Below are 144,179 nucleotides of genomic sequence, written 5' to 3'. Positions count from 1 at the left end.
TATGGGCAAATAGGATACAATTTCCAGAGAAGGTGGTGATATTCCTTCTTGGAATCTTCACACATAATGTTACTAATGTGCTCAAATATAGCTTTGAGAAAGGACTCAGTGGCAAAGGAATTTCTTGGTTCCATTGTCTGAAAGTAATGTGTCTACTTCTGTGGTCCCAAAGCTATATACTAAATCACCCCAGAGCACCATCTAAATTCACGGAAGTGCCATGAGATACTTGAAATTCCCCAAGGGAAACATGAAATACTCAACACCTGTCGGTCACTGCACCAACTCAGGACTGTTTAGTGTCAACATCACATCATGCTGCATTCCTCTCAATGATGGCATATCTTTGTGAAATCATGCTTTCTGCAGTAACTGTGATAAAATGCAAGCACCATGAGGAAATCTGTGGAACAGGAAATGAAGGTGGCAGTGTCCAGTCTGATTCTAAAGTCTGAGTGGTTGCCCAACAGGCACACGCATCTCATTAGTACTGGGTAATTTAAGAATGCAATAAAATATTATTTTTTTCTTTCGATTTATGTGTATCATTTTTTTCAAACGCCTGCTAAAAAACTGTTAGGACCGAAACACGTTAAGTTGTTTAGACGTGACTACTTAATAAATGGAACCATTATGTATTTCTTTTGGCCTAAGGGCGCCATGAAAAAGATCACTGGGGTATTAGGACTCCATACACTGAGATGGTTTGCAAACTGTTGGTCTGGTCAGTAACACTTTGCAGCAATCAGGGACCTCATTTGTACGTGATCTTGGTTTGGGTGTTGTGGCTGCTTCAGCTCAGTGACTTTTCCACCATCTGGGGCCCAAGGTGCCCAGTACACAAGGCCTTTCTCACACAGCATCCAGCCCGCTCAGGGCCCGTCTCAGCCTCGCCGGGCATGTCTCCTCTCTGTCCTCCATGCTCTGCTCACACTGGCCTCCTTTCAGTTGCTCAAACACACCAAGCCCTTTCCCATGATGGGGACTTCTCGCTGGCTCTTATCCTGGTTCAGTTTTCTGTCCCATCTTAAATGCCACCTCATCAGAAAGGCCTCCCCTGACCTACTGCAGTGATGTCTCCCTGTTACTGTCTCACCCACCGTTCATCTCCTTTGTAGGACCTTGTCCTCTGCACATATGTATCTACCTCCATGGGGGCAGAGTCTCTGTTCTGCTCACAGCTGCGTCCACAGAACGCAGCACAGTGACTTAGCACAGAATTGTCATTCAGTAAAATCACTATGAGGTAAACATATGCCAGTATTTTGACTGTGGCCCTATAAGCCCAAAGCATTCAGAAGGCTTTTCTGGCGAACAGTCCTTTACAGAAAAATGGAGGCCAGTTGTATCACTAGCCCTGGGCAGAGGTGGTCCAGGGAAGTGTTTGAGATCGTGAATCCCAGCTCTGCCTCCTCCCTGCTGGCAGACACGAGGCGAGTTACCCAGTCTGTGTTCTTCTCTGTAAAAAGGTTGTTGCAAGGACTAGCTGCAAAGCTCTTAATTGGTGTCTGGCAAGAAACAAGTGTTCTAAATAAAAGTTAGCTGCCATTATGAGGGCAGCATTCAAAGATTCCCCCACTGAGGCCCACATATCATCCGTAGGGGAAATTTGTGCCTCAAAAACTGATGGGTCCAAATGCCCCTTGCTTGTTTTAGAATCCACCGATCACCGCAAAAAGTGATACATGAGCAGTTAATTCCCAGATCCATCGGTGTTCCTGGCTCAACTCATGACTGGAACCAAAAAGAATCCGTATAGAACTCTGATTATCCAGTTGGATGACAGAAATGGAAAGTATTAGCTGGATTATTGCTGATTTGTCTACACTTGGCTTGCACCATGGCCCCAAGCATTGAGTGTGTTTGCTGGATCCTCCCAACCATTTGCTTGCTCCCTCTTCACCAGTCCTCTTCATGTTCTAGGCTTAAAAGTAAGCCCAGAGCATCCTGGTGTCTGCCCAGGGGTACCTGAGGAGCTCACAGTCGCAGCACAGGTGTGCCCCGTGGCCCCGTCCTTGCAGGGGGAGGAAACGTGCGTGCTGCCCTCATGCATTCACACTGGATCGCGGTTGCACTGTCTTCCCTGAGCCTTCTGCCCCCAGTCTCTCCTCGCCCGACCCTCATATCTGAATGCATCATTCTCAGAAACCACTAGAATCATATCACTCTCCTCCTCAAGAGCTCTCGGCATCTCCCGTACCACATGTGCCCACGTCTCAGAAAACCATTTATCCCGTCGGCCTCCTGCATACGTATGGCTTCGCTGAGGATAACACCTTTCCTGCTCACCTGAGTTGCCCTCACTTAATAAACATAATATAGGGTGGCCTTTCTTGACAGAGGATACCAATGAACTCAAAACACGTGAGTTTTGAGAATCCCAGCTCCTCCCCTTGCCTTAGCTACTTTTTCTGTGGCAAGTTAACTACATCTGTGAGTCTCAGTTTCCTCATCTGTAAAGTGGGCAGGACAGTACCTACCCCATAGCTTTGTTGTGAGTACCAGATGAGAAAACACACGTGAAACACTCAGCCTGGTACCTCGTAGAGAAGAGCACACTGAAAAGGTTAGCTGTGATTGTTTCTTCTTTTTTCAGGTCTCACCTTAGACATCCCCTCTCCTGGGAAGTCTTCCCTGAGCACCACCCCCGAGATGCATGTGCTTCTAAAGCGCCCTGCCCCAGTCACCACAGTAAGACGCGGCACACCACAGCATCCTTGCCTCTTGGCTTTTTGGTTGCCTCCTAGGGTCCTGTGAGACATCACTGAGGGGGGGACATCGCAGCTGGCACAAAGTAGATGCCCAGTAAAAGTGCGGCCAAGTAAAAAGTAATCACTTAAATAAACAACCAGATATTTCAGTTATACAATTGTATTACTGAAAAATTGTGCTCTACACTGGAATTTGACACAACATTGTAAATGACTATAACTCAACTAAAAAATGTTTAATAAATAAATAAACAACCAAATAAAGACAAAATCATCGTGAAAACTTCGCTGTGTCCTATGATCGAATGATTGCTCCACTGTAAGACCAGAGGCTCATTTGGCAACCAAACACATTCCTTTTTCATATGATGTAATGTTAACAAGAGTTACCATCTATTGATCAGTGTTCTGTGCAAAATGTGACTTGATCCTGGTAACTGCTCTGAGGCAGGTACCATGAGCAGGGCCTTCTCCCTCAGATGAGGACACTGAGGCTCGGAGAGTTGAAGTAACTCACCCAGGATCATCCAGCTAATAGAAAAGAGGCCAAAACCCAACCCTGCTCAGCTCCAGGGGGATCTCTTTGCTGCATTGCTTCCTGCTTCACTTGGAGATGATGCCCTTCCTGTTTGCTGAGTTGCTCTGGCCTCCCAAATCCTACAGAGTGCTCACAGTGCCCAAGTCTTACGATTCTACCTCCCAAGGCTTAAAGGAACATCTTTCTCCTAGTGGAAAAAAATAAATAAATAAAATTAAGTTTCTGTCTATTTGGTTGTTTCATAGTCACGTGACATGACTGACCAATCATCACCACGTGGGAAGGGTGAGTTCAGGCCAGCCCGACTTAGCCGTGGTCAACAATTCTCACACTGAATTGTGTGCTGCCCTCAAGAAGGTAAACACATTTAATAACCTTTGTACTATTTGATTTTTTTAAGCCAGGAGCTTGAGTTATTTTTTTAAGTACCATCAAACATAAATAAAGACAGATAAATAGATAGGATTTTTCAACCCCCAAATTGGAGAGAAAATGACAGGGCAAGAGACCAGGGTCAGTAGATATCTTTCAGAGCAGATTTCCAGAGCAAGATATACTAAAAGCCTAGATGAAGATAAATTCCGATGAACAGAGAAATGAACGTAGCCTCAAACGTGCGTTCCAAATCAACAGTCACGACAGAAGATGTCCGCAACCACAAGTCCTGATTTCTGGTCAAGTGACTTGTGGTTTAGAGAGTTCTATGTGCTCAAGGATGAGCAGCCGCAGAAAGGTGCTTTATGAAATGGGGGTTTAACAATTCACCCTGCAAATGCAGGTGTGGCCAGTTGGTATGTATTAACTGTCCTTCGGTTTGAGTTGATGTAGAAAGGGACCATCAGACAAGAGATGGTCGGGCTTTGCCCTAAATGCTGATCCTCCCCACCTTTGTCCCACTATGCCTGGTTCTACCTGTCTCTGCTAACAGCAAGACCGGACCAAGTGTTCCCACACCTTTCCAGCACAAGCCCTTAAACGCCTCAACAATTCTACAGCCCGGGACACACCCACTTCCTTCCGGTTGTCCACACACCCATTCCTTTCACTGGGATTAAAATTGCATTTAGAGAGGAAGAGAAAAAGATTTCCATATGCAAATTGAAAAACCAATTTCAAAGTGGAGTACTTGGCTGCCGCTGCAGTCAGTCCAGTAGAGCAGGCCAAAGATGCCCACTCAGACGATAAACTTCAGCCCTGACTATATCTGACACTAGCTGCCTTCGCAGCACGGGCCCAGGGTAGAAATGTGATCAGAGTCACTGCTAAAGGGGAGGAGGCTGGTGAAGACATCTCAGTCTTTTTAAAAATGAAGCTGACTTTAGGGATCTTTTACAAAGCACTAAAACAAAAAACGGGCATTTGAAGGACACTTGAAATAATTGAATGGGATTATTCCAGGCAATCTTCTGCCTCTAGGAAACACCATACTAAGACAGACGCCTCCCCATCACCACTAATAAAGCATAGCACTTCACAGAGACTTGGCAACTTTCATCCCAGGAGAAGGTTATACTCCAGGAGCACATTCAATTAAGTTTGACATATGGATCACGATTTAACTCGGGACTGTCTGGTTGTAGAACCACTTAATATTCTGCCTTTTTTGTATGTTTCATTCATTTCTTTTTTCATTGACTTTTTTTTTTTTTTTTGATAGGAAAGCAAGACAAGTTCATTGCAGACAAACTGGAATATTTAGGACATCACAAAGAAGACGAAAATCACCTACAATTGTACCACTTAGATATATGTTGTTACATTTTTGGCTATCAAACCTTCCAGCCTTTTTATTTTGTGCAAGAGCACACATTCGTGAGATGGCAGGTAGGAATTACTGCCAATGCCTTTAAAGCACAGGTGTCCCTTCAAAAGCAACTGACCATTTGGGGAAGAAGCGTTGGTCCTCGTAAGCCACACAGTTGCCATATTCGCTCGGCTGGCAGCACTAACCACTTGGGCTCACTAGGAGACACATCTGACTCTTGACGGCCTGCTCATTTCCACCTGATTGGTGTATCTGCCCCCATGGGAACTTGCCCCTCTCCAGGGCTCAGGGGCAAAGCTGATGCGGCTAACACTTTCCCTGTAAGCCCATCCTGCGTCTCAGTGATTGGCTCTAGGGGACCAAGGAGATGAGAAGAAGGCCAGGGGTGCTCGTGGGACAAATTCTTTGCTCCTAAGAGAGACACAAGAGAAGATGGTCCTTCATTATCCCGGAGGTTGTCCTGTGTGGATTAATGCCTGGAATTGCAGAGCCATTTTAGGAGCCTGTGAGAGAGCTGGCTGGGGAACAAGACCCCAAGCACCCTAACTGATCCAGATGGAAAATTCCAGATGATCTGTAGGAAGACATAGGCAGCCACCAGACACAAAACAGACTATCACAAGGAAAGAGCAATTTGTGGAAGCATATGTATAGTATGATCCCATTTAGATAGCTAGGAGGTAGCTAGATAAATGATAGATAGATAGATAGAAATTCATTTTTAAAAAGTTGAGAGTAGAACCCTGAAGGAATATACACCAAAGTATTGGCAGTGGTGAGGGACCTCTGGGAGCCACGTGATTCAGGGTTTTAACTTTTTATTCTATCTTTACTTAGTATTCTTTGAAGTTTTTACAATAGCATGCATGCATGTATTGCTTATGTAATTTTTTTAAACATTTCAATTTTAAAGAGTATACATGGCTTCCCCTTTTTTTTTTTTTTGGAAACTTGTACTAGAAGTTCAGAGCCTTCTTCTGAGGAAAAGAAAAAAGGTTTTGTGGTCAAAAAATTCTTCAAGTTATTTTCACTTTCTAGGGGCATCCTGTCCATGTCACAGCTCAGCACGCCTGCTATTTGTCAGCAGAACTTCCTTTCCCAGAGGAAACGCCACAGGGAGATCGTGAGCTTTGGTTCGGTTTGCCTGGGGTCACAGTCTGAACGGTGCAGTGGGACAGGGGGATAACCCTCTTCTGTGAAATCAGGACACGGGCATCTGGCTGACAACACCAGCGTGCTGGCCGGCTTTGTGGGGTGTCCGGAGATGACTAAGGCGTGGGATGTATCTCCAGTCAGTAGCGCACAGGGGTTGTGTAGTAGGCCTCAAAGAGCAAGCCACAGTCCCCACATCAGAATCACCTGCAAACTTGTTAAAATGCAAATCCCTGAGCCCCACTGCAGACCTACTGAATCACCACCTCTGAGGGTGGGGCCAAAAACCTGAATTTTTTTCTTATCTGCAGACAAAGTATGAGAACGACTTTTCTCCGTGGGTGAAGTGGTCTCAACGAAATAGGCAGTCGGTGCTCTAGGGCAGAGGGAGGGCAAGTACAGTTGTTTTTTTTCTCATCTTGGTTTCGGAGCCAAATTAATGGCCCAGCTGGAGCCATGGGGTTTCACAGCATGAAGACGATCAGGACCCCTTGAAGTATTGCTTTACACAACTAGCATACTATTTTTATTTAGATTTTGTTTCAGATCAATTTTTTTTTTAATTTTGAAGACGCTTCTATGAACACATTGAAAAAAATGTCTTGTCTTATTTTATCTATGTATATGTGGGGGATCTGTAACTGTAAATTAGTGAAACTATGGCATGTCAAATTCAGTTTAAGTTTTCTGTTCAGAACCTTTGATGATTTGTTGGGGGAAATGAATGCATTTTTACAGAAAGAACCCCCTCAACGTTACACATATTTTAATATATATTTAATACGTGTGCATATCAAGTGACAAAACAAAACTGTCAAGGCCCCCTCCCCATCACTGCCTAGTTACATTACTCAAGGATGCCCACTGTAAAAAATGCATGCGCACTTACACACACACGTATCATACAACTAACATACAATGCAACCTACTTTGTTCAAATAACTGTATACCTTAGATATACGACGTTTCGCTTTGTTGGTTAACTAAAGAACTTCCCGTCCACTTTAAACCTAGAGGACAGAGGAGACGGCAGGAGGCCTTCTGAGCTGGAGGGAGCGTCTCCGCCCAAGCCAGAGCACAAGGTCGGATAAGCAGTGGGACTGCCGGCTCAGCCGGCCCCGCCCTCCCACGGAGAGAGGGAGGAAGTGTGTGGCTGGGAAGCTCCGCCGCTCTCGCCCGGGTTTCCCGTTTTCCCCGTCTGAGACTGCGAGGAAAGTCAGTGCGGAAATCCGCGCCCACCTTAAGCCCGGCCGGCCCCAGGAACTTCCCTCGCGGCTGGGACCGGGAGCCGGGATGGAGATGTCCCCTGGGGGTGCGCGCCCGCGCTCGGGGCGCCTCGTGGGGACCGCCTCGCAGCAGCGCCCTCTGTCGGCGGCGTACGTATTTGCGCACAGCCCGCGTCTTTCTGCCTGTAGTATTTGGTGTAGGTGTTGGTGTTTATTATGTTCCTTCCCTGTGCAGACGGGGAATGGGGGTATCTAACACCGGTGTACACCTTGGCACCTCTCTTAGCAGTGTTAAGTTCTGCTGGAAACTTCGACATAGTGCTTCTAGCTCTGTGCATCTGTGTAGAGCAACTAGGGCCATAGATTTGTGTGCAAAAGAGTGTGAAGATACAGTCTGGGTGCCCAAAGGGGTGTGCCCTGAGTGTGCCATCAGTTGTCCGTATGCCTGACTGCATACTTCACTTTTTGCTCCCACCCATCTATGAGTACCTATGACCGTAAACAGTATCCCTGCATATTTGAGTATTATTAGTGATATACACATGTTTAATACTTACCGTCTTCGCAGGGCTGTGTCTGTAAGAACGTGCAGGGATGTGTGTGTGTGTGTGTGTGTGTGTGTGTGTGTGTGTGTGTGTGTGTGTGTGTGTTGGGTACATGGAGCACAATGGGTGGTAATGGTGTGTTTCTGAAATCCAGCTGTTAGAGGAAGAATGAGGGGAGGGTGCTTGGGACATACTGAACCTTTTGTCCTTCATCTCATCCTCTTTGACTTCAGGAAAACCATAGATATTGCTTTAGGGCTCCCTCGCATACAGTTGCTTGATTCTGACCTGAAGTCAGCCTCTCCTGCATGACCTGTCCTTGGCTTTCCTTCTTCTTTGGCCTATGGAGCCCAGGGAGGCTGCCTGTTACTGTCTCTAAACTCTTTGGCAATGATGTCAACCCAAAGAAGTGAACATCCTATCTCCTTCCTTTTTCCCCACCCGAAAGTCATTTCCTCTTAGTTCACTACCTGGGATTTTGATGCCTGTGTTCCCTCTGCGTTATTGATACACACAGAGGGGGGGAAAAAAAGGAACTTCTTGAAATTCCCCCAGAAGGTTTTGAGAGTTGTTTTCAGTGTTGCAACTTGGAACAAATCAGTTTCTAGTTTAAGTTTCCATCAGAAAGCTTGGTAGGAGAAGGGTATATAAGCTGCAGCAGCAGCAGCAGCAGCAGCAGCAGCAAAAGACACAGCAGCTTGAGAGCCAGCGAGCCCTGCAGCCTGCCCAGAAGCAAGGTAAGCGCCCCCCAGCCCTTGCCACCCCTTCCACAGGCCCTCAGGCTGTCCGGGGTAGACACCATCGGGGCGCTACCCCTGTCCCGGGCATCGTGGAGGGGGTTGATTGCCTAAAGCATTCCAGCTGACTGACCTGCTGGGACACTAGTGAAAAGTCAGTGCTTTGGGGACTAATGTGTAAAGTATTATTTCTAAAAGTCAACTAATTGTAATGGTATACTAAGGGCTGTGAACAAATGCACATATGATAGAAAGGTTTGTTCTGTCTTGTTTTAAAGTGGTGTGTATATAAAGGTGTGTTCCTCTGTGTTAATAATCATCAGTTAAAGGATTGTGTAGAGTTAAAGTGAGTGGTGCTTCCCTTATTATTGTAAATGTTTTGAAAGCCCTTCATTCAGGAAGTAATAATGAATTTAGTAAATAATTGAATTCCTACTCATGCCTCATCATTAGATGTTACAAGCATCCTTGGTCCTGTATTTGTGGTGGGCTTCATAGTTGTGACAGTCAGCTAGATTGATAGTTGGGTTATCCAGATCTTTTGCATTAACTACCTTTGGATTAATTAATCACTTAAAAAATGGGAAGCAGCTCCAATATTAAAAACCACTTTCTGAAGTTTTAAAATCTGTGAGAAGGGAAAAAAAAGATAATCTTTACTGGTGTCTTATAATTTCCCAGGTAAACTGTGTGCAACAATTTTCAGGTTAAAAAAATCATGATCAGGTTAAAATATCATTTTGACAGAGATGACTAAACCTCAGCCGATGACCCATTTTTTTTTTTTTTCAATTAAGGGATTTAAAGATATTAGAAAGAATTCGGGCAGCCTCTTAAGAGTTTGATTTACTGGGGTTTGAAGTTTTACGACTTCTGTCTGTTTATTCATTCTTCTTAATAGCTAATGAAATCCCTCTAGGCTAGATTCTCTCTGCTAGACTCTGGGGACATAGAGTGGAATAAGACAGATGTGATTGCTGCCATGGGAGAAAAAGACAAACATGGAAGGGGTAACTGTAAGACTGCAATTGTAGTAAGCGCTATGAAAGGAGGAGTGGGGCTCTGAGAGGAAACAGCCGGGAGTCGCGACTTCATCTGGGCACCGTGCTGGATACTTCGTGTGACTTATTTCATTAACTCTTCACCACAACAGAGTGCCCATTTTACACTTTAAGAGTGTGAGGCTTAAAGAGGTCGAGTGACTTGCCCAGAGTCACGCAACTAACAGAGCTGGGATGCCAACACAAGTCTGTGTATCTCTAGCACTGGGACCTTTTGCCTGTGCCACCCACACCTTCTGGGACCATGTCTTTTTATTTTTAAATAGTCATTCTCTTTTCTAATTAAAAAGTAACAAAATAACACTTGAAAAAGAGATGCCCAGCCTAGCATCCTTGGCATGCCCATGTTGGCACCAGCGTTAGGGAGCCTTAACACAGGACCTGGAGTCCCTGCATCCCTCATCCAAGGGTTTCAAGAGTTTAGAAAACCTATAAATTACATTTTTAAATGTTTAATCCTTAAAACTCTCAGACTCAGCATGCCAAGAAAATGTGGGCTGTGGGATCCAACCTGACAACACTTTGAGATGGGTGTTATGTCCATTTTACAGCTGAGGAGACTGAGGCTCAGAGAGTAATGTGACCAAATTGTACCACCAGTGAGTCGTGGAACCACAGTTCAAGCCTGTAGTACCAGCTGCTCTAGAGAACAACAGGGTAACTGCATGCTGTGGTTTCCCCTGGGTGTGATTAAGAAAGTGACCCCCCACCATCTCCACCTTCTGCTAGTGTCTTGTGTCTTTAAAATACATCTCTGAAAATGAGAGATGTTTCTTAGAACCATCACCAGGGTTCCCTTGACCCTGAAGTGCAATTCACCTGAAATTCTCAAACACAGCTGAGGCCCTGAGAGGAAGTACTAGGCACTTAGCCAGAGGGAAAAACCCAGTGTTAAGAGAGCAGAGCGGAATCACCAGGAGGTGCCAGGAATCTCTGTTGTTTCCATTCCCAGAGTGCCAACACCTGGGTTTTGTAGGCCTGTATAATTGCAGTACCTCTATGGGCATTTCCCTGTGGCCAGGCACGACATTTTTGTCTATCCATTGTATATAGCACAGAGAGATGTCACATTTTTCCTTTATGTCTTCCCCTAGGTACAAGCTAACATGTTTGTTTAGCTTCCATGATATGTCATCTCACTGCATTCTCCCAACAAGCCTTTGAGATGGGTATTATGCCCATCTTACAGATGAGGAGACTGAGGCTGAGAGAGTAATCTGGCCAACATCACACCACTAGCGAGTGGTGGAACCAGAATTCAAGCCCATGCTGCTTGACACCAAATGTACTGACTGGTGCTCTGTGGCAGCTAGAACTTCGCTACAGTCTTAACTTGGACTAAACTGACAGATGTGCCCGTGAAATTTCCCTGCTGCGGTGACAAGAGCACTGGCAGTGGACAGGGAAGCCTGACTTCTAATCCTGACTCCACCACTCACAACCTTCATAATCTAAGGGAATAAAGGACATGACAAAGTTCCCCTAGGATTAGCAGCAGTCTGACAAAGCCAGGATTTGTCAATATTCAGTCACCCAACCAAGGGGTGCTCAATTTTAATGTATTTGGCCGAAAACTTTGAGTCTTGTTCTTCATTTAGCCCAGTGGTTTCTGAAACCACGTTCCTACACAACTGGTGCCCTCCGAGATGGATGGAGGTGTTACAGACTGAAAATCATACTCCTCTCCACCTAATTCACAGGTGGGGTATAATTTTCAGTCTGAAGATTTTCATGCACCCTAGATACTAACGTAGACTGAGTTTCACTCTGTAAAATGGTGGGTGATTTAGCACAAAATTATGCATTTCATTAGTTCATGGTAGTTCTATTGGTTTTTTTACGTCCTTCTCCCAAAGAACAGACAGCATGCCGAGATTTTTCTTGATTTTTCAGAGGCTCTGGACCCAGATCGTGGATTAAACTAATGGATCTCAAAGAGTGGTCCTCAGGCCAGCAATATTAGCGTCTCGTGGAAAGTCGTAGGAATGCAGATTATCAGGCTCCACCCCCAGACCGGATGAATCAGACATTCTAGGGTCAGGGAGGGGGAAAGGGGCCAGCAATCTGTGTTTTAGCAAGGCTACCAGTTTGGGAACCACTGGCTACACTATGTGGGAGGAACTGACCTTTAGTTTGGAGCGGTTGCAATTTAAACACGGAGAAAAAGCAAATCTTTCCAACGAGGGCTGGACTCATTGCCAGAACTTGAAAGATCATCTTGGTGGTACCCTTCCCCACCAACCCAAGTCTTTGAGTGCTGGGTGTCACTGCACATCTTGCCTTGTAGCTTCTCTCCCCAGCTGGAGGGGGGGTATTGAACACACTGACTTAAGAAATATTTGCTGAATGAAAGTATTTGCTCTTAGAAGTCAAGAGCCAGGTAAAAATCCATTTTCACTCTCAACTGCTCTAGCTCAATGCCCTTTATGTAGGAAGTACCAAGTAAATAAAGACTGAACGTCGATCCAGACAAGGCACGTTGCATCCCTGAGCTGTAGGTGTCTCATCTTAAAAATGAGAGGATTGTATCCCACTGCTGGCCTTGGGTCTCTGACCTCCAGATAGTCTGCGGTTCTCTATTTGGAGATGTTCTTGCCCACAGACTGGCACAGGGCTCCTGGGATTCACTGAGTATTAACCTGACAGTGTAAAGAAGATAGAAGAGGATAAAGATGGAAGACAATATACATAGAATGTGAATACGGCTTCCAAAGGTGACTGCCTAACGATTGACTTTCTCTCTTCTCTTATCCCTCCTCTTCTGTCTCTCTTCCTCCTTCTCCTCCTCTGTCTCTCCCCCTCCTTCAGATGCATCCTCAGCAGTTGGTTGTCTCCTGGTTTTCCCTGGTTCTGCTGGCATCTCCCATCATGGCCATTTGGGAACTGGAGAAAAATGGTAAGTAGCTTTTCCTGGTACAATTACTGTCTTTAACTGTATAATAATAGTTACTATTTATTGTGCTCAGCACCTCATTTAATTCTCACAACAATCATATGAGATAGGGACTGTGTGTAGCCCATTTTATAGATGTTAAAAATAGAGGCCACCAGAGATGAAGTAACTTACCCAGTTTCACATACCTGCTAAGGGCGGAACAGGAACTTGATCCCAATTCTGTCTCGCTTAGGTGCTTGTGAATTTAAGTATTTGAGGAAGGTTTTACAAGAAGGACATGAAGCAACTGTTGCCTTTGTCCTTGGAGCGCTGAGCAAGAGGAAATAGGCATATATTTTAAATGAAGGCACTTCAGCTGATGATCAGAAACAGTCTTTCAACAGTGAGGAAAATACAACACTCGAGTGGGTACCTGAAAAAAACTTTGGACTATTCCTCCATTCTTTTTATTTTTAATGATCAACTAATTTTTTTTATTGAGTTATAGTCAGTTTACAATGTTGTGTCAATTTCCAGCGTAGAGCACAATTTTTCAGTTATACACGAACATACGTATATTCATTGTCGCATTCTTTTTTGCTGTGAGCTACCACGAGATCTTGTATATATTTCCCTGTGCTGTACAGTATAATCTTGTTTATCTTAACAATTTCGGGAAGATAACAGTCCAACAATCCCCACTCTGCCCCAGAAGGATTTGAGAGTGTTAGCCCCTCCCCTGAATAGAGACAAGGGCCTGAGCCAGGTGATTATCCCGGGTGCCTTCCAACCCTGGGATTTTTAGTGAGCTCAGGAGTCCTGGCCCTTGCATAGCCCACCCTTCATTACTTCTGATTTGGTAAACCACAGAAATTCCAGAAAGTCAATGTGAGAAACGCTGAGAGACTTGCGACTTTGGAGACCAGATGAGATGCCGCCAAGCAGTGGGTTCTAGACATGCCCCGTCAGGCTTCCTCCTGCAGCTGCCCTTGGGCCAGGGTCTTGAACTTTGAGTCTTAGCTGTGACAGGAATACACTTGTGCTGTTCAGTCGCCAGTGGGACAGAGAAAAACTAGAGGCAGCCCAAGGTGCCACGTGGCTTTATGTCCACTCAGCTGTTTCCTCAGATACTTTTTACCCCTTATGTCTGTTACCCATTCAGTAGTTATAAATCTCTTTGGTGTCGGGGGAGAATTGTGTATTCCACAAGGCTTTATGTTTGGATGCCAATCACAAGAGCCACCAGGTCCAGAGCATTTAAGGGCGCTGTGTCAAGCTCGTAGGTGAATTAGCTTGTGCAAGCCACATCTCCACCTTCTGGAACAAGCACTAATATGTTGCTTATTTTAAAGATGATGACACTGGAGCTTAGAGTAATTACCCAAGGCCACAGGCTAGTGTAACAGATAAAATTGAATCTAAACCCAGACCTGTGTGACTCCAAAACCCAGGCTCTTAACCACTATGGCTCTCAAACTTCAGTGGGTTTCAAAACCATCTGAGGAAGTGAAAAACAGATCACTGGGCCTATCTCAAAGTTCCTGATTCAGCAACTGAGGTTTTGCATTTCTAGTCCCAGGTAATGCTGGGTGGGTGATCCTGCTTTAAGAACCACTGCATTAAACAATTCTATTTAACCAATAATTGATGCATGAATGAATGAGTGAAGCTTTGGTGTAACATACTCTTTGAAATACTGTATTAGGCCATTCCTCAAGTGCCAGTTTAGATACTTGGATTAAAAATCCAACGCAAAGCTGCAGAGACCAAAGTTCTGAGATATGGCTCTTGTGTTTCTAATTTGATGTAACCTTGCTTAGCCTCTTGGTCTCTGTACCCTCCTCTATGAAATGGGGAGACTAAGATCTCCTGAGCTGCCCCAGAAGAGTATAAAATAGCTTTAAAAAACACAGAATGAACGTCTCCATTGGTGAGTTTCATGCAGCAAGAACTAAATCCTTAAATCCTCATGGAAAATTCTCTGCGCAGTTTTCTGACCTTTGGTCTGTCAATAACAATAACAAAGAACTCGGAGTTTGCTGTGGTGGGCCCTCTGCTAAGTGTTTTACATGCTTTTTTTCATTCAGTCCTCACAGCCAAACCTATGACGTAGGTACTATTATTATGGTCATTTTACAGACGAGGAAACTGAGGCTCATGGTGATTTAGTATCTTGCTCCTAGCTATCCAGCCACCTGGTAGGGACAGGACCTCAGTCCTGGTCAGTCTTCCTCAACACTTACTCCCTGTGAAAGTGAACTGTGCTCAAAGTCTCTTTATCTCTACCAAGCCTTTGGCAAACACTCTTGTGCTGTTTGCATTTTTTTGGTGTATCAAGGCCTTCCTCATCTGCCAGCTAATCAGAGGTTAATTATTACTGGCAGCCTCCTTGTTGATGGTAGCTGTTAAACGCTGCTTCTCTCTTCTATAACCTTGAACCCCAGTTGGGGCCCAATACCCTGAGACCATCTCCATAAGCATTTGCTATTATGAGCAAGGTTGTGCTTCAGCCGTGCAAATGCGCAGGTGGTTCAAAAAATACAGTCCCAGAGTTCATGGAGCTTATAGTCTGATTCTCCAATCCCTGTGTTCTCCAGTTTATGTTGTAGAGTTGGACTGGTACCCTGACGCCCCTGGAGAAACGGTGGTCCTCACCTGTGATACCCCTGAAGAAGATGGTATCACCTGGACCTCAGACCACAGCAGTGAGGTCTTGGGCTCTGGCAAAACCTTGACCATCCAAGTCAAAGAGTTTGGAGATGCTGGGCAGTACACCTGTCACAAAGGAGGCGAGGTTCTGAGCCATTCACTCCTGCTGCTTCACAAAAAGGAAGATGGAGTTTGGTCCACTGATATTTTGAAAAAGGACCAGAAAGGTAATTCCATTCTCTTGGATAGTATCAATTTTCTCTTTCATTTCATAAGAGATTTTTTTAAAAAAATTTAAAAGGCAAGACATGATTAATGTAGTTAATGAAGTGATACCAAATCCTTTACTAAAACCACCCAAACCATACATTTTCCTTTGCTACACATTTTGGGTTATTAACCATCAAAATCTCTTGTTGAGAGAGTTTCATGGGGAGTCTGGAAACTTGCTGAGGTTCTCTGTAAGTAACAGTGATATGATTGGATGGCTAATGGAAGTCAACGAACATGTATGGTGTATAACTCAGCACTGGGCTTTAGAAAAATTAATACCTCCCTCCACTAGTTAGGTGTGGAGTACACTCTACAGAATCAGCATCCTAGGGGGTGACTTCTTGTCCCCCCTGAGCCGCCTGCCAGCGGAGCAGCAGCGTTTTCCAAGGAAATAAACGGAAAAACCTTTACTCTTGTACCGTTCAGTGACCTGTGATTCATTGCAATAAAACTCTTTGCAATTTTAACAGAAAGAAAACCCCTAAATATTGAATTTTTGTTCTTTTCAAATCCAGAACCCAAAAGTAAGACCTTCCTCAAATGTGAGGCAAAGAATTACTCTGGGCATTTCACCTGCTGGTGGCTGACGGCAGTCAGTACTGATTTGAAATTCATTGTCAAAAGCAGCAGAGGGTAAGTGAAACCACGCGGATTTCTCAGCATTTTTCTAGAACTATCTCACTAAGAAAATAAGAGCAATGTAGCAATGGCCTTTCAGTTAATGATGGGGGAAATAAAGTCAATTCTGTATTTTTGTCAAATTCCCACCCCTTTACCCCTCCCCACACCCCCTTACCTAAATTAGGAAAAGAACATGGGGATTTAAGCTAATTGTCTGAACAAATGTGTGCATCAGAACAGGATATATGATTGGGGCCTGGAATAGCTCCTGCTGTGTTTGAACCCATTCATCCAAACTGCCTGGCGATGGGTGCATCGTTAAGGTCATAGCACCTCAGGAGGATAAAAGGAGAAATCGAGGCTACCAAGGGCTTGCCAAAATGGCACCTCCAATTGAAAATAGATACAAGAGCTCTAGGGCGTAGATCTTGAAAGCCCTGAGGCCGACTCCAAAACTCTGCATGGCCTCTAGACATTTTCCCAGGGCCTCTTCAACTCCTTTCTCTTCAGCTGACACCACTCATCTGAAGTTCACTGTTCATCCAGTGCACTTGGGCTTCCCTAGGAAACCTAGTCTCGTGGATACAGGACCTATGTTTGTGCCTCTCTGTGAGTTCCTTCCATCACATCTAAGTTCCTGAGCAAAGTTAGGATAACGGAGCAAACCCGGGGTGACCATCCTGGCCTGGCCACTATGTAACTGATATAAATTAACTTCTGCGGGCGGGGTGGGTCTTACCTTTCCATCGTTAAAATGAAAATGCTTTACTGCAGACTCGCTTACACAAGTGCACAGAGACATAGATGCAAGGGTTCATTGTGATGCTCTTGGTAATCAGCAGGGCAAAGGCTAAAAAAGCGTGGTCCCCGCATAGTGTGCAGGCCTCAAAAGGAATAACCCGATCCACGTGGCCTGTTGTGGCGCACTCCCCGCAACATGTCCAGAAGGGGGAAAGATCCTTATTTCATAAAAAATAAAATCTATGCGTGTATGCATATATACATGTGGATGTATGTTTGCTTTGAATATTCATAGAAGAATGTCTGGAGGGACACAATGAGCCTTGAATAATATTTATGTTCAGGGGGTGTAGTTAGGTTTAAAAGGGGGATTAGAGTTAAAAGAGGCATACACATTTCATTTATACACATCTTTATCCATTTAACTTTTTTAAATTGGTATGTATTGATTTTGGAATGCAAGTCAGGAAAATGAATTAAAATTTTTATAAGGAGATTTTTTCACCAGGGGCTTTGGATCTACACATTTTCAGACTCATTTAAGTCAGAGGCACATAAGTGCCGAGTTGTTTCTCAGCATTTTTATTAACTTTTGAAGCCGAGCTTGTTCTCGTGGGAAGGGCGGTTTCTTAGCCCCTTGGGAGAAAACCAGCCAGTTGGAGAAATTGTGTCCTCAGACAGCTGTCCGGCTCCAACTGCTAGGGACTCGCCTACAGACGTGTGACCCAGGATGTTGTCTGTCTTTGACTCCAGCTCCTCGGACCCCCGAGGGGTGACGTGCGGAGCGGCGACACTGTCAGCAGAGAGGGTCGGCGTGGAGCACAGGGACTACTGGAAGTACACAGTGGAGTGTCAGGAGGGCAGCGGCTGTCCAGCCGCCGAGGAGAGCCTGCCCATCGAGCTCGTGGTGGAAGCTGTTCACAAGCTCAAGTACGAAAACTACAGCAGCAGCTTCTTCATCAGGGACATCAGTGAGTTGGCTTGATTCCGTGTGCTTAATAAGGACAGATGCCACCCGTCACGTGTTCGCCATGCCCCGTGCACCCAGGTGGAGGGTTTACATGCATTCTCTCTTTTATTTTGCATCCCCCCAAATAATTACGCTATAGATACTATTACCTGCATTTTAAGGAAGAGGCAATTGAGCCTTAGATAGGATAAACAACTTGCCCCAGATCTCACAGCTAGCAGCTCTGACCCAGATCTGCGCCACCAGGAAAAGCAGGCTCTTGGCTGCACTTCTGTTCTCCTGCCCAGGCAGCTTCCAGGCTGAGTCCAGTGCAGCCCCTCAGGCATAATATTCATATGCAGAAACAGAGCTTTCCCTACTAATTGCAATTGTTCCCAATGGTCTTCCTCTAGGACTTGAAAAAGAGGCTTCTTTATTGGAATATAAACCCCTCCAAAATGGATGTCAATTTTTTTTTAATTGGCAGATGGAGATTTTGCCATTTGTCATTTCATTTCCTTTATCATTTCTCCAGTGAATATACTGTATGAAATAAAATATGAGGGAGTCACAGAGCTTGCTCTGGCATGTGTGGGGGCATTGCCTTTGGTGGGAAGGAGAGGGTTGGGTCTTACTCACATAAGGTGGCCAGGGGAGGTCTCCGGGAAGAGGTGGCACTTAGCCGAGTCCTAAAAGGAAAGATGTCACTGTGTTAAGAACAGACGGAAGCATATTTGTGGAGCATCTGCTCGGAGCCATGGTCTTGGTTTGGAGAGGAGCTGGGGAGCCCAGAGCCATTCCGCGGACTGTCTCCCCTCCCCTTATCTAGAAGAGGATCCAGGACTACTTGAGGACAGAGTCTTTCTGACACTCACTGCCATGCTTTCCGTGCACAGTCCATTGGCTGGCACATGATGGGGGCTCATTCGTTATTTACTCAATCAGTGAATGACTGAGTGTAAAGACAATGCAGCTGTAACTGCTACAGGACAAGTCAGGGTCAGGTTCCATGAAAAGACTAGAGAAGGAGCGCTAGGTGGAAAATCTCTCACTCATCCCCAGCAAGAGGTGAAGTCCTGTTCTGAGTTTGGTGCAAAGAGGGGGACTGATTAAAGGGAGGGTAGTCCTTCACCGCATTGCCCCGATGTGAAAGCCATGTTGTCTCTAAGAACTTTCCTCTGAGCACCACGCAGAGGTGGTTCCACCACCAAGGCCCATAGGATTGTGCAGTGATGAGGAGGATTCTGAGCCTCTCTCGGGTCCATCTGTAAAGGAGGTGGCGGCTGGTGAGGACTGCCTCCCACAGGGCACCAGCGTCAGTGCCAGCAGCAGGGGTGCCTCACGTCTGCCAGCCAGGTGCCCAGAGAAGTTAAGTAGCCATTATAGGGACTCAGGGTGAAGGCGGAAGTGGGATCAGAAGCCAGAACTACCTTACTCCAAAGCCCCATTAGGAAAACAAAGGGTGTTTCTCTCTCTTCCACAGTCAGACCAGACCCACCCAAGAATCTGCAGCTGAAGCCATTGAAGAATTCTCGGCATGTGGAGGTCAGCTGGGAGTACCCTGACACCTGGAGCACCCCACATTCCTACTTCTCCCTGATGTTTTGTGTGCAGGTCCAGGGCAAGCACAAGAGAGAGAAGGTAAGATGTGGCTCGGGTGCTGTCTATTCTGTGGTCTAGTTTACGGAGGCCCACATCAAGGAGACGATTAAGGACGTTAATAATAGTGAGTGTTTATTTGGCACTTTTTATATGCCTGAGACTCTGCTAAAGGTGATATATATATATGTATATCTCACTTAATCCTCACAGTAACCTTAGAAAGGCAGGCAGGGTTATTTGTACCACTTCATTGGTGAAGACACTGAAGCTCAGAGAGGTCACGTGACTTGCCCAAGGTCACCCAGCTAGGAAGTGGCAGAACCAGGACACAAACTCAGTCTCCAGGACACCAAGGCCAGGCTTCTAACCACCCTTCTGCCTCCAGTATGGTTGATCATTAGTGCTTGCTCTCAGAATGGGTCCTAACCTAGGAAATCTGGGCTCTAGGAGCCTAAAATGGTTGTTTCAAATGAATGACTCTAACAGATGATAGTACATTCATGCGATGCCTCACCCAAAATCGGTAATTCCTGGCTGTTCCACATATTGTGGAATTATTTCATCAAACAGAATGTTGGCATTTACATAGGCTTAAGACACTGGCTTTCAAACATTCTTGCCTGAGCATTATAATCCCGTGTTCCCAGAGGCCCTTTTATACAGCCCAAGACTCCTCGGACCCCAGTTTCAGAAATCACTGGATAAAAGCCTTAGTCAGAATCGTGTTTAGCATGTGGTAGACATTCAGTGACTCAGTCACTCCCTGAGAATTTTTATGTGTGAAAGGGAAGGGCTATTCTGGAGTAGATTTTACCTAAATATTATTTGAAATCTTCCCTATGTAAGATCTGTATCATTAATAGGTGGTCTATATAGAACATTTTCTACATAGTTAACTGCTTTGCTAAGAGCTTTACCTGATTCTTACCTGTGACTTTTACGACTCTATGATGGAGTGATTATTGTTATCCCTCTTTTATAAATGAGGAAACTGAGACACAGAGAGCCTAAGACATTCTCCTGTGGTCACACAGCTAATAAGTAACAATGCCTAGATCTGAACACAAATTTTCTGATAAAAGGATCAGGATATGGTCATTCAGAATATCCTCGGGACAGCCAGAACAAATCTGTCCCAGTCTCACCGTGGGCCTGATACTGAGGTGAGTGCGTATGGGGCCTTCCGTCAAGGCAGCTGTGTGAGAAAGATGAAAGCCGGACTGGTCTCTTCCTCAGGGCTTCCAAAGTAGAAAAGCTGTATCTGTGTTGAGAGCTTCCGTCAGCAGGTGGCGCAAGTTGTATGCACTCCCCTACGAACAGCGCGTGTGGTGCCCTGACACCAAGGTGCGGTTGTTCTGGGAGACTGTGCTTTGCCAAAACGTGCCCGGCCCACCTTGTGACTGCGTTGCCAAAGATTTCCCTCTCCTTTGCAGAAAGACAAACTCTTCGTGGACCAAACCTCAGCCAAGGTCACGTGCCCCAAGGACGCCAGCATCCGCGTGCAGGCCCGGGACCGTTACTACAGCTCGTCCTGGAGCGAGTGGGCGTCTGTGTCCTGCAGTTAGGTGAGCGGAACCGCGAAGCCCGTTCCAGGCCTGCACACTCCGTGTATCCAGGGGCAGGGCAAGGGCGGGGGCGTTGCGGGACAGGGAGGGGGATGGCACACAGTCGCCAGACGCGGAAACATACATTTGTTCCTTAACAGATATATATTTGATGCCCATAGTATTCCAAGCACTGTGCTGGACACAGGGATACTGCAGTAAAGAAGACAGGCGCAGGTCCTATCCTTTCAGAGGGGAAGGCAACGAGAGAGAGCAGTAGCCAAGGGGCAAAGCATGGGTGACCTGCAAGATGTTTCCAAGAGTCAGAATCTTCTCCGGGGACAACTGGGGGGCCACTGAAGAGCTTTAAGCAAGAAAATGACATGATCAGATAGTCTTTTAAGAAAACGCTCAAGAGAATCTCTGGCAAGCATGGTATCAGCAAAATCCTAGGCCACGTAAGGAAGGGCTGGATCCTCTGACATGGAATCCCCAAAACCCAGTTGCCCCAGATAACATGTTATGTGAAATAAGAAGGGTTTGCTGCCAAATTTCGAATCCACATAGACTTTCAACATTCTTTTTCAGGTTCTAATCTCAGGATGCAATCAATCTTGGAGGAGAAGTGGAAGCCATTATGCTATATTTTTAAAAGACACAATAGAACAGACCCCCAAAAGATATTTTTCTACCAATTTGCTTTTTTTTTTTTAAGGATTATAAAGATGTCTTTGCTATATTTTTATATTTAATTGCTAAATGCCCACTGGAACAATCAGCTCATTTATTTCTAGAGTTTCCAGCTAACAGGTTGCAACTGACTTTTGTTCTATTTAAATATTTAAGTAATTTATGTATTTATTCATTTATCAGTTATTTAACATTTGTGCGCCAAGATGTACGTTTCACACACTCACGACCTCATTTATAAGGAAAGGGCCCTATTATGCAAAAATGTGACCTTATGTGTTATTTATACTGACAACTTTTCAATCGAGGCTGCACGTGCCTCAGTTTTACAACAACCAGCAAGAACACAAGGTTCTGATGCCAGCGCCAGAATATATTTGTCTTGGATGGGAACACAAGAGATAGTTAAATAGAGTCCTGGAGACGCGAACCCATTTGAGGAGGTCCTGGAGACCAGATGTTAGTTCCTGTGTCCATGAAGACTTCCTTGAAGTGGTGATGATCATTCAGGGCTACTTGAACCTCTAAGCAAGTTTAGTCTTTGGATGCCTGAACTGAGAAAGGTCTAAAAAAAAAAAATGACTGAAATTGAAATTCAGCTTCAGCCTTCCTGGCAGTCCCTTCTCCCTTCTATCTGTAAGACATAGAGAGTGACATGGAGATGTTGTAAGTGTCAGGAAAGTAAAAAGATCTTACGATTCCACGAGGGAAGACAAGTATAATTATGGCCAAGGACATAAAATTGTCAGACTTGCCGGTTGGTCCTTAATAGCCACACGAAGAAGCAGACAGGTGCGGAGAAAACAGCCAAGGGTCTCTCACTTGTCAGCGTGAGGAACGTGACGAGCGGATGTGACCGGAAAGTGCCAGGTCATTAAAATGCTACTTTTAAGTAATGAATGTGCTCTCTGTAAAATGATTCCGTTTGCTTTCTGTTTACTTATTTATTTTTATATTCTGATGGTGAACTAATAAAAATATAACTCTTCTTTGCAATCATTGAGTTTTGAGCTTTCTCAGCTGACTCGGTATCCTTGTTCCCACGTTTACCACGGCTGCATTACTTTCCCCCCGACTGTTGAAGAAATTCCCCTCCTTGAAGCAGTTCCATTTCTAGATCTGTGTGTGGAATGGGCCCTTTCCCTTTATGGGAATGTCAGTGTCTTGCTGAGCTGAGGGACTGCCCTTGGGATCTGACCACGGGGAGCTCTGCAAGGGCGCCGAGCTGTGTTATTTAGGGGTTAGATACTCTGGCTTCTTTCCCCTTCTAACCTGGAGTCCACTGTACTGGCTTCCCACTTGGTAAAGCCATGGGCAGCCTATCCCACAGGCCCAGCTCCAGTGTTTGCTGAGGCTTGCCCATGCGTCTGAACACGTGCTAACCCTTGGGGTTGAGGAGTTCCGAAAAAACTTGGGTTGCCGCTCCCAAACAGTGCCCGCTCCTGGCCCAGCTGAGAAGACAGGGATGAAAAGTTAACTTCAATCCCACTGAATGCTAAAATGTTCCTTGTATATGGTGCCCTGGGGTTAGAATGAAGGAGAAGGGTCAATGTAATCTGCAGTCACTCGGGAAGGCCCCATGGATAAGGGGAGGTACCCACTTTGGGCTCAAAGAATGGCCAGGGTCTGCCAGTTTCTCGTGGAAAGGGTGAGTGGTGGGACCGGAGAGAACGGTGTCCATTCTCTGCTCTCTTCAGAACCTAAGTGTACACATCCGGCTTCCTTGCAATGGCAAAGTAATTATAATAAGGATGTTTGTTTACATTCCTTATTTTAAGTGTCCCCCAGAGCCCTTACTGCACCTACTCCTGGCCTGGAGGAATGGTGGGAAGTTTCTACCATACTCATCCAACATTTGAAACAAAGCATCTTGCGTGATAAGCCCACACTGGATAGCGCATGGTTGGTTAATAATGTGTCCTCCCAAGGGCCTTTCATCTAGAGATGCCAAAACACTAACTGAGCACTTAATAAACAATGCTAACCAAGAAAAAACAATCACATTTCGTAAGCAGGGAGACCTGGGGACCTTTCCCAAAACTTCGGGCCAGCCCGGGGCAGGCTCAGATGTTCTGCCTCCCACCATGCCCAGTGCTTTCCCAGCACGACCGCTCAGCAGTTGATTATTTTCAGTTGCACGTAAGCAATGTAGAGGTCTTCTCTTTGGAAGGTATTTTCCGAGACAGTCATTTTTATTGGGAAGTTAGCCACTATGAATGTATCAAATGTCCTAGCAAAATTGCTCAAGACTGGGGACCAGCAGCCTGCTGGTTGTCCAGTCAGTTTTCACCCCCAGCTGCCTTCTCCCCTGGTGTCCCTCCTCAGCTCAAAGGTCGGGAAGCGAAATCATCACTTTCCCAGCTGTTGTTGCTGCCCGGAAAGGCCATGAGACCCAAATTCTGGCTCATGAGATATAAGAAAAATTTTCAGGGAGTTTTGCTGATAAACAACGGAGTTATGGCTAGCAGGGGGGGTTCATGTGTGTGGCAGGGGTGAGGGGTGGGCCTGAGCAAGCATCTCATATGGGAGAGACATCTCTGCTGTTCCTTAATTCACTCCACAAACATTGTTTGAGCTATCACTCTGTGCCTGGCATCATCCTCACTTTCAAGATCCAGGGCTGAACAGGACCTGCATTCACACAGCTTCCAGTCTCCAAAGGACTGGAGGTCACTTCCTGAGGGTTAAGAGCACTGTGAAATGAGATCATCGGTTCAATGAGGCCGGCCGAGTGCCTGGCTCACAGTCAGCACCCAGCAAATGGCAGCTACTTCCACTGACTAACTCTGTGATCTTGAGCAAGTGACTGAAGCACCTCGAGCCTCAGTTCCCTCATCTGTAAAATGGGATGCCAGTTCCTGCCTCATAGGGAAAGTTGTGAAGTTTAAGTGGAATGACACTCAGAAAATACTTAGAAAAACACCTGGTCCATAGAAGTCCTCAATATAAGTTTATGGTTAACATTCTTATTATATTACTTATCACCTGAAAGGTGCATAATTCTGGACCCTGTGGTTTTAGGGGCGGGGAAATGGGGGAGTCATTGTTAGGAGGCCCTGACGTCTCTAAGAACTAGGCTGGGATGAAGGGAGTATTAATCAGTCAGTGGAGAAGAAAGAAGAGGCTCAGTCTCTTGAGATTAAAAAGCCTCTTCAGTGCAGAATCCCTTTCTTATAAACACGATTGCCAGTTCCTGCCTTCAGGGGTTCTACAGTTCAGTGAGAGAGAGAAAACAGGGGCAAACGTGGTGAATATATTAAATGTAGCCTGGCTGGCTTAGAGCACATGCACCCTAAATATTTCTTTTTACAAAGGTTTCCAGCTCCCAGGAAGAGCTCTTTTATTCCCTTTCACCTTCCTGGATGCAATAAATTGGCATAAACCTAACAATTCACCTTACCTATAAATCAGATTTTAATCACCTCTTTCCATTTCATTTCAGTACCGCCCTTCTTGCAGGATAGAATCTGTGAGCAAAATGTATTTGGACAAGACTGTCTCCAGAGGGTCATATTACATCAAGGAAATGAATTCCCTCTCTCAAGCTCATAAAACGCAAAAATGAAATCACCATTCGGGCTGAAGGCGGAGGAGACCAGGCATGCATACGGAAAAGACTTCTTCTGCAGGTAGCGTGCTTGGAGCAGTGGATTTGCATTTTCCTTCCACGCAGGTCTGGTCCGCCAGGGGGTGGGCACGTTCCTCTCACTGGGTGGATGCCCGTGTGCGAAGGGCTGCAGGGCCGGGCAGCTGCTCTCTAATCTCCATCTGCTTTCAGGAGCACAGACCATCTCTTCCTTGCTCTTGGCCACAGCCCACCTGGCATCTTCCCTGGCTGCTTGCTAATCCAAGCATGCGGGGTTCCAAGGAACTGAGCATTCTGCCCGTGGCTCTGAGGTTTGGGGGAGAGAGAAAGCGAGGGGAAAAACCTTTGACAAACCACGGAGTCCAGTCGGCCTTGTCCTTCCCACACCCACCACCCAGCACTCATACAGGTGGGATGGAGATGCAGTGGCATCAGGCAATGTCTGGGAGGAGGGCAGAGCCCAGGTGTGTGCACCTGGCCCTGGGCTTAGATCCCTCCTTACTGGTGATGTGCCTCTCGGCAACTCCTCAGTCTCTTTCGGCCTCAATTTCCACACCACCATAACAAATATTTCCGCCACTTCCCAGGGGTGCTGTGAGGGTTCACGGAGACCAAGCTCATGGCACCAGGCACCTTGCTAGTACACAACAAATGCTAGTTACAGCTGCTGCTTTTCTAAAGCCGGGTCAAAAGGAAACCATCCTGATGCCACCTCATCTTCCCTCCCTGGGGAGATAAGGGCAGGTTTGGGACACGCACACGAGCTCCCGTTCTGTCTCGGCAATCTATGTCCTCCCACCCACCAGCCCTCTTCTGGGTACACTGCCAACACACAGCAGTGGTGTCGCCCCCAAGTCAGAGCACCCAGAGCAATGCTCCATTTCAGCAAACCATCTGGTGTGTTTCTACTTGACTTTGCGGAACATTCTCCAGCTGTGGCTTGTCCCTTTCTTTGAAATCTCTCTTTTTTGTACTTCTGGGGTCCTTAGAGGCTAATCAGACCAATGGTTCCCTGACTCACTTGAGCAGGACTGTTTAGTTCAAATGGAAATCTTAAATGAAGTCCCAACATACACAGGGACTGGGGCAGATGGGTGCAAAGGGGCTTTGATTGTATCCATACAAGAAGGATATAAATTAATTTTTTATAAAGTCATGTATGCAAAGCAGATAAAAGCAGAGCTGCTCTGGCTGAAGCTTCCCACCCACTGAGTCTCGCCAACTTGTTCACCACTGAGAGCCCTGGGCCCCTCCCTTAACACCCCTAAACGCAGCAGGCCGCAGTTTGAGAGCCTCTAGTTTTATAGGTGAGGAAACTGAAGGCCAGAGACGTTCAGTGCCTTGCCCAGGAGCCCAGAGCCTGCTTAATGCCAGGGCTCACACTTGAACTTGGGTCTCCTGACTCCCATTTTAGCAGCTCCTGATATATTAAATTATAATTTCCAGATGACTGCTGCTAAAATGACCAGACTATTGCCAGAGAGGGGCTGCACATTAAAACCCAGGAGCTCCCACAAGTACTTTAGTACTAATCAGTTTCTCAAAATAGTCACCACGCTCCTTGGAACATGGTGTCCGGAAGCTGAAGAGGATCCTCGGCTCCGTCCCCTTGGGAGAGCAGAAAACTAACAGCAGGGCTGTGGGCTCTGTCAGACAGGGAAAGTCGGAATTTGGGCTGCCAGCCTGCTGCTACTCGCCCCAGAGTGCTTAATGCTAACAAGAAAAAAGGTGTCCCTTCCTCTGGGCAAGCACAGCCCCATGCCAGGGTGCTGGCTTACTGAATGGAGAGCAGGCTATTTAGACTCCACTTGCCCCCTCGCCCAGGGACCCTTGTGCAGGACACAACCTGCCCAACCCTCCGTGGTGAGAGTAGTAGGTGCTTGGAGTAAACTGAAGGGGAGGGAGGTTTTTCACTCGTTCATTCATTCAGCCAATAATTGTTAAGTGTTTACTGTGCCAGGTACATAGATGCAGGAGGGAGGACATGAGCAAGATGGGCAGGTCGACTGCCCTCCGAGATCCTACAGCCTCAAAGAGGGCTGAAGACAAGGCCACAGACAATAACGCTACAGTGTGGTGTTAGCACAAGTGAGGGAAAGGGCTCTATGGAGCTTCCAATTAGGACGCTTCAGGCTGCAAGTTAAGAGAGACCCAATGAAAAGCAGCTTGAGCGATAAGGTCCAGCAAGGACAACCTGACAAGACGCCTGCAGGTGAGGTGTAGTGGGATGTAACTCAGCAACGCAGTGATGTCATCAAGAGCCCAGACTCTTCTCAACCCTCTCTGCTCGCTCCGGAGTGCTGCTTTTGTCCTCACGTACACCCCTCGAGATGGCTGCTGGGCTCCCCACATCGTGTCCTCGCACCACCGTGCCTGAAGGTCGGAAGGGCAGTTCTCCAAGTTTTTTTTTTTTTAATCAGAGAAGACAATCTTTCCCAGTGTCCTCTGGCAAATGCGTCCATGCCCTACATACAAGGGAGGCTGGGAAGGCAAAAGTCTGGCATTTTCACCCTCTAAAGTGGGAGTCAGGATGTGACAGTGGGGAAGGAGCGGAGAGTGGGAATTAGTTACTGGTTAGGCAACCAATGGTGCCTGCACAGGAGCACAGGGAAGGGACCCAGAACCCAGCTGAAGGGGAGCATCTGTGGTAGGCAAAGTAATGGCCCCCCAAAGATGTCCACACCCTAGTGCTCAGAACCTGTGACTATGAGATTGTCTCAAATTATCCAGGTGGAACAGTTTTGCCTTTAAAACTGAAATATTCCTCCAGGTATCATTAATCCAGTAACTGACTTTCATAAAGGACTTCAGGGGCTACTAGATCTCAAACTGCCCTCTACATCAAAGATTTTTTTTGTTAATTTTTTAAACATTTTTTATTGATTTATAATGATTTTACAATGTGGTGTCATATTCCAGTGTAGAGCACAATTTTTCAATTATACATGAACATATATATATTCATTGTCACATTTTTTTTCTGTGAGCCACCGTAAGATCTTGTATTTCCCTGTGCTATACAGTATAATCTTGTTTATCTATTCTACATTTTGAAATCCCAATCTATCCCTTCCCACCCTCTACATCAAAGATTTAATGATGCTCTGCAGTTTTTAGATTACATGTACTTTATGAGGAACTAATTGTTTGGAAGTTTGGAACATAAATATCATAAAGTGAATCTGCTGTTTCAGTAGAATATGCATCTGAATTAAGTCATCTGGTTCTGCCGGATATGCCACGCAGAAATGTATAGATCTGTTCAACAAATCACGATGCAGAAGACAGACACTCCCAGACCCTATAAACGTATTAATCACATAAGCAATGAGCTGACAATAACAGTGTACTCCCAGGAGTGCTTAATTTAGCGTACCCGCCCATAAACTGGTTTGGGCACCACCTAATGGCAGGAAATGTTTTTTAAAAAACCTACTTTGCTTTCCTTCCTGAGGCTTGCTAATTTTTGCATTTTAATTTATATTGATTTAGAAAATGACTGCTTTTCATTGACCTACATAGTTTTACGTGTTCAGTTTTCTTAAATCCATGCCTACCTTGGAGTAATAAGCTGCTCTTTATACTGGGGAAACGTGCCCATGAAATGCTCCAAAAAAATCCTATTCCATCCTCAAATATTTAAACTTAGCTTTGTAATTAAGATGACTTCATTGAATCATTTTAACTAAGGGTTTGCAAAAAAATCTTCCACACTGTGTATCTTTATAATAACCTGTCACAAAGAAAACAGTCTATCTTTCTGAAAACATGGTGCTTATTAGAACTGAGTAGCTTAACATACCTAATTCACTGCGCAAACCAATTCCAAATGCAGGAATGGTGATATAAACACTTTTAAAACCATACACATTTAATTTTTTTCAAGAGGCCCCTGCCAGAACCTAGTGTTTGTTTTGTGATTCAATGAAGAGGCAAGATATTTGGGGGTAATAGAGAGAAGATAACCAATATTTTAAGAAAAGGAGTTTATTATTTACACCACAGAATTAGTCCCGTAAGAACAATATACACCATGTTTATTTGAAAGGAAGTCCTTTCAAACACAAGAGCTGTATAAAGCAATACTGTCAACACAGAACAGTGGTCACGTTACATACCTGCAGGCAGAAGCATTGCAAATTAAGTTTTTTCTAGTCTTTTGGCTAGATATTTTCACTGAAACACAGTGCTTGCACTTAGACAAGACAGAGCTGGAACAGAACAAAAACTTTTTGTTCGTGCTTTTCAGGGCTGAACCAGTGATGCGTCCCGTTTTAAAATGTACCGCCTTTACTGCTTTCATGACAACGGTTTCAGGCAGAAGTGCTTCGACTCAGCCACCCCAAAACACTCTCTTGTTCCTCAGCTTCATCCTTCAGTCTTATGTTTTCTATTTGGCACACTGTGGCACATCTGTACCATAGCAGATGTTTTCCAGTTTTCCTCAAAGAACACTGTCACACATAGCGACCAAGCTGAGACAGCTCAGAATTTACAGATGTATATAGTGCAGTAAGAAGAGAAACTGTGTCTATGACAAAGAAATTAAAAAAAAAAAAAAAACAAACTCTGGGTGATTTTAAGCATACCAAACTAGGTTCCTTACTAAAAACTTTTTTTTTTTTTTTTGGTTTTAAGAGAAAAACAGTAGTTTCAAGATGGGTTTGGGCTTAAACAAGAAGACAATGAGACAAAAACACAAGACATACTTGTTTCTAAAGTCACAAGATGACATTGTTAAGTATACATTTTTGTCCACTGCTTTTTTGTGTGTGGGGCCGGGGGAAACTCAGTACTCTATGCCGAAGAAAATATTTTTCAAGAGTTACAGAATATTCATATGGGGTGGGGAGAGGTTTGGCTTGTTTTTTTTTTTTTTTTTAAGGGTATTGCTATGATCTTCAAAAATATAAAATTAAATTTACAAAAAACTGGAAGACCAAGTATAAGCAGTCTGGTATTTGCTGCAGTGTCCAGCACTACCGTAATATCTCTAGCGTAAGAGCAAGGAGTTCACGATCTCAAGTATCTTCAATAACTGCCAGCATAGCTTGTAACTACTGTCCTTGCTTCTTTGAGAGATACCTGCAAGAAATAAAATAATCTAAGCTGTATCACACAGAATTCAAGTTAACAATCTAACGCTTCTCCCCAAAGTTGCTTAATAACAAAACTTTTCAAGGTAAGTATTAACTGTTAATAATGCTTGTAACACGTGTTGACATTTTTGTGCCAAGTACTGTTCTAAGTACACATTTTAACTCATTCAGTCCTCACAACTGATCTATGAGAAGCTTTCTGTGAGCACTTATTTTCACTTTGTAGTCACAAAGAGGTTAAGCGATTTGCCCAGGTTCACACAGCTAGAAAGTGGCAGAGCTCAGACTGACAACAAGGCTGGGAGGCTGCACTCTATCACTCCTACTGCCTTACTTTCAAGAGAGAAACATTAACTAGTACTGTAATTTCCAGAAACACTTCAAATTCCATTTAAAGATCTCCTTGCATAAAGATAATGAGCCAAAGCTGCTAAAGAATTCTGATCAAGAGTGTAAAGATGCAAAGACATTAATCTACTAAACAAACACATTTTTCTTCACATTATTTTATAGGAGTCTACAAATAAATTAAAATTTTATATCTCTATTTCTGACATTTATGAATTACTACACTCAGAGCAATGCGGGCGGGGAAAGAGTTCTTAAAATCAGGAGAGCTGGACAAGTTTTGAAGCTGAAACTTGCGCACACTGTGGCATGTATTATCTCTACTATTTAGTTACACCATCCACAAGTTGGAGATGGGGATAAAACCGCCTGCCTAATAGGGTTATAATAAGAAGTATACGTAAGAGTGACCTGAAAAGTCAAAAGTGTAATTTGAAAAGTCCAAGTGTTACTGTGTTTCATAAAGTTTCTTTTGTTGCTGTATTACTGGAATCAGATCTTTAAAGATCTAATTCTGAAAAAGCACTTGCAATACATAATAATCTTGTCTACTTCCCCAGAGGTTTTTTTCCTGCTTCAAAACCTTGACGTTGATATGCAATCCATATGTAGATTTGTGCTCAGAAAAAAGACTAGGAAACTATACACCAAGCTGGTAATAGTGGTCATCTTGGAAAGAAAAATCATTAAGTAACTGTTTTTCTAGAGAATAAATTTTCTAATTTTTCTGCTACAGAGAAGTTATTTTTAATTTTTAACAGAAAACTTTTTAGTATATTTTATTTTATCCTGACATGATTTTACAGTATGAGAACAGGGGTTACATTCCCATATGATTTATACAAGAGTAACTTATTTAATGTCACAGAATAATTAACAGGTAACATCACAAACATGCACTAATCTCTAAAGTCCTCTCTACTAGAGAAGTATTAAAGATCTTAAGAGATGTGGGTTTATGAACAAGTAAGACGTTAAGATAAAGGGAAAAATACTTTCAGAGATGTCACTGGATTAGAAAATAGTTTAAGAATTTTAAATAAAAAGTAAGACTTAAGTGTATACCAGGGTTGCCAGACAATTTTACTCATCAATGTAAAGACAAAATGAATAAGCAATTAGCACTTACCTTTCCCAATACTTGTGATTTAGGTCCAAAAAGTCATCTAATTTGGCTATTTCCTTGAGGTACTGGGTTAATTTTAAAAGTTCTTTGTCTTTATCTCGATTTAGGTGGGCTTTCATAAAAGGTCTTATCTATTCAAAAAACAAACATCATTCAACACTTCACACTGGAGTAAGAAAACTAGTACAAACCCACACTACTCTGTCATTTAAATCAGCGTTAATGAGGTGACAACATCACCATGGACGGCAATACTAATAATTATGTTTAAATGATCTCACTGACAGTCATGGCGTGTTTAAGGTCCGAGCTAAGAGCTCTTCCACCTGATTTCCCTTATGTTATCTTTTCAGTCTGGACCCGACAGCACCAGCTCTTATGGCACTTGAACCCTACATGCTTCTCCACTTCGCAAAGCTGCTTAGACTTCCCCTCCTTTGAATAATCCAGTTGCTCCTTACCAGTTAAATAATCTCATTCGTATCACTTCATTCATAAAAAGTTAACCCAAATCTAAGCTTGAGCTACAGGGGAGTATATTTCTATGAAATTTTTATATAGTTAAGATATTATACATTTGTGTAACGCTTCCTCTCACATTTTATCATAAGCATTTTTATCACTAAAGCCTCCATAAAAATATTTTTTAATTATATGAGAGTTTTCCCATAAAAAGTAGTCATATTTTCCAAATTCTTAAGGTTGATATATTTTATAATAAAAAGCATTTATTTCAAAGGCATAAGAGTCAGGATGGTGGGCAGGGTGGAGAGCTGTAATTAGTAAGGGATTTTATATCTTGACTGGGACGGTAGTTACATGTGTTCTCTTAAAACAATTTGTTAGACTATACATTTTATGCACTTTATGTTACAGTTCCAATAAAGAGCTCTGCTTTTTAAAAGACATTAGCTCATCTATATACAACTCAAGATACCATTTCAAAAACTTTTAACTAATTTTAGATGAAATGATGTCTGGGATTTGCTTCAAAATGTCAGAGAGGGAAGTAGATAAGGTATAAGGCACACAACTATGAATTAAAAAGTTGTTTAAAGCAGACGATGCATTCATGGGGGTTAGTTTATACAATTCTATGCAGTTCTGTTTCTGTTTGAATGTTTCCATTATAAAAGCATATTTTTTTAAAAGTCACACAAACTCCTGTAAGGACTGAATAAGTCATTTTAGTAAAGTATTAATGCATTTTATTGTGACTGGGAGGCAAACTGGTCATCAATTTCACATAGTGACATTTAAAAACAGATGGCATTTAATCACTGTCACTCGTTGAGAACAATGAACCCATAGGAGTGGATACCGTATCCATTAAGAGTAGAGAAGGTTTTAAATATTTTTTATACACTTCACTGTTGGAAAAACACACCACCAGCTTGAAATGGACAGAAGAGAATCTTCCCCTAAGTTCTACTCGCACCAGAACAGCTTAGGGCCAGGGACCTCCACAGCTGTCAGTCAGCTGGGCTCCCACAGCAGCTCAGAGGCCACCAGTAAGAATCTGCACGGAGCAAGCACTGGTAGGGGGTCCTGCTTACAATCAGGCAGAGCGGGCGGAGCCGTTTCACAGCAGCAGCAGTGAGTGTGGGAGATCGAGAAGATTCTCTGCTTGAGCCCTGCAGCTAGGGGTACACAGGCACACTACCACGATGCAGTGAAGTGAGTTTCCACACAATCCAGGGCAAGCCTGCAATGTTTGATGAGAGTAGTCCTCCATTCCGTTAAAGGTTATAAAGGCAACCTTTAAACTATTAATATACAATGTACCAAAGTGATTCCAAGTGTAAAAACAGGAAGAGATTCAGATTGAAAGAGAAAGTGCAGAGTCAGAGGCTGGTAAATAAGATTTTCAACCCAAGGCCTGCTAACTTACTTTTACTTTCTGAACACTGGGTCTTAAACACTATTAAACAACAAAACTAAAATAGCCCAATGATTCTGGATCTAAAAGTTAAACTAATTAAGAGGAAAAAATCACCTAACTGGCTTCACTTATTCCAGGATAATCACCGCTTACTGAATCAATCTTCAAGAATGATCTAAGTGCTCACTAGCAGGGCAGGCAACATAAATTTCCACTGCTGTCTCATATGAAAGAAACATTTTTAGGAATTTAAGAATGTTTAGATTATCTGCATTCTCTTATATCACCATTTCCGTATACAGATAATAAAAGTGAAGTTTTCAGAGTAACTACTGATTTATCCATCAAGTTCCTTTAGTTCAGTGACCATGTTCCTAATTGACAATGCCTCCTATATTATATTTCAAATCTTAAGATTAGCAAGCTATTATAGAAGTTATACTTTAAAAATAAAGTCTTAAATCTTCCAGCTCTCTGTGAAATCTGAGATTTCTACCAAGAGCCTTATGAAACTGTGATAACATAACAGAATTTAAGAATATTTCTCAATTTTAAAATCACTTCTATGTCAATGTGGGGAGATCATTAATTACTACCTTCTTAAAAGAGGTTTTCAAAAGGAGCCATGCAAGAGATTACTTGTAGAATGCTTAAAAATACCTATCTTGGATTAGAGTTTTTGGAGATGGAGACATGTATTTTTATGAATTCCTTCAGTGATTACACTGAGTACTCTGGTTCAAAAAAATGTTGGCTGAAAAAATAATGTTTCTTCTAAAACCACACATGAACCTAATAATTTTTTTAAGTTAAAGCTCTTCTCAAAAATCATTCTCCGTCTCACTTATATGTGAAATCTTAAAAACAACAACAAAACCCCCCACAAAACCAAGGTCCAAGCTCATATATACAGAGAATAGAAAGAACAGATTGTTGGTTCCCAGAAGCGAGTGGGAGAAACGGGTGAAGGTACAAACCTCCAGTTACAAAATTAATAAGTCATGGGGATGTCAGGTACGGTATGGCGACTATAGTTAACAATATCATATTGCATATTTGGAAGTTGCTAAGGAAGTAGATCTTAAAAGTTCTCATCATAAGAAAATATATTGTAACTATTTATGGTGACAGATGTTAACCAGACATTGTGGTGACCATCTCACAATATATACAAATATCAAATCATCAATTCAAAACTTTTTAATCATTCCTTGAATATCATGACTTTACTTCCTTGCCAATACAAATAATAACCATTAGTTTCATACAGAATTCGCCTTAGATCCAAAGACTCTTTTCTCAAGACTGAAGAACATATTTTTGTACGTTATACTTGGTAAACTACACACAGGAAAAACACTTCTCCTAAAGCCTCAAACAGAAACCATTTTTAAAGGGTAACATAACCTCCAATCTACCCCAAGTACTTTTCTTCCAAATCAACAGTGTTTATATTTATGGCAGTTCACTACCGAGATCACTATTCTGCTCCTAACGTATCCTCGCTGTACACTAAACACTGCATCAACAGTCTGTAAGGAAAGCTTCAAAAGTGTATATTCTTCAGGTTTTTCTCTCTTGTCTTTTAAAATTACCAAGAACTCAGCTTGTGGAAAAGTTGAAGACTGAGATTAAAAATATCTCTGTGTCAGGATTTCCACTTCAAAAGGAGACTCTATTTGCACTAGAGCCATCATACAGAGCTCTCTTTCCCATTTTCACATTGTACTGACACACAGGCAACCACACGTGCCAGAAAACTTAAGTTTCAAATTTCTCTCTTACCCATTTTATCCTGCTACCAGGATTAAATGTCACCATTATGCCTGTGTCAGACCGCACGTGGCGTCATGCTAAGAGCACCGCTGGCCTAGGGACCGAGTTACTTAGGCTTACTCAGATCCCGTCATTAACCAGTCATATACATGATCGCGGGCAAGTCATGAACTTCCTGAGCCTCAGACTGAGGCTTCTATAAAATTTAAAAAGTAGACAAAATGACTGAGGTTCCTTCAAGCTCCAGCATTTTAAATTCTATAAAATTTAAAAAGTAGACAAAATGACTGAGGTTCCTTCAAGCTCCAGCATTTTAAATTTCTAAGTGCTCCACTTACACTGTAGAAATATTTAAAAACTTTTTCTTAGTTTCAGTTTAAAAAGGAATAAAATACTTACTGACAGCTTTCCAGCTAACTAGAATATCAGAAATTTCAAGATATGTACCCCTAATAGAATGTCTCAGGCCTTCACTTCTGATGCTAAAAGTCAGTGACATTAAGCTCACGTTGCTGCACGAAGCCAACTAAAAATAAAACATCTGGATGAGCTGGCTAACTAAGGAGACATCAATGCAAAAGGGAGAATATTCAATTTTACACGAATTTTTCTAAATACTTAAGCTTTTCTTGCTATAATAATACACTACTTCCAAACATTTATGAAATGCAATAGTGCTGAAGTTCTGCTGCAGATTCCAGGTTACATATGCATAGCAAGTAAAATCATGTCTTACCTTTAGTCCATTCTGCGGGTTCATTAGGAAATTTCTTCCTATGTCATCAAACATAATGGTGTTTTTCTTGCTGTAAAACTCCGAAAACTTTCCCCATATAACACCAAGAGGCTTTACCTTAGAATAAAAGTTGAGATTTAACTCAAATTTTGTCACTAGTTCATCCTTTTCTTAAAAGTGGAAATACTGCAAAATACCCTGCAGAACTATGCCAGAGAGCTCCTTTCCTGTGGGACAGGGACGACTGGCTGTGTGAACAGCCCAGAACCGAGATGCAAAACACACTTTAAAGCACAATGTACCTCCAGATGTCAGCTGCTGAAAGGTCTGTCATGTCTAACTGGGCTAAGCCCATCGTAAGACTTCCCAGAATTTTAACACGAAGATTTGGGGTCAAAAAAAGGACAAGAGTAATTATTTAATTTAACAAGTAAGAACCTAGTAATTGTTTAGATATCTGCTGAGCAATTACATGTCTCCTCAGATCTCGAGGTTTCACATGGGGTCTGTTTTCAAAACTAGAAAACCGTAGTGACAATGTATCTGGCTCCTTTATTACAAAATTTAAATATTTTGTAGAGGAAAAATTGACTTTCTCTTTAATTCAGTGGCATGGGTGCATAACTTTGAGGGCATTTGCTTAATTTCAAAAGCACCATAATTTATAAATTCTTGCTTTTATTTCTGAATTCTCAGGATGAGCCTTCAAAAAGGTAATTCCTCACATATTTATGTCTGTTGATACTTGTATAAATTCTCTGTAAGACCACAGAAGAATTAACAGTGATTGCCTGTAGGAAGGAGAGTTGAGTGCTTGCAGGGCCCAGGTGGGAGGAACTTTCCAGTAGATACTTTATTTTTGAATCACATGAATATATTTGACAAATTCAGAAAATCTTTAAAAAATACTTTTAGAAGAAAAAGTACTTTTTGCTGAAGGCAGAAGTCTCATATGTGGTAATATGAGAGTATATGCTAATAATAATTATATGAGATTAAATGGTAGTAAGTAAATGGTGACAAGGGTTATCACTGAAAAGGTTTTCTTCTTTTTCTCCTTCTATAATTTATTTTAATAAGAAGAAAGCCATTTTTTTTCTTCTTAGTGTCCTCACTACTAGAAAAAATGTTACTGAAATATTTTAATTTTACTAAAATTTGATTTGCTGAATTTGTTTGCAGTATTTGTTTACTACTGAAACAAACCGCCCAAATATTTGAAGACAAATATATAGAAACTGACAAAATAAGCCAGATTCTTGCTTTTCTTAACTAAGAAAAAGCCTCAAGAAATATGACAAGAGATTTATAACGCACAGGGTTAGAAATCCTACATCCTCTTAAATAGTGCTGTCATTCTGAAATCAGGTCAAGCACCATATGTTCCCCCAAACATGAACTACTTTTGTTCTCAATTAGAGAAGTAATATTGTTGACCGTAGAAAAATCTAAAAACACAGAAAAACACAAAGGAAAAGTTTTAATTACCTATAATTCGCTTAGTACCAAAGATTGCCAATTAGATATTCTGGTATATTTGCCTCCAGTCTTTCTGATAAACAGCAGCCTCAAAGAGTTCACAGATCTTTTGTTAAGCTAAAGGAAACCCTGAACCAAACAAAGGTTAAAAACTATTTTCTAAGTTTGCAAGTACTACTAAAATACTTCTTTTACTTTCATAGTGTATCATGAAAAAATATTTAAAGCACTATATATTCTTCTACATCAAATAATCAGCTGCATTCCATTAAGTGGATGAACAAAAATTTATACATCCAATTTCCTACTCTTGTAGGGATTTGTTTATTGAGATTTTATTTTTATTTCTTTTTCATTATTATAAACACTGCTATGTTTAACATTTCCCAAACTTCTTTTCACTGTTTAAATTCTACAAAATGTACCACTTTAGTAGGTAATAAATTATATTTTTCCCCTGATGTATACAGTATTTTTATTGAAAAATCCCCACGCACTTAAACAATTCTGTTTATGACTTTGACAACTTTTATGCTGTCTCCCCTACGCTCTCCTAGTTTGCAAAGTCCTCCCCAAGTCCTGTTAGTTTCTGTACTTCCAAAAGGCATGAGCCATGTCTCCTCATCCCTTTATTCCCAGCAGTGCCCATCACAGGGCCTTACAGACAGCAGAGGTTCACAATATGACTAGTTACTTGACAAGTAAACAAGGCAAAAAACCTTAACCTTTTTAGCCCAATTCCTTTCTGATGGTTCTTGTTGCTCCTATCCAGGGCTTCACATAACGTCACCCCAAACACATGCATCACGAGGTATTATCTGCTTTTATTTATCAGTTTTATATAGTGCAAGGCAAGAATGTTCTGGTCTGTTTCTAGTATCTTCCTTGATGACATTCAGTTATTTTTTCTTACCTACTCTGTCTTATCAACACTGTGCTGTTATCATGGGACAATTAACCATGACATTTCTTGACAGTCCATCCTCAAGACCCTTAATTTTATCATTAAAATTCAAATCTATTCCCCTAAAATACAATCTTCCTATGTCAAAACTCAATTGGTACTTTACTATCCACTCAGATGTATTTCTGAACTCTTTCTGTAGTTTATTCCATCAATATAAACACAAAAAAGCACACTAGAGAACAAACAGGCCTTTAAATAAAAATAAAATGACTTCTTACATCTATCAATCCTCTCCTTGGAGTATGCACTGTTATCATAGCGGCACTGTCCAACATGAAGGTAATCTTATAATTCGCATTTGTGCTCACTCCCAGCTCCTATAAATACAAACATTCATGTGGTTAAAATATAAAAATGTGGAAACTTCCAAGCTTTATGAATAATCCAGCTACAATTTCCCATAATGCCAACTTTTTACCCCCTGGCTATCACATCTTGCTCAACAACTAGCAAGTATTTTAGTTTTACTTAGCTAAGTCAATAAATGATAGTCCAAAGACAGTAAATTAGAAACAGGTTACTTTCTAATTTACTATTTTAGAAGAGCATCACTCCTTTAAGTACACAGACCAGGGAAGAGCAAGCATTATCATAAGATGGGGGGAAGAGGAGAGGGAGCTTTGCTGTACTTTTTCTTGAAAAAAAGGTATTCAATGCAAACCACCATTAAACAGACTTTAAACACATCTCTAACTCCTGATACTGGCATCTATTTCTCTACTGAATGCCCTCCAGTGACAATGAAATTAATTCACTTCGGAACTTTCTAAAAAGACAAATGGAGTTTCAAAACAATCTTAAACGATCGTTTTCTAACACTTACTTTCATTTTAGCTTCAATCCACTTCATATTTGTTGCAGCTAAAACATGAGGAATGATAACACAATACATATGAAAAGCTTGAATTTCATTTTTAAAGTCTTTCTTCTGTATAAATTAGTTTTCTAAGCAAGACTAAAAGTTCAAATGCATCACAAATAATCCCTAGCATACTTACGGTAATTTTCTTTTAACTATTTATAAAAATAAACTTATTTTAGTGTGTCTTCAAGACAAGAAAGTGTAAACAATTTTATCTAAAAGATACAGGTAACCAATGCTCTAAAGAACTCTGAACCTAGGAAATTCACAAATCAAGACCTAAACACTTCTTTAAAAACAGCTCTCATACTATCCTCTATCAGTTCTCAGCTTGAATTTAGGGTGCTTGATCTCCATTTTCTTCCATGTTCCTACTAGCAGGCGATGCACAGGTACATACACCAATATAAGTAGATTAATGTTATGTGTCAAAAGTTTATGTTGAAGTCCAATGAAAATTAGCACTGTGTCAGGCTTAGCAAACTTAGTACTCATTGAGTCCTGCAGCTTTTAACAAGAAGTCTGAGACACCAAAATTCATAAATTCTATGTTATGTACCTGCTCACCATCAGACACCAACCAGATTTGAGATCACTGATATTAAAATTCAACCTTCAGGGAAGGGATAGACTGGGATTTCAAAATTGTAGAATAGACTACACTGTATAGCACAGGGAAATATACACAAAATGTTATGATAACTCACAGAGAAAAAAATGTGACAATGAGTGTGTATATGTCCATGAATAACTGAAAAATTGTGCTGAACACTGAATTTGACACAACATTGTAAAATGATTATAAATCAATAAAAAATGTTAAAAAAAAATTCAACCTTCAGCTTTATGTGCCCTACTTGTCTCAAGTTACTGGACTAAACTATATAGGTATTCCAAAGTAAAATGTTTAAAAAGGGAAAAAGTTCACTTATTTGAAGTGTGTATATGTGTGTGTGTGTGTTATTTTTTAAGGGCAAAAGAGGTACCTGAGTTCTCAAAATAAAAATCTTCAGCATGCACACAAAAACCAAAAGAATCACCTTATAATATGCAAAACTAGTCAGTTTAACTAAAATTGTAGAAAGTGATATGTCTACAGTGACAACAATCATGACATAGGTGAAAACAATTTTTTTAATTCAGTATATATTTTGGGTCTATAATTCCCAGATGAAAAACAGAAAGACTCATTTAATGAAAAGGGTTACTAATTAATAAGTAACTGTTACATGTCAGACATGGTACGAGTTGTTACACTGATACTTTTATTCTTACCACTACTCTGTGATACAGGTTCACTGATCTTCATTTCTCAGATCAGGAAGCTAAGGCTCAGAGAGATTAACTGACTGGCCCAGTGTCACATAGCAAGGACAGAGCCACAATTAAAACCCTAGTCTCTACAGCTTCAAAATGAGGTGCCCATTTCAATGAACTACCATGAAATAATATAATCTACAAAAATAACTTATTTTAAACATATGAGTGTAAAACATTCTCTAAGTTCCTAAGTCTACTCTAATAACATTTAGGAAATAAATTTTTTTCTCAGGTGTCAGAATTGAGGAACAAAAAATTGTTTCCCAAGCTTTCTTCTCTGTATCTTAAAAACCAGAAAATTATGTATCTAACTATGTATTTAATTTTAATGACTGTGAACTCATATTAACACTAAACTGAGATACTCTGATTATAAGAGAAAATACAAAGGAAATGTACAGACTACAGAATAACTATGTGGTCTCTCATAAAAAACCTAGGACAATTAAATGTACCATCTTTAATTGGGGGGTTTTATTTAATTCACTATCAAGAAAGCTCTTTTCTGCTTGTGACACTGCCAAGAGACAACTTTAAATGTCTGTGGGAAGGTGAGATGTGAATCCATACACTCCCTCCCTTTTCAAGAAAGTCTTGCCACAAAAAAAAAAAAAAAAAAGTCACTTGAACTGAACAGTACACTCAGTAATGTAGTAAATTTACTTTCTGGAGGAAACTCATCACAAATCTATCCATTCCTAGAATGGTAGACCATTGAATAACACTGCTTTAGCCCATTTATTAATTTTCCTTAAGTAAGTTCATGTGGCCTTTATTTCTGAACAACTACATCACTGTACTTTTCTTTACACATATCTTTCTCCAAGTGTTTTGAGACTAGAGTGATGGGGAAAGGAGAAAGAAACTGTATACCAAACCATTAAAGATTCTGCAGTAAAGATCAGAAACAAACGTTCCTAATCAAGGAGGGGTCTTGCGTAAATAAGGACTTTTTTTTTTTTGACACCATAATCGACTCTCTTCCTATTTAACTATTTCAGTGGTACCTGTCAAATATATCATAAGTTTATATAGTGATGCAGGAAAGTCAAACATGCTTCATCAAAAATTTTCTCAATATAAAATGTAAGTTATTTTATAAAGCAGAATAATATAAGGAACAACCTTATTTTCATGGAAATCTAAACAAGAAATATAGCTTACACCAAATAACAATGTCATAATCCTCATATGCAGATGTTAGGAATTCATGAAGATATGGTCGCATTAATTCTACCCCAGTCTCTGCACAAGACCTATGGTCTAAAAGAAATCAGTTACAGGTGATTATTAGTTTATTATCATGGACAAGTACCTAATATCAATTAAACTTTTGAAATGTATTATAAACACTCAAATACAAACTCCTTCAGACTAAATTACATTGGCTGACAAAGAGATGTCTTCAAAGCACACAATCAGTATCCTCGCAATCCAATTTTAATTGATCAATTCCATTCAATTTGCAAAGGGCAACACCCAGAATTCAGGCTTACATAATAAACTGTAAATTTTTTCTCGTCTGATCTCTAAAGCACAGATGTTATTTTAGGATATGGAAAACAAACTGGGGTCAACTATATTCACTTTTTAGCCATTCACCTTCTAAATATAATCACATTTCACCAAAACGAGAGGCCCAATTAACTTAATAACCAAATTTTGAAATAACCATACACTAACTTAGGACATGTGCTCAAAGTTTAGGATTAGAAGTAAATGAATTCATTCTTGGATTGAGTTAAGTAATCATTTCTTGGCAATATTAGAGGATGAAATCAACATCTTTCTTTTTTTTGTAATGTAGGAAATTTTAAATTCAAGAATCTGCCCTGACCATAATCAAATAGAAAACCAAGGATGAAATATCAAAAATGGAGGGAAGAGTATAGCTCAGTGGCAGAGTGCATGCCTAGCATGCACAAGGTCCTGGGTTCAATCCCCAGTACCTCCATTAAGGATAAATAAATAAAAACCTAACTATCCACCTCAAAAAAAAAATCAAAAATGAGTTTTAAATAATCCTCATAAAAACATAAATGTTAATCAATAGGGAATGACCTAATTAAATTATCACGCCTCCATAAAATGGAATACTGCCTGACCAAAAAATATATATATTTGACTCACAATGAATATTACATTACATGACTGAGATGTTCAATATATCATTAAGTAAACATAAAAAGGATACATGTACAAACACCCTGGAAGATACACGTAACAGAATGACTGGTCATCTCTGGCTCTTGGGATTACAGAGGACTTCTTTTTTTCACTTACAATGATTTACTTTTATAATAAAAAGAAAAGCTTTAAAATACTTGATATTGCAAGGAAAAAATAAACAAATAAAAGGGAAAAAAGTTGCGGGTAACAGAAGATGAACCACAGTTTCAGCTGACTTACCAAATAGTGTATAATCCACATCGAGTACCAAAAGCTTTTTCCCTTCCCTGGGAGGATTCAAAATTTCCACTTTGTACTCTTTTACTCGGCGGGAAATTTTCAATAGGTTTTCTTCCCTAATGAAAAATAAAAACAGATGAAACATTCACTTTTTCTCACATCACAACAAACTTCCTTTGATGGTGAAAAGCACTCACCTATTTTCTACTTCAACTACTTCATCTTCAATATCAAAGTCGTTGACAACATCATCATTGTCAGGAGGTGGACCTAAGACATCTTCCTATTAAGATGAAAAATAGTTCTGTTTTACCATACTACCTTTAATATGACAACTACATGAACAGCATAAAAAACAAATGAGATGTACGATTTGAGTCCAAGAGTCTTGCAAGCACACACTATGGGAAAACTTCCACATTTTCTTTCTCATTATACAGGTTGGGAGGGCAGATTTACCACGTTAAACTTGACCATTAGCACTACTACTATACTCACAGCTAACTGTATTCTAACAAGGTCTCCAGTATTTCCTTTCTGCTGAGTTCATACCACATTCATTGTGCAGCTTTTATTTTTCATTGACTGCTAAACTGACAATTTTACAATTAAAACTATGATACAACAGTGTAATAGTGTAATATAAATCATAATATCTTCAAAGGGACAAATGGTAACAAAAGTAAACATTTACCAAGCTCTCCTCACGAGTTCCCATCATCATGATTTTAGTATTTGGTTTCAGTTTGAGAGCTCCAAGCTTAACATCATTTTCTGCAGGTTTGCCTACAATACAAGCAAATGACTGTTTTCTCACTAAAGTTCAGGTTCTGGTTTCACTATCCCATTATACAAAACCCTAACATTAAAAGGTTTGGTACAGATTCCATAGCAGGTTTTTCTGCCCTTAAATTAAGCAACTATTACTGCTGGATTAGCAATTTCTAACAAACTAAGAAGCAGCAACTAATACAAAGTTGGGTCTTTTCCCCCAACTCCGTCTTAGAGGAACATTTTTAATTCAACTAACTAAACAAAATTAATTCATGTTTTATTTTGTTGTTCAAGATGAAGATACTTTTTTTCCAAAAAGTCTTGAAAATTGAGTGCCTAAGATAACTGTAGATTTACTACTCAGAACTCACCCTTCAATGATATGACAAACACAAACACTGTAAAAGTACCTTTAAACTGGATATGAACACTACCCACAATTTTTAAATCTCATTACTTTTGAAACATAAAAGATAATTTGGAGTAAAAGGCCCAAGCTGTAATGCAAAGGCTGTGCTAGAAGGTAGATATTAGAAATTACACTGTTTACCTGGGACTTCTGTGTCAAAGGTTTAACAAGCAAACATCAACTGTCAGAGGAATCAAAAGTAATCTTAATAGTGGTGGTATTTTCAAGTATCCTTAAATATTTTTACTTGTATCACTAAAACAATTCTAGAGATATCTCTAGCAAAGAAATCTCCAAGGGGAAAGAATTATTAAAGAGAACAGATAATAGCTAATATAAATGTACCAATACAAAAATTTTGAAGTAAGGAGAGAATCACCTTTGACTTTGAGTCCAAGTAACTTCTGGCGTTCAGGTAGCACTCCTGTAAGGGTCTTGAGAAATTGTTTGAGATCTAGCACAGTATCATCTTCTGAAAGCGTGGTCACTGAATATTCTTGTCCGCCCCACTTTACGATAATAGGAAGAGCCATCCTTGAAACATATGATGAGGCAGTTTTCCTTCAGACAAAGATACCTAGAAAGAAAGGCAGATACAAGTTAAAATAGATATATCAAAGATGTATTTAAGTCTATAACTTTAAGTTTTATAAACTGTGTTGTCTGAGCCATATTTTACAACTTGATAACAGAGAAAGAGGATTTTCTTACAGAAATGTTATCAGAATGCCAACAGTTATTAGGACTCAAAAGTTAAAATTCCCCCACCCTCCCAAGTGTTGGCTCAGAGTTACTACTTCCTAATATTCTATCGGATTCTCCCTGTTTAACTGGAAAGCTGCAATAAATGCGCTACCTATCCCTCCCTCTCTGGTCAGCTTTACGCTACAGGCAAGTTCCTCCACGATGGACCATCCATGTTCATTTACCATTTGCAAGGTAGGACAATGAGTTGTTAAGAGCACAAGCTCTAGAGAGAGCCTGATTACCTGGGTTCAGCTCTCATCTCTCCCACTTACTAGCTATTTAACCTTGGGAAGTTAGTTGACTCTGAGTGCAAAGATTTCCTCGTCTATAAAATATGGATGATAATACTATCTACTTCTTAGGGTTCTCATGAGGATTACATTAGTTCATTTCTATAAGTCACATACTACCTGGCACATAGTAAGTTCTATATAAGTATATACTTGGTTAAATAAATTGTTTTAAAAACCGGCGGCAGCGGACGCAGGAACCAGCCGCAGCAGAACCGAAGGCGACCGGAAGTGCTCCAGGCACTGCACTAAATAAAGAGTAAATGGCCATTATTTGTTTCATATTTAACACATTGGGCAGTTTTTATGCAATCTCGTTTAACAAGTTTATTTGATAAGAATTGCCCCTCTTCTACAATTAAGGAAAAAAGGAGTTCAGACAGGTTATATAATCTGCTTATGGGCACACAGCTTATAACAAAAGAGGTCTTTTGAAACTAAATCTCATGTTTCTTCCCCTACACAACTGTCTCTCTTGAATTGGACCTACAGGAGTTAAGGCACCAAAGATCAGTAAATACAAAACCCACAGGCACAGATAAAAGCACACAAAGATTATATACAGCAGCTTAGGTCTCCTCCCCCATCAAGCTTTCTACCAGTTTTTACAAATGCAGGTCAGAGAACTAGATTTTCTAATCTCAGAATACTAGTATTTCCCAACGCTGTCACATATTTAAGAAAACATCTGATTTACTCTTCACGAATTAAGACCAATTGCAAGAAAGAAGGCAAACTTCGAATCTTAACATGCAAACATAATTTGGAAACTTAAGGTGTCCTCAACATGCCCATCAGAAAAGAGCACCATAAATTCACTTACATTTATTCTCTTATGTTTACAACCTGCTCTAGTTGTATACAAATAAATACAGCAGTATACAAATAAAACTTTAAAGAAGGTGTGTTACTTTAGGGCAATGTATTCCAGTTTGTAGAGCACTTGCTCCAACAAATGTTATGATCCTTAATAAAAAGCTAAATGGGCCTTTTGAGTCAAACTGAAATAGCATTTAAATATTTTTCTGTAAGAAATGGAAATAAAAATGGAAATGCACAAGAGCTGGGAATGCAACCAGCACTAATACAATACGTTGTGTTGGGCAGAGCAGAACATTTGAAGTGAGATCAGCTGAACTCCAGGTGAAGGTGGACAAGCCATGGTGGCTCTCAAATGTTCTCAAAGTGTGGTCCCCAGACCACTGACCCCACTTGGTAACTTGTTAAAAATATAATCGGGTCTGGAGAGAAGAGACCTAGCAATCTGTACTTTGACAATCCCTTTCCCCATCTCCCCACCGATCTCTGAGGCATGCTAAAGTTTAAGAGCTAGAGCTCTAGGCTCTTCAATTTTTCTCAGCCTTAAAAAAGAAAATGTGCCAGATGGTACGGGCTCTATTTTCTTAGTAAAACAGCATGCAAACGTTGAGCATCACCTATGCCACAAGTGGGAATTCAAAGTTGGCAACTGCTCTAAAGGACCAAGCACAACAAAACAAACACCATAAACATTTTTAATGCATAAAGTCCTTAACACTGTTTTTGAAAGTTACTGACCCTCATTCCTTCAATATTCATCATTCACAACAACGGAACAACACAATGCAAACGCATGAGTCATTGCATGTTTTCACATTAAGCCTTCTTTCTTACACAAGTCTAAAGTTCTGTATCACTCCTGACCCCATCAGATTTATAAACTGAAAAGTGATCTTGCGGGTGGTGTGGCAATCAATCCCAAACAAGTAAGCAAGGAGAACACCTTTACAGTGAACCTAGGGTCAAGAACGGCTGTTTGGGTAAATTCTCCTACCTAACATCCACTGGTGACTTGCCTAGTCAGTACATCCATCTCTACACCTCAGGATGAGGCTGTTAATGTTTACTTGACAAGAATAGTGTTAAGGCGCGCGATAACAGCCGTGACAGCACTTTGTAAACTGTAAAGAAAAATACGGATGACAGAAAAATAACAACATGCTCAACAACTTAACTGAAAAATCTCATTTAATCTTCACGATCCTAAACCGACTACTAACGTCTTCATTATACAGATTAGAAAGTTGAAAAAGAAGCAAAACAACCTGCACGAGACCACACAACTAAAAAGTCGCAAAGGCAGTTAGTTAATTCGAAACTATTCGCGGCAAAAGTTAACACCTTGGCAATTGAGGAGTGGGGGTTAACTTTTTCTAACATGCCTAGTAAAAGGTAATTGTTGAAGTACTGTCAACTCTTACACAGCAAAGTAGCAGCTGCGACCGAGTGCGGAGAGAGCTGCGGGAAGTGACTGGTACGGGACAGCACAGGGGGCAGATAGAGCCGCAAATCCGAGAAGGCCAGGGTGCATTCAACAGGGAGGGGGAGAGATGGACAAACCCCAAAAGAGGGAGGAATAAAGTTCGGGGACGCAAAACCCACTGAGGCCCAGGAAGCCCTCCTCCTAAGCTATGGGGCAGGATGGGAGGGCGGCGGCCCCGGCGATGAACGGGCCGGGACCGGAGGCCTGGGCGGCGGACCAAGGCAGACGCGGTCGGGGAGCCCACAAGCAGCCCCTGGCCCGCCCGGCCGGCCGTAGTGGAGGCCGCGTCGAGAGGACACCAAAGCTGCGATCCCCCAGGCCAACGGCCTCTCCGCGGGCAGCGCGCCGGGAAGCCCCGCGTCCCCTCACCTGGATCGCGGCGGAACCGGCGGCAGCGGACGCAGGAACCAGCCGCAGCGGAACCAAAGGCGACCGGAAGTAAGAGGCGGAGACCGGAACCGGCTAACGAACCGGAAGTTAGGTTTTGAAACCGAAGAGCGCAGGTAGGGGAAGGGTGCTTCCCTTGTTTCTCTCCTGGTAGTAATGCTATATAGCCGCTGCTAAGGACCACCTCACCGCCGCGAGGGAGCCAGGCCTTTCCTTGGGACCCCTTGTGCAGCGGCCTCCGATCTCTGGACGCCTGCTGGTCCTCCCTTGTTCTGCGCATGCGTCCGCTCGCGGGCTCTGAGCGGGGCGCGCGCGCCGCTGTGACGTCCCCGTATTGTTCCGCCAGAGTCGGAGCTGGGGTGGCGGCGGTGAGCGCGCTGCCCCAGATGCGCTGACGTCTTCGTCTGAGCGGTGCCTGCGGCTCGTGTGGCTTTGTCGTGTTCCGAGTGAGCCCTGAAAGGAGGAGTTTGAGGACTGAAGGCTTGAGAACTCTACCTGGCACCAGAGGCCACCAACATTCTTAATTTCAGGAGTTTAGAATTCTACCCGTTTTACCCAATCCAAGGGGGAAACTGAGGATCGTCAGGAGAGGGAAGGAAATCTCATTATGAGAGCTGCAGTCAAGATTACTGTAGTATTGTATCGAATTGAATCCACACCCGTCCATTCCTACCTCCGTTCCATCTTCCCTCAGAACGCTAAGAAAGCCAGTTACAAACCCTGACAAAAGAATTCCAGACGCTAATGGAAATGCAGAGCAGCCCCTTTCAGGTACATACAGCCAACTCCCAACGTGCATTACTTTCTGCTAGGTAAGGGGGGGAAATGCCCGCTAGATTGTTGTATGTGGCGGCAAATAAAACTTAGGTTTTGAAAAGGAAGGGAAAAGGTGAAAATAATACTGGCTCCAAATATGCACCAGTCCTTGAATTATTTGTGTTTTTGCTTCTACTTGATAGCGATGTAACTGATTTCATGTTTCCCTTTTGGCTGTCATGGAAGGGAAGCGAAGAGCCAAGTTTTGTGTCTTAACAGCTTTTTAGTTGAGACACACAAACTATTTTACATTTTCCTTACCTTTTTGGTGATTTTTATTGCACTTGTAATGTGTAAATATCTGCTATATTTTAAAAACGAAACATTTCCAGTAAAAAAAAAGTATTCCCACTTCAAAAATGGGAGGGGAAAACCCCAAATTAGAAGAATTTGTACAGAAATTACACATTAGCAGTCCAGTCAGAGAGATGGTCAAAAGACAAGGGACTGGACTTCAGAATGAATTATAATCTTCTTTCAACCCGGTCTCTTTTTTTTAGCTTTGTTCGCGTGCCAAACAATTCCTTGGCCACTTTAAATTTTTTTGCTGTTGTGATTAGAGAGGCTTGTTTTTGTTAACATAAAGGTGAGCCAAAACGTTTTTAAGCTTCACTAATTCTAAGCAACAAGATTCATAAGGAGGTTCTTTTTCCTCATTGAATAGCCATTGTATAAAGAGTCTGGTAAGTCTGGTATTACTGGAGTGTAAATAATTTAATGATTACAAATTACCTAGCTCAGTTTTGGAGCAATAGTATTTCTCAGAATAATGGTACCACAGTGTTTTAGAGAAATATTCCATTTAACATGATTTGAAGTTATCTTCTGCCCATATCTCAGTTCCTCTAAGTCCATTTATATTTAGCTAAACATTCATTAAATCAAAAATAAGAAAGCACTTGGAGTTGGTTGAAAGATACCATTTGAATAAAAGAACTGGACTCAATAAGTAGGAATGTATATAAAGTGGACCTAAAAAAGTGCTCACAGTTGCCAGTAAGAAGAGAGAAATTAAACATCTGTCTCCTGCTGCTCGTTAGAGCCTCTCTTCTGCTGTGTGGAGGTTGATATACTTGTGTGTCCCTCATGTTTCTCTGCAGCAACTGAAAGTGCCTGTGAATTCCTCCCTAGGGTTTTGATAGGTTGTCAGGTCTACGAAATTAAGAGAAATGTGAAACAATTTCACAAAATCAGGTGAGAAACTGCTGATGTCACTGTGACCATGTCTGGATTGGAAGACAAAAGGACATTCCTGCCCCAACCAGAAATCTGTCACCACTCTGCTTGTATCTCCATCTTCCCCTGACCTGTGTATTTCCTTCCCTTTTCTCTCTTAGGCCATTTTCTTCCTCCTCTCAGTTGAAAAATAATCCTCTTTCTAATTTTTTAAAAAAATTTAGCTCACTGTAGCACTTTATTTCTCTCTTCTAATTTTTTATTTTTTTCCCTGGCTGCAATCAGTGAGCTGAAAATGCTTAGAATCTGCCCCATAGAACACACTCTACAGGTCTCACCCTAAGTCACCTGGGCATGTGTACTACTGCCTTTCTCTATTCAACTAGCTTCCCCAAATGACTGCTTAAAACCTCATCTGTCTCCCAGTCTCAGATCTTCCAGTTAACATCCCTGTTCTTGGCAGATGACATTTTGCTAAGAAAATGGATAACCTCAAAGAAGAGTTGCCTGAGCTTCAGACCTCTAAATGTACAAGCTAAGTTATATCTGCACTTGTCCTCACTTCTTTTTCTTGTTTCAGTGTGTCAGTTTCTTTCTACCTGAAGCCAACCCATATACATATGCTCTGGCTCCTTCCCTCTCAGGAGGCTTTCTATATTTACAGTATCCCTCTCTCTTGCTCTTGTATTTTTAACCTCTTTTTCTCTACTGGCTCATTTCCAGCAATGACTAATATGTCATGGTATCTTGCCGTCATAACTACTTTCCTTTCACAGTTGGGCATTTCACAGCACTGTTTGTGCTTGTCTGAACTTGTCATAATCTGTAATTGTGGATTTCTTTCAATTTGTTTAGTGACAGTCTCTTAGTGTAAGCTTTGTGAGGAAACAGACCATGTCTGCTCTATTCAGCACTGTATTCTCAGAGCATAGCATGATGTTGGCTAAAGCAGGTACTCAATACGTGTTTGCAAATGGATGAATAATGAATAGAAAGTCAAGTAATGAGAGTATATTATATAATAATACATATGAATGCTTATAATGATTATAATTTGTATATGAAAGTTCTGAAATACACCAAAATGTTAACTGTTCATGGCACCATAGGATTCACTCAGTAAGTACTTGTTAAAATGAATGAGTGAAATGATCTCCTGATGGCATCATACAGCAGGTGAGTTTCACTTTGGTTATATTTTTCTGTATTCGAATTTTTTTACAATAATTTTGCATTCTTTTTCTTTTTTATAAAAAACGAGACAGACATATCTTTACCACGGTTAATTTGTATGCCTATCCTTGCAAACCTTTTCTGTGCTTTAGATATACACACATATGTGTATATGGTTTATACATGATATTTTAAAATAATTCTAGATTTACAGGGGGTTGCAAAAAGAGATCATGTATACCCTTCACCCAATTTTTCCTACTGATTCTATCTTATGTAGTTATAGTACAATATCAAAATCAGGACATTGACATTGGTACAACGTGTGTGCATATAGTTCTGTGCCATTTTATCACATGTAGGTTCCTATGGCCACCACTGCAATCAAGATACAGAACTCTTTCATCACCACAAAGACAGCCCTGTGCTACCCGTTTATACTCACACCCACTCCCGTTTCTCTCACCATTCCTCACCCTCAATCACTAATCTGTTTTTCATCTCTATGATTTTGTCATTTCCAGATGTTCTGTAAATGGAATTATACAGTATGTGGCTTTTTGAGACTGGCCTTTTTGATTTAGCATAAGACCTGTGAGTTCTATTGAAGCTATTCTGTGTATCAGCAGTCTATTTCCTTTTATGACTGAGTAGGATTCCCTGGTATAAATTTATCACTGTTTGTCTAACCATTCACCTAGTGGGCATTTTGGTGGTTTCCAGTTTTTGGCTTTTACAAATAAAATAGACCACTTGTCTGTAAAATGATTGGTATTTTAAGGCTTCAGTCTGCCACTTTATTGTTTTCTGGTTTGGGGTTTTCTGTTTTCTTTTTCCTGTCTTTCTGTTAGTTAGTTGAACATAATTTTAGAATGTCATTTGAATTTGTATTAAAGTGTATCTCTTTGTATAAATTTTTTCGTAGTTGCTCTAAGTAGTACGTTGTATATACATGGCATATCAATCTACCACTGATGGTATTTTGCTTGTTAGAATTAAGTATAAAAACTTTACTGCTATTTAAGTTCTTTTAACCCCCCATAGTTTATAATTGCCTTAAGTATTTCCTGTTACATACATTGAGAACCATATCAAACAATGTTATAATTTCTGCTTCAATCATCAGATATAACCTAGAAGTTTCAAGAAGAAGGAAAGTCTGTTATATTTACACATATTTTTATTCTTTCCATTTTTCTTTCTTCCTACTGTCCCAAGATTCCTTTTTGTTTAGAGAATCTCTTCTAGTTATTCCCTTAGGATCAGTGTGCTGGCAGCAAATTCTTTTAGGCTTCCTTTGTTTAAGAATGTCTTGACTTCTCCTTATTACTAAAACATATTTTCACTGGTTATAGAGTCTGGATTGACAGTTCTTTTCCTTTGGTACTTGAAAAAGTGTGGCTTCCTTCTGGACTCCATAGTTTTAGAGGAGAAATCTGCCATCATTCAAATTGTTTTTCCTGCTGTTTGTAAGCTGTTGTTTCTTTCTTGCTGCTTTTAAGATACTTTTTTCCTTGTCTTTAGTTTTCAAAAGTTTGACTGTAATGTGTCTTGGTGGAGATTTATTTAGGGTTATTCTGTTTCAGATGTATTCAGCCTTTTTATTTTGTAGGTTTATGTCTTTTGCCAGTTTGGGAAATTTTCAGACATTATGTCTTTAAATGCTTTTCCTGCTTGGGGTAGAAGTCCAGGTTCCTCAGTAGTCATCCTCTGACCCCCCATGTGGGCAGAAAAGGGCACCCCATTACTGTTGAGTAGGGCTGGGAGTTCAGATTCTCCACCGGCCTCCACTGACTGCATCCTAGTTGGGAGGTAGAGGGGTGCTTCATCACTGCTCCCCACATGGCCCCCAGTGGAAGAAGGTAAACGTCTGGCTTCCCACTCAGTTTTCTCTGACACCATCCTGGAAGAGGGGTTGGAATACCTCATTATAGCCTGGCAAGGGTGAAAGTGTAGGCTTTCCACTGACCTATTGCTGTCAGAGGTGGTGGTGGAACCACTGCTTTCTCTGTGATATTTGGTTGGAGTGTGACATTGTGTCAGGGGTCTCCAAGAGCAGCTTTTTGTTCAATGATTCACGAGGAGAACTCACAGGACTCAGTTTATTGTTGTATTCACAGTTGAGATTTACAGCAGAAGCTTGCAAAGCAAAATTAGCAAAGGGAAAAGCTTCACAGAATGAAGTCCAAAGGAACCCAGGCACAAGATTCTAAGAGTTCTCACTCAGTGGAGTGGCCCAGGATGCGCTTAATTTTTCCATTGGTGAATTGTGATGACGTGGATGGAGTGTTGTCTCCCTGGGAAGCTCGTTAGAGATTCAGTGTCCAAGGTTTTTTGGCAGAAGTGTCATACAGGTGCTCACTGGCACCAATTCCAGACCCCCAGAGGGAAAACAGGCGAGCAGCATAAGCCACATGGTTTGTATGAACAGTTCTAGGTGCAGTGAGACACTCTTCTTATTAAGGGAAGGATTAATATCAGTGTCTGGAACTGTCAGTGAAGTTCCCAGATGCCAGCCAAAGGCCAACCCTGCAAACAGGACTTTCTCCAGACAGCAGGCTCAGGCCTGCCATGTTAACTCTTTTCTTCACAAGTGGTTATTAACTAAATGTTTCCTCCTTTGCTAGGCTGTGGCTTTCCTGGTTCTTTGTCTAAAGAGAGAGCAGGCTTTTGGTGGCTTTTTTGTCTGAGTCCACTGGCACTTCAGGGTTGCCAGTTTCTCCAGCACCCAGTTTGAGAAATATGAAGTAAAAAGAAAACCCAGAGAACTCACTTCCATGTCTTTCCAGTTAACTAGCCAATCTGCCTTCTCTCTACCTTTCAGTCTTATATTTGCTTTATAATACCATCCAGAGTTTTTAGCTGTCTTTGGCAGAGAGAGTGGGGAGAAATGCAACTACTCTGTCTCATCCTGGAACAGGAAGCCTCTGTATTTCTTTTATAATCAGGAAAAAGGTGATTTTTAAAATTTTCATTTTGAAAACTGTGTAAAACATAAACTTGATTTTTGATTGGATTAATAACACTTAACATAGAATCTATCCCCTAAAAAAAATTCTCGGTGTACAGTACAGTACCCCTGCAGGCAGTTGCCATGCAGAGTGTTAACTGTAAAACCTGTGCTTCTCATTTATATCCAAAGTCAAATGCATTGGACGTAATATATTCTCAGTCACAGGAGAAATAATGCCAAATGTCCCTACTCACAAATGCTAGACTAATGAACTATTTCTGAGATGAAAAATTTAGTGTAATATACTGCTACCTAATCAACATTCAATTTGAAATCTTAAACAAGAGCATCAAATTGTTATTATGTTGCAGTATTTCACATTATGAGGGCAATTTCATTTATTTGTTTCTTTATATCCGCAGTGACTCATAAGTGGATAAATTAATATCTCCCAAGCTTCAATAAATATTAATGAAATGTCTAGACTGTTATAGTCAAAACATTTGCAACCTGACAAAGCAAGCTTTGATCACCAACATACTATCTGTAATGAATAGGCTACCATTACTTTATTCATTATACTCCTAATTGTCAGGGGACATTTCTTCAGCAATGTGTTTATGTCTGAAGAGCATTAGATGGGGTTCTAGAAGCAGCCTTGTCTAAAATTATCCTCCTGACTTTGAGGTAATCAATTTCCCCTGACCTAAATCCCTATTTATAAAAATGAGCTAATTGAATAACCAAAAGATATTTTTAAGCTCTGTATTTTAAATCTCTAGGTTTTGATTCAATACTTCTCAAACAGCAGCCTATGGACCTGTTTGTGTCATGGTTTTCATCAATCTTTCACTTTCAGAATTAGAAATACAAGGATTGTGTAGTGTATTGTCATAAAGCCAAATGGAAAAACCATGTTCTTCCTTTTTATTGATAACTTTTATTACTTCTCTCATGTCTGCATTTATCTTTCCTGGAATTTTCAGAACTTCATTATTCATGCTGAAATACACTTTATAGAGAATTTACATTTAGTGTTTAGAATTTCATTGGTAACAACAAAGTGGTACATTTTTTATTGACGCTGTATAAATGCTACCTCAAGTAATTTGTTTTGAAATATTTATGGTTTTAGCTAGCAGAAAATCAGGCTAGCTTGAGTTAAAAAGGTGGGGGGTGGGGTGAGGAGGAGGAGAAACACTGAAGGTAAATAGTACATGACATAGGGTACTAGATGAATGTTGCTGGACCAAGTACTAAGGCAAGTTTAAGATCCTTTGCAGTAAGTCCACAGACCTTATCCTTAGAGTACTGCTAGTAATATGATTCTGACTTCTAGTCTCTGTTATCACTCAGCTCCAAATCCCCAAATCCCAGAATCAAATCTTAGTGGCATAATTTAAGTCACATGTCTATCTCTGGACCAGTCAACTCCTCTGTGGGCCATCAGGTTCTGCCTGAGCCTGCCCCTGGCTACTGGGGAGTGTTCTCAGGGAAGAAGGCCTCCCTGTAGGTCAAACAGGCACTCCTGAAGTCTCTTCTACACTGATAGTTAAGGGTGTTAATTCCCTTTCTCACAGCCCTCAATATTCCTCCTTTTCTCTCCTTAACATTCTAGTTAATTCAGTATTCATCTATCCACTCTATTATTTAATAATAGTCACATTTTATCAGTAAGCAAATCATTGAATTTCTTCCTCTCCATCCGTATCTCAGCTCTTCAGATTTACGCTAATTTTAAATTCTACCACCTGCAAATATATTTTATGTTATTCCTGTAACATGAATAAGAAGTATTAAAAGTTCCAGATTAGTTCATGGTTCTCAAATATTGAAACCTTTCATATTTTAAATTAACACGAATCTCTCCAATAGTTGTTTCTCAGAATTGCTCCCTCAGAATTTGTTTACATTTGAATAACTCCGATTTTGACATGGGTCACAATTACTGTTCTCTTTTTGGTATAGTGAATCTAACTTGTAACTCTTCTTTCTCTTACTACTTTCCCATAATAATATTACAATTAACAATAACAATGAAACACCTATTATGTATTGATGGAGGCACCTTAGATATTTGATTTGATTCTCATAACAACCTTATGGTGTCAGATTAAATTTTTTTGTCCCAAAATGAACAAACAAGAAAAAGACAAACTGTTATACTGCATTCTGCTCATTGTTTGAGAAGATCACTGGTCACATCTGTTTAAAACCACAATTTATTCCTCAGCGTTTTACCTCTAACATCAGTGTAACTCCGTTTCTGCTCCCTCAGCAAGGCTGCAGAACGTAGCCTTAGAACTCCGGCAAACAGCCACAGATGTATCATTAGCACTGCTTTTTAGATGTACTGATTTTTATTTCTAATCAGTGGTCAGCACATCTGACATCTGGTACTCTTCCCTGTAGATCTCTTCTGTATCAGCTGATTTGGACATGATGCTTTTATGACGTGAGAAACAAAACTTCAAACATTGCTTAATTAGCTGCTTGCTTGCTCTTTGTTTTTGTTTGTTTTAATAAGCTGCTCCAGTGACCGTTCCATGTCTCAATTATATACCACTACTGATTCTGTTCTCTGAACTGACTCACTCTTGGATCATTCTGCTGGTTCCCTTTCCATTAAGTTACGAATCACTGACACATGCCATATCAATATGTCTAAGAATTACCTTTAACTCAGGTTAAATATCATTACACCCATTGTGCAGATAAGAAAACTGAGACATAGTGAAGTGCTTAAGTCACACCGAGAGGTTAGGAGGAGATTTTCACCCAGGTAGTTTGCCTCTAGAGCAGCATTATCCAATAGAAACATAATTTGAGCCACATATGTATAATTTAAAATTTTCAGCGAGGGAGGATATAGCTCAGTGGTAGAGCACGCACTTAACGTGCATGAGGTCCTGGGTTCAATCCCCAGTACCTCCATTAAAAATAAATAAATAAACCTAATTACCTCCCCCCTAAAATAAATAAATAAAAATAAAATTAAAAAAAATTTTTCCAGTAATCACATAAAACAAAAAAGACAGGAAATGTCAATTTTAATAATATTTTTATTCACGCCAATATATCAAAAGTATTATTTTAGCATATAATTAATATTAAAAAATTAATGAGATATTTCACATGCATTTCTTCATACTAAGTCTTTGAAATACATTGTGTATTTTATACTCCACACCTCTCGATTCATACTAGCCATATTTCAAGTGCTCAGTAGCCACTTGTGGCTGGTGGCTACTGTACTGGACAGCTTTAGAGTATGCCTTTTTAACCCTTTATTGTGCCTCCCCCAGTGGTCTTCTATACTATTATATCTTCATTATGATTTTTAAAAAAGTTTCTTTGCATTTCCCCCAATTTTATCATATTGGAATTGAAATATCCATAATACGGGCATAGAAATTTTTTAAATGAAGTCACTCAAAAGGAAAGTTTATTTAAATTCTGTTATTGTGATATGGTTCCTGTACAGTAAACTACACACATTTCAAATGTACAATTTGATGAATTTTGATAGCTGTATACACCAGTGAAACCACTACCGCAAACAAGATAGCTAACATTTCCATCACTCCTCATGAGGTGCAATTTTCAAATTCCCAATTTACCTCTTCCCACAAGGAAAGTTTTAAGCACCCGTTTCAAATGCTTAGAAAACTAATTTATGCATTCATAATTCGTTTCTGGGGAAAATGTAGTTGTTGGTATTTTTTAGTCTTTAAAACATCATAAAAAATAAGTTTGATTAGTGTCTGTGGGTTCAAACTGACATTTAATTCGCTCAACTTTGGTCACCTGCAGTGACACACACTACCAGATGGCAGGAGGAAGACAAAGATGCCCCTTAAGGAAGTCATGCTTGTGTGAGAGCTGGGACCTGAGTGTAAAAACATGTGTTGCCTGCTTTTCCCAATTGTCGCCCCTAGAGGAATCCCAATCTTAACTATCAGTGTGCACTGTATTTTTTTAATTGAAGTATAGTTGATTTACAATGTTGTGTTAGTTTCTGGTGTACAGCATCGTGATTCAGTTATACGTATATATATATTCTTTTCCATATTCTTTTTCGTTGTAGGTTATTTCAAGATACTGAATGTAATTCCTTGTGCTATGTATTAGAACCCTGTTGTTTATCTGTTTTATATATAGTACTTTGTAGCTGCTAATCCCAAACTCCTAATTTATTTTTCCCCCTCTTCCCCACCCATCCCCTTTCAGTAACCATAACTTTGTTTTCTATGTCTGTGAGTCTGTTTCTCTTTTGTAAATAAGTTCATTTGTATCATTTTTTTAATATTCCACACATAAGTGATATCATACATTTGTCTTTCACTGTCTGACTGGCTTCACTTAGTATGATAATCTATATGTCCATGCATATTGCTGCAAATTGCATTTTCATTCTTTTTCATGGCTGAGTAGTATTCTATTGTGTATATATACCACATCTTTATCCATTCATCTGTCAACAGACATTTAGGTTGCTTGCATGTCTTGGCTATTGTAAACAGTGCCGCTGTGAATATTGGGGTGCACGTGTCTTTTCAAATTAGAGTTTTCTCCAGATATATGTCCAGGAGTGGGATTGCTGGATCACATGGAAGTCTGTTTTTCAGTTTTTTAAGGAATCTCCGTGATGTTTTCCATAGTGGCTACACCAAATTACATTTCCACCAACATGCATGGTAAGTCTTTAAATTACATTACAGGTAGAGTTTTTTCCTTAATTTAAAGGTATATTTTGTCTTTAGTTAGTGCAACGTTGTAATGGCTAAAAGAAAACCCAAATACGCAAAGATCCATATAGCGTGATTGACAGAAGAAAGTTAAGAATGTAGCTTTTTCCTAGATTGCCTCTTATAAGTCATCCAGAAGAGGAAATTATTTTAAGACAGCTCTTTTTTAAGCTAAAATTTGTTTTGATAAGCATATTAGTCTTTAACTAGAGTAAATCCAGCCTCAGGTGTAGAGAAATGGAGTTCGAATTTTAAACGTCTCTGTGTTATCACTGCTCGTGTAAAACTCAATACAACTACAGTTTACGTTATTAAGGCCTTTAAATTAAACACCAACCGTTGAAATACTCTCTTCATAACATACAAAGATTGAATAAAGTGGCATTCACTTTTACATAAATTTATAAACACTATTTTTAAAATTATAGTTCTGTTGAGCTTCCATTTGAGCAATTGTATAACCACATAACTACAGCAGAAAAACTAAAGAAGAGAACGTTAAAAAATACTTTAGGAGACAAAATTATTGTGTTTTCCTGAATCGAGAGAAGAGACTTGTTACATAGAAACATCAAAAAAGAATATGCTTTGTGTAGAAACTGAATAAAATAGGAGCATTTTACTAATAAAACTCCCACTCATGTAATATATGTTTGTAAAACATTATCCTGAGAATCATAATTCTGTTATGCTTCTGTTTGAGCACTTGTGTATCACTTAACTAATAGCAATAAAACTAAGAGAAGATATTCAAAATTATTTTAGAAGGTAAAATTCTTGCTGTATTTCTGGATTATTTTAGTAAACTTGTCAGTAACAACAAAACTACTGTAATTACCCTACCTCCAAATGGAACAAAAGGGAAGCAATTTACTTTTAAGATTTGCATTGTATAATGTACAGTTATAAAACAATATCTTGAGAATTATAATTCTGTCTTCCATTTGAGGCATGGGATGATCACTTAATAGAAATGAAACTAAGGGAAATATCAAAGTTACTTTAGGAGAAAACAAAAATGCGTTTTTCCTATGATTCTGATCTTCAGAAATGGGCTCAGAAGCTGCACCACTTCTGTTTTCAATTGTGTGGACAAAAGATGAAACCCAGCACTTGTCTAGAGATATTTATTGTTGCAGTGAAGGATACACTGGGCCATGCTGTGAATGTAGTAAAAAAAAAAAATGGAACTATAAACTGAATGGTTAAAATGGTGAATTTTATGTTATGTGAATTTTGCCTCTATAAAAAGTGTTAATATTCTATGAAATCTCCGTTGATATATTCATTATATCCAATTCCAAGATCCTCGCCATATTCTTTTCTTCAAGAACAGCAGCCCTTTCTCTCATCTTCTGCAAATTTTTTTTAATCAGTTCACTCATTCTTTCTTTCCATTCTTTAAGCTTCCCATAAAAGCAAATATATGCTTTCCTAAAGGTAGGCACGTTCATCCAAACCATCCTTTATTGCCTTCTTGAGTTGTTCATTTAGCTGTTTTGCTTGCATCTACCTGAAACTGGATATGTTCCAGTTTTTAAAGGTTAAGTCTGTCTTTTAATGTTAGCCATCAGCTCAGCTTGTTCCAAATGCTTGTATTTCTCCTCAGAGTCTCTCTTTTAACCCAAAGTAAGGAGCTCCATTTCCATGCCTTTATGACTGGCCACCAGTTTTTATATTTACAATCATTTGTTCTCAAGTCTGGTTTACATTAAAGAAGATTGAAAGCCTCTAAATTCCGAGTGAGGCTCAGCTTGTAAAAGTATTGCTGTCTTTCCTCCAAGAGGGCAGAAATTCCAATATCCAGTCCTTTTTTTCTATTTGCATAAAACTGTATTTTTAATAATTAAAAATCTGACTATGCCTGCGATTACCATTGTTATCTCACAGCCGTTGGTGGGAATCGGGGCTACAGTTTGAGAAGCATCATTCCAGTTAACTTCATTCTTCAGCTATCTGCTAAGTGCCCTTTCCTCGGGTAGGCTTTTGTGAGCTCATGTAACTCAGGTCCTTGGAATTTGACACAGCATTGTAAAATGACTGTAACTCAATAAAAAAAAGTTTAAAAATAAAAAAAAATATATAACTCAGGTCCCTGATTATGCACTCCAGAGAAGCCCAGCCCTTTCCTTCAGACTTACCACAGTTCGCAGTTACATGCCCATCTCCACCCAGAGGACGCCATCATCCTGAACTGGGTGTCAAGCACACTCTGCTTTGCTTCAGAGCTCACCACATGTGTATATACCTCTAAACTCTTATTTGGTTTTACCTATTTTTAAAAACTGAATCAGTTAACTCAACATATATGGCATTCTGGGATTTCACAATTTTGGGGATCCATCCACTTCATGTGTGCGCTTGTAGTGTGTCAATTTTTACTACTGTATAAAAATTCATGGCATGGATAGATCATAACTTTCTTATCCATTTTACTATCAATAACATTTGAATATTGCCAGTGTTTTTGCTTAGTAGGAACTATTATGGGCTCTTATAGGTGTCTCGTGCACATGTGCATGGATGTTTTTGTTTATCCTTAAGGAGCAGAATTGCTTGGCTTATGATGTTTGCTTATTTGACTTTCCTGGGTGATGCCAAATTGCTTCCCAAAGTGATACCAAATTATATCTCCACCAGGAGTGTGTTTGCACTGCTCTACATTCTTGTCAAAACTTGGTACTATCTCATTTATACATTTATGCCAGTCTGAGTTGAAATGGTTTCTCATTAGGGTTTAATTTGCACTTCCGTGATTACTGATGAGATTGAAATTTTTTTTTTCCTGCTTCTGGGCATTTGGATTTCTTCTTCTGTGAAGAATCTTTTAGCTTATTTTCCCTATGGTTGTTGGTCTTTTTCTTACTGGTTTATACGATTTATTTATATAGTTTGGATACTAATGTTTTTTGACATTGTGTATGTTGTGACTGTCTTCTCATTATGCTTTTTCTTTTCATTCTCTTTATTGTGTCTTTTGCTGAACAGAAGTTCTTAATTCTAATGATTTATGATATTTTACCTTTTCCTATATGGATTGCTCATTTTGTGTCTTGTATAAGAAATCTTTCCCTGGCTTAGGCCATAAAAATATCCTGTATTTTCTTTTAAAGTATTTACCTTTCATATTTGATCCTCATGGAATTGAAGTTTGATTATGGTGTGAGGTAGGAATCTAGTTTCACATGGGCTTGTTCTTCTCTTGTGTAAAAACAAGTCTGGAGGTAAGCAATTTAGCAGTTCTACTCCAAGGTATATGCCCCAGAAAGAGACTCTTGGACAGATGCATCAGGAGACATATGAACAAGTTGTAACATTATTCATAATAGCAAAAAAAAAAAAAAAAAAAAAAAGAGGTAACAACAGAAGGAATTTAATATGGAGAACTAGTTACAGAGTGTTAGCAGAGTTGAAAATGAGAAGGTAAGGCATCTCAGATGTCAACAACTACATTGAGCCATTCCCATCCCTAGGGCGGAAGACAAAAGCAAAAAATGGTATTGCTGGTTCCCAGAAACCAGGGTATATGGCAGGATCTGAAACTTAGGGGAGGAGCCCACAGCACCACTGGCTGGACTGTGCAGCTGGAGTTGCCAGAGGAACTGGAACCATGTATGTCAGGGACTTTCCAGCAAGAGCTAGATGGGGAGGGAGATACAGCCACTGCCAGCAATGCTGCCCAAAGCAGAGAGAGCAGGGGAGACATACTACTCTGCCTTCTCCCCTCCTTCTGCCCCCTAGTCTATTATCTGTGCCCCTATTAGCTAAACCTAACCAGAAGGCAGTGGGCAAAAAGGTAGCCTGGGAAATGCAGGCCATGGGAGCCGGCACCGTGTGATACAGAGATAGGCAGGAAAGGACAGGGAAGGGATCTCAGCACTAACAGGCCAATGGCAAGTACAAGATGCTTTCCACGTCCAGCCCTGGTTTACCTTCCCTTGGTCATCCCTGCCACCGCTCCCTGCCCCCTTGTACTGTCGCCTCCAGCCACGTTAGACTACCGGATATTTGCAGGCTGTGCTCTGTACACGCCCGTTGTCTGGCCCTTTGTTCCGGCAGTCCCCTCTGCTTGGAATGCTTCCTTGTCTCTCTTGACCTTGCACATCCTTCAAATATTAGTTCACGTCCTTATCCTTGGAGCCTGTCTCCTCAGTCACAGTTGTGACCCTCTCACCCTCTAAACATCTTTTAAATATTGGGGTTTCTAAGATTCTGTCCTTGGTCTTCTTTTTAATCTCATGTTACTGGGTGACTTTAGTGAGTGATTTCATCCATTCCCATGACTTCCAGCTTCCACCTAAGTCGTGATGACTCACAAATTTGTGTCTTTCCTGAACTCCAGACCCACAGGCATAACTCCTGAGTAGACATTTCCACTTGCTGGTTCCATAATGCCTCCGACTCAGTATGCGTAAAACATAACTCATCATCGACCCAACTCCTCCTTCCAGTATACTCCTTCTGTATTTCACTCAGTTGCCCGTGGCCAGTATTTAGAAACCACCCACTACTACTCGTTTCATCTGATCCCTTTCCCAGTTACAATCAGTCACCCCCGAGTCCTGTCAATGATGCCTTATTTACATCTCAAAGATGCACTCTCAAATTTTGGAAACATATTAAAAGTCTTAAAGATATGTTATAGGTTGAACTGTGTCTCCTCAAATTCATATGTTTGAGTCCTCACATCCAGTACTTCAGTGTCACCTTATTTGGAAATAGGGTCATTACAGATGAGGTCATACATAGTAGGATCACCCCCAAATCCAGTATCACTTACAAAAGGGTGGCCTTACGAAAAGGGGAAATTTGGACATGAACAGGCATACGGGGAGATGCCACGTGAAGATTAAGGCAGAGGTCGGGGTGATGCAGCAGAAACCAAGGAAAGCCAAAAACTGCCAGCAAACCAGCACAAGCTAGGAGATAGTGTGGGACCGATTGTCCCCACAGCCCCCAGGAGAGATCAACCCTGCTGACAGCTTGATCTTGAGCTTTTGGCCTCCAGAACTATAAGACAATAAATTTCTCTTGTTTAAACCACCCAGTTTGTGGTGCTTTGTTTTGGCATCCCTAGAAAATTAATATGTGCACTCTCTGGCCAGAATTTTCACACCTAGTGATTAATCCTATGAAAATAAACACACAAGTGAACAAAGGACAACAGTGGTGTTTATAGTGGTATAACAGGGTAGACAACCTAAGTGTCTTCCTGTGGAGACAACATTCTTAAAGTCTGACATATTCAAACAGTGGAATGACAGGTGGCTTTTTAAAACATGAGATGCATGTAAAGCTTAGGGGAGGAAGGCATTCACGATGTAGTTAAGTTGCTTGAATGGGGGCTACCAAAGTCTATGTATTATGAGGGCATTTCTGGCCATTTATATTTTATGTGTTATAAACAGGAAGAAGTCTGAAAGTATATCAACATGTTTACAGTAGTGGAATTTCAGGTAAATTGCATTTTCTTCTTTTTCCTTATCTATATTTTCTTAAGAGATGTGGTTAGGAAACTAACGTTTAAGTGTTTCTAGTTTTCTCTTACCCTCTCATGAAGAGGCTGCTGTCTTTGCATGGTTAGATTCACAATCCTTCTCTACCTTGGGAAGGAGGAAGGAAGAAGAAGAGGAGGAGGGGAAGAAGGAAAGGGAAGTTAAATCAATCTATTAAAGAACTAGGATGGGAAGATTAGGGAATTTAGAAAGCCAAATAGCGGTGTGAATTACTGTAGGAGAAAAAGTTTTGGGGAGGTAGAGGTGTGAATGAGAGGATCCAAAGCAATACGGGGTGTGAGGGAAATGTGTAAGAAAGGGGCAGAGGAAGAGTTGCTACGGGTTACAAATGGATCATCCGTGAAGATGCTTGAGCAGTGCAAGTTAAAGCTCAGAATTTTGTTTGTCTTATTCTTAGCTGTTTGGATTGCACTTCTTTGAATGCGGTGGCATACAGAGGAAAGACAAAAGTTTACATTATTTTTTTTCCGTAATAAACATACGGATTCCAGTTCACAAACTGAAATGTGTAAGAAATGTGACTTGATTTTTCTATATCTGAACTGAATTTTTATTTTTTGTTATTATTCCACCTAGTGACAAAAACTTATCCTTAGGTAGAATGAGTTTTCTGAGATAATATTTAAGTGGAGGCAAGGGATGGGCACAGGCTTAAGTGATGTCGGGTCACATGTGGGGCACGTCTGGGCCTCAGCTCTTAGAATAATGACATCTTTTGAGATGTGCCTCATGCCACCTGGTCTTTGGTCATCTGTCCATCTGGGTCCCTATCTTTTCTGGTCTGCTGAATCTGTTTGCTGGGCACACACAGGTTTTTAAGGCAAGAGAGACACCCCACTGGACTCCTGAACCACACTGGGCCATGTCCTCTTTACTCCGTTACACAGCGGGTTCTGGGTAAACTCTGGTGTCTTACTACCTCCAGGGCTCAACCATAGACCCACTTAACCGCTTAAGCCATCAGATGAGAATCTGTAATTCCCAAATCCTTCTAGGGTTTCTGCCATTGCATTCCCAACCTTCACAGGTACCATAAGTTTGACTTCTTTCCTCAAGGACACTTACTGATATTTAACTCTTTGGCATTATCTCAAATTCCCTTTCTCCCCTTGGCCTTGGGAAGTCTTGTCACAATTTTGTAATATCCAGATTCTCCTTAGGTCTCTGAGCATCCCTGCACTGTCTCTTTCTTGGACTTTTTGTTCCATCTCTTACCCGTGAAATATTCAGCTTCCCAGTGTTCCATCTTTGGTCTTCTGTCTCCATTTTCCCAGGTGACCTCTTCCATTCCCAAAGATTTAACCACCACCTCTATGCTAATGATCACCGAATCTGCAGTTCTCGCCCCAAATCAATGTCCAGTTGCTGTATTTCTCTTCTTGATCTCCCACAAGCCAATAATAACTTAACATCTCAAACTCTATATATCTTCTAGAAACTTTCCTCCCTCATTTTCTTTCTCTCACTCACTCATTTGGTAGATGTGATCACAAGCTGCTAAGGAAAAGTGCTTAGTGCTCTGATTATGTTCACTGGAGCTGCTCTTATTTGTCTGGGATGGGGAGTGGTGGGGAATGGGGGTTCTCTCACTTAGATAGTACTGCAGCCAGCATCTCTGTATCTGCACAGCTCAGGAAGCTGATTATATCATGTACTTGCCCCAGATCTTCAGGGAAAACACGCAGTAGTGCATTCAGCGGGGTGCCTACCTTAACAGGAGTATTTTATTATTGCTTAGTATTGTTGGCAATTCAGTTGTTCTTACTGGTTTCAGATACCCCAAAGATAGACACCCCCTTTTTGCTGGGGTAGACCACTCCAGTTGCCCTCTTCTTGGTAGACCACTGAAAATTTGGGGGTCTCCAGCCTCCTCATCTCATCCCCATCTGCCTTTCAGGTAAAGATCGAAAGCTGAATCACTCTGCCATTACTTCTGCATCTTTTGTCATGCTCTCCCCTCCGCCTGGAATTCCCTCACTCCATACACACACTTCATCTACTTTCCCCCATCCTTTAGGATTCAGCTGAGTGTCACCTCCCCCAGAAGTTGCCTCTGTTCGTCCAACACTTGAGTTGTGTGCCCTCCTTGGGCTTCCACAGTATCATCTAAATACTGAATTCCTACATGGTCCATATTGTACTCTAATCTGTCTGTGACTCTGTCTTCCCTAATTACTGGTACAAAGCCAAGATAGTCTTACCCATTGTCATATTTCCAGAATCTAGGGAACTACTTGTCACATAGAGTACCTTCAACAAAGTTTTGCTGAAAGAATGAAAAAATAATGAAACTATCATTGTATTTTATTTTATTGTTTTATTTTGGTTTTTCTTCCATTTTTATTGACATATAATTAACATACAGCACTATGTGAGTTTAAGGTACACAGCATGATGATTTGACTTATTATACATCATGAAATGATGACCGCAATGAGCTTAGTGAACATCCATCATCTTATATAGATAGAAAATAAAAGAAAAAGAAGAAATATTTTTCCTTGTGGTGAGAACTCTTAGGATTTACTCTCTTATCAACTTTCATATTTATCATGCAGCAGTGGTAATTATATTAATCACATTGTACATTATATCCCTAGTGCTTCTTGATCCCATAACCGGAAGTTTGTACCCTTTGACCACCTTCATCCAATTCCCCTTCATCCCCTGCCCCCTGCCTCTGGTAACCACAATCTTGATCTCTTTTTCTATGAGTTTGCATGCGTGTTCTTGAAATATTCTTGATCCACAACACTGTTGGTTTCTTATGTACAACACGGTGATTTGATATTTCTGTACATTTAAAATGATCACATGAGAAGTCTAATTACCATCAGTCACCATACGAAGCTATTACATTGTTATTGACTGTATTCCCTATTCCCCATGCTGTACGTGTCATCCCTGTGACTCATTTGTTTTGTAACTGGCAGTTTGTACCTCTTAATTTCCCTCACCTACTTCACTCGTTTTCCCTCTGACCACTACCTGTTTGTGCTCTGTATCTGTGACTCTGTTTCAGTTTTGTTACATTTGTTCATTTGTTTTGTTTTGTAGATTCCACATGTAAGTAAAATCAAATGCTATTTGCCTTTCTCTATCTGACTTATTTCACTTCACGTAATACCCTCCAGATAACTCCATGTTGTTCCAAATGGCAAGATTTAATTCATTTTTATAGCTGACTAATATTCCATTGTGTGTGTGTGTGTGTGTGTGTGTGTGTGTGTGTGTGTGTGTGTGTGTTCCATCTTCTTTATTCATTCATCTATTGATAGGCACTTTGGTTGCTTCCATAGCTTAGTGATCATGAATGATGCTGCAGTGAACACAGGGGTGCTTATATCTTTTAACATTAGTGTTTTTGTTTTCTTTCGATAAATACCCAGGAGTGGAATTGCTGGATCGTATGGTAGTTCTAGTTTTAATTTTTTGATGAACTTCCATATTGTTTTCCATAGTAGCTGCACCAATTTACATTCCCACCCATGCAACTTAAACCAATGAAGATTCCCTTTTCTCCACGTCCTCACCACCACTTGTTTGTCGTCTTTTTGATGACAGCCATTCTGACAGGTGTGAGGTGATGTTTTGCTGTGGGTTTGATTTGTATTTCCCTGATGGCAGGTGATATTGAGCATCTGTTGGTCAGCTGTATGTCTTCTTTGGAAAAATGTCTCTTCAGACCCTCTGCCCATTTTTATTTTTTAGTTTGTTTTTTTATTTTTCTGGTGTGTGGTATGAGTTTTTTGTGCATTTTAGATATTAACCCCTTATCAGATTATGGTTTGCAAATATTTCCTCCCACTCAGTAGGCTGCCTTTTCATTCTGTGGATAATTTTCTTCACTGTGCAAAAGCTTTTTAGCTTGATGTAGTCCCATTTGTTTATTTTGGCTTTTGTTGCACTTGCCTGAGGAAGACATATACAAAAAAATATTGCTGAGACCAATGTCAAAGAGTGTATTGCCTGTGTTTTCTTCTAGGAGTTTTATGGTTACAGGCCTTATATTTAAGTCTTTAATTCATTTTGAGTTTATTTTTAATATGTTATATATTTACATTTTTTTGTCTTAATTTTTTATATTGATTAGGGGTTAACCCATTTAATTCTTCTGAAATGCTGGACATATGAGCTGATGGTGAAGCGTGTTTAGTATTAATCTTGAGACATAAGTTTTAAATTGTACAGAGCACTTATTTTCATGTAAAAAAATGTTTGAAGCAATCCCTATCTTCTCGTACTTCCTTTCCTGATGCCCTTTAGAAACCCTTATGCGATCTGTCCACACATCTATTTAAAGCCAGGGTTGGTCTCCACCCTTGCTGCCTTGATTCTGCAACATTCATAAAGTGGAAGACATCTCTGAGTTTTAAAGAATGTTCTTCTCCAGATCTCTGCAGAGCTTCTGTTTTGGCAAGACACTTATGCTCAGTGACTGAAAGTCTGGGATTCAATTATTATTCCATTGAGTTAATTCCACCAGTAAATGGTGATAGAATTCAGAGCTCTAAGCTACAATAACATGGAATTTTAAAAAGGTACTTGAAATCCTTGATAGCTGACGCAGAGACATTTAAACTACATATGACAGGGAACCAAATTGTGAAATGTTCTCTCTGTAATCTTTGCTGAAGAGATGTGCTCTGGAAATGATTCCTTATTCCGGGGGGGGGGGGGGGGAATACAGTCTGCTCCTCTCTCCCCATTGCTGCCATTTATGAACCGTCAAGTTTTACAGCATTTTTTCTCCCTGGTGTCTCTCATAACCATTCCTTTCATTTTAACTATAGCAACCTTGTGAATGTTCTGTAACTTCATACCGTATCTTATGCACTGATTCTTTAAATAGCAGTCTAGTGTTGAAATATCAAAAAGAGCTGGAAGGAGCAGTGTGCTTTAAATACCCCCATCAGCCTATCAGCTTGGTGTCACTGAACGAAGACATGGGGAGAGGTGCGCACAGTCAGCTTCTATGAGCCAGCGCACGCCGCTGCAGGCCAGCTCCAGCACGCTGCTGGCTGGAAGATTAACTCTTCTCAAGCACCATTTAAATCAGGCTACTCTCAAATTTAGAAATCTACCTGAACCTCTATGGTCTACCATAGAAACAGCAAATATGGTCTGTCCTCTTTTCTGTATCACAGATACTGTACTAGGCTACTTGACTGAAGGCTGCTCCCTGCTTCCCCTCTGGCCATACGGTTCTTCTCCACACAGCATCCAGGGTGTTCTTTTAAAAATCCTCATTTTATTATATGACTGCAGGGGGGCAGTGTTTGCCATACCAGGGTCTTGGCCAAGAGTGTCCCATGGAGTGGTGCAGTGGCCATCCTCAGTACCTATGGCATCTCCTTAAAATCCTCAGTGGTTTTCCATTACACTTAGGGATTCATGTAGTATTTGTATTTGCATAGTGGACGACTTAACATGGCCTCTGAGGGTCCGTATAACCAGGCCCAAGCTCCCTCTCCACCCAGCCCTGTCTGGGCTGCTCTCCCTCTCATTCGTTTTGTTCCAGATGATTTCTTCAGTTCCTGGACCACATCAAGCTGTTTCCAGGATTCCACCTGGAACTCTTCTCTCCTTGTTCATCCTCTGGTAACCCCTTTGTCTGAAGTCTTTGCTCACAAGACACTTTATCTTGGAGAGGCCTTTCCTTGAAGCCCTAATCTAAATTAAGCCCCTTCAGTTAGTCTCTTTCATGGCATCATATTCTTTCCCTTCAAGGCACTAGAGAGGATACTGTCAGTATGAGATTTTTGGTGTCATTGATGGCAGTTTTTGTGTCCAGAAAGGATTAGCTATGATTTAGTTTTGTTTTAAAGTGTAATACTCCACTTAAGGTTATAAGATCAACAATCTGTTCATCCTTAAGCCTATCAACTGAAGAAAAATGCACAACAAAAAGTTGTTGAGTTATGTTTTATCTGGGACCTTACTGAGGACAGCGTCTCTGATAGCTCTGAGGAACTGCTCTGAAGAGGGAAGGGAGGAACCAGGAAGAATATGTAGGAGTTTTTTGCTGAAAAAAAAGCAGGTAGGCAAACATCAAAAGATTACTGCTAATCGCAAAACAACAGACACCTCGAATGATTTTAGTGCTTTTCTAAGTATGAGAAGATGCAAGAGTCTGAGCTCGTTGAAATAATTTCTTAGGTATGCATTTTAGCAATCTAGGGCCAGTATCCTGTTTTTCTCCATCCTGAATTCCCTTCAAGACGTATTGTTGGGGGCAGCTGCAGGGGCTGATGTTGGGCAGCATTTATAGTTTATTGGAATGGCAGGCAACATCCTTTATTTACTAAAATGGCAGGCAGTGTTCTTTGTCCACAAGCGTCTAAATTTAAAATAAAAATTACATTGTTCTATTTATAAGTAGACAAGACTTTTTACATTCACTTTAAGGGGAACTTCATTAATGCATGAGGCAATTTAAAAACTTAATTTTAGTTTCTCAAACATTTTAAATTACATTTTTAAATTTAATGTAGTTCTTTTTATCTTAAGTCATTGACAAATAATTTAAGTAGCTGTAGTATGTTAAACAAATATGATATTAGATTCTCTTAAATGTTTCAATGCTGCCTTTAAATTTAGTAAAGTGTTCTTATTAATTGAACTTAGAATCACAAATCTAATTGATTGTTAAATTATGTAGTATAAGTTGAAATCACAAAGGCAGTTCTGTTTGATTTGCTAATATACTAAGTTCTCCAAAACATTACAGGTATTCTACATAGCTGGAGAAAAGGGAAGCCTCCTACACTGTTGGTGGGAAATTAGTTTGGTGCAGCCACTGTGGAAAACAGTGTGGAGATTCCTTAAAAAACTGAAGATAGACTTACTGGATGATCCAGCAATCCCATTCCTGGGCATATATCCAGAGGGAACTCTAATTCAAAAAGACACCTGCACCCCAATGTTCATATCAGGACTATTTACAACAGCCAAGACATGGAAACAACCTAAATGACCTTCAACAGATGACTGGATAAAGAAGCTGTGGTATATTTATACAATGGAATACTATTCAGCCATAAAAAATGATAAAATGATGCCATTTGCAGCAACATGGATGCTCCTGGAGAATGTCATTCTAAGTGAAGTAAGCCATAAAAAGAAAGAAAAATACCATGTGATACCACTTATATATGGAATCTAGAAAAATGTAAATGAACTTATTTACAAAATAGGAATAGACTCACGGACATAGAAAACAAACTTATGCTTAACAGAGGATAAAAAGGGTTGGAAGGGATACAGAGGGTTGGAAGGGATAAATTGGGAGTTTGAGGTTTGCAGATACTAACTACTATACATAGTAGTTAAACAAGTTTTTTTCTGTATAGCACAGGGAACTATATTCAACATCTTGTAGTAACCTATAATGAAAAAATATGAAAATGAATATATGTATGTACATGTATGACTGAAACATTAGCTGTACACCAGAAATTGACACAACATTATAAACTGACTATACTTCAATTAAAAAAAAAAAAACAAGTATTCTACATAGCAAGCATACTCCTATTATTCCTCTACTTACCACAAATATATGAATACAATAGGTTTGAATTAATCGGTTATTATCATTTACTCCATTATCTTTAGTCTCAATTCTAAAGCTTCCTGGAATTAAAATGGACACATGAAGCAGACACTTACACTATACCAAACAGTTTGGGTTATCTTTCAGGCAGGATGGCAATGGGGATACAGACTGACCCATGATTTGTCTGGGACTCAGGATTTTGTGTTCTCCCAACACACTGAGGCCTATGTATATTCATTATAACAGGAATTCTATAGCCAGAAGGGATCCCATGTCCTCTTCCCTAACTCTAGTCAAGTTTTGAGTGCATAATCCCTCACCTAGGTAGCTTCAGTTTATAATCGGACCTATTTAATCTCTTAAAATATTTTTCAAGTTATCTTGAATTATCTTGTTCTTTCTTGCTGGCCCAACTCATCTCTTAATGATATTTAAATAGCACCCAACTGGATTTCACTTCTCTCTTGTAGTTTCTACAGCCCTACTTAGTGACAGGGATGGGTCTCAATCTACAAACTCAGGTCTGCAAAAACTCTTACTTTTAAAAAATATAACTCACCTTAATTCATAGTTTGAGCCTCCATCCAACCAAAAGTTAAAAACAGTATTAGAGTCAGTATTCACCCTTCCTTTTCTTCCTGGGGTCCCAGGAAGCTTTCATAGTGCCACAACATTAGGGGAGAGGGAATATGTTCCTTGATCGTCATCCATTCAAGCCAGTGTCTGCTGTGAAGTCCCTTGTCCCCTCAGTTTTCAGTAACTGGCACAGAGCTCCTAAAACCCTAGGGATTTCCTTACAGGAGTGCCTTTTGTTATTCATAACAAGCCCCTTTCCATTATACCTGAATTTATGCTGACTAGATGAATCTTGACCTCTAGACAGCTTCGGGATGGGGGCTGGTCCCCAGAGGAATCAGCCGCACAATTAGAACGTTGGAACCTTCAGCCACACTCCCAACCTTGGGGAGGGAAGAGGGGCTATAGATTGAGTTCAATCACCAATGGCCAGCGATTTTATCAATCACAACTATGAAATGAAAGTTTGATAAAATCTTTAGCACAACAAGATTTGGGGATCTTCCAGATTGGTGAACAAACATATCTATGTGCTGGGAGGATGGCGCACCCAAGGAGGATATAGAAGCTCTCTGTGTACCCCACCCTCCAGCCTCTGCCTCATGCATCTCTGCCCTTTGGCTGTTTCTGAATTGTATTCTTTATAATAAAACTGTAATGGTAAGTATAGTACTTCCCCAAGTTCAATGAGTTGTTACAGTGAATTATTGAACCTGAGGGAGTGGGGGTCATGAGAACTCCCAAGTGTGTAAACAACTGGGCGGGTGCAGGTAGCTTGGGATCCCATTGGTGGCTGGCATGTGACGTAGGAGCATTTTGTGGGACTGAGCCCTTAACTTGTGGGTCTGCACTAATTCTAGGCTGTTAGGATCAGAATTGAGTTGAACTGAATTGAATCGAATTGAATCTGTTGGTATCAGAGAATTAGACAATTGGTTGTTGTTGGAAAATGAGAGACTTGCTGTCAGCAAAACAATACTAAGCTTCTTTGGAGTATTACTCCTCTGTGCCCTTGGATCACTTTGCTTTTCTGCACCAAAGAGAAGCACTGATGACTCTGGGCTTCGAAGTTCAAGTGCCCAGCCCCATCACAAAGCCACTTCTACTCTGAGGTTGGTCAGCTTGCTGGGCTGCACCTGAGAAGGGGAGCACCATTCTCCTCTGCTCTCATGCACCACAAACCTATCTTGGATTTCTGTCATTCACTGGAGCGTGGGCTGGGCAGTGAGACAGGGTAGAGGCTCCCCTTCCCAGAGGTCCTGCAGCACCTAAGCTCTAATCACTTCCCTTCTGACGCTCCTCTTCTCCCACCTGCAAATGTTGCTAGTCTCTGGGCCAAGAAGCTTTGCTCTGAGTCATCAAGTATTTTCCCAAGTCACTGTTCATGCCGGAGTTATATACTGGGCCTCCTGAAGGCTGGGATTTGGAAACTCAAGAGCTGGGACAAGATTCCTGTTAGTTATATATTGGGTTGTGCTGTGTCATTCCTCTTCTGAGTCATGACATACAGAATACTGAGCTGAATGAATGAGCAAGGCCCAAGGGGGAACAGTACACTCTAGGGACAGAAACCACACTAATTATACTACCCAAATTTTAACCCAGTGCACACTTTGGCAATTTGTTTGGCAATTCCAAATGTTTATGGAATGTTATTATTTGATGTCAGTCTTCCACTAGAATGTAAACACCAGGAGGGCAGAGATTATAACTCTCTTGTTCATTATTGTATAAAAAGCACCAAGAACAGTACCTAGCACCCAGTAGAGACTCAGTAAATATCTGTTGAAGGCATAAATGAATTTAAACTTCTTAAGTTGACATTCAGTGTGTTTAACCAAATGATGATGACTCCTGCTCTGATAAGCTAATTTGACTCCCGTATTGACCAACTATCTATATCACCTGAGTTAGTATAGTTACTAGCCTCTGTCACTTATTCAAGACTGGATCACTTCTTTGAATATCTTGTTTTCTTTGCTAAAAAAATGTACTTTTTTCTCTAAAAATTGATCACCTTCCCCACTATCAAACTGTTCCTTAAAACTGACCTCCATACAGCCTTCCATGATTGACCTAACTCACATGTTCACTCATTTTTATTCATTCATCCATTTAAAAATATGTACAGAACAGTTGCTATGTGTGGGACACCATTCTAGGCATTAGAGAAATAAAGGTAAATAAGACAAGGAAGATCTCTTTAAATAAATACATAAATAAGTTATTTTCAAATAGTGATATATACTATTAAAACATGAACATTGGACAGTGTGATAGAAAGTAACTGAAGGACAACATTAGATGGGAACTCAGAAAAGAACTCTTTGAGCTGACCTGCATAATGGGAAGAAGATGTGAGGGTGGAGCATTTATGACAGCATTTCTTGGAGGTGAACAGGTACAAAGGAACTGGTACAGGCACAATTAGAATATTCCTAGAAAAGCTGGGTGAGGCTGTACTTGGAGCCAGGTGAGCAAGAAAGAGGGTGGTAGGAATGAAGACAGGAAGGTGAGCAGGGCCAGATCAAGCAGGGACCTGTAGGCTAAGAACAAGAGTGTACATTTCATTCTGAATGTAACTCTTTACTTTGGAGCCCTTGAAACTTGGGTGTGTCATTCTGATTTATGTTTCAAGAAGCTTATTTAGCTGCTGGATTACAGAAAGACTGCAAAAGTAAAAGCAGAAAGATCAGGTAGCAGGTAATTGCAGTAACTCAAGAGATGGTAATTCATTGTAACTTAGAGTGGTAGTGAAAATGGAGAGAAATGGACAGATTAGGGATTTTTTCTAGAGCTTAAGACAGTAGGCTCACTGATGGATTTGTTGGGTTGGGAATGGAAGCTAGCATGGATGGAGAAAGAGCAGAATCAACTTTGGTTCCTAGATTTATTATTATTATTATTATTATTATTATTATTATTATTATTATTATTTTATTTTATTATTATTTGAGCAGCTGAGGTGCCATATAAGATGTGGAAACAGGGAAGAAAAGATTAAGGTGGTAGTGGGGGCAAGACTCAGGCATTCTATTTCGTTCATGTCTAAGATGCCTATTAGATATCCAGGTACAGATGTCAAGTGTGCAGTTGAATATATGAGGCTGGAGCCAAGTAGAAAGCCAGAGTATATAGCGGTCAAGAAAGGGGGCTTTTGGACCCAGGTTACCCAGTTTCAAGTCCTGGTTCCTCCTCACCATGTGGGCGTGAACAATTTATTTAACCTTTTGGTACCTCTGTTTCTTTATCTATGAACTGGAGATAAAAAGAGTACTCAAGAGTACTCAAGTTTGTTGTGAGGATGAAATGAGTTATATTAAACACACTGAATGTCAACATAAAGAGCTTACTACAGGACCTGGCATATGATAAATATTCAATAATTACTAACTACTATTATCACCGTGTGGCTGGAATTTAGGTACAGGCAAGGGCTGTAGCATAAGTTTGGGAGTCATCGGTGGGATTTCAAAACCATGGGATTAGACGCTATCCCATCTGAGGAAAGAGTGCATTTAGAGAGGGCATGAGGACCCTGGGCCAAGCCTTGGGTCATTGCAACACTTAAAGTTGAGGCAGAGCAAACAAAGTAGCTCCCAAAGGAGAGTGAGAAGCCTCAGCCAGGAGGTAGGAGGAAAGCCAGCAGAGTGTGCAGTCACAGAAGCTGTACTGGGTTGAATAGTGTCCCCCCTAGAATTCACGTCCACCTGGAATCTCAGAATGTGACTGTAAGGTTTTTGCACAGGTAATTTGTTAAGTTTAGATGAGGTCTTTACTGGATTACAGAGAATCCTGAACCTAATGACTTACACGAGGCCATGTGATGATGGAGGCAGACTTCGGAGTGATGAATCATTTATAAGCCAAGGAACAGCAAGGATTTCTGGGAGCTACCAGAAGCTAGGAAGATGCAAGGAGCGACTCTTCCCTAGAGCCTTCAGAAGGAGCATGGCCCTGCCAATACCTTGATTTTTGGACTCCTAGCCTCCAGAACTGTGAGGGAATAAATTCATTATTTTAAGCCACCCAATTTGTGGCAATTTATTACAGCAGCGCTAGGAATTCAATGCAGAGATCAAGGAATGAAAGTGTTTTTACAAAGGAGGATTGGTGGACCCCTGGGATGCTGCTGAGAAGCAGAATAAGATTGAGGACCAACAAGAGGGCAGTAGATGAGGAAGTCTTTGATGACCTTGCTGGAAACAGTTTCAGTGTAATATTTGGTATCAAATTCTGATTGGAGTGGGTTGAGGGGAGAACGGAAAGTAAGAAAATTGAGACAGCAGCTATAGACAACTTTTCAGAACATTTTCAAAGTAGGGGTGATGGTTGTGGGGCATGAAATCAGGGGAAGGGTTTTGGAAAGATTGCCATCCTAAGTATGTTTATAGGCTGGTGGCAGTTATCCAGGAGGGAGAAAAGCTGATGATACAGAGGAAAAAAGGGAATTACTGCCGGTTCTAAGTCCTTGAGAAAGCCAGAGAGGCTGAGATTCAGATCACTCACTAGTGGAGGATCTGGGCTTTGATAGGAATAGGGAAATTTCTCCCACTGTACAAGAAGGAAGGCCCAGAAGATCATTATAAAAAGCTGGTAGCTTCGTGGTGGGACGATTAGGGAATAGATAGCTTGCTTCTATTTTCTCAGCTACTCACTCAGCTGAAAGTGAGTAGAGGAGAGAGAAGGTGGGTGGTACTGGACGTCTGAGAAGAGCGTGGAGTGAGCCACTCTGGTATGTGGAGAGCAAACTTATCAGAACAATGCAGTGGGTTTGTGGAGCATTGCTGAGGGCTAAGCACTGAGATTTGTGGTTGGTTGTGTGGTTTATCCAGCAGTATCAGCCGCTCAGATGGAGGTGCAGAGCAGATAGAGGAGAAAGAAAGTTAAGAACGTTTATAAGCAAGACGTTTAAATGATGGACTATGGAATTTACAATGGGTAAAAGGAGATGTGAAAACCTAGGAGGGGTGTGTGGAGAGTTGGTAGGCTCAGTGGATCGGAAGCTTGATGCTGAGAAGACTCAAGTGTAGGCACTATTAAAAACAGAATCAGAATGTTTGTAGGAGAGAAAAAAATGCTCGAAATTGAGGTTTTGGAAGTTGATGCAAATGATAGTTTGAGAGGTAACTATGGGCATAAGTGGGATAGAGAAAAAGTTCATTTAAGTGGGAGGATTAAACTAGGAGATTGGGAAGGGGAGAATGGGGGAAAAACTGCTAATAGGGGTTTCCTTTTTGGGTGATGAAAGTGTTTTGGAACTAAGTAGAGGTGGCAGTCACACAACGTTGTGAATATGCTAAATACCACTGAATTTTTCACTTTAAAATGGTTAAATTTCCTGGTATTTGAATTTCCCCTCAATAAAAAAAAAGAGAGAAAAAAAACCCCGTGGGTTATCTATATGGTTGTTGAAGTCACCAAGAATGGAGACACAAGCAGAGACAGAGAGGAGCTCAGTGAGCCAGGTATAAGATCATCTGTGAACAGGGGAGAGTGAGTAAGCATGAAGTCATTCCATTCGTACTGTCGCATCAACATGTTGTCCTGTAAATTTGTCCCTCAGTGCCTTCATGTTCACTCCGTTTTTAAAGGCTGAGCTATATCAATATCCTAAATGGAAGGGAGAGAAGCTGAGAGATTCAAAGGAAAGTAAACATTGGCTCACACCATGAAAGAGTTTATAATCACGCACGGGAGAAAATACACACAAAGCAGATTTAAAACAAAGCAGTATAAATAGTCCGTCAATCTAACATCGGTAAGAGCTTGAAGGTAGGAATTATCTGTTTCATTTATATCGCACTTAGCATCTATAGGGATTGTGTGTTCTGATTCATTTATATTGTACCTAACATCTAATAGATGCTATGAATCTGTGCTCAATAAATACTGAGTGACATTTCGTATCTTTGGTATCTTTGAATAGTGAAGTTTCAAGATAATGAGCCAAAATCAGAACAACAGTAATACCAGTAACAACAGCTAATGCTGCTTTCCTTGTACTGGGCATTGCTCTAAGCGATATATGTATATTGTCTGTGTACGTATGTATTTTTCATTTAATCTTCACAAAAATCTATGAGGTAGGTGTTATAAGTGTGAAACTAGGCACAGAAAAGTTGAGTAACTGGCTCAAACTCACACAGCTAGGGAGTGGCAGAACCAGGCTGTTAGCGTAAATAGAATAATTCCAAATTCCACACTCTTAGCCACCATCTCTATTTCCTGTTTAAGAAAGGGTGATTTTCCACACCGTGCTCTGAAGTCTATGCCCCAAAGCAAGTTTTTTCATTTTGTAGAACCATGCGCTCTCAGGGAATATTCCAGACATGTTCCTCTCCTTCCTGTTTGTGTAAGTAGTTCAGGGGAAATAATAACAATATATTCATTACTAAAGACAGGGGAGTTTGGGTTCTAGACTCCAAGATGTGGCTCTGTGAACAAACTCATCACCTCTTTCAGTTCAGTTAGCCCGACGGCACGCCGGGTGCAGGGCGGTGAGGGGCCTGACAGAACCAACCCCAATGTGTCTGCATTGACTCTAAGCTCTGCTCCTGACTAGCTAGCTGTGTGACGCTGGGCAAGTTACTTGACCTCTCTCCACCTCAGTGGCCTCGTTTTTAGGATGGAAATAATTATCCTGTCTACTTCCTAGGGTTTTTGTAAGGATTAAATGTGACAATTCATGTAAACCACCTAGTACAAACCTAGAGCAGAGGGAATGCCCAGTGCATTCTCCTCTCCCGCACACACTCCTCAGCAGGGCTCCTTTTCCTGTTAAAGTCCAAGCTCCTTGGGATGGCGTGGGAGGTCCCTTGCCAGCTCCTGAACAGACCCCAGTTTACCTCATCTCTCCCTACGTTCCCCTCTGTAAACCTCAGATCCAGCCATAACTGTATGCTTGTCATTTCCTGCATGTAGTTCACATTCTGGGAGTGATGTAGTCAAAACATAACCTGATTTTGTCACCCACTAGCGCTTAGCATTTTTATTCAGAAGAGGTCATTTTTACCAACCCCTCCTCTCTCCAATACAAACTTGAGCAGATCCCAAGAGTTCTCAATTAATGAGCAGTGCTGCTCACTTTAAGTCACAAATCACAGTCCTGACTTGTAATTAGAATGTACTTACTCAAGAGGTTGATTAAATGCCTCGGTCTCCATTCAAAAAGTGAGAATTCTCGCGTATGTGAAGGCTTGTGGTCAGCTTCTGCTCTCTCCCTTCTCATTTCCTCCCTGTGCACCAGCATCTGCATCAGACCCCACCCGGGTGGGACCCACCTGAAGCAGGACAGGTCAGGGAGAGGCACTTCTTTCTTGTTGGTAGCCTCAACTTCTCTGGATCTGGCAGGGAGCTAAACTTGAATCTTTGTTGCCCAGTGCCTAGAACCCATCCTTTTTTAATTAATTTTAAAAATTAAAAATTTTAAATCACTTTTTGCTCCTTTTTTTTATTGAAGTGTATAGTTGGTTTACAATTTTGCGTTAATTTCTTTTTGGTTGGGGAGGTAATTAGGTTTATTTATTTAAAGGGAGGTACAGGGGATTGAACCCAGGACCTCGCACATGCTAAGCATGAGCTCTATTATACCCTCCCCCTTGTGTTTTATTTTTTAATAGTTTATTGAAAAGGATATACTGATACAGAGCAGAAAGTGATGTAACTGTTACTATAAACAACTAATGTTCTTAATTCTAGTATCAATGACCTGGGTGGATGCATCCCCATCCTAGGTGATCAGGTGTGACCCTAAGAATGGGGTTTTTTACCTTCAGCTTCTTGCTGCTGGATCTCTCTTTCCTTCTATTTAGTCCTATTGTTGTATAAGATCTTGGACAACCAGGGCCAGCCCTGTTTCTCATGTGGCACACATCCGCTCCCTGGGAAACACACACATCCCTCTTTCTTGCTCTGACGGACTCTAGCAGTGCCTCTCTCTCTCCCAAGGCAGCCACTTCTCTTCTGTGGCCATAGGTAGTGTTCACTCTCACGGGTGGGCATCAGGCACCAGCCCTATGCAGGGAATACATTTCAATCTCTGTGAATGGTCCCTTGGAAGACGCCACCCTCACTAGACTAGAGCAGGAGGTAGCATGCCCCAGGAAGCCTCCTATGCTTGGTGGTACTGACAGCAACAGCTCCCTCCAAAGAAAGCTTTCCCAGATCCTCTCTCTGCTCACCCTTTTACACCACTTGATAACCTTACCTAGCTAAAGGGGTCCAGGAGTCTTGGAACTAGTATGTTTACATTCCTCTTCTAAATTATGGCCGCGGGAGGGTTTGCCTCATACCCATGCTGGTCTCTGAATCTGTTCTTTTGACACCTCACTTGACACGGAGGTGGGAAGTGTTCCATCTTAGCATTCTGAAATGTGTGTGTGAAGTGTGTGCTGTCTTCCCCTTTATTTGCCTTGCGCTTTACTCACCTCGCTGACCCTTATCTATTTTCAACACTTAGAATGCCTCTCCCTTCCTCCCACCCCATGACCCCACAGAATGGGCTAATCTCTTCTATTTGTATTTCCATAGTAACCTTGCCTACCTCTATCAAAACCAATCTAGTCCACTTTGTATTGAAGCCAATACAATGTTTGTCCCTAACCCCGTGAGATTGGAAGTTCTCGAGGACAGGGACTCTTGAGATTTACTGTTATATCCTCAAAGCCCAACAAAATACAATTTAAATTACCATTAGCAATAGCATCAAAAATATCAAATATCTAGGAATTTATGTTATAAAAGATATGCAAGAACTCTGTGGTGAAAACTAAAACTCTCAGTGGGATCTTGGGAAACTTAACAAGCGAAAATTCCAAATTTGATTCTAGAATTGAGGAGGAAATGCAAATGGATCCTCTTGAAGAAAACAAACGAAAACAAAGAGAACCTGGTGGGAAGACTCGCTCTACCACATATCAAGACTTCTCACTTAGCTAGAAGTAATAGAAACGGTTGGTATTGGCACAAGGGTAAACAAACCAGTGGTTTAGAATAAAGATCAGAGATAGATCTACTCAGATATGTACTCTTGATTTTAAATGTACGTTACAGAGCAGGGGATAAACAATAGTTTAATAAGGCAACTATTATACATAAAAATATTAAATTTAAATTAAGAAAATATATTCATCAAACACTATTTAGAGAATGAAAAGGGAAGCTACAGAATAAAAGAAGATTTTTGCAGTGTATGTAATTAACAAGGGGTTTGCATTCAGAATATACAAAGGATGACAAAACAAAAAGCAAAAGATAAATATCCCATGAGAAAATTGACTGACTTGAGCAATTTACAAAAGAGGAAGTCCAAAAGGCCAAAAAACATACGAAAAGATATTCGACCTCATCAGCAATTAAGGAAATGTAAGTTAAAAACTCCACTAGAGAGGCTGAAATTAAAAGGACTAACCATACCAATCGCAAGCCAGAATATAAAACCATAAAAACTTTCACAGATTGCTGTTGGGAGTGTAAGTTGATGCAAACATCTTGGAAGACAGTTTGGATTTATCAGTTGAATTCCTACAGGCCCTGTGGCCCAGCAGCTCTCTTCAAGAGAAATGTGTGCACGTGTGCAGCAGGAGACAAGTGTAAAAGTGTTGGTCGCAGGATAATTCATAGTCGCCTCAAACTGGAATTTGGGTGTTCATGAACCCAAATGTTCACAAGTAGAATGAATAATTATATTCATAAGATAGAATTCTATACTACAATGAAAATGAAGTCCAGTTTCACACAAGAGTGTAATTGAATCTCAAACTCAATGTTAAGCAGAAAAAGGTTGTCACAAAAGAATACTTACCATGTGATTTCATTTATATAAAATTTAACAACAGGCAAAACTAAACTACAGTATTCAGGGATTCATACTCAGGTGGTCAAACAAAAAAAGGAAGTCACCGTATTAAAATCAGAAAAATGGTTTCCTTTGTGGTTAGCGAGACAGTTGTGAATAGGAAAGAGTATGTAGGAGACTTCTGCAGTATTAGCAAGCTTTTGTTTCTCAACACTGGTTAAATGATTGTGTTTTATAATAACTTGTACAATTGTGTTTCTTTGTATTTATTACCATTTTTTGTAGTTACTTCCTTCTCTTCATAACAGCATATTTTACTGACTAGCAAATTAAAAGGATTGAAGGTCTTGGGGCTCTTTTAACTGCAAACAATAGAAAATGCAACCCAAATTGGTTTAAGCAAAAAAAGTAATTTATTGGCTAATATAATTAAAGGATATGGGGTGGACATGCTGCCTTCAGATGAGGCTTAGATCAGGGTTCATACACTGTGACCAGGTCCTGATTTCTTTTTATATCTTTTACTTTTTACTTCCTTTGGCAAATTTTCAGATTGGCTCTTTTCTTTTGGATCAAAGATGGTTTCCTGCAGTCCCTGAAGTTACACGATTCCTTTTTTTTATGTCTAGCAGGAAAGAGAAATTTTACTCTCTCAATAATTCAGTCAGAAGCCTTAGTGTTGAGTCTTATCATCATTGGCTTGACTTGGGTCATTGGTCCTCCCTGGGCTAATCACTAGAGGAGATAGCATTAAGTGATGGCAGATGACCAATAGACTACATGGCTAGAATATTCAAGATGGTATTAAAAAGAAAGAAAGGAAAATAATAGATATTGAGGAGGCAAAATAACTAATGTCTATGACAATCAATATCCATTCTACTTAGTTGGATATCATCATGCTTGAAAAGCAACACACAGTTTTGTATTACTGCCCATCTCAGGCTTGATTAGAATCAAGACAAAGACAGTGGCTGGATAGGGTAGAGGTACACCAGCTGAGCTTAAATCTGAAAGCAACATCAAAACACTTTTCCCCCTCCTAACATTAGAGATTTAAAACAGTCACAAGCACTCAGATTGATTAAAAGCAAAGCTGGCTCATAAGACATAACAAGGCAATGAGTGAAACTCAGTTGGATCCTGGTTAGAAAAAAGCTATCTGTAAAGGATCTTTCAGGGAGAACTTCAAAAATCTGAGTATTGGCTGGACAGTAAAAGATTTTGGGAATTATACTTCATTTTCTTAGGTGTGGTAATGGCATCTTTCTTTTAGAAGAGACAGGCTAGAGCATTTAGAGGTACAATATGTTGATGTCTGCAACTTACTCTCAGATATCTTAAAGGCACACACATATGGATAAAGCAATATTCAAAACTTTAACCATTGTTCAATCCAGATGGTGAATACAGGATTAATGATTATAATATTCTTTTAATTCTTCTGTATATTTTAAACTGTTCAAAATAAAAAGCTGGGGCAATAAAAAGTGTTTGGGGGAAAATCTAAAAAGTCCCAACCAAAAAACTGCTGACTTGTTTCCATGTTTTTCCCTCTTGTAGTCTAGGAGGTAGAAAAAGATAAATTTATTTTGGCATTAAAACAATATAAGTTCTATTGCTTTTCCAGTTATCCATAAAAATATTTATTCAGCACTAACTATGTGTATGCATCTCTTATTTTTAATAGGGAGTTATAGTTTTATCTCTATCTGACTTTATTACAGAATAAATGTTGCCAACCAAATACCAAAGACAGAAGGAAGAGAACTAATAACATTTATGGAGGGCTTACTTTGTACCAGGAATATTAGAATACATGGTTGCATTTATTTTTCATCATAATCCTGGGGAAATAGATACTATCATTATCCCTGTCTTGCAGATGACCAATGGAGTTGTTTGTAAATGATGTACATACGTGGCAGAGGGTCCCACATTGAACAAGTGGAGGGCGTCTGAGTCTAAGAGTAAATCTCTCTTGACACACTGCTGGTGGGAATGTAAAATGTAGCAGCCACTTTGGAAAACAGTTTGGCAGTTCCTCAAAAGGTTAAACACAGAGTTACTGTATAACCCAGCAGTTAAATACTGCTCCTCAGTATATACCCAAGACAAATGAAAACGTGTTCACCCAAAAGCTTGCAGTACATGAATGTTGATGATATCACTATTCATAAAAGTTGAAAAGTGGAAACAACCCAGATGTCCATCAACCGGTGAATTGATTGACACAATATGGTATATCCATACAAGGGAATTTTGGGAGGCAATAGAAAGAAATGAAGGACCTATACATGCTACAACATGGATGAACCTTGAAAATATTATGCTAAGTGAAATAAACCAGACATGAAAGACCACATCTTGTATTATTTAATTTATATGAAATATCAAGAATAGGCAAATCTGTAGGCACAGAAAGATTAGTGGTTGGCTAAGACAGGAGACAAAGGGACAGTGACTGCTAGTGGGTACAGGGTTTTTTTTTTTTGGAAGGGTGATGAAAATGTTCTAAAATGGATTGCGGTGATGGCTGCACAACTGTAAATATAGCAAAAACCACTTAACTTTACAATTTAAAATAGGTGTAATTTATGATATGTGACTTATATGTCAATTATATCTCAAAAAGAGTGACTCTTCCCTTTAATGAACCATGTTGCTTATTGTTTTCCTGTTATAATTGGCTTTCAAACTCAAACCATGGAGGTGGCCAGGTTGAATGAGATTTGACGTATCACTTAGATTCTTCTACTCAAGAGTTAACTGTTTTTGAATTGGATAGAGAAAAACCTCAAAGTGCCCAGAAAATATTAGGAATGAATAAAGTGAGTGAATAAATGAATCCATGAAAATTTCTCCTTCACCCAATATTTCCAGTGTTGACTAAGTTCTTTGGGTTTTGGCCCCACTATGTGTAATCTGTTATACATAAACTCTTATCTCTGGATCTAAAAGGTAGTGCCTAACTGGCCACCAGTTATCTGCAGATTATTAACAAAGGACTATTTCTGTGTTAGCAAGAGTTGGTTCTATAAAGAATTCAGAGACTAGACTTTTGGAATGGCTAGAAATACGCACTCTTCTAAACTTTGAACTGACTTCCTCCTCAATGTTGGATACAGTTACTAACTGAACGGGAAGATAACCTTTGGAGTCCTGACTGGTCTGCCATGCCGCAGTCATAAACGTGCCACTTCTTTCCTTCTAGCACTCGAAGCTAATTCCTTTTATGACCAAGCTGTGGCATTTGGGTATTTTCTTAAGTTTGGTTCCAGGTACTTACCAGGTTTTTCTTCTGATCTTTTCTGGTTTGTGTGGGTTTGGGTGCCTCTAGAAAGTACTTGTCTGCATTGTGATTGCTCTGTTTTATTTGAGCAGATCTATTACCCAACCCCGCTGTTCTTTTTTCCTCTGCTTTTCTTTTTAGTTTGAGTTGGTTACCTGCTTCTGGCAATGTAGAGCTTTCCCGAAACTGGATTAGCAGCAATAAAATAGCAGTAACCCTTTCATTACCAGAGTAATTTACTTTGCTTGTTTTGAACTCCAGCATTTACAGGCAGCTACTGTAAAATTCAAAGATGAAAAATATATGTGACTTTTTTCTGCTTTTATAAATCCAGACAAGTTATAGTGAGCGTTATGGGGCTTTGAAGTCTTTTTTTTCCCCCCTTTGAAAAAGGAATGGTGAGAGCTGAGTCAAGCTTCTCTTCCATCTAAATAAAACATGCAAATCCAGTAGCAGTGCTAAATTAATATTTTCACAATTCTGTAATTCACCCTAGAAGAATGAATAAATCCAGTTAGAATCTATTTATATAGATTTTAACTTCGTTGTATTCTGTTTCTGGCTATATGTTTCTTGATTGAGTCAGTACTAAAATTGTTAAAACGAGGAGAAAACCAAAGGAAAGTCTTTGCTATCTTGGGCAGTTTCCTATTCCAGTCATTAGTCAGGTGGCCTCTGTAATTTCTCATTTATCAGTCTATATAGAGAGATTGATAAAACCGCCTCCTTGCCATGTAGCAGGCTTAACAATTATTCTAAAGTATCTGAGGCACCAGGATGAAAGGTGGCTATAGTTAGGAACATAATTCCCAGAAATTTAAAAAGCTTGATGTCTATAGAGCTATCAGACTGGTAGAAGGGAAGTTACTCTGAATTTGATTGACTGATGCCTCAAGGAACTAAATTTTCTAAATGTAGAGCTTGCATTTACAATTTTAGCAAGATACAAAGGTTGCTCAGAATAGGGGGGTTACCATTTAAAGTATGTAGGCCAGAGGTTGAATTTCCAAGGACGGCCCCTAACACAAACCTAGATTGTAGTACATTAATTTCTCTTCTAACATGCAGAAGTTGAGGCTTTACAATTTCAGGATGATCCAATCTACTGGCAACATTTAACCTACTACTGGGTGTGTATGTCAGCACTGCCAACCTCAAAGGCCAGACTGGTTACTAGTAGCAACTAGCTCTCCAGGCACTAACCAGAGACAAAGCAATGAACAATGTAGGTGGTTTTTTTTTTGTTTTGGTTTTTTTTTTTTTGGAGGGGACATAGGAGAGGGGGCAAGGGGATTTGTGGAAGGTTGTGGTGAGGCAGAGGAGTAGAAAAACTGGGGAATAAGGAGTCCTGGCAAAGCCCAGAAGACCAGCAACATCCTTGATTCATTCTGTGTGCATACAGTGTGTTTGAGGCTTTGCATTGTGGGTAAGTGGGGAAGAGTTCCTGCCCCACTAAGTATGTTGACATTTATTTAAGGTAGGAATGTTGGTCAGTACTAGAGACTTTGGCAGAACAAACAGATTTCCTTACCTTGTGAAGGGGGTGTGTACACTAACCAGTTCTGAAACTTGGACCAAAAGACAAGGCAAACACACACACACATTATTTAATTTCATACTACAGTAAAATTCTTTGAACAAATTCTTTCAACCAAGGGATCAGAATATTTTAAGTTAAAGATCCTCAGTGAAGAGTTCCAATTCATATATTAATACATCCACTCACTTATCCAACAGAGGTTTACTGAGCGCCTAGTCTTTGCTAGGCACTGCTGAGCCATCACAGACGTGGTCCCTGACGCCAGAGTTAACAGTCTAGACCAGTCAGTAAGGGAGTTAAAAAAAATTCTGGCATCATTGCCACTGCGGTTGCATCGGATGAGGATCAGCCCCTCCAATTCTCCTACGTGGTCCTGACAGGTAAGTGTGGGTGTGAGCGCGTGTGGCTCCTGGTGTTTGGGGAGTGCGAGAGCGCACGTGTGTCAGAATGGCGCGTGTCACAGTGCGCGTGCAGGTGTCGGCGTGGTACGCGTCTCCTAGCAGCCGGAGCCCGGTTGTGTGGGCTGCGGGAGGCGTGTGTCTCCCTCCTACGTACCGGAGGCAGCGCGGGAACCACCCAGCCTGAGCGATTGTGAGTGAACGCGGGCGCGCGCGGGCGCGCGCGGGCGGGGGAGGGGCGCCGCGCTGGCAGCGCCGCGCGCAGGCGCAGAGAGCGGGAGCCGGGTCGCGACCGCCGCAGAGCGCCGGGGGCGGGAGGAGTGAACCGAGGAGGCCATGGCCGCCGCCGGCTGCTGAGGAGCTCGGCCCGCGAACGCCTGCCGCCGCGGACGATGGTGACCGCACGGGTCGGGCCGCTGCCGCCGCCGCTGCCGCCGCCTCCCAAGACGCAGCATCCAAGGCCCGGCGCGGAGGAGCCGCCGCTGTGAGCCGCGCCGTCCCGGTCCCCGCCGCCGCCGCCGCCTGAGGAGAACGGGAGGGCGGGCGAGAGAGCCGAGGAGTTGCGGAGCCCGTCCGTCCGCCGGCGGCGCCGCCCCGCGGGAAGGGAGGCCGAACCCCGAGGTGACCGAGCCGGCTGCCCCCTTTCCACCCCGGATCCCCGTCCGCATCCCACAGCCTCAGCCCCCTCCCCTTCTCTTTCGCCCTCCCTTCCCCCATCCGGTTGCTCCTCCCCCCCCCCCCCCGTTCGCCTCCCTCTTCTCAGCATCCGTGGCGTCCACATCCCCTCATCACCCGCAGCGCCCCCTCCTTCCCAACCGCCAACCCCTCCCGCGGTCCTCCCGGCTGCCCCACCGGCTCTCTCCGACTCTGCCCTGATCTTCTGGGGCCGCGCGCAGAGCCCCCTTTCCCAGCTCCCGGGCCTTGTCCGCCGCCTCACCACCTCCCTACCCTCCTGGAGATAGCCCTCATCTCCCCCGGCATTCCTAAGATGCCCTCACTCTGAGCGCTTCCCCAGCCCCTCCCCAGTACCCGTTTCGAGGCCTTTTCTAAGCCCCTTCCTGTGCTGCCCCTTTCCTAGCTGCTTCTTTCCAGCTCCTTTGCTCCAGTTCCCGCTTCCAACTTTCCCTCTTTTGCGTCTTTGTCCACTTTGCTTCCAAGCTTCCCTCCCTCTTTTCTTTCGCCCTACTCTTTGGTTTGCGCAGCCTGAAACTCAGCCTCCCCCCTTTCATTCGATTTGAGGTAGTTTGGGAGTGCGGAAAGGCCTGCGAAGTCATTCTTGGAATGGGGACCCATTTGCTCTGCATCCCGTCTGTCAGTCCTTTTTTTTTTTTTTTTCTTAACAACAGTAAGACCGCTCCTCATCTCTTACTTTTTGTCTCCATTGCTTCCTTTTCACACTTGCCATCCCTTCTGTGTTTCCTGTTCGTTTCGGCATTTCCCACCTGAGGGACCCAGAGACCCTTGCCCTCCCTTCAGGAATGAGTCCCCTTTCTGTTCGGGGATAATGAAGTTCGCCCGCGTCTTTCTTCGGAAGCTTTTGGGTGCGTGGCACGGCAGAGCCAGCACCCTTGGCCAGACAGGAGGGAAGCTCCCTGGCACGGGCCTCTTTCCTGGCAGAGTTTTTGTGAACGTAATCCTCTAGCCCCGCGGCGGCAGCGGCCCCGCTGCTGCTGCGCTGCCTGCTTTGCAGCGAGCTGGTTTGGGGTTACTATAGTTCAAACGCAACTGAGATCAGCAGTCGTGGGGGCGGGGGAAGAGGTGCGGGGAGAGAGGAAGGGGGCTTTGCAGTGAGAAGACATCAAAGATTAATGGACGGCTTTGCATCGCAGTCTGCAGTAAACAGGAAACTAGTTGGAAAGGAAAGGAGAGGGGCTGTGTGTCTGTTTATTTTTTAAAATACGGAGTGTGCAGTTCTGCTGAATCTTGAATCCTGCCCAAAGGATGAGCTGTCGGTGCTGCAGTCGTGACCCAGGCTGAGCGCCCAATGGCAGAGGTAGCAGTTTTTATTTCCTCTGTCTGGCTGCTTAAGTTGAAAGACGGCCCTTGTATTCAGAGTGGACTCCCTGTCTTTGCCGCTTTGGAGATGACCAGAAACCACAGAATTGCTAGTAGTTTATGTGGAAATCAGGTACATACAAAGTTAGCTAGCAGTGAGTGGGAGTGGGGAGGACCAGCTATATTTAAAACGTGTGCCAATGCTTATGTAAGAAGTGCGTTCTTCTCCCGGGTATCTCAGTTTTTGGCTGAGTTTACTTATGATTTTAGGCTTTAGCTCTGCCCTCAAACATTTTCAAGGCTTACCATCCTAACATATGGACAGCCAGAAAATCTGTCTTTCTTAAGATCGGGTTTAGCTGATGGTAGATTTTTTTTTTCTTCAAATTGGATTGGACAAAGAAAGGAGACTGATGATAAATAGTTTTTGTTTTCCTTGTGCTGAGGGAAAAGGTAGAAACTTTAAGGCTTAAATTATCTAAGTATTGTACTGAATAATTTTAAATTGGGTTATATTGCATTCTTTTTATTTTATCTAGGAAATGTGAATTCTGTTCATTTTTGGGGGAAGGTAACATTTTCCATTTCTGTTTTTTATTTAACATAATTCTTCAACAGATGAGCTATAACTTTAAAGGCTTTTGTTTTTCATATTGTTCAGGGTGATTTATTTGATTTCTTCACATTCAAAACCAAAATGTAATGTTTTCAGGAAAGTGTAGAATGAGGTCCCTGTGTTTCCTAACCCACAAACATGAATGGTGAGCCTTACAAGGTTATACTTGCACAGGACATTCTTGTGTTTGTAAGTAGCAATTTGCTGCTTCCAAGCCTGAGGAAGTCATTTTATGAAATTGTGTGATCCTTTTTTGGTTAGCTTTTGTTGAGCCTTTTTTGCTGTTATTGGCAGAAAAAAAAAAGATTTTTTTAAAGCTGTTTTACTGTGTAAAGCATCTTTAGGTTTGAGTCACACTTAGTTTTCATTACTTGCTACGACTGTGTTGGAGTGTTACTGTCCCAGTTCTTTTCACATTTCAAGGAAGAAATTTAAGTCTTGAATGGAAGGTAAAATGTATGTAACTGAACAAGGCGTAAAGTATCTTATGTATTTGGCTTTAGGGAGTGCCAAGCCTTTGAATTTTATTTGCCTTTTTCTTTTCTGCTTGTTTCCCAGGATTCTTTGGTACTGTTTTGGTTTTAAGATAATTTTGAGCTCCCTCTGACTTAGAATATGGTCATTAGCTCTGTCCAACAATAACTGTAAGAAAAGGTTAAATGAGGCTTGAACCAAACATCTTAGAAGTATACCAAGAGAGAAGTCTCCATTTGTGTTTCATGTTTTTAATGTAGTGATTTGGCAGATGTGAATGATTTCAGATAATATGCAAATAAGATCTATTTCAGCATTTTGTTTAGGTGTGGGTTTAGTGTGTGTGGTGTTCGAGTGTAGCGTATGGTATTTATTTGTAATGGTCACCGCCCTATCGTGTGCTACTTCTACTGTAGAAAGATTTAACATTTTAAAGTTTTAGGTGAAATGTGGGGTTTTTTTCCCCCTGTTTTCTTTCCACAGCTCTGGTGGGTAACTTTTTAGTTCTGATTTTCCATGTATTAAATTTGTTTGCTCCATGGCTCTATACATGGCCAACTTGCCAATGACTTGCTAAAATATCACCCACATAGGGAAATAAATGAAACATTTAGTAGGCAATGTATTTGTTATAAAATGGGCATATTTCATTCTATCCAAGTCCTTCTAAAGAATTCAGAGATTTGAGTCTTGAGTTTACCAGGCAGTAGGGTTTAAATATCTGTCTTGAATATTCAACAGCTTTAGGGACCCAGGATTTTCTTTTTATTCTTGTTCTGTTTGTGAGGCAGGAGTAGTGGTAATTAAGAGGGAACGTGTACCATTCTGCTAATAGCCTTCTTTTGTAGTAGAGATACGGTCCTCTGTAAGAATTTGGGAGATTTTTTTTTTCCTTAGCAGTTAGGATCGTGATTTTTAGTGCAGGATTGGTTATTTTGTTAGTTTAAATTTTTTTTTTTTTTCACCTTTTTAAGAGCTACAATAGTGAAAGTGGGCACATTTAAAAATAACAAAACATTAAAAACAGACGAAGGCTCTAAATATTAACTCAGTAATTGTTCCTTTTTGGTTACTTACAAAAGCAGTAGTCATATATATTGGATTCTAGAATACGGAAGAATACTTACTTTTCCATTATAGACTAAAGCCTGTTATTGATATTTTTATCTGGGTACATGGTAATTTTCACACGTGACTGGTGGTTCGTGAGAAAAATCTATCATTCGTGTACTTTGAAATGAACTCCCAAGAGTGCTGCATTGAGTTATCAGTTTGACCACCAGAGTAAGTAGTTACTTCCTGTGTATTTCCTTAAGTCATCTAGATGGCTTAGGCACATTACACTTTTTACCAAGAATTTTTTTTTAAGTGGTCTCACTCCCACCAAATAATACACGAGTATTCTAAAACATTTGGCAAACAAAAAGACAGAAGGGAATAAAAATCACTACAGTGCCACTGTTGAAAGGATGTTAATATGAATATTTTGGTTTATTATTTCCCAGAATTTTTTTTCCTTAATAATATCTTGAGCTTTGAGAAATTTAGGTTCCTAAATGGTGCAATTTGTAATAAATGTTGATTAGAGATTTTTTTCAGTGCTTCTTTCCCCTTAGGACACAGCTATTTGGTTGTGATTCTCTCACAATATTATCTTTTCCTTATATAGGAAAACTATTTAAGCGCTCTTGTTTATTTAAAGTAATCAGAATCACAGTATTTATTTATAAAAATGTTAATTCTGTGTTATTGGTAGGATATATATAACATTTGGGTTGTGGGAATGATAGATATATAATCAGGTTTTCAGTGATTGAAAACCTCATATTAATAGTGTGCTGAGTCGAGCTGCCTTTTTCCCCCCAACTATCTGAGCTAGGAGGCTATGAAAATTAGAGGGTAAAATGGAAATACCGACAAATATTTAACCATAGCATAGCAATCTGTCACTATAATTTTCTGCAGAAATAAATGTTTTCATTTGTCCTGTAATGTCTGAAATTACTGCCAAAGCTAGAAGTGTTTAGCTTTCTCAGCAAAATTCTTAAAAGGATATTGTCAGAGCCAACATTTCAGAATTATACTTACTCCTAAAATTGTCCTTTACCGCTTTTGTTTGCTCTATTCTCTTTCCCATAATTCCTTGGATTATTTTGGAGCTCTGTCATACAAAGCAGTATTGCGCTAAATTGTCCTTTTAGATAGTAGATTGTGTTGGAGACCCTTTATTTCCTTCCTTTTTTCCCTCCCATTCCACCACATCAGCAGCTAAGGAAAGACAGGGGCTGCAGACTCACAGTGCCTGACTTCTTCCATGTGCCGGCATGTCTGTGTGTCAAGGGAAGAATTTGATGTGCATTTTCCTACTTTGAAGGCAGGTTGTGGGGATTTCAGACTAACAGTTTAATGATTCAGGGAAACAATATTGCAAATATCATGAGTTCTCTGAATTGTGTCTCTGTCATGGAAATTCAGTAATTCAGTTTTGATTGTAAGTAATAAGGAAAAGGATAGACTGAGATGCTGTGCACTGAATGTGCAGTTATCAATTTTTTATTGAATAACAGGCTTTTTCATGTAACAACCATTTAAAATTTGCCCTCTTTTTTTAAAAACTGCATAAATCTCAAATAAAAATAGGAGTGAATTTTTCTTTTCAAGTGAATTGAACAAAGGCTACAGTGTTCTTATAGGGCATTTTGTTTTTAAGTGCCTAGATTTGGAGTCAGGGGCTTTTTAAAAATAAGTTTTGAGGCCTAAACATTTAATCAGAATCTTAAAATTGAGCAGACCTGGGAGAGTCAATGGGAAAGCACAGTACAAAGCTGATTTCTTAAATATTTAGAGGTAGTAGATGTGCCTAAGGAGCTTTTTATGTTGTAACATAACTTTGGTGTAGTATGTGACAACCCATTCGATTCATAAGAGGTTATCTAAAAGATACTTGAGGTGACTAATTTTTATGTATTGTCTTTTGAATTTTAGATCTGCTTCAAGAACAAACATGGCTGCAAAGGAGAAACTGGAGGCAGTGTTAAATGTGGCCCTGCGGGTGCCAAGCATCATGCTGCTGGATGTCCTGTACAGATGGGATGTCAGCTCTTTCTTCCAACAAATCCAAAGGAGTAGCCTCAGTAACAATCCTCTTTTCCAGTATAAGTATTTGGCTCTTAATATGCATTATGTAGGTGAGTGTCCATGTCACCTTTTCTTACCTGTTAGTGAGCATTCTGATTTATTTTATGTCTTTGTATATCCTTGAATTTGGGTAAAGGGAGGTCTGGTTACCTTGAGATGGCAGTGATGAATGTTTATGAATCTTGTTTATAGTGTTATTTGTCTCTCCACTGCATATGAATCATTAGGGCCAGAGGAGAACAGACAGTGTTGGATTTATTTTACTGTATGAAACTAGGAGGCAGAAGAAAACATTTTATTTCTTAATGTATTTTTTCTTCCTACTTTACTGAGTTAAATTGACATACATAGAAGAAAAAATTTTAGATTTTAATATGATAAAATTAAATAATGAGAAATACTTTTCCAGACATTTGGCTTGTTCTAATTTGTTATTATTTTGGGTTTTAGTAGTAATTCAGAAAGTAAGCTTTTTAAAATGCAGTATTCTTTATTGTTTCAAAACATTAATATCGTTTGAAGATAAAGTATTAATTTCAGTTAAATGAAATGTGAAAAATGGTATAATTTTTTTTGTTTGTTTTTGGAGGGGGTGGGGAGTTATGTTTATTTATTTATTTACTTAATGGAGACACTGGAGATTGAACCCAGGAACATGTGCATGCTAAGCACATGCTCTACCACTGAGCTATACCCTCCCCACCTTGGTAGTATTATATTAAAAAAATAACTCCTTGAAATAAAATGGATATGATTTGGAGTTAGTGGTAGAAGTAGGGAGGTTAAAGAAATTAAAGTCAAGAAATACAGACATGAAGCAGATATCCATTTAGAATAAAGTTACGATTCTTAATTTTTATGTTAATTTTTGGTTTAAATGTGATAATAGAAACAGTATATTTTCATTTAACATTGTTATTGCATAACTCAAGATGTGGTTTGAATGATGTACTGTAGTGGTTTTATTAATATTTTTGTTAGTAGAATTGCCTCTCAACAAGTATATGTTTTTTAAAATTGAGAAGGTTATCTTTTATAAAATTGTGAAGAGTTGTCCTGTCTCTGTGAGATTCATTTTTATCTGTAGGACTCTCTGGGTTCCAAAGCTCAGTGCTAAGAACCCCTTAACAGCTCTAGGAGATTACCAAGTAAGTCATTGTGGGAAGGAGTATGGTATAGGAGAAAGGGCGGTGCACTAAAACATCTAGGTATAATAAACTCACCGCTCTTTGTTGGCACTACCTTGGGAAAGTCTCTGCAATGAGAAGATTCTTTTATGCTGCAAAACACTGATTCTCAGCCCTTTATTAAAGGCTTTGTATGTTAGCTAATTTATGGAAAATAATTCCAGTCTGTGGTAAAAGAACAATTGGGTGCTTGGCTTAGATTTTTGGCTTAATCAGCAAAGTAATTCATACTGTGGTTTTAAAAATGTGCTTACCTTATATATTATTTCTTAATAGATTGAAATATTTATTATTAAAATAGCTGCTTAATAACCAGAAACATTAATTTTAGAAGTTGATTGGGTTCTCTTCAGTTGAAATTCATGCTCACTGGCTTATAACTTTGGGAACCCAGCTGAGCCTTCTTAAATACACTTAGTGCATGCTAGGTAGGGTAAGCTCAGAGATTACTTGGGTAAATGCTTACAGCTTGAACTGTTTTTTTGGTTAGAGTAACCTCTGTGTCGGAATATTATGTAGTGTTTATGTAATGTCTCAGTGTATAAAATTTTACCCTTAAATAAATTTTTTTAATTGGTAATTTATATTCAAAAACCAGAAAGCATAAAAAGTATACAGTAAAAAGTGTCTTTCTCCTATTTCTGTTCCTCATCTACTAAGTTCTCACTCTGAGTCCCAACAAGTAGCTATTTTTATTTCCTTGTGTGTAATTCTAGAGATATTTTTATGTATATGTAAGTAAATATGAATGTATATTGATATATATGCAAGTATAATATATAAGTATAAATGTATATATTCCCCCTTTTTGTACACATAATACACGTTGTTCTGAACCTTTTGTTTTAACTTAATGATGTATCATAGAGCCACAACTGCTGCTTTAAGATACTCACTGTTTTTTCATGTTGATACTTTCTGTTCTGCCAAATCTTAAGGTTCTGATTAAATGTTGAGGCCTCTTCCTCCACCCACCCTCCAATTCTGTTTCATAGTGACTTGGTACCCTTGTATGGCTATACCGTAATATAGTGAACTAATTACTTTGTTGGAGGACATTTTACATAGCACTGACTTCTGCTATTTCATTTAGTGTGATATTGAATAATTTCATATAGCCATAACTTATACAGGTGCAGATATAGCCTTGGGATAAGTTATTAGAAGTGAAACTGCCAGGTTGAAAAGTTTATACGTTTGTTCTGTTGGTCAGTACTGCTTTCTATAGGGTTTTACTGTTTTGTACCTCCACAAACAGTGGTTTAGAATTCCTGCAGTCCTACACGCTTATCAAAACAGTGTTATCAGACTTCAATATTTGGCTGCCCAGTGGGTAAAAATATGGATGTTTTTAAATGTATTATTCATTTATATTTCTCTTATGAGTGAGATTAAATTTATTCACATGTTTAGAAAAATGTGTATTTCCTCCTCTGAGAGTTGTCAGTTCATGTCCCTTGTCCACTTTTCTATGGGATTGTTAGCCTTTTCTTATCAGTTTGTGGGAGTTTGATATATAGTAGGGAAATAAACCCCTTTGTGATGAGTTGGGATTATTTTTTCCAATTTCAGTTTTCTAGATTTTGCTTAAGATTTTTTTGACATGCAGAATTTGTTTTTAATGTGATTAAATTGATCATTTTTTCTTTTATAGCTTTAGGATTTTGAATCAATTTTTTAAAAACCTCAAGAAATAAAAAACCCTCTATTTTTGAATTTATTAAGAATTCTATCACATGTTATTCCATTATTTTTGTGGTTTCGTTTTTCACATTTAAATCTTTGCTCCATTTAAAATTTATCTCCACGTATAGTGTGTTTTTTATTTCATTTCTAAACTTTGTTTCTGTTCTTTCAGTTTGTCTATCTTATTATTGAGGATTTAGATTATATTTTACTGTCTAATAGAGTTAGTCTCTTCATTTTTCTTTACTTCCCTCTCAGTTTTTTGTTATTATTAGTTTTCTACATTGACTTTAGAATTATCTAATCTTGTTCCAAAAACATACAACCCTGTTGACTTTTTGTTGAGATTGCATATTATTAAAATTTTAAGTTACGATGTAGAGAGAACTTAAAGATGCTAACTCTTATTTAGGTAAGAACACAGATTTCCTGTGTTCAAGATTTCTTTTGAGTCCTTCTGGAGTGTTTTAAAGTTTTCTTTATATAAGTCTTAGATTTTTTATTGTTAAGTTCATTCCTAGGTATTTTATCTTTTTTATTACTGTTGTGAGTTATTTCCCCTTTGTATCCTCTAATTGTTATTGAGAGCTTAAAAGTCAAGGTAGAGAGTGTAATGTTTGAGTTTATGTAATAGAATTGTACCTTCAAATTTGGAAACTTTCCAGTATGGGTTCTGTCTGAAAACAGCAAAGAGAAGTGACTGTCCAAATGTAATTGATAGAATGTTAATTGTAGAATTGTTTTGCAGAGTATAGGATATTAAAAGGGGAATAGAAATAATATTTAGAGGGTAGAGTGGGGCCATTTGTGAAAAGTCCTGAATACGGATATTAGGTATTGTGCTTAATTTGGTAGGTAGTGATGGGTCAGTAAGGGGTTTAGAGCAGGTGAGCTGCATCTGAAAACTGGTTAGATAGTGTTTTGTAGGATGATGGATTGGGGAGGGGAGAAACTGGAGGTAAGAAGATGAGTTAGAATTTTAGGCAGGAAGTAAGAGAGCCAGAGCTAGCATGGTAGAGTTGCACAGGAAGGAGTGGACATGAGAATAATTCTTTTGAAACTGCAATCACTAAAATTATTAGTGACCAAAAATAAAAAACTCAAGCTTCATTTGTGTCCTTATTCTGAAGACCTTTCCATGTTTATGAAGGTGTTGGCCACTTCCTCTTTCCTAAAAATGTTTCTGGATTCTTCTAACTTACTGATCATTCCTTCTGACTCTCTTGCTGTATTTTTTGTTTGGGCTTCTTTAGTGCTGACATTCCCAGAATTTGTGTTTAATTTTCATCTTTTGTTGTTTGGGTGATCTCGCGTAGTTTTGGCTACAGATCTCTGTGTCCACTCTTCACTGCTTTTTTGACCACCTTGGTCTGGGGTAGTGTTCCTCCGCTTTGTTTCCATGGTACCCAGTTCCTACCGCCACCATAGCGCTTACTGTGCTGCATTCTAAGGGTCCATGTACTCATCTGTCTTCCTAACTAGATTGTGATTTCCTTTAAGGTAGGCATGGGGTTGTCTCTTATCTCGGTATTCTCAGCACCTAGTTACTGCTTGATGTTGAATAAGTGAATTTCTATCTACCTTTAAATAACGTCACCTAAATATTCTATAGACACCTCAGCTTATCATCAGTCACTGAACTTATCGTCTTCACTTCACCTCAAACCACTTCCTCCTTGTGTATTTCCTGTCTTAATAGCAAAGCCATTGTCTTGATTACCCAAGCTAGAAACGTCAGAACATCTTGAGTTCCTTGTTCTCAGCCACTCATCCGTAGATCACCACTAAGACCCATTTAAGTATGTATCTTAAAGCTGGCCCTGCCAACTCCATACCCAAAGATACTGTTTTATTCCATGTCCTTATTTTTCCCCCACTAGTAAAATAACCCTTTACATAGCAGGAATTCCTGTATTTTGTTAGGAAGATTCATCAGTCCTTAAGCTGGTTGTCATTTTTAAATGCTGCTTGTCTTGTTTTTTAATTAAAAATTACTGTTGGGTTAGCTTCATCATTATCAATTTAGTTGGTTGTGGTTTGTTTGGTTAATCCTGTAGCATGAATAGTGATGCATATTTGCATAAGCAATAGTTCTGTATTTTTCAGATAACTAGAATATGTATCCAGTTGACCCTAGAACTGTGCAGGTCCACTTATATGTGGATTTTTTCCCGGGAAATACATACTACAGTACTACACAATCTGCAGTTGGTTGAATCTGTGGATGTGGAAATGCAGATACAGAGAGCTGACTGTGAAGTTGCACTTGGGCTTTCTGCTGTATGGAGGGGTTGGTGCTCCTAACCCCTGCGCTGTTCAAGGGTCAGCTGTTGATTGTCATTCAGCTGATTTGTTCATACTTCTCTTGTATCAGAATAAGTATTCTAAGTATCTCTCAAAAATCTTCTTGTGTGGTAAACTTTGTTTTCACGAAGTTATTGTTTCACTGGAATGTGGAAGTAGGGGTGTAGGTGAGCCATACAGTTTTTGTTGTTGTTTTTTTGTTTTCTTACCTCACCTGAATGGTATCTAAAGGATTTGAGAACACTAGCGAGGCTCAACTCCTCATTATCATCTACAAGTCTTTATACTGAGGCTTTAGCCACATGTTCTGTTGGCATCATCTCCCAGTAACTTCCCAGTACTCTTTCTGTTTACACCAAAATCTAGTGTAGCCTACAGAATTTACTGTCTCCTGAAAGTATCCTTTGTGCTTTTATGATTTTTAGACTTGCTGTTCTCTTTTCTTGGAACATTTCCCCTTTTTCTTAGCCTAGTAAAGGTCTGTTCACTCCTTGAGGTCCAGGTCAAACGTAACCACTTTACCATAGCCCTTCTAATATTTGTTTATTAGAGCACCGTATTGTCTCATACTTTTGTCCAAGTTTGTTTTTTCTCTAGACTGTGATTTCTTTATTTTTTATTCTTTGGATTTTCCATGTCTAGGAATGCATATCTGTCTTACTTTACACATAATAATGTTGGTTGAAGGAGTGAATAAACAAAAGAAAGAATGAAATGTGTATGTTTAATCTAGAGGATTTAGTAGTTGGATTTTATGAGACGTGTAGGAGAGGGAAAAGATAATGGAAAGGAAAGGAGAATGATAGTTCATTAAAAAACAAAATTTAAGGAAACATTTAATGCAATAGACTGATTATAAAATCCTTCAGCCACAAACATTGAAAATGCTTGCTAAATATAGCAAACATCATTCTAAATACTTCTAAAATCCTGTGAGATAAGAATTAACAAAATAAATTGGGGGAAATTATTTTTAAAAATGAAAAGCAGATAGAAATCTGTATCTCTGGCTTTTGCTGGATTGTTCTTAAAGTTAGGATGTGTGGGAAATCCAAATTCTACCTCTTTAGTCCCTACCACACCACCTCTGTTTCTTTAGCTTTGAGTGTGGTCGATTCAGCATGGGAGAGACATTAGGTGCTAAGAAGGAATATCTGTGTGCTAATAAAGACTCATTCATAAGAGGAAAATGAAGTTGGACCAGATTTTGAAAGATGTAGAATGTCAGGCTGAGAGATTCAGAACTTTCAAAGGTTTCAGAGCATGAGAGTTATCTGAATGAAAGTGATGGTCTGGGGAATGTATTACCCTTATACCAAAGCATTGGATGAATGAGGATGGAAAGAGACTGAAAGAAGAATAGAATTTATTATTATAGAACAGAGCAGATTAGGTTGGGACATAGGGACTGGAAAGGTGGGGCAACATATGAGAGACCTGTTGAGCAGACTCAGCGGGACTGGGTGATTAAGGATGACTCAGGTTTGAGTCAGAGTGAATGGGATGTAGGAGAGTGAAAGAGGGTGAGGTGATGTAGCTTCCTGAGGGAGGAAGAAAGGAATGCAGTTTGTCCTTGGATATGAGAACATTTAAGTGGAATATATCTCAGGCATCATAGCTATTAGATGTCTACCTCGAACAGGACATTATTAGGTTTTTTGCTTATAAAGTAGGTTCTCAGAACTGTTGCTGCATCATCTGGAATGGTATATTTGAAACAACAAGATAGATTCCTTGGGCTAGATACTCTAAATAGAGGAAAGAAATTGTTCAGGAAATTTCCTATGTTCGTTTGAGAGGGTGAAAGGAAAGAGGAGGGGAGGGTTTAGAGGGTAAAAGGAAATCCATGTCATAGAGCCAAAGAATAACCATTTTGAAGGTAGTTGCCTCTGCTGCCGGGACAAGAATAAACAGGATGTTTTAAGTTTGACAAGAAGGTAATTGTTGATTTCCAAGTTTCTTTAGACTGGAAGGGTAAGGGGGGGATAATAGATCGTTAGAAAATAGGCACACTGGACAGATACGTTGGTAACATGTCAGTGGAATGAGAAAAATAGGTAATAGGAAAAGGAGAAATCAACATGGAAAGCAGTTTTTCTTTAAGACTGGGGAGAAGAGCCCTGCACATCCTTTAAAAAGAGAGGTAAGGACACTATCGAGGGAATGATTGAAGATAACAGGAGATAGAGGGTCTTTGGAGTTGGGAAAAATAAGATCTGAGTCACACGGAAGGGGCAGCCGTAGAGAGGGACAGTGAGACATCCAGTTCTCCCTCTGGGACTAGAGAATGCTAGAACTGATGTAGAAGAAATAAGGAGACGAGGGTAGATGATGAGAAGAATCCTGTTGTACTTCTGTGTGATGTATTCGATTATATGTATTCTATATATATATAGAAAAATCTACAAAGGAATAGAAAAATGCTTTATATTTTCAATAGAAAAATCCATTGTGATTTTACTATGCTAAACTTACTTTGGTAGAGAAGTAAAAAACCTCAGAGTTGTTGAAACTTAATTGGAAAGTAATTTAACTTTAAGCCTTTTTTATTAGTGTAATTAATTGGGAGACTAAATTAGAATTGTATTTTATTTATATCTTTCTTTAATTTCTACTACAGGGTATATCTTAAGTGTTGTGCTGCTAACCTTGCCGAGGCAGCATCTGGTTCAGCTTTACCTATATTTTTTAACTGCCCTGCTCCTCTATGCTGGACATCAAATCTCCAGGTAAGAATGTGCCCCATTTTTTAAATGTATGCCTGAATTTAAAGTTTTCCTTTACCAGTAAAATATTTTTCATGAACACTGTTAAGAAGCTGAGGCTTTGAGGTGTCCAAAACAGGGTTTTTGATACCTGTTTTCTAAATAAATACTACTGTACCATTAATAGCTGTGGTTATGCCTCAAATTTTATTTCTGCTTTTAAAAACAATCTTAATATGAAATGGGCCTTAAGGCTATGTTTACAAAGATACCCATGAACTTTTCTGTATTACCCAAGACAAGAATTTCCAAAGACAGGCTACAGGAACATGTTAACAATTAAGGACTTCCTTCCTTTCATCATTTTAGGAAGTCTGTTTATGATGCATGAGAATCAACAAAAGATGCAACCGTGTATTTAGCAGATGGTTGATATAAATTATTTCACAAGATTAATTGTATAGCTCAGAACTTCTGCCTCTTTAGAAGTGTTGTTTACTTATCTAAGTCTGCTGGTACTAAATGTAAGAATTTGGTCTGCCAATGAATATGAGCTTCCTACTTTGAAGCAGACTGTTAAAATGCAGGTGACCAAAAGCCACACAGTAAATGTCATGGAACAGAATCAATTTGGGGGGATAATATTTCTTTTGTTCTGATTGAAATGCATAACATGATAAAATGTACTCCTAACTCTAAGAGTGTCAGTTACTTTGCATGTATAACAAGGTATAATTGTCTAGAGGTTTTGAAACATAGATTTTGGTGTAGGTTTGAAATTTAATCTTAGAAATAGCATTTTTATTATTACTAGAATTGAATGGTTGACTTTTTAAAAACCTCCCCCCCACTGATGATAAAATTATACTGTTCACTGTAGACAATTTTGGGAAATACAGAAAATTTAAAGGCAGTAGCAGTCACCTAAAATTAGTATCACCCAGAGATAGATGTGTTAAAAAACTAGAAGGAAATATGAGAATTTTAATACTTCCCAGTTTTCACCACTTCGACAGATACAAAAAAAATTGCTAATAGTCACTGACTCTTGATTCCTCTTTTTGAGTCAAGACCTCCATCTTCCTTATTTCATCGAGTTGTTTCTCAAAGTCCCCAAAGTATTTCCCAGAAACTCAGTCTTCTCAACATTCCTCTCCTCAGTTCCTGTCTGGTTGATTTCTTCTGCTCAGAATGGTCTCTGGAGGGTGGGGTCTTACTCTTTAAACTTGTGCTGCTATTCTTGCCCAGGATCTGTCCTGGTCCTTGGATATCAGTTACAAAATACGGCGCTGCAGGATGAGTGCTGCATTTCTTATAGTTGTCACAGTATTTCCCATCAAGCTGTTTTACTCTGTGAAGTGGAGACATTACTAATTTTGTCACACAAGTATGTCACTGTGTCTTAACCTCCTTCACGGGAACAATTGAGTCTTTTTCTGTGACATCTTTCTCCAAAGAGCTTAGACTAGAAGTCCAAGGGCCAGGACTGACTCAGACAGCATGATGTCTTTCCCATTCCAGAACTACCAGCCCCAAGCCCTGACACGATCTTTTCTTATGGCCTTGCCCGGACAACTCTGAATCTTAATTAGCTCAAGCTCAAGGTGGAGACCCTTCCCTATCTTAATTTATTCATTTTTTTGAACAAAAATTTTACCTATGTAGTACAGTGCAGTAGGTCACTGTTTTAGTACGTGAATGAATGCCTGAGTGCCTAAGAATGCCATACCTTTTGGAAAAATGGGTGATTGGATAGGTTCAATTCCATGTCCCTTATTTATTGTTCTGTAACCTTAGTTTCACTTATCAGAAAGATATGTCTCAGTTTCTTCACCTGTGAAATGCTGACAAAATCTTAAGGGGCTGTTACACAGATTCAGTAAGATTACTCATGTAAAGCTCTTAGCACGATTTCTGACATGTCATAAGTGCTCAGTGGATTTTAACTAACATTATTATGTTTTGTTTTTACTGTGCAGCAATGATTTGTCAGCATTTTCCTTTGTCAGTAGTCGTTTAAAAATGATTTTTTCCATGTGGGGTATTCTGTGGTCCAGCTATCTAATGATAGCTTTTTGGAGTTGATAGGATTTTGATGCTCAATCAAAGAAATCCCGAAGTTGAATGTAGAGCTATTAAAATTGTTACTTTTATTTGTTACTATAATTCTGGGTGAGAAAATAATGAACCTGCACTTTCCTTTACAGTTTTTCGGTTTCCATGTGTTTTAGTGGTATAGTGATGACTGAAACCGTGTATTTTTATCTGCAGTGTAACCATCTAGGCTTCACTAGAGGGGTCAAAATTCTGTTATGGAGGGATAAAGGGGACCCTAAAAGTGTCAGAGGTAAAGAAAAGCCTTTTTCTGACCATTCTTCTATAATTTCAACTTTTTACTTTTAGTTTGTGGGAATGTTTTTTCTGATGTTTAAAGTTTATTTTCATTATCAGAAAATTTTAACTTACTTTAAACAATAAAAAGAATTGCAATGAGATTTTACAGTGTGCAAAAAAATTTCTTGTTTTTTATTTCATTTTCATCCTTATAATCCTTTGAACTATACAGATGAAAAAAACTGAAATGGGCAAACCACTAGGAAGGGTTGATCCCAGATGTTAACTTTGAATCCATGTATTCTGATTCCTAGTTCAGTCCCCTTTGGGAGGTAGCATGGTAATTGGAAAGAAAATTGGTTTTAGAGTCAATAAGGTATGAAATAATTTCCCAAATTAGTAAATATGTTACCTTGGCAAGTTGCTTTTTTGAAACTGTTAAGTGAGACAGTGCTTATCTTACAGAGTTAGTTTTGGTATTAAACTAACAATGTCAAGAAACGGCATATTTTAGTATTTCTCTTCTTAGTGTAATTTACACTACATGATACTGTTTCAAAAAATATTAGCAAAGGTGTCGTTGAATTATTAATAAAATGTTACATTTAATAACATTGAATCTTGAACATGTCTCATTTATAGAATATTAAGGCTGAATTTTTTAGTTTTAAAAAGCAATGGTTTAGATTTCATGTGGCAGCTTCATAACCAAGTATCTTTTAAAAAAATAAACAGCTTTGTTAAGGTATAATTCACATACCTGTTTAAAGTGTACAGCTCACTGGTTTTGAATACATTCACAGAACTGTGCAAATCATCACAATTGATGATTAGAACATTTTCATCACTCCAAAGAGAAACCCCGTACCCATCGGCAGTCACTCCTCATTTCCTACACCCTGTCCCAGCCATAAGCAGCTGTCAGTCTGTTATCTCTCTTATGAATTAGCTTATTCTGGACAGTTCGTGTACATTGAATTGTATAATGTGTGGTCCTTTGTGACTGGTTTTTTTCTCACTTAGCATGTTTTCAATGTTCATCCATGTTGTAGCATGTATCAGTACTTTATGTATTCTGTCCAAATCATACTCTGTTGTATGAATATACTACATTTTGTTTATTCATTCATCCATTGATGGACATTTGTTTCTGTCTTTTTGGATGAATAATGCTGTGACGATTCATGGTTTTTGTGTAGACATACTGTTTTTGGCGGGGGGAGGACATATATGTTGGAGTGGAATTGCTGGATCAAATAGTATCTACATTTAAACTTTTGATAAACGACAAGACTATTTTCTGAAGTGGCTGCACTATTTTACACTTCTACCAGCCGTGTATGAGGATTCCAGTTTCCCCACATGCTTGCTAATACTTGCTGATATCTGTCTTTTTCAGTATAGCCATGATAGTGAGTGTGAAGTGCTATTTCATTGTAGTTTTGATTTGCATTTCTCTGATAGCTAATAATGTTTAGCGTCTTTTCATGTGTTCATTTAACCATTTGTAAATTTTCCTTGGAGTAGTATTTTGTTCAGATCCCTTGCCCATTATTTAACTGGGTTATTTGTCTTTTTTAAAAAATTGGGTTTTAGGAGTTCTTTATATATTGTAGATACAATCCCTTATCAGTATGATTTACAAGTATTTTCCACCATTCGGTCCAGTCTGGTTATATCAAGGCAGAGTGTAGTGTGGTCCTGAGAAGGAAAATCAATACTTGGATAATTTAAATAATTAATTTGATTCTTCAGAAACTGGCTATAATGGAGAGGGAGGGATAAATTAGGAGTTTGGGGTTAACATATACATACTACTATATATAAAATAAACAAGGACTTACTGTATAGCACAGGGATCTGTATTCAATATCTTGTAATGATCTATAATGGAAAAGAATCTGAATAAAAATATATATGTCTGTGTATATATAACTGAATCACTTTGCTGTACACCTGCTGTACACAACATTATAAATCAACTCTACTTAAGTTAAAAAAAATCAAGAACAGCAATAAAAAAACTGAATATAGAAAAAGACATTTGCAAATATTAATTTCTTAAAATGAAAATTTCATAAACTCTGGAATAACTGGGTCTCTCTTTTCCCCTAATATATATAGAAGCATTACCTGTTTTATTGGGCTTCGCTTTATTGTGTTTTGTAGATACTTCGTTTTTTACAAATTGAAAGTTTGTGGCAACCCTGCTTCGAACAAGTCTGTAGGTGCTGTTTTTCTAACAGCATTTGCCCACTTCGTATCTGTGTATCACAGTTTGGTCATCCTCACAGTATTTCATACTTTTTTGTATTCTTATTGTATCTGTTATGGTGACCTGTGATCAGTGATCTTTGATATTACTATTGTAATTGTTTTAGGGCTCCACAAACCTCACCCATATAAGACTGCCAACTTAATAAATGCTGTATGTGTTCTGTCTGTGCTACCAGCTGGCTGTTCCCCCATCTCTCTCCCTCTCCTTGGGCCTCCCTATTCCCTAAGATACAATATTGAAATTAGGCTAATTAATAATTATACAGTGACCTCTTAAGTGTTCAAGTGAAAGGAAGAGTCACATGTGTCTCACTTTAAATCAAAAGCTAGTGATTAAGTTTAGTGAGGAAGTCGTGTTGAAAGCTGAGATAGGCTGAAAGCTGGGCCTCTTGTGCCAAACACTTAGCCCAGTTGTGAATCTAAAGGAAAAGTTCTTCAAGGAAGTTAAAGTGCTACTTCAGTGAACACCTGAATGATAAGAAAGCAAAACAGCCATATTGCTGATAATGGAGAAAATTTCAGTGGTCTGGATAGAAGATCAAACCAGCCACAACCATCCCTGAAACCAAAGCCTAATTCAGAGCAAGGCCCTTAACTCTCTTCACATCAATAAAGGCTGAGAGAGAGGAGGAAACTGCAGAATAAAAGTTTGACCTACTGCTCAAAAGAGATTCCTTTCAAAATAGTTCTCCTCTCTGACAATGCATCTGGTTGCCCAAGAGCTCTGTTGGAGATGTGTAACAGGAATCAATGTTTTCATGTCTGCTGACCAGCATCCTTTCTACAGCCCACTGATCAAGGAGCAATTTTGATTTTCAAGTCTTATCATTTAAGAAATACATCTCATAAGGCTATAGCTACCATAGCTAGGGATTCCTCTGATGGATCTGGGCAAAGTAAACTGAAAACCTTCTGGAGGGAATTCACCATTCTAGATGGCATTAAGAACATTCATGATTCATGGAAAGAGGTAGAAATATCAACATAAGCAGGAGTTTGGAAGAAGTTGAGTCCCAGCCCCGTGGGTGAGTTTGAGGGGTTCACATCTTCAGTAGAGGGAGTCTCTGCAGATGTGGCGGAGGTAGCAGGAAAACTGGAATCAGGAGTGGAGCCTGCAGGTGTGGCTGAATTGCTGCAGTCTCACAACAGAAACTTTAATGGCTGCTGCTTATGATCATAGACAGTGGTTTCTTGAGGTGGAATCTACTCCTGGTGAAGATGCTGTGAAATTTGTTGAAATGATAACAAAGGATTAAGAATATTACATATTACTTAAACTTAGTTGATAAAGTAGTGGCAGGGTTTGAGAGAATTGACTATAGTTTTGAAAGTTCTGCTTTGGGTAGAATGATATCAAACAGCATTGAATGCTGCAAAGAAATCCTTTGTGAAAGAGTCAGTCAGTGTGGCAAACTTCATTGTTGTCTTATTTTGAGAAATTGCCACAGTCACTCCAGCCTTCAGCAGCCACCACCGTGATCAGGCAGCAGCCATCAGCACTGAGGCAAGGCCCTTTACCAGCAAAAACATTGTGATTTGCTGGAGGCTCAGATGATGTTCAGTGTTTTTTAGCAATGAAGTATTTTTTAATTGAAGTATGTAAATTTTTTTAGACATAATGCTATTATTGCACACTTAGTAGACTACAGTATAGTGTAAATATAACTTTTATATGTACTAGGAAACCAAAAAATTTATCTGACTCACTTTATTGTGGTATTCACTTTATTGTGGTGGTCTGGAACTGAACTCTCAGTATCTCCAAGATATACCTTTACTCGCATAATGAAGCTGATTTTCGTTAAGTGAGTAAAAACTTATTTAGAACATGTCTATAAAATGGATATAACTTGCAGTTCAGAAGATTTAAACTTTAGAAGATCCATGGGCTCAATTAGTATAATATGAACATTAATATTCTAATTGAACTGATTAGAATTTAATAAATGTCAGGTCTTTAATTTTTAAAATTCTAAACTATGCTTTTCATTTTGAATAATGTAAGGAATGTATTTTTGAGTACCAATCCTATTTTAAAATTGAGACTATGCCGAATTACCGGGAAAAAAAGAAAAACTTGACTAACTATCGTGATCATCTGTAAGAGTGTGGTCATGGTTTATATCCATACTTAAGTGTTTTTCTCTAAAAATTTTAAACTGCATTTATTCTTAAATTCTTTGTTTTATTGTTCGACTTATGAACCAATATATCAATTTTATATGTGTATGACTTTAGTTAAGACTTAAGCCTGTGGGTTTCATAAGATGAAAGGATACCCTTTTCATCCTAGTTAGTCTTGGGTAAGTAACTATGATTTCAAATGTAAAACATTTTCCTGTGAGTTACTTATGTGCCAGATACAGATCACTAGCTCTCCATTTTATGAAAGCTTGTAAAATTCAAAGCTGTAGATGAGGATTTCTCTCTTTCAGGACTTAGCATTTTGGGCCAGGTCATTTGCTGTGGGACAGTTGTGTGCATTTTTATTATGAGACGTTAACAACAACACTCTTTCTCACTATATTGCAGAGCGCTACCTTCCCCACAGTTGTGAAACCAGAAAGTATCCCTAATTGCCAAATGTTACCTCCTGGGGAACAAAATTTTCCTCATTTGAAAACCACTGCTGTTAGATGAAGGAATTGTAAAATGAATTTTATCATTATATACTCAGCTTTTAATTCTGACAGGAATAAAATTGACCCATTTTGGTGTGTGATACCATTTACTTCTTTTGAACATTATCAAAACCAGCATAAAATATTTAGTAGGTGGTCAGAAAGAAGCTGAAGAGAGAAGTGGGATGGCAGGGTGGCAGAGAAGGTTTAAATAACGAAACCCTAGGGAAATGAACTATTCAGTGGTTAGCACAGTTCTTAGGGTGTGGTGGGTACTCGGTGCAGGTGTTTGAACTTTTCAGTGTCTGGGAATCTCTTAAATTGAACAGTGCCTTTTGTTTGCACATATTGCATAAGATAACTTGGAGGCCTTACCACTTTGTTCTGTGTAAAAATGGATTAAGTTACTTTGGTTCAAGTGGTCAGAATGTACAGATTGTTCCAAGGTTGCTCAGTGACTCAGCCAGGTTGCTTAAGAGGCTGTTGGAAATAAAGGTCTTTAATCAGGTGATGAATTGGTAAGCTCCTAGATTTTGTTGTTATTATTATTTTTTTATAACTCATATGCTTTTCTTTATAGCAAGAATTTTTCCAATTGTAAGGTGCCCCTGGGGCTCTTTTTATACATTTCGCATATTCATTATGCCCCAAAATCGTTACAGTCAGAGGAGAGTAGGCAAGCATAGGAGGTGTGGAGAAGTGGATTTTCAGAGTGCTTGGCTTATTAGTGCTCAGGGCTAACTGTCTGCGTTGCACAAGTTGCACAAGTGAAAAAAGAACTTTGAGAAGGGGAAGATCTTATTCAGTCACAGGTAAAAGGCAGGAATTCTTGCTTCTGACCAAGTAAATACATTCTCCCATTGCAATCTTATAAATCGAAAAATTCTAATACTGCTTTTGAATGTCTCATCTGATTCAGTCTTAAAAATAAGTTATAAAATTTTGTTAAAATTTAAAATTTCATGGTTCTTGCCTCAGACTAAATTTTGGCCTAAAATGACTGGTGGAATTTTGGATAATTCCTTCTCTGGATCCTTCTGACTTAGGTTTACTGTCTTGTTTTTGTTTGTTTGTTTGTTTGTTTGTTTGTTTTTGTGTGTTGTAGGTGAGCTACTCTGTTGAGACTGAGTACCCAAGAATTTTCACTGCCAGCATGAGATACCCTGAAGTTGTACATAACTTAGATACAGAGATTTTTGTTAATGTTGTTGTTGTTTTCTTGAGCTTTTTTTGTATAGTTTGGGACGCAGTGCCCAGATTCTTCTCTCAGAAGGGACAACTGAGTAGCAGCTGCTTGGCAAGACTGATAGTTTAGCCTTCACCAAAGCCACTGCCTGGCTCTGGCATGCCAAGCTCAGCTGGCCCAAAGAGGGACTGTAGACTTTGTGGGCCTGGCTGTCTTTACTAAGGTGGGGCTTATTGGGGAGTCAGCCAAACAGAAAGATTCTGAAGATTGTCTTGGGAGACAGGATTTGAGCAGAGGGGAGAGGGTCTAAGGTGCCTAGGGAAGATGTTAATTTCTGTGGTAGGATGATTGAACCAGTGTCTCAGGCTGGGCAGTAATGGGGGAGGTTGCAGCATTGAAAGAGAGCTATTCGTTGGGTCTTAGAGGAGGGCATAGTGGGAGAACTAGTGGAAGGAAACGGCTGAACATCAGGATGTGTCATTATGACCTAAGTGTTGATTATTCTGGAATGTAGACCTCCTTTAGTGTCCTATAACAAGTCACAAAGTAATGAAATATGGAAAGTGAAAACTAAAAAGAAAATCATAAAAAGAATTAGAAAGTTAAGAGGAGACTTAAAACAAAAATAACCAAAGGAACATAGGGTAGGATAAGAGAAAAGAAAATAGTTATATTAAACCCTTTTATAATAACCATATAAAATAGAATGAGAGGTAAAATAAGTAGAATAAATGATATTTAAAATAAAAAGTAAAAAGCAGAAAGAACTAGTGAAATGAAAAAGTGAAAAATGGATTGAAAATTCAATAAAATTTTGAAAAAAATGTCACAACATAGTGTATTTTTCTTACAGAGTTTATCACAATTGTAATTAAATAATTGTTAGGACAAGTATGTGTTTAATGTGTGTCTCCCCTTCATGTGTTGTGTTGTGTAAGCTATGCTAATAGCAACTATATCTTTCTTGTCTATTGCAGTATCCCCAGGGCCTTGCAGTGTGCTAACAACGTGTATACAGCAAATTCTTTTTTTTCCTTCAGTTTTTAAAAAAATTGAAATATAATCGATTTACAATATTGTGTGCAGATTCTTTCTGAGTTAAAAAAGTATAGGGAATGTTAATTTTCCTTTAAAGTTTTGTTATGTGTAATTAGAATTTAAGATAAGAGTAAAGAAAGGCCAAGAGATTTTTAAAAAGAGAGTAAACTAAAGTAGGCTAGTAAATAAAGCGAAACAATTAACACATGTCTGAGCAATAAGAAGTTCTTGAGTAATGTTGAGTGTGCTGAGTTTTATTGTAAAACATCAATAATATGACAAGAGCAGAGAGAAAACCCGACAGGGATCTGGCCTCTGCCATCTCCTCCCCTCAATCCTCATTGTGAGAGCTCCTGAGACTGAGGCCCCTTCCGGCTTTTCCCTGTGGGATGGTGCTCCTTTTTCACTGAGGTGGAATTCACATCACAAAATTAACCTTTTAAAGTGGACAATTCAGCGGCATATAGTTTGTTCGTTGTATGCAACCGTCACCATTGTCTAATTCCAAAACATTTTCATCCCCCCAGAATGAAACCCGCCCCCGGCAAGCACCAATCTGCTTTCTGTCTTTATGGGTTTTCCCAGGCCTCTTTTTTAAACTGGATCTATTTGAGAGGTACATGCTGTGGCCAAAAAGAAATTATTTGGCTTTAAAGGCCTAGATACTACTGGGACTCAGTTAGATCTCTTTTAAAGATAAGTTTGTTTCTTTAATAGCATTTTCAAAGACTTCATAATTATAAGTGGTATTTATATGTGTATTTTATTTTAAACTTCATAATTCTCTTTTAATTCTTTAGCTTTCTATCCTAAAACTAAATAAACTATAATAATTACACTGATGGTTCCCTCTAGTGACCTAGTAATCAGATATTTATATGTCATTAGCACATGTAGTATTTGTGTCTCTACATTAAAATAGGGTTTCAACCACTGACCTTCTGGACTGATAATTCTTTGTTGTGGGAGCTGTCCTGTGCACTGTAGAATGTTTTGGTAACATCTTGGCTTGGTGCCGGTAACACCCTGCCAACCCTTCCAAGTTGTGACAACTAAAAATGTCTCAGAGATTGCAGAATGTCCCCTCGGGGGCAGAATCATCCCTGGTTGACAACCACTGCATTAGAATCATTCCTCTTGAGAATCTGACTTTCTCTTTCAGTAGAAAGATACTGTTAATACATTATTTGTTAGAAATAATCATCTTGGAGTGACAGAGGAGAATTGCTAAATCACCTAAGAAGCTTAGTCATTCACTGATTTTTTTTTTTGTAATTGTTCCCAAAACTACTTTAAATTTTTTATTTTAGTTTTTAATTTTGATTTTTGGCAGTACTCTCCTTCCTGATTATGTAAGGGTCATTTTTTGTATTGGCTGTGTTATGCTAAAGGAGTTCAGCTTGATTGCCTAATAGGAGGTAATTTCATGGAAAAAGTAAATACAGCCATATGAGTTTTTCAGAAATACTTGAAATGTTCAAACTGTACAGTGAATAGCGTTCAGTGATGAAGAAGAGAGGGAGAATTTTTTTAACACAGATTTTTCTACTTTGATGTCAAAAGAACTTAAGACAACCCTGTTCTAGTGTTACCACTAAACTTACTGATAAGAAATTAAATTCTCCCTTTCTGTGCTTCCTGCCTGTGCCCTAAAGTTTTGTTTTCTCAGACTGTGAAGGCTCTTTGGCCACTACTTAAATCTTAAATCACTGCTTAATGTTAAATTACTTCTCAGCAATTAATGTCAAATAAATTAAATTTAAAAAGGAGTGTTTGATTTGATGTAAAATTTATTTCAAAATAAATTTGTCGCCTACTTAAATATTATAATTCTAATTATAGTTTTCCTGTAGACTTGAAAGTGACAGTCTTTAAGGATTTCCCTGCCTCAAGCCAGTTTTCTATTTTGTGGTTTTACCTGTAACTAATTAAGTATAATTGGGGACAAAACTTTGGGGAAAATAAGACAGTAGGGATGATGGAAGCTAGCCAAAAGAGGGGAAATTTAATGTAATATTACTAGGTGTTATCAGTTAAGTAGTAGGGTTGAGAGACGGCATCTCAACTGGCTTTTTACAGGCCTAAATTATTTAATAAAGCCATGGGAAGAAATAAAACCCCCCAAAAGTGGAGCTTTGGCTGTCTTTTCTGCATAGTTAAGTTCATCCCTGTATAATTTTATGTACCTAAATTTTTCCTTAGTACAGATGTGCAGAGAGGTGTTATTAACGTAATACGTGTTTTACAAGAATACTGTGCTTTAGCTGCTTCTCTCTCCCCTAATGTACTTGGAACGTACCTGATACATTCTTACCATTTTATTTATTTAGGGACTATGTTAGGAGTGAACTGGAGTCCGCCTATGAAGGACCAATGTATTTAGAACCTCTCTCCATGAATCGGTTTACCACAGCCTTAATAGGTAAGTATCATAAAAGAATTAGAAGTGTAGATAGGAACCAACCAGTCTTAATTACTATCTTATAAAATTGGTGCATACTTAATACAAAAAAATTTCGAAGACTCACTCTTTCAGAATACAGCCATTGTTAAATGTTATATTTTCGTATTAGTCTTTCTTTCCCCATTCATAGGTGTTTCTTATTTTGTGTATTTATAATCGCAAGTGGCTTATAGTTGCTTGTGTTTTTTTAAGGGTATTTTAAGTTTTGGGGAGATTAATTTTTAAATAAAGCTGAGTATTACTTTGTGAGATTAAGATGCAGTATGTAATGTCTTAATGTTATTTATTGTTGCTGAAAGCCATCACCCTCTAGTCAAAGATAAAGTATCAGAGATGTCAAGAACTTAGACATGATTGAAATATTCAGGTAGCAGAATGTTAAAAATAGAAGTGTTGGCTAGGACCCCAAAACAGTATAGATACAGTGCAAAGTAAAGTACCAGACCCTACTGGGCCAGAGTTGCAAAAAAGGAAGTGTTGGAGAAAACCTGTATGATTCTTAAACTCACTCATGTACAGGGTGTTAAGAGGTTGAATGCTGGAGTTTGAAGGAGGATTTGTTTAGAGAGCTATTTTCTCTAAAATACCTCCTCATCCCTTCACATTTGAAGAATTTAGTGTTGGACCATTTGAAGATGCATATGTTTTTTGTGGCTTGGTAGGATACTGCGGACTGGTGTCTGAGCTGGGCTACAAAGTCTAAATTTGCACGGTCCAAAACCACATGTGGCTCATGAGCATTTGAAATGTGACTAGTCCAAATTAAGATATACTTTAAGTGTGAAACACACCCAGTTTCTCAGACTTAGTACAAAGAAAGGCTGCAAAATGTCTTGTTAATTTTTTTAATATAGATTGGATGTGTGATAATATTTGGGTATATTAGGTTAAATAAAGTATATTGTTAATTAATTTTACTTGCTTTTTTTTTACTTCATGAAATAATGCTACCAGAATATTAAAAATTATGTATATGGCTCATATTATAATTCTAATCTGATATAGAGGCCAACAGTGTGCTGGATGGCTATTTTTGACTTTGGAGTGAAAGTGTCTCATGGGGTTTCTCCTGTGTCGTCTAATCCATGTAAGCAAAGGATGTTAGTTTCCTGTGGACTAGATGAGGGCCGCAAGAGTCCATGGGATTTTCTTAGGTCCTTCTGAGAGGGCCCTTAAAAAGACGAGAAGACTCCAACAGGGATTGAACTTCCAGATTCCCAGGAGCTGAGGAAAGAGCCAAAAACAGTCAGAGGCCGGTGTAGAACAAGCATCAAGGGTACTGCAGGTGAGAGAGGCACAGTGACGAAACAGTCAGGAACCCATACAGTGCCCAGGAGAAAGGAGGTCTGTGTAAATACCCCAACTCTAGGGAGCACCAGCACCATATATTTGTAAGAATATAGTCGAGTAAGAATTTCCTGCTTCCCTCCCTGCTTAAATCTTGGTTAAATCAGGGAGAGAGTGAAATGGTGCTGGCAGAGAAAGAGGAAGAAGTTTGCTCCACCCGCTCTCACAATTGCAGGTTTTCAGTGATCCCGTAGGAGGCCTGAGCTGGAGTCAAGGAAAAGCCTCAAGTTTAAATCAGTTTCAGAGTTTTGTTTATTATCACATTGAGACTGTGAAACCTGTGCTAGATCAGAAGAGTTATGGGACTTGCCTTCGGGGCAGGAGAACACTAGTCGTCACAGAGTGGCTTTTAAGACAGTAGGACACAAAAATGATGTTGCTTTATGGCTATGTCCTGTCAGTTGATGTATTCAATAATGGTAACATCCAAGTATGAAAATATTTGCTAGGTTACAAAGCTCATATTCTCTTTTATTTTGTGATGGATGCAATTTAGTGTAAATCTGTATATTTCCTTAAAAGTTTTCCTGTCAGTGGTTATGACAGTGTGTTTACTCAACTAAGACTCAGTTAATTAGAAGCAAAACAAAATCCATAAACTATTAAGTAGCATTTTTTTCTTTAGACTTTGATTTTAAAGTAACATTCTGCTCTATTTCTTCCATTTAACTAATGAACTTTTAATGAAAGACTAAGTAATTTGAATATGCCATCATTTCTTAGGGTCACAGACTTCTTATGGTGGAATCTGAAAATCCAATTGTGATTTTGATTTATTCAGAACTGTCATTTGGAATAGGCACATTGAATTAAACAACTTCTATTCTTCTGGAGCTATATGAGAGAATTCCGCTAATAGTGTGACTCCTTCCTTCTTTCACCTAAATAGGAGGAGGAGCCTTCTCTTAGAATCACAGCATATGAGTCATATGCTTCTGAGAAAGAAGATAAATGAACCCCAGAGCTGAGCACTGAATGTGCTGGCCTAGACTTTTGGAAATTCTCAGAGCTTAGGGGAAGTTTACATCATGCTGAACAAGGAAATTTCAGTATCATAGTTATGAGTACAGTGAAAGTAAGATATGCCAGGATGAAAATTCGTAATTATTCCTAGTATTAAAGCATTTCCTACATGGACTTTATTTCTTTCAGAGTTTTAGCTAATTCTTTAATCAAAGAGATATACTTAACTTTCAAAGTCAAGAAATACCACAATTTTAAGAAGAAAACCAGCTCTCTCCTGTAGCACGCCCTTTCCCTCTCAGGTATCGTCCCCCAGAGGCCTCTCTCCTTTCAGCGCACCATCATGTTTTCCTTGCTGTTCTCTCTTCTGCCCCTTTCTGGAAATCCCGCTAACTGGATAAGGTTCCTTCTGCATTGAGCTTCTAACTTTCTTCCTGTTCTAATTTCCTTTTCTCTTTCTTCCTCTCTCTCTCTGTCTTTTGTTTTACTTTCTGCAATTTCCCAACCTTATCTTCCAGCCCTTTTGTTGTTGCTATATATTTTTAATATCCTGGAGTTTGTTTGCTTTTTATTATGACAGTCTTTTGACTTTCTTAGATACGTCATTTATTTCATTAAAGCTTTCTTTTGTTCCTAGAATTCTCTCCATTTCCTCTAAAATCTTTTTTCTATTTGTTTTGGTCTTTTCGAAAGGAGAGAGCAGTATTTCTTGAGCTTGGATTAGAATCACCTGGTTATATTAAATTAAAAAATTATAAATACTGATGCCTAGACCCCATCTGAGGCTGATAAACCATAAGTTTTACATAAATATCAGGGGTCCTTTTTTAATCACCTGTGTTAAAATGAGTTATTAAGTTGTTGATTAGAATCTTTTTAAGCCTTGCCAACTGGTGTGTTTCACAGTTGGTGTTCAGGTGGGGCTGGCTGTTTCGGGGGGGACCCCTAAGTGTGTGTATTTGTAGGACTTTTCACTTGAACTTGGGTCAGTTTCCCCAAAGAGGAATCTGTCTATTCCCTGTAAAGAAGGCTGGTATTGGCATCTAGAGCTGGATGTTGATAAATGTGGCAGCAGTGTTTGCATATCTAGAGAGATCTTATCTTTCTGGGTGCAGACTTTTATTTAATCTCCTCACTCCATTTGGGCACCGCACCTCACCTCTGCCCTGGGTTGTGCGTGGTGTCCAGGAGCCTGTTTCAGCCTCTCCAGAGAGCAAACTTCAGTCTTCTTCCCAGGGTCAGGAAAGAGTAGTGGCCTGGCTAAAATCACAACTGGTTGCCTATATTGCTTTGTTTTCTATCCCCTGAAATTTTGTTGACCTGTCTAACTAGGTGGCCTCTCCTCTCAGTTTTCTTTATTGTTAGAAGTTTTCCTCCTTTTTATGCCTTTTTGAATGTTTTTCATGTGACTTGCATATCAGTTCTTTAAATGCTAAAATTAATACTTTGTGGGAGAAAATACCACATGTATTACAGTAGATTGTTAATAAATGTTAAGCTTGTGTGAAAATGGTTGCCATTTTTGTAGTCTATCAATAATATGGATAGAACACCAATTAAAATTAAAATTTAAAAATATTGTTTTGCTTTTTATTGCCAAAAAGGAAGAGAATTTGATTCTTAAATTACTTTGGAAGATAACACATTCTAGAATTTCGAGGAAATTCTGAAAGGAGTGATGAGAGGAGACTTGTCCAGTCAGTGAAATGGGATAATGTGGTACTGTCTTCAGAGGAGATCACTGGAAAAAAAGTAGCAAGTTCCGACACAGACACAAACATAAAGATTTCAAAGTATACTAATGTGGCGTTTCAAATTAATAAGAAAATAGTTGGATGATTCCAGTAGCTAGTTTTGAGACAACTGATTGTGCATCTGGAAGAACAGACTTAGATCTTTACTTTTTATCTTACTCTAAACAAATTCCAGATATATTAATTCTTAAATTAAAGAATGCTAAAAGAAAATATAAGTACTTGTATAATCCTGAGTAGGGAGAGCCATGTAATTAGCCATGGCACCAGAAGTAGAAACCGTTAAGGGTTTGACTCTTTATAAGAGAAAAAAAGTTATTAAAATATTCAGATGACACATTGTGAAAATGCAGTTATATGACAAAAGAGATTAATATCTTAACCAAACAATAGAAGACCACATATCCTAGCAGAAGAATGGGCAAAGAATGTGAACATGCGTTTTTGCCAAATAATTGCAGGTCCTTTTATATACTTACTGGTAATGTTCAATGCCACTGGTAATTGACAAAATACAAATGAAAAAGAAAGCTTAGGGAATATTCCCTGCTCTTCCCTTCCTTAAATTATTTTCACTGTTGGCAAGTCAGTGGGAAAATGGGCACCTTGTTCACTGGGTGTTTTGTTTCTGTAGGGCAATTGACAGTATATGTCAAAAGCCTTAAAAAAAAAAAGTTCTGTTCTGACTCAGTAATCCTACTTGCAGGAATTTAGGATATGTGCTCCAAGTAGTTTATGCAAGGATATCATAAATGTACAAGCTTTTTCATAACAAAGCATTTTATAATTATAAAATATTTGGAAATAGCCAAATGCTAATATTATGTCATATACATTCAGTGTAATATGCCATAACTAAGAAAACCCCATGTATGTATATTTATTAGAGAGATACATGCATAGTATGTATTAAATGAAAAAAAAGCTGATTGTATGTGTACACTATAATCTCCTTTATGTAAAATATTTGTGTATATTCCTATATGTAGAAAATCTGAAAAGGTAACAAATAATATGAATAACTTATTGACCACTGACTAGGTTTCACATACAGTGCTAAGGCTTTACAATGCGATGCTTTATTTAAGGAACCCAAGACATTAACAGTGCTTCCTTGGGTGATAGGACTGTAGGAGATTGAGGTTTTTTTCCTTTTTACTTCTCTGTATTTTCTAACTTTTCATTATTATAATCATGCATAATCCTCTGTGAGAAGAATTTATTAAACTTTTCAGTTTTAATTTTCATTTTGGAGTCATTTGAAAAGGCATGTGTGGTCTTGTAAAAGCAGTTAAAGATTGAAAACCTCAGAATAAATCTTGTTGCAGCATGATCTTGGACAGGTAACTGTATCTCTTGGATTTTATACTTTCAGTTCTAGATCAGAACAGCTCAATATTGACGGCCTTTGAGAAGGAGCTAAATGTATTCAGTAGTGACTGAATTATTGTAATATTGAATTAGACATTAAAAAAAATCTTTCTGTGTATTATATGTGCCACCTGGAATGTGATAAAGACCAGTGATTGTTTGTGCTGCTTTTTTCAAGTCAGTCTTAGGGAATTGGTGCTCAAAATTCACAGAACATGTACATATGTAATTATGGTCAGATGTTAAAATTTGATTTAAAATATCTAAGAGCTCCTCATCCTCATTAGATGTCTTAGAGGAAAGCTGTGTTATCACCCTTATTGACGGTGTTTTTATTTTCATTTTGTGGATACCGGCTGTCAGAACTAAACGCCTTCTCCTCCCGTTGTAGGCCAGTTGGTGGTGTGTACTTTATGCTCCTGTGTCATGAAGACGAAGCAGATTTGGCTCTTCTCGGCCCACATGCTCCCTCTCCTAGCACGCCTCTGCCTTGTTCCTCTGGAGACAATTGTTGTCATCAACAAATTTGCTATGATTTTTACTGGATTGGAAGTTCTCTATTTTCTTGGGTCTAACCTTCTAGTACCTTATAACCTTGCCAAATCTGCGTACAGAGAGTTGGTTCAGGTAAGACTGACACCACACACAGGTAGATAACATTCTAGTAAACATTAAGTTATTGAAGATTTAGTTCACTTTTATCTCACAGTCTAGGTCATGGTAACATTATGTTTGACTAATTAAAAATCACTATTTTCAACCCAGCTAGGAGCATCTGAGGTTCTTTACTAACTTCAGTTGAGTGGCAGGAAAGTGAAGTAAGTGCTTCTCTGGAAGCAGACCGTCTGGGTTTTCACTCTGGCACTGCCGTTTGCGAGCTGTGTAACCTGGGGATAGTCACGCAAGTTCGCTTATCTGTAAAGTGGAACTAATAATAACTGTTGTACGTAACGCATAGGATAGCTGTGAGATTCAAATGAATTCAGTGCCAGGCAGACGATGTTCAATATGTGGTAAGGTTGCTGAAAGATTGGCCCCATCCATGACGAGCCAAATGACTCAGAGACCCGGGTCTTAGAAGAGCTTAGAAGGAAAGAGGCAGCTTTCTTACTTTGCCGGGCAAAAGGGACTCACAGCAGGCAGTGCCTTCAAGACTGTGAACCCACCTTGGGGATGGGGTGGGGTGGTTATACAGCCATAGCTCAAACAATAAAGCATCGATAATAATCAACAGAATCATTTTCTCATCAGTAGACTTAGAGTGGCGCCATGATCCCTTCAGGTGACCAATTCTGTAGAGGCTGTCTATCAGTTAGATCTCTTTATCTCAGTTAGATCTCTTTATCTCGTAAGCACTCAAGGTGTGGTATTGGTATTTAGCCTACTTCGTAAGGTTACAGTTCTGTGACCTTCTCCCTGGAGATGACTCAGAAACCAAGCGTGATTACAGCTTTGATTACTGGAGTTAAGTAGAAACACTAAGATCAATAGCTTTAGTTTTAATAATGATCCTGGAACTGTGAGTAGCAACTGGTCAGTCAGGTCAGTTGACCGTTTTAAGGGCAAGCGTAAGAATAAGCAAATCTGTTAGCCTAAGTGCAGCCATTTTATTAACCCTTCTTCAGTAACTATTGTGATGAAGACAAGGATAATGTAGAATTGAATACCTAGAGGTCATACCCTGGGTTTTTCCTGATTATAGTCCTACTCTGACTATAATTTTTCTTTATGTTTGTTTAATTTATTTGACTGAAGAGTTAGATAGTTCTGGACTGTAATATGACAGATTTCACTTAGATGTGGTGCTTGAACTGATTTTGCCAACATATCGAGCTTCTGTCTCTCCTACTTCTTCAGCCTTTGCTCTCAGGCAGATTATTCCCAAACACAAACAATAGGTATTCTGGAGATAAATAGCTCTACTTGTTTTAATCAGTAGGTTTCAGTATATGAAACGTAACTTAACAATGACATTGGTATAAAGAGTGTTCAAGTATCTTCCACTTCTTTGCTGAGTGTGTGTGCCCTGAGGGTGCAGGAAGCTTTCAGATTGGCCAAACTGATAAAGCGAAGTCAAGCATTCCTTGCTGTTACTGTTGTGGCCCTAGCGGCAGATTTCCCAGAAGAATTTCCCTAAGCTCTTGGCCTGAGCCTGATTCTGCTGATTTCTTCATCTTATATAATGATTATCTTGGGCAACTTGCCTGAGAGTAGATTTTCCAAAGAAGAGGAAGTGATTTTCACACTTTCAGTGAAGAGCTGCTTCATGGGGAAGGGTTGTTGTATTGAGTCACAGTGACAAATTTATGTGTTTTTTTATTTGAATTCAGCCTTGTGGAGCTACCCTAGTGGGCAAGAAGCTGTAGATGTTCAGTAAATATTACTTAGATACTAAATGTTTAGTTAATCACCGTAAGGACAAAGCTTCCATTTTCAGTTTCATGTTTACCTTCTCGGTTGCCGTAAGACTCATATATCACTAGGTGCTGTGTTGAAAATAAGCATAGGTTATGAGAGTCATGACCTGGAAAGAACTGGATAGGCAAGAAACGGAAACTCAGGTTTTCTGGTGGCCTGTTCCTTGAATGGAAAGGAGGAAAAGTGATCCTCCTTTAATCAGTTTGCTGCTCAGTGATCAGTTTGCTGCTAGTAATAATTTTGCAGCTAGCTGGGCAATTTCCCTTTCAGTATTTTCTTGTTGGGGAAAAACAGAGGTTAATCTTGACTAGATTTTAGAAAAAGCATTTGATTTACAGATGAAAAAGTTTAAATTTAGAATAACCTTCAAGTCAGTGTATTTTAACTTGAGGCTTAAAGAACTTTATCTACTAGATATAGATATTAATCAGAAACTTGAACAACTTCCAAATAGATGTATTTTAATTTAAGATCTTTATAGTTATTGAAACACTCTGGCATCACGTTGAGAGTTCCAGCAAGACCATTTGGCTACTTAGGTTAGAGTTTGTAACCTGCCTGATGTGTTTACCAGGGTCTGGTCCCTGGCTTAGTAACTCCAGAAACTTGGTTACATCTATACTCTTAGGCTGAATCAGATTGTGAGAGTTAATTCTCCCTAATCAATCTCAATAAGAGATTGTTTTTGAAACTAGACAGCTAATTTATTGACCTGTAGTAGCTTAGTAAACTTTGGGTGTACCTTTTTTCCCAGTGTTAATGTACTTGGCAAACCAAGTCATTTGAGAAATGTTGCTTGACAAATACACAGTAGGAGCAAGGGGAATTGTTTTGTCTAGGGGAAAACACTGGCTAGCTGTCTTTGCTCCATAATAGAGTAAACTTCTCCAGTAATTATTCTGTCTTCCATCAGGCTATTTCTCATCTATGAGACATTCCTGAATAAACCCTGGAACATTCTTTTACATTTCCCTTCCCCCTAGCCCCTCAAGCAGTATTGCATCATTCATGCTGGTCCTGATCCTGTTAATTAGGTATGAGTGAGTTTACCAAGCCTCCTCAAACTGCATTTGGCATAGTTTTACTCTGAATGTGACCTTTTCCCTGGACTGTTAGGGTAGTTGCCATTTGGTGAGTGTGTGTCAAGTGTTAATAATAATGCAAAATCAGTAAATTAAAAAAATATATACTATTTGCTAATTGTATGTATAGAGTTAACTTTGAAGGAATTTAGCTGAAACAGCCTTGCAATAAAAGAGAAGCTATTCAGTTTTTGTCTTTTAAGTACTTCAGGTTAAACTCTTTTGTGTTTAAAAGTGTTTATGGGAGTGATGCAAGATGTTTTCCTGTTGTATTTTCTTACCCAGGTAGTGGAGGTGTATGGCCTGCTCGCCTTGGGAATGTCACTGTGGAATCAGCTGGTAGTCCCTGTACTGTTCATGGTTTTCTGGCTCGTCTTATTTGCTCTTCAGATTTACTCCTATTTCAGTACTCGAGATCAGCCTGCGTCACGAGAGAGGCTTCTTTTCCTTTTCCTGACAAGGTAATTAATAAGAGAATATGATACTGTATATAACCTTAGGAGGAAAAAACTGATCTAGAAATAGTTAAGTTTTGTAAATTAACTTTTATCAGTCTTATTATAGTGCTTCATATTTAATTAAGATAGAGTTTTCATTCAGCGGATGCCTAGTTCTGGCAATGCAGAAAGGTGCTAATATAATAATGGTGGTTTATCTGGTTGCACCATGGACCAAAGTGCAGCAAATGATTTGTGGAAAGGTACATAGCAAATTGTAAAAACTTTTTTCAATTTCAAGTTAAATTATTGGAAAAGAAAAATAAGTTATTAAAAATAATTCTCACTTTTATTAAGTAGCTAGTATGTGCCAGCTATACTGGTAAACACTTCTTCATACTTAATTTTGTAGCAACCGTGTGAGAAGGGTGCCTTTATTATCATTGCCATTTTAGAGCTGAGGAAACTGTACCAAGAGTAACTTGCTCCAGGTGATGACACTGCTCAGAGCAGCAGCGCTGACACTCAGACCCCATCTGGGTCCAAACCCTGTGACTTACCTGTGTACTTTCATTATGTCATCTTACTTTTGACCTTTTGCTTCATTAGTGAGATAGAGTCAAATAATAGTGAAATGAGTATGTCATAGTAGTTTACTGTTTAACCTAAAGGAATGCTAAGATTTGGTTTTTAAGGTAAATTATTATTATTTAAAAAATTTTTAATTTAGTTTATTATTTTTTGGAGGGAAGGAGGTAATTAGCTAGCTGTTTATTGATTTATTTATATGGTGGTACTGGGGATTGAACCCAGGACCTCGTGCATGTTAAGCACATATTCTACCACTGAGCTATACCCTCGCCCTCAAGGTAGATTAATTTTTAGAAGAATGTCTTAAGTCATTAGAGTCCTTTTCCACCTCATTGTCTTCGTTGTGAGCTTATGCTAGGATGTTTACCATTTTTCTATTCCAAATTTGAATCTCAAGCCCTCAGTATCTAGCAAGTGGGTGTATATCTTCATTCTGTGGCTCATTGTCACTTTAAAAGGCAAGAAAGAATCTCTCCTCCTGAATAAAATAGGTGAATAAAAGTTTTGAGTTTTAGTTAATAGAGCCATTGTTTCTCAGCCATCCAAAATGGTGGCGTATCGTGCGCTAAGTGGTGTAGGGAATGAGAAGTTTAAGACAAATTTACTCTCCTTAAGGAACATGTCATTTGTTAAGATTGAAAACGTTACAGAGTTAAATATCAATAAAAATGTCATGGAGCAATACTTATTTTAACACATAAGGAGAATAAACTTATTGGTACTAAGTCAAATTTTGCACTTTCTGAGACTTTTAATTAAAAAGTAGCTTTAGTAAACATGCAACAAATTGATACCAAAGACTTAACAAAATTTTTTTTATTGAAGTGTAGTTGATTTACAGTTTAGTTTCAGGTGTTACACCAAAGTAACTCAGTTATACATTTACATATATATATATATATATATATTTAATGGCCAGTTCATTCTTAACTAAGTTTCACTGTTATTTGTTGTTGTGTAAATATTATGGAGAATTTAAAAATGATGCAAAAAGTAACTGAATTTAAAGAGAAAGAGAAATACACAGTTCTGTGGTTAGGATAACCAGTAACCTAAGGGTAGGACTGAGATTGGTCCTGTTTAAACTAGATTGTCACCCATTGTGAAGCATAATCAAATGAAGAAGAGCATTCTGTCAGTAAGCTGTGAATGAATTTGAACCTACTTACAAAGTAAGAAAATAACGCTGAGATTTTAGGTAAGGTTTAGGTATCTTGCAAAGTAGTTTTCTTCTCTATTTCTTTTCCATACACAGGGTAGACTGCCCTTCTCAAAATAAGGCTGTTTTAGTTTGGTGTTTAGTAGAGAGTCCCTGCCTGGGTCTTTCGTTCACTTACATCTCCGTAAGCATTCTTTGTCCTTGATGCTCTCGTGCACCAGGCTGTAGTTGTCTGTTGCCTTGCCAGAGGACAACTCACTTACAAAAAAGGACGATCACAGGTTTCCTGGGGTACCCTGACTAAAACAAACCGACAAAGCCCGAGCAAACTGAAAAACAAGAAGAAGGATTTTTTTGCAGTCAGGAAGTAGAAACTAAAATCAGTAAAATGTCTCATTGAAGACAGAGGGAAAAAAAAGTTTTATAAATTTCCCAAACTCTTTCACTTCCCCAAAGCTAGGTTAAAACCTTGTTTCTTTAGTATGCTCTTTAGAAAAACAGTACACACACTTTTCTAAAGAGAGGGAAAAAATACTCTCCTTTTGAAAATGTAATTAAATCATACTGTTTGGTTGTAAAAGATTTCTCTAAATATAGTCAAAAGAATAGAGAAATTGTATGGCATTCAGTAAAATTTTCAGACTTACCCAGTGGGAATGAAGTAAAATCTTTAGTGTTTTTAGCCAATACTCTCATATTTTTAAATTACTGGACAATTTGTTGAAACATGTAATGCAATGATTTCACTGAGAAAAATGTCAAATATTTGAAAAATTAGATTTGTAAGAATGCCATAAAATTACTTATTCTTTAGTTGTCAGCTGCCATGATTGGTTGACATTTTGGCTCCTTAATAGAAAGCCAAACATTTTTTTCTCATCATAATGCACATTTGTCTATGTAAAATTGGGTATTTTCATACAAAAACTAACATAAGCAATTGTATAGGAAGGATAACTATGTAGCAGAAGCATGGAGCTATGTAGTGAAAGACAGATACTGATTTGCCTAAATGAATTCCTCATCCTTACAAATGAAATTCTAATTCTTCACTGAAATTTTTAAACATACGACATTGTACTTTGAACAGTTACTATGTGCATGCTGAATCCAAATTGTTAGTACATAATATTATACACATTTGAAAAATATTTGTCAAATTATTCTCTATTTTTAATGAAAGTATTGAATGTATTTCCATAAAATATGAAAGTATTTCCAAGCTTTATTGTAAGATTTTCCAGTTCTCCTTATTAAAAATTGATGTTAAAATTATTTTTAAATGTCTTGGGCTATATGCTTGGACATGCTTTTGAAATAACCCAGGAAAAAAAAATCCATTTACCTAAGTTAAGTTAAAATTAAAAATGGAGGACACTGTTGTAGTGAGAGGCGTCAGGAGCTGCGAAGTCAGCTTTGGCTCTGCCACATAGCAGTTTGGTCAGATAGGGAGTTTGGGCAAGTGACCTCATTAACAGTACAGTCTGATCAGTTTGAACAGCCAACATTTTTCAGAAGGAACTATACACATTTCTTTTGAATATTATCAGCCTGTAGATTATATATTTCTTAAGGTTTGAACAAGATTTAGGCCCTTAGGGTTTTACTGCATTTGAAGGAGATGATAGATAAATAAAAATAGAGAAGACTTTGTTTTAGATTTGGTGTGATGTACTGAATATTTGCCAAAGACATAGAAAAAAGAGGTTAGGATAATAATAAGAATGAATTTGAATTATTAACAGTGGTTAGGTGATTTCATCTCACATTTTGGGTGTTTTCATTGAGGATCAGATCAAGCTTGGTGGTTATTTAAAGACCTAAGGTGTTTTTATTCCAGAAAAAGTTTTTATTTGTAATTTATTTCCCCTCTCTTTTCTAGTATTGCGGAGTGCTGCAGCACCCCGTACTCACTTTTGGGTTTGGTCTTCACGGTTTCTTTTGTTGCCTTGGGTGTTCTGACACTCTGCAAGTTCTACTTGCAGGGTTATCGAGCATTCATGAATGATCCTGCCATGAATCGGTAAGTTCTGTATCCTGAATATCTCTAGAAATTTAAATTTTGTATGACTTGAAGAAGTAATGATGAATTTCTTTGTTGATGAATTTTAGACAGAATGAAATTTTGAGTTTTTTTTTTTTTGAATGGTTACAATATTTGGATTAAAATACTATGAAATAGATAAGTTCTCATGTATGAAAGATGTACTTTTATTGTGTGTATCTTACAAAAATGCATATTAAACACTTCCTTTCCTAGATTTATTTAAGAGATTTTTGATAGCTTGCATTTTCCAGTTTGTGTTGCCCTGTTATAATCAAATTTCTATATTTGATACTTCCTTAAAGTTTTTTTTTATGTTTGAACATAATTTTGATAGTGATTGAAGTTTCAAAGGATGCATTAATGAGGATGCAGAATAGTTTAAATCCAGTTGTTATTAAATCATTAAGATCAGGTATTAGGAAACTATTTTTGGAACTCGTCTGGGTTTCTATTATCTTAATACAGAGGTTTAATGGTTTCATTTATATAAGTTTATATAACTTATTAAATTATTTAAATCTTTAAGGAATAGTTCAGAATTAGTGGATACTGTGTAAATTGAGGGGATATTTTAATTTTGTTGTATATGTTAGTTTTTTTTATGACAGAAAAGAAAAAAAAGCTGTCCTCTCTAATTTTCTTGCCAGTTCCAGCTAGCACCTCTATAATGGAAAAAGGGGGTGGGGGCAAGAAAGAAAAATAATTCATATTTAAGTTCGCAAAATTCATACCATTCAGAAAACACCAGATGGAAAGTGACAACATGCTCCCCCGACTTCCCATCTCCTTTCCCCACAGGCAGTAGCCATAGACAGTTATTTTACAGTTTATTATAGATTTATTGCCACATTCTATACACACCATTCTGCACCTTAGTTTTTCACTTAATATGGTTTAGGTTGGTGTTTTGTTTTGTTTTTTACGTGGACACATAAAAATGCATCTCATTCTTTTTGATGAAGACATAGTATTACAAAAATAGATGTACTCTTTTTTGGTGGGTTTTTGTTTTGTTTTGTTTTGTTTGCTATTTAAAAATAATGCTGCTGTGAGTATCTTTTTTCTATCTCTCTCTTTTTTAAACCCTTAATTAGGAAAATTTTAAACTAACAAAGTTGAGAGAGTAGTAAAATGAACCCCCGTGTACCTGGTACTGTCTCCAGTGACATGGCCGTCTCGTGTCGTGTGCCCCTGTCCTCCACCCACCCTGCCCCGTCTTCCATAACCTAGCTGCATTTGTTTGGAGCAAATCCCAGATATAATATCATTTTACCTATGTATCTTGTGGGAAAAAAAGAACTACAATAGAGCATTCATTTTTAATACAAAAATTCCTTAACATCAAATACCTAGTTGGTCTTCAAATTGCCCTAATTATCTAAATTTTTAAAAACATTTTGTTTGCTCAACTCAGGATCCAAATAAGGCCTGTTACTGCAGTTGATTGGTATGCCCCTTAAGTCTCTTTCAGTATTTAAGTCCCTGCTGTCTGTTTTTCCTTTTAATTTTATTCTTTGAAGACATGAGATTGTCCTACTTAGTTTTTCAGTCTAGTTTTTACTGATTGTATCACCCTGATGTCACGGAACATGTTCCATTATTCTCTATTATGTCTTATATATTTGTATCTTAACTTCTGTGGTACATCCATAGGGTGAAGTGCCAGTAGGATTGTTGTTCAAGAATATGTACATTTTAAATTTATCAGCAAATTTCTTTCCAGAAGTGTTATATCTGTTGATAGCTCCATGTTAGTCTGTCCATATTTTTTTACATTCCTTGTCAGTACTTGGGTCATTAAACTTTAAGATATTTGCTAATATGTGGATTTGAAACTGTACCTCTCCTTTGCTCACTTCTCATGTATTTGCAAGTTCTTCGTAAGTCAATAGGATAAGAAAGTCTTAGGACTTTGTATGTATTTTCCACATGCAAATTGAATTTCAAAAAATGTATTATGTCTTTGGTTCTCACGTTCTTTTTAAGGAGACCTTTCCTAATCCAAGATTATAAGGACATTCACCTATGATTTTATCTTTTATAATCAGGATATAGCTCATGATGTAAGTATGGATAATTCAGTGGATATCTAAGAATAGTAGAGGTATCTGGTCCATTAGCAAACCTGGTTAGAACACTTTATTTATCTTAGAAGTTGCTTTTTTCTCCTCATTATATGCTAAAATAATAGGATAAGAATGTTTTGCACATGTGGTGATGTATTTTGATGTGGTGATGTATTATGATTTTGTGCTGTTACATTGATGTTATTTAATAAATTAATACTCTCATCAGGTTTTTTGTTCAAGTCAGAATAGATCACAAATATGGAACAACAGTCTCAGCCTTTGGATTACTTCCTCTTGGGATTAAATGTGATTCTGATTGTTTTTCGGAAAATGTCTGCTTTTTTTAGGGGCATGACAGAAGGAGTTACGCTGTTAATCCTGGCAGTGCAGACGGGTCTGATAGAGCTGCAGGTTGTCCACCGGGCATTCCTGCTCAGTATTATCCTCTTCATTGTTGTAGCTTCTATCCTGCAGTCTATGCTGGAGATTGCAGACCCTATTGTTCTGGCGCTGGGAGCATCGAGAGACAAGTAAGAAACTTTCCAAAAGAAATTTTTGTCATATTCTTTGCGTGAATTTCTTGTCTAAAGATTTAATTTTGTTTAGAGTCAGAAAATGGGTAAATAATTGGTATTAGCTTATTAACAAGTGCACATTTTTGTTTTTCCTATATATTTGACTTCTGCTTTTTCTTTTCTCTAAACATTCCTATAGTTAAAAGTCACACTGAGAGCCAAATAAATACACGTAAACTTTTTCTTCAGAGAAATGTAATACTTTTTATATTTTTCCAGCTTTAAAATTAAGAACATAGAGCATAGCATTTAGTTCAGGAAATATGACAAATAATATTTAATTTTATTCTGTGTAATGCTAAAGGAGAGAAAGCATTGATAGAAATGCAAATGAAGATAAAGAAATAAAGGCTGTCACGCAGTCATAAAGATACACATCTATGGAATAATAGTCTCATCTGATGGCTTTTTGCAACTAACTGAGGTTATGATGGGGATTCTTGACACCTTCTGGGGACCAGCTGGATTCACGTTCATCTCATACTACAGAAATTTCCTTAGGGAATAAAAGTCAAATGATTACTTAGCTCTTTAAAATGCTATTTTGACTTATTGTAATTTATACAAGGACATTCTATAATGAATTGCTTGAAATACATTGCTGCTCTTTTTTTCGACATCTGTCTATACATTCTGATTATCAATTATTGAAATACTTGATTTAATTGCTTCTTTGATACTGTTTTATGAGTAAGGAAACAGGCAATCTTTGGGGGAGACTGAATTTTGACAGAAGATTTTTAAAACATTCCAAATTATCATTTTAATTATAGTTCATCAGATTTATCTTTCTATCCCTAATCCCATATTACCAAGCATTCTGAAAATTTTCTCAAATAGTAGAATGGCTGAAAGAATCAGCTTAATGTAAATAAGCTGAAAGCTCTTGGATATGTTTCAGATAATTTAAATCATCATAATCATAGTTATTTGAGATATGATTTTGAGGTTTAGGGTTTCTCACTAGGAGCATTTGAGATGCTGAATTCAGTGAACTGAGTTAAATAGTCACTTAAATTGGGTTTTGACTGAAGTACAATTACTATTTTGTCGTCTCTGGCGGTATATTTTTAGTATTATTAATTATACTAGTTAAAAGACTAATGTAATTCTGTAGAAAGTTTGGAAAAGAGAAACAAACAAAAAAAAAACCATGATTCCACTGTCATAAGAGCCAGTAAATCCAGTTCTGAGTCCTTTCGGGATGCTGAACTCACCTCATTGCTGGCAGAGGAAATTTAGAGGGAGAGGAGCAAGGCTGAGAAGCCCTGTGTGTGGGTGTGGAGTAGTTATTTTGGGTTGGTGTCAGTGTTATTACTGCTGTCTGTAGCAGCATTCGCCTGAGTCAAGAGAGGCTCTTGGCTGTAAAAGCATAAAATGGGAGTGAACTGTTCCGGTCTGTCTTCTCTCCCACCATTACCTATGGTAATAAGAGAATATGATCAGCAGTTAAATGGCAATACTTTTTTAAACAAATGAAATGGAATAGTTGTGAGAAAAATGTAACTTACTAGAACTGACTCAAGAATTAGAAAGCATGGACAGTTCTGTAACTGTTGCAGAAATGGAAGCACGTGGTAAACATCCTGACCCAAATGGCATTATAGGCAAGATCTGCCGAACTTTGAAGGCACAGATTATCCCTGTTTTTAACAGACACTTCCAGGCTTTAGAAAAAATACTCACCTCTCCTACCCCAGCTCATTCTGTGAAGCCAGTCCAAATCCATACTGAAATCAGATGATTTGAGTAAGATAAAGTTTATTTCACTCACAGTAGGAGATACTATGAATAATTGGGCTCAAGTATAGACAGCTGGATCAGTGGAACAGAGGGCCCCAAACAGGCCCGTGTCTGTGTGGAACTTTGGTGCGTGACAGAGATGCGTGTCACATGAGTGGGGACAGGTGGTGCTCTTCTGTAGTGTGGCTGGGAAAAGTGGTTTCTGTTTGCTAAAGGATGGAATTCCTGTCTCACAACCGTAAAGAAAAGAAATCAGCTCCAGAATGGGAGAGACTTAAATATCAAAACAAAAAATTAAATCTCTACATAGGGTAGTGTATTTTACACCTTCAGATAGGAAAAAATTTCTTAAACTGATGGAGCTGACTGTGAAAGACTGAGACTAAGAATGACTACGATTGTGAAAGAAAAGCGCGGTAAATCTATTACAGTTAATATTTTCTAAACCTAAAGATAAATTAGAAATGATCGTTATAAACTGGGAGATGTTCATAATATTCACACTTGCCCAAGAATATAGAAACAGCTCAAATATATATACATAAATATATACTCAAATTATACAGCAGATTTTCAGATGACCAACTTTTCATGAAATAGGTTGGGGTGAATCAAAATTTTTTATTTTCATTTTATAGTGCTTAAACTATTAATGGAATAAGATTCCAGTATCATTTTCCTCTATTCTTTCTATATTTAATTTTAAATTAGATTTTTGTTGGATTTTAAATGCTTAAATAAGGATATATATGTATTTATGTGTGTGTGTATATAAAACACAGAAGTCAGACATGAATTTAAAACTGTTGGCATAATGTATTTACTCTTCTATGTCTGTGTATAAGTATGTTCGTATGTATATGTAAATATGTACCTATATTATATAAATGGATCATGGCTAGCTTGATTTTGAAAAATGTATTTAAAGTTTTAAGGCAAATTGTCCTAGTATAACTACTGTTATAGTGGTCCCTTTCTGCCTGCCTATCTTTAAAAAAATAAGCCTTTTATATTTGGAATCTCAAAGTAGAGCTATAGTGGCAGGTTTATGTTTGACACAACTTCTGATAAGAGAAATGTTTGGCAAGAGAAGATGTAAAATGCGTTCAAAGTACCTAGCTTTAATTTTAGCCATGATAATAATTCACTTTCTTCTCAGAATTGCTAGTTGTAGAGTCCTGCACAGCATAGCGCTTGACTTTGTGTGTGGTTGTTTTCCCTCCCACCTGTATCATAGTTAAGGTAGGAGGGATGAGTCACGCTCCTTTTGTGTCTCCTTGAGGTCCTTTGCATGGATTTGAGGACATACTGCAGGTACTAATATTTAGTCAAGCCAGCTTAATTTTTGTTACAGCTGTGAGCTTTAAACTGTTTTGGTTGAAATTCACATTTCCTCATAATGTTTTAAAATAATATGTGTTCATTTTTATAGGAAATCATTAAATAATAATTTTAAGTCTTGATATTCAATTTACGTAGGTTGTTAACTGTGTTTTGTTTCTGAGAGAGGGGGCAGCTGTTTTGGGCTCATGCTGATTTCTTTTGATTTGTAATCCCTATGTTAAAAAGTCACCCCAGCTTTGAATCAGAGTCAAACTCTGATTTGCCCAGGAAATGGAAGTATCGAGCATCTTTTTTTTTTTTTAATACATAATCTATTGGCTTATAAATTGGATATATAAAGTAAATAATAAACATGTAGGAGGTGGAAATCATGCCTTTTCTTCTGTTGCACAAAAAGATTTTTCAAAGTTCTGCTTAAGGCACTTGTTGATGGGGTTTTTTATATTTTTCTATTAGAAGAAGTTGGCATATGATCTGTATTAAATTTGGGGTATATTTAAAGAACAATCTATTAAAATATTGCAGTGTACAAAGAGGTAGAAGAAAAGATTATGTTCCTTCTTCTTTTGCTGTAACTCGGGTGGGGGAACTCCTGCTGCGTATACCACTGTTGACAAGGAGGGTTCAAGTGGAATCAGAAGCTGAAATCTAAGTCTGAGAAATCTCGACATGTTGTGTGTCTTAAAAGCATTAAGTTATACATGTGACTATTCCCCTTTGTAAAAACGATGAATTAACTTTTGTCCTGCCTACATCATAGGGCTTTTCAGTTGGATGAATAGACGGGTAGGTAAGAAATGGTAGTAATAGATGGAAAGTAATTTGAAAAATAGCAGGCAGAAGTGAATTTTCAAGTATTATTTGACACTTACAGACAAGACTTTGTCCTTAGGAGCTAGAGTTTAAGTTTGGGTGATAAGAATTTTTTATTTGTGTGTGTGTGTGTGTGTGTGTATACACACACATGCATAACTATTTTCTATTTTTATTTAGGTAATAAATATAAAACAGAAATATAAAGAACTTTAGATACATATGATATATATGAAAAATGTGTTATGTATAAATATCTGTGTATTGACACAGTGCTTCAGTTCATTGTATGATTGTTTGGTACTGGTGTTAAGAGTTCTGAGTGATTCCTGGGGAAAGGATTATATTGCCCGTGTAAATATATTTAGCTTGAGCTAGTCTGAAGGGTTTAGAAGAAGAGTGGGATAGAGGTGTTTCTGGTGGGATATTAAAGAGTGTTTATGTTTTTTTCTGAGAAGGCAGTTAATTAACCATCTTTGCTTACAGTGGGGGGGAACAGATACTGAGCAGTTTGGACTGAAAAATTGGGAGTGGGGGACCTCAAATGCCAGGCTGGAAAGTTTAGAGGAGGCGCTGACAGTTTTGTGCTGGCTGAGCTTTAGGAAGATGAGTCTGTCCAGGCGCGGGGGCTGGAAGGCAGGAAGATCCGCCAGTAGGTCTGAGAGTGCGGCAGTTCATAGTTGCCTCCCGTCTCAGCAGTTGAGAGGAGTGACAGCCCTGCTACTTGGGAGCCGTTCCTCTTAGTGACGCCGCACTGACGGCCACAGAGACTTCCATCACGAGTGGTGCGGGCGAGGAGAGGACGTCATGACTTAAGACTGCAAATTAAATTACTGTTAAAATTGTTAAGCTATGATGCTGCAAAAGCCTGAAATCACTTTGAAATTGCTAGGAATAAGAATGAGGCTGAAAGCAAACTATTGAGGGGAAAAAAAAAAAGAATTGACGATACTTGGCGGTTGACTGAGTGTGGAGGCTAGGAGACTAGGAACGAGTCAGGGACTTGGGAGCCCCCACCTTTGCCGTGACTTGCCCTGAAGTCCAGCACCATGGCTGGTCTGGAGAAGGCTGCGCGGTGCATGCTGCAGGACTGAGGCATGGCACAGGACCTGTTGGTTGTGCTGCTGGTGACAGTCGTGTTTAAAGAATACTTTTCCTTCTCTAGGAGTTTATGGAAACACTTCCGTGCTGTGAGCCTTTGCTTATTTTTACTGGTATTCCCTGCTTATATGGCTTACATGATTTGCCAGTTTTTCCACATGGACTTCTGGCTTCTTATCATTATTTCCAGCAGCATTCTCACCTCTCTTCAGGTAAGCCCAGGATTAATTGACTTTATATAATAACCGATTTTCTTATTTTTTCCTTCCAGAAAAGAAATTAAACTTTTTCAAGATTGATGATGTTAAGTGGCCTATTTAGGTGATTACTTCCCACCCTTTTTGCTAGAATGCATTACATTTATTTGAGCATAGGGGTTAGAAGGTAGGCCAGTTAAAACATTAGGCCAATCTACATCACTGTATTTCTTTTTATCAAGATAATTAAACTTTGCAATATCTGTTTTTTCAAAATGGTATGATATAGAGCTGTCATGTAATTCTTAAAACAGAAAAGTAACTATCAAATATTAAAAAACTTAAGCACTTGTTTGGAGCACACTTTTTAGCAAATGCCCACTTGGAAATATTCATAGTTTCATGATATATATAAATATGACATCTGTGTATGTGTTACACAGCTATAATGTATATTTTACACATACCCACAACATTACCCTGGGAATGATAAGCTTACTGTAACTTGAAGGTAGATCTTGGCTGCCTGATCAGTAAGAAGTAAAAGAAAATGTAGCTCTGGCAGTAAAGATGTATTCATCGTTCCTTGTAGGAGTAAAGGTTCTTTGAAAGTTGAGGAATAAGTTATGGTTACAGAATTAGGAAAATTTAAACAGAATTGTGAGGATTTTGATGACCAGAGGAAAGGGGAAAAGGGAAGAAGGGAAAGTCAGAGAAAGCTGATTACTGATCAGAGTCACTTTAGGAGAGTTCTGTGGCAAGGTGTGACTTTCAGTGTCTGACACCTGGGTTGCTGGTTCACCCACGTCTTAGTAACACCACTGTGGTCCTCTGGATATTACATCTGGCTTCCTAAATGTATTAGGAATGTGTTACTGTTTTAAGTCTGTGAAAAACCTTTCTTAGTGATTATGTTGTCTTATTATACATAATTTTCTTCCAGGTTCTGGGAACACTTTTTATTTATGTCCTATTTATGGTTGAGGAATTCAGAAAAGAGCCAGTGGAAAACATGGACGATGTCATCTACTATGTGAATGGCACCTACCGCCTGCTGGAGTTTCTTGTGGCCCTCTGCGTGGTGGCCTACGGCGTCTCGGAGACCATCTTTGGGGAGTGGACAGTCATGGGCTCAATGATCATCTTCATCCATTCCTACTATAATGTGTGGCTTCGGGCCCAGCTGGGGTGGAAGAGCTTCCTTCTCCGCAGGGATGCTGTGAATAAGATTAAATCGTTACCCATTGCTACGAAAGAGCAGCTTGAGAAACACAATGATATTTGTGCCATCTGTTATCAGGTAACGCTCACAGTAAGAAGCCATTTGGGTGGGCCATGTTGTGTATCCCTTGGGACTTCATCCTTATTACCCAAACTCAAGTTACATTACCAGGCAGAAATTATCTCCTGGGTGAAAAAAAAAAGTGGGCCTCAGAAATTACTAAAGACCTGATAAAAAAAATATTTCCATTTTATGTCTAAAGTAGGTTTTTAATTTAGTCCCTGAAGTTCTAATTTATTGTTATTTTCAACATTATTGCTCACCCGCAAATAAAGGAAAAACAGGTTAGGTGTATTTTATATTTTACTCCTGAATATATATATACTTATATATACACACGCACACATATATATATGTACTGTCAAATATATACTATCAATCAGGAGTCGGCAGCTTCTGAAAAGTGGTGTGCCAAGATTCTGACTCTTTTCCTTCCAGTATTCCCAGGGTGGGAAGAAATGTTCATTCACTTAACATAGGTGGAGAGAGTATGTGCTTACCTGTGGGTTGAGGGGTATCTGAGATGGTACAGCCTGTGTGTGTGTAAGAGGGGGGCGGGAGGAGAGATGGTAGAGGCAACCGATGTGTACCATTGCACTTGGCCCACCTGGCACCTGTGCCCTTGGAAATATAACAATAATAAAAAATAGGCCTAGAGTTTAGTCATCAGTCCACCTATGCAAGAGGGTGACTGAGTAGCAGCTTTGACAGCTAACCTGTACTGTTGGAAGTGTGGATGGAAATTAGGAGCAATGATACAAACTGTTTAAAATCACTCTTGAAGAGCATGGGCTGGTGGAATACAGCTCTGGATAGTGTCAGTGAGCATCCAGGGAGGTGCCTTCTCCAAGGCTGGTTTACAGTGTGATGGGATGTGTGTGTATGTGTGTATGTCAAGACTATCTAGAATAAGAATTTTTCCTGAGAGAAGAATTCACCTACCACTTTTTGATTGTTCTCAGAGTGTACTTTTAGATACTAGCAAAATAATGTTTTCCAGGTTGTTTTTGCACTTGGGGCGGGGATCTGAGGAGTAATGTAGTTTTCCCCCCAGGTTAAGTGGTCACTGTCTTCGTTCTGGCTCCATTGTGCTCAGTAGCCTTGTTGTACTCAGAGCAAAGCACAGCGAGGGCAGATTCAGGGCACCGAGGTCTAAAAGCACCATCTCTGGGGTGTAAGAGTCGCCTTTTTGTGTTTCCTGTTGTCACATCACTTTTTTTGAGGTGCTAGAACTCCCTGCTGATACCACACAGAACATGAACGTCAGAATGCTGAACTTCCCAGCTGGCTGCTTTTCCTTGGATGGCTTTCTGCTTAAAAATTCACTCCCAGGTGTTACCAGTTCTTGGCAAGGAATTTCTTCGATACCCACAACTCCTTGTTTTGGGACTTTAAACAGAATTAATGGTTGATCCATCAAATGTCTGTTCTTACAATTTAAACTTCCTTTCCTCAGCCTTCCCTCCCCAAATATCTTAATGCAAGGACTGTTAATGCCAAGTATACCACTTGTTATCCCAGTGGTTATCGAACTTGAGTGTGCACAGAAGTCACATGGGTGGCTTGCTGTGTCTGTGGATCTGTGAATGCCATCTTCGGATATCCAGATCAGTAGGTCTTGAGGGGCGCCCAGAATATGCATGGTTAACAAGCACCCCTGGTGGTTCCAATGCAAATTGAGAAACACTGGCTTATGCCATATCCTGAAGACCGGGATGTACATCGTCCCTAACGAGATTGCCACTTCCTTGCCAATACCCTGGTGTTATGTGGCTGATTATCTCCTTGCCAATAAGCTCACCATGGAATACTCTGTTGAGCTGTGTTGAAGCAAAATGGTGGGAAAAGTTCTGTCCGCGTCGTATTTTCCGAGGTTTTAATTATACTTGTGCCATACCGATGGCGACCCAGAGATCACACTGCTACAGTTGTGTCACCTCATGTTTCATACTAAGGGAGAACCCAGTTAAGAAGATTGTTTCTTCCTCATTTTAGGTTTTTACTTCTTTTTACAAATTGCTTATCCAGTGGTTCTTGCATTATTTGTATAAAGGGGTCTCTGGTGTCAGGCGGATTATTACTAAAATATAAGATGAGTTTTATTCTAAGATCTGTGTTACATATTTTCTGTGGAGAATTTGTGGGAAAGGAATGTTGGAATTAGAACTTGGGCGCGGCAGCAAAGATTTTAGATAACAGGCATTTATGGGGTATCTTCCCCCCTCTTTAGGACATGAAATCTGCTGTAATCACGCCCTGCAGTCACTTCTTCCACGCAGGCTGCCTCAAGAAGTGGCTGTATGTCCAGGAGACCTGCCCTCTGTGCCACTGCCACCTCAAAAACTCCTCTCAGCTGCCAGGCTTGGGGCCTGAGCCGGGTGCACAGCCTCCTGCTGGAGCCGAGCAAAACGTGCTTCAGGAAGGTACTGAACCCCCGGGCCAGGAGCGTCCTCGAGGGACTGGGGTGCAAGAAGGTTCTAGGGACCATGACGCATGCGTTGCCAGAAGATCAGATAGCCAGGAAGGGACCTGTGAGCCCAAGGACAATCCCGTTACTGCGAAAGGGGAAGCGTGTCCTGCTGAGGTCAGCCTGCAAGAACGGGAGCAGGAGTAACGCTTTGCTGCCCCGGCGGAGAAGTTAGCTCACAATGTGCTTTGGGCTCAGATGCGAGGAATGAATGTATGAGGTGATTAGGCGGGAACCTTGACATTCCAAGGATCTAATCCAGGAAGTACTCTCAGTGGAGATGGCCTGCTTTCATCCCCTTGACAGTGTGGGAGAAATTTTGCAATGTATGCTAACCGCAGTGTATTTATGTATCCTTTGCTGATGTTTGGTAGAGGTTTGCCAAGAAAATTCAACCTCAGCAGCTTCAGAAACTGCCCCTGATCTGATAAATAAAACAGATTTGAGTGTCTGAAAGGGGCTGACGAGAGGAGGATAAGGAGCATGAGGCCGGCATGGGAGGAAGCAGGCAGAGGTGGGACCAACGCTTCACTTTCTGTGGGACAGGATCATTCTCGTTACAAAGTATGAGTAGCGACCAGCCCTTTTCTCCACCCCCTTCTCCCTCAGTTAATTGGAACTCAGTCAGGTGATTACTTGTACAGCACTGAAATGAAATCAAAGATGTAAAAGCATTGATTGTATTCAAAGATTGAAGCACGCTCATACTTCGTAAGTGCTTTGGGGGAGGGGGGTGGGCACTGGGGCCTTGTGGGTGCATTCATGTAATCTGAGACTCCTGAACTTTATGATGGAGTCTTCAATATTTTGATGTATATGAGACTTTTGTTAATACATTGTATACTGTGTTGGCTGTGTGAAGTAAACTAAAACTCTGGTGAACACTTTGGAGTCCACGTTAGTGTAGGGGACCAAAGTGGGAAGGGCTTTAGGGCACCGATAAAGGCCCTGCGTGCACTACTTTTCAATCCTGTGTAACGTTCAAATCCTGCAGCTGAATCAAAACAGTGTTAAATAACGGCAATATTTGCACTTTGGGAATGAGTACATGACTGTATGATCACACTCTGCAAATGCCGCTTTTAAAGCTGTTAATAGACTTTGCACCTTTTCTTTGACAAGGATGTGTCATATTTAAATTTTTACATTCATCATGGCTACCAGTAGATCTGGGGAGGGGGGAATGTAATTTTTTTATGGGAATTTTGATATGAAAAGAAACTAGTCATTTATTTATACAATAGGCTTGGCTCAAAAAGTGTTTTTCAGACTTGGTATTCCTAATGTGGGATGTGACTTTATTTTATTTTTAGTAGCAAATTTGGATGTAGACTGACAGACATAGCTGAATGTCTTAATAAATTTAAATTTGAAGATAACCCTGTTTTATTCCTGTGATGATGATTATTGTAAAGTGTCTTGCTGAAGTTCTGTTCTTGGAGGTTCTACCTAGCTGGGCTTCTGATATCGTGATCCCTGTCAAAGAATGCCCTGCAGATGGCAAAACTTTTTGATTGAGAAGTCTGAGTTCTTTGAAATCCTGCATAGCAATGGTAGCAAACCTAACTCTGCAGCAGAAGCATCAGGGAGCTTTTTAAAAAAATTTCTGAACCCCAGTTTAGACGTACTGAGTCAGCCTTTGGGGTGAATGTGCATTTCAGCGCTTCCTGGGTGATTCTATCCATCCAGACTGACACCAGCACAGTTTTACATTTAGGGAAGTGGCTAGGCCAGAATGGGTTTCTCCCCAGACGTAGCTGGAAGTTTCTCACCGTCCTGCTGGCAGTCCTTGTTAGGCAGAAAACAGAGCAGAGGGCCCCCTCTAGTGGTAGTCAGGCTGGTGTCCAGAGACCTACCAGTGATCTCAGATTTAAAACTAATTTTCAGCCTTTGTGTAAAAGGTATGTGGTCAGATATTAAACTTTTTGGTGCCCTGTTTGAAGAGATAAAATTGCAGATAAAGTTGAAGTTATCTACGGTGCAGTGAACTTGGCCATCCTTCAGCACTGTTTACACTTCTGACCAAAGGGTTCTCGTAGACCTAAGAAAAAGTACTGAGATGTTTTCACAAAAGCAGGGACTCCTTTGGCATCAGTCTCACCTCCTAATAGAGGTGAGGCCCCCACAGAGACCCCAGCTCTGTTTGCCAAGGCACGAGCCTCTCAGCCCAGCAGCCTGGCGGACAAACGGCACTCCATAGTGTGTGTGCTTTCGCTCCAGTCAGGAGAGCAACGTTACGCTGTAGTAGGACCCGAACCCCTCAAGATCTCTGTGGCTTCAAAACAAACGATTATGTCACATATACTGTCTCTGTGTCTGTCAGTGAGTTGGCAGGGCTGCTGTGTTTGGCGCAGACAGCCGAATTTGTCCTGAACCTTCCTGATGGTCATGGCAAGGGAAGGGGGTCCGGAAGCCTGTCCATTAGCAATTACATGCTCTTCCCGGCAGTGGACACACCGCCCCATGGCCAGGACTGTGACCCCACCTGCACAAGAGGATGTGGAAGTTCAGTCCTTCCAACCCTAACCTTAACCCTAACCCTAACCCTAACCCTAACCCTAACCCTGGGCCTGGAAGGAGACGGATGGGCTGATGACTGCCACACCTCAGCTGAAGCAACACTTCATTTTTTATTTACACATTATTCAAAATTTGGGAGCACACCTGTGAATGATTCAAAATTCATGACTGAGAACCTCTGACTTAGTTTGCTCTCTGTTCTAGCAAGCTGGGACGGTAGCATTGTATAATGCCGTCTGTATTTCACATTTCTGTTTTCCGGTCCTTATTTTTTTTATAGCTTTCAACTCACGGCCAGACTTCTGACTTAAGAAGGAAGACACAAAGTTTAACCACCTAGTTCGTACTGCTGAAGAGAAAACCAGAAAGTTAGATTCACTTTGCCTTCTCTGATGCTTGATCAAATTAAGAAAATATCAAAGCCCCACGGGCCAGTCTGCTTAACGATTTCCACTGTTTTTCAGGCAGTGCATACACAGTTTCACTCATCAGCTTTCTCTTAAAAACTTTGATCACCTTATGAACTTTGACATCGAAGTTAGTACTAGACAATCAAAACTGTCATACTGGTTTTCAACATGTATTTACACTGTTTCTTGCTTTTCATATATTCATATACAACTTTGTCCTAATGATCTAAATCATGCTGTTTGCACAGCATGTCTCTAGAGGTCTGACTTTCAAACACTGGGCTGAACACGAGGTTCCCTGGAACCCCTTGTTAGAATTTCCATGTTTTCTCTTAAGAATGTGCTAGGTTTTCATGAGTATTTTACGTGAGAAGCACTCTGCTTTTCCAAAAGGTTTAGGGGTATGTCAGATGGTAAATTTAACTGGTTAATGGAGAAGGAAAAATTTTATAGTTTCTGAGTTTAAAAGGGAGGGCTTTTTTCTATGGCTGTGGTAATCGGACAAGAGCCATACAGAGATTTAAGTATTACTAAATTATGTGCCAGTTTTGGGGGGGAAAAAAACCTTAAAAAAAAAAAAAAAGGTTTTACACTCTAGTTGCCTCCATTCTGGCTTTAATAAAAATAGAATTTCTCCAACTGTAGAATCATGGCAAGTTAAGACAGGAGTTAATTATAAGATTTTGACTGTTTTTTGAAAATGCTCTATTTTAAAAATTTTATTTTTCCTCATTCTTTTCAACACTAATTATTTGGAAAGTAAAATATTAAAAAAAATAACAAAACCAAAAATCACTCGCAATCTCACTTTTGGAATTAGTCTCCTCCAGTTTTACATCCAGTGTTAGCAGAACTACCCTTGTTGACAAGCCCCCCCCCCCCCCCCCCCCCCCCGCCTCCAGGGGTTTCACTTCTCTTTTCAAAGGCCACTGCCTATCATTTGGCTTCTGAAATTCAAATACATCCCAGGCAGTTTTGTAATTCATCAGTTAAGGCACACCTGCTCCTCCCGCTTTTGAAGAGAGAGAATACTATGACTTTTAAAAATAGAGTTATATTTTGTAGGTAGTACTTGCTAAGAAAATAATCCAAAGTTCTAGGAGCAGCTTAGAGAAAGAGTGACTGTGGGCACTCAGAGAAAGTCTCTCCTCTCCTCCAGTGGGTTGGACATTGGTTGCAGTATGGCTGAGTAAAATGTAGGGCATTTCTAGGGAGGACAGTAAACCCTGCTCTTAACCACACTTCTGGTGTCCCGTTCATTTTCCTTTTCTCACTGACACCAATCTTGGTGTTCTTTTTCCAACTTTTTTTTTTTTTAATGAATATTGGCTGTTTGACCCTTAAATTTTATTTCTATTCTTAGTAGATGGAAGTAACTCCTTGCTTTGCTGTTGTTTTGTATGTCCTAAGGTAAGAGCGAATGGCTTCTGACTAGCTGGTAATGATCATCTCATGAATGGAGACGAAATTCCAAGTCAGTTCTGGGTGGAATATTCTCTTTTCCAAACGACAGCTTCCCAAACTGCAGTCATCTCTCTGGTTGACATCGAGCCTGCTGATTTCCTTTGACGATCCTTTGTCAGTCCCCTTGAATTTAGGGAAATAGCAGAATGGGTGAGAGGAGCCCCGAGTAAAGGCAGGAGCTCTGGGCGATGCTTTTGACTCCCTTTCAAGCTGTGTGATCCTTGGCCAGCCTTCGTTTCTCTGGGCTTCAGCCTCACTTGGAAAAATAATCACCGAGGTGTCATTCTGCTCTTAAGATTTTGCCCATCTGTATTTTTCATCTTTACCACTGACAGAGTGAAGAGCTTCGTGTATTTTTTTTTAACGTGCTATGCCAAACATTAAACGTAGCTAAGGTTCGGCTTTACCACTGTATTCCCAGCGCCTCACACAGGGCGGGAGCTCTCTCGGTGTCTTCTGACTGAGCAAACAAATTTAGTAGGTAGCTCCTTGTATGAACCCCTTAGTTCAAAAATGGCAGGGAATTCTGTTAGCTCTAGAGACAGCATAATGTGATGTGCCTGCTAGAAGTAATTTCTGTAAGATGATTGTTTTGTTATCTGAATTCAGATACAGAGTTCAGGGCTTCTAGAACAGAGCTTACAGGCTTGGCGTATTCAGGTGAAATCTCGGCTGATCAATTTTGCTTTGTTTTGTTGTTGGGCCTTAATGGTGCATTTCTAAATGGTGTTTTAAAAAGAACATTTGACTTAGTCGCCAACCCTTTAAAAATTATGTGACTATAGATCCAAATAATACAGGTTCTAGCTTCTTTTGGAAAGTTGGAAGAGCTGCCCCCTGAGGTTACTCATTCCTGCCTGGCACCGGTTCCCAGGAGTGGAGGAGGGTCGAGTGGGCTTTCTGATCACCCCCAGATACCCTCCCCACCACGACCTGCTCTAGAAAATTAGACTGTAATCATCAAATTCTCCTGTTCACATGAGAGGTGCTGCGATTACTGGGCAAGTTTGACTTCTCACTTAATAAAGTTGTACAGTGCATATATTCCACGTTGATCAAAGTGAGAAATAGAACCAGGAGCAACGTGGATAAATCTGACGTTCATTTGTGAAAGCATAGAATCCGTATATTTTCATTTTTCTTTAATTGCATTAGTTAAAAAAAAATCAATGACCAAGTGTTTCATTTGAAGGTATTTTCAAATTTGGGTCTATCTTTGAATTTTGCAGTGTGATATCCACAAATTGTCACAGCGTTTTTCCATCTTTGTTAGGCAT

The 144,179-nt window shown here is 39.4% G+C and overlaps 3 protein-coding genes across 7 annotated transcripts; 2 read left to right on the top strand and 1 right to left on the bottom strand.

The window, feature by feature from the left end:
- Window positions 1-12,485: 12,485 nt before the first annotated feature.
- On the top strand, window positions 12,486-22,577 carry IL12B (interleukin 12B). Its single transcript, XM_064484619.1, has 7 exons — window positions 12,486-12,631; window positions 15,208-15,486; window positions 16,048-16,165; window positions 17,648-17,865; window positions 19,327-19,484; window positions 20,879-21,010; window positions 21,578-22,577. Exons 1-6 carry the CDS (start codon window positions 12,544-12,546, stop codon window positions 21,008-21,010), a joined length of 993 nt encoding a protein of 330 aa, XP_064340689.1. The 5' UTR covers window positions 12,486-12,543; the 3' UTR covers window positions 21,578-22,577.
- Window positions 22,578-29,236: 6,659 nt separating this feature from the next.
- On the bottom strand, window positions 29,237-48,446 carry UBLCP1 (ubiquitin like domain containing CTD phosphatase 1). 3 transcript variants are annotated; one of them, XM_031449425.2, is made up of 11 exons: window positions 48,161-48,442; window positions 44,832-45,029; window positions 43,964-44,055; window positions 43,467-43,552; window positions 43,270-43,385; window positions 42,025-42,123; window positions 39,502-39,539; window positions 38,897-38,995; window positions 36,233-36,349; window positions 31,842-31,969; window positions 29,237-30,350 (listed from the first exon to the last, which is right to left on the bottom strand). In XM_031449425.2, the coding sequence occupies exons 2-11, from the start codon at window positions 44,983-44,985 to the stop codon at window positions 30,323-30,325; spliced, it is 957 nt and encodes a 318-aa protein (XP_031305285.1). In that variant the 5' UTR covers window positions 44,986-45,029; window positions 48,161-48,442; the 3' UTR covers window positions 29,237-30,322. The 3 variants fall into 3 exon arrangements, with proteins under 3 accessions (XP_031305285.1, XP_064340583.1, XP_031305286.1); XM_064484513.1 differs by lacking the exon at window positions 48,161-48,442 and adding an exon at window positions 47,303-47,551; XM_031449426.2 differs by lacking the exons at window positions 29,237-30,350; window positions 31,842-31,969 and adding an exon at window positions 31,976-33,543 and having other exon boundaries at window positions 48,161-48,446.
- A 39,579-nt stretch (window positions 48,447-88,025) lies between these two features.
- On the top strand, window positions 88,026-139,887 carry RNF145 (ring finger protein 145). Of its 3 annotated transcripts, none has more exons than XM_064484510.1 (11): window positions 88,026-88,344; window positions 93,794-93,996; window positions 101,744-101,852; window positions 113,615-113,706; window positions 119,575-119,810; window positions 122,969-123,144; window positions 126,753-126,893; window positions 129,334-129,516; window positions 134,627-134,774; window positions 135,703-136,059; window positions 138,272-139,887. In XM_064484510.1, exons 2-11 carry the CDS (start codon window positions 93,813-93,815, stop codon window positions 138,653-138,655), a joined length of 2,010 nt encoding a protein of 669 aa, XP_064340580.1. In that variant the 5' UTR covers window positions 88,026-88,344; window positions 93,794-93,812; the 3' UTR covers window positions 138,656-139,887. The 3 variants fall into 3 exon arrangements, with proteins under 3 accessions (XP_064340580.1, XP_064340582.1, XP_031305284.1); XM_064484512.1 differs by lacking the exon at window positions 88,026-88,344 and adding an exon at window positions 89,698-89,716; XM_031449424.2 differs by lacking the exon at window positions 88,026-88,344 and adding an exon at window positions 89,833-89,851.
- The last annotated feature ends 4,292 nt before the right edge of the window (window positions 139,888-144,179 follow it).

The sequence above is a fragment of the Camelus dromedarius genome, chromosome 3, assembly GCF_036321535.1.
Source record: "Camelus dromedarius isolate mCamDro1 chromosome 3, mCamDro1.pat, whole genome shotgun sequence".
Taxonomy (NCBI): domain Eukaryota; kingdom Metazoa; phylum Chordata; class Mammalia; order Artiodactyla; family Camelidae; genus Camelus; species Camelus dromedarius.
Note: the sequence above shows the minus strand (reverse complement) of the source record. Positions and strands in the feature narration are given on the sequence as shown.

Excerpts from the sequence above, each read along its gene's own strand:
- IL12B (XM_064484619.1), top strand. The coding sequence starts at position 12,544 with ATGCATCCTCAGCAGTTGGTTGTCTCCTGGTTTTCCCTGGTTCTGCTG. Across the intron at positions 16,166-17,647 it reads ATTGTCAAAAGCAGCAGAGG|CTCCTCGGACCCCCGAGGGG; the intron begins GTAAGTGAAACC and ends CTTTGACTCCAG. Across the intron at positions 17,866-19,326 it reads CTTCTTCATCAGGGACATCA|TCAGACCAGACCCACCCAAG; the intron begins GTGAGTTGGCTT and ends TCTCTTCCACAG.
- UBLCP1 (XM_031449425.2), bottom strand. The coding sequence starts at position 44,985 with ATGGCTCTTCCTATTATCGTAAAGTGGGGCGGACAAGAATATTCAGTG. Across the intron at positions 39,540-42,024 it reads TTATGACATTGTTATTTGGT|CTGCAACAAATATGAAGTGG; the intron begins GTAAGCTATATT and ends CTCATGTTTTAG. Across the intron at positions 38,996-39,501 it reads GGATTGAAGCTAAAATGAAA|GAGCTGGGAGTGAGCACAAA; the intron begins GTAAGTGTTAGA and ends TTGTATTTATAG.
- RNF145 (XM_064484510.1), top strand. The coding sequence starts at position 93,813 with ATGGCTGCAAAGGAGAAACTGGAGGCAGTGTTAAATGTGGCCCTGCGG. Across the intron at positions 101,853-113,614 it reads GCTGGACATCAAATCTCCAG|GGACTATGTTAGGAGTGAAC; the intron begins GTAAGAATGTGC and ends TTATTTATTTAG. Across the intron at positions 119,811-122,968 it reads CGTACAGAGAGTTGGTTCAG|GTAGTGGAGGTGTATGGCCT; the intron begins GTAAGACTGACA and ends TTTCTTACCCAG.